The sequence below is a fragment of the Aedes albopictus genome, chromosome 3, assembly GCF_035046485.1.
Source record: "Aedes albopictus strain Foshan chromosome 3, AalbF5, whole genome shotgun sequence".
NCBI classification, from domain to species: domain Eukaryota; kingdom Metazoa; phylum Arthropoda; class Insecta; order Diptera; family Culicidae; genus Aedes; species Aedes albopictus.
This window is the reverse complement of record NC_085138.1, coordinates 17,660,141-17,804,319: the sequence shown is the minus strand read 5'-3', so window position 1 is coordinate 17,804,319 and position 144,179 is coordinate 17,660,141. Positions and strand designations below refer to the sequence as shown.

Here is a 144,179-nt window from a genome sequence, read left to right as displayed (position 1 = left end):
ATCTATGATGAGATTTATGTTGTAGATTTCCTGCTTGGATTGCTGTTGAAATTCTTCCATGGATTTATTCGTTAGAACTCCTTAAGGAATTTGAGGTGGGATTCCCCCAGAAATTCTTATTGCGATTCTTTCACGAATTTTGGCTTCGTTTTCTTGTAAGTGTTTTTGATGCTGTTTCTTAAAGTTCTTAATGGAATTCTTTCGGGGATTCAGATGTTTCTCTTGAAGATTTTTCCAGACATTCCTACTGTGATTCCTTCAGAAGTTTTTCCAGAGATTCGTTCAGGAATTCTTGCTAGGATTCCTCCAAAAATTCTTGCTATACCTACAGGACTTTTTCCAAAAATTTCTACATGAGCTCCTACATGTATCCAGAGATTTCTTCAAGGATTTCTCCAATAATTCCTCCTAAAATTGCTACGTGGATTTATCCAGGGGCTTTCCTAGCGATTCTTTCAAGAAATCCTGCTGGGATTTCTCCATACATATTTGCTTTGATAGACCAGGAACTTCTGCTGTAGTTCCTCCAATTTTTTTTCTTGAAATTTCAATAAGAAACCTTTTGATATTTCTCTATAAATTGTACATGCATTCTTCCTAAGATACCCCCAGAGATTCCATCAGGAACTTCTGCTGAAATTTCTCTAGAGATTCTTGTAGGACATTATCCAGTAATTTCTACAGGAACTACTCTAGTGATGCATTCAGAGATTATTGTAGATATTTCTGCAAGAATTCCTTTATGAATTGCTCCGTGCATTAGTCCATGAATAAATCTACGGAAGGTACAAATTTCTCAAATGGAAAAGTACATGCCCCTAGGACCAACTCACTGATGAATGAATCTAGCGATTATTCAAGGGATTTTCAAGAATTCCTCTTAGGATTCGCCATGGATTTCAAGGGGGTCCCTCTTGAGATTTGTCCAAGATTACCTCTCAGTATTCCAATACGATAATGTCTTGGTATTGCTTCTGAAATTCCTTTAGAAAATCTTGATGGAATTTCTCCTGCATTTATGCCAGAATTTATCAACACGCAACCTGAGATTGGCAGATTCTAATACAATTGGGTATGAAACATATATAAATATTGTATTAGGGCCTTGCAAATACAAAAATTGGTAGGTGGCAGTATACCAAAAATTGTATAGGGCACTTGCTGGCTTTGTTTAGTGTGCCCAACAGACCCTTTGATTTTGCTGGTAACGCTTTGTAATGACAATCGCGTTACGAAACGTTTCACGGCAAAATGTTGGGCACACTAAACAAAGCCAGCAAGTGCCCTATTGGCTTCCTAGAATCTGGAAAAGGAAAATTTCGCATGTGTGCGTGTGCTCTGTCGCACTGGTTTCTCATTATTTGTTCTATTTTTAGACTGATCATGGCAGCAGCGGCGGCATCAAATACCAATACATGTTTAAAAAGAAATACGGGCGGCGGCGGGAATCGAACCGAGACAGCATCATGATGATACATAGTACCCTGCGCTCTAACCAGCACGGCTATGACTGCACATGGGTAAACGGGAGGCTGAAAGCCATCATTAACAACACAAACGTGGCTTGGTGATGGAAGTGATACAGCCACCACACTGCACAATGGGCCCAGAGCCGTATTTACGAAGACAAAACTGTTTAAGTTTTTAGACACATATTGTGTTTTAGAAAGTTTCTTTTTAATTGTTGATCCTTTTCCCCATTATTGTTATGTCAAACATCTGATTAAACTGATTCAAAAATCTGCTCTCTAATAATTTTATTTACGATTCCATGATGGATGGTGATGGATCGTTTAATTGGAAATTCCACCAATAAGCTGCGCCAGAGATCAAGCAAATTTTAAATTTCATATATCTCAGGACTCTCACCACTTAGATAGATGGTGTCTTCGGCAAGGTTATTCAGTTAGTCAAGAGTTTACAGTTAATGGTCCACTTGTTTCGAAATTTCGTCACTAAGTGGCACTAGTTACACATTTGCAAAATCATTCAAATGATTGATTTTTTTTCGTGAAGTAATCAACAAGCTGTAAATTTTGTTTTCTTTGAACGTGAACCGCTTAATCCTCCCAATCCAGTTCCCTTGTGTGTATGTGTACGTGGTGTGTTATGTGCGTTACAATTTTCCTTTTTATTTAAAAGAACAGTTGCTAGTGGGAGTATATAAGTAATTTTCCTTTCTAAAGGTATATAATTCAAAATATTGCTAACAATATTGCACACAAGAAATGGATGCGACAATAATTCACAACGAATAGTACAATACATTTATTTCTCTTCTTCTCTACTCTCTATCTTACTACCAACGATTCGCTCGGGTTGGATCCTAGGGTAAAGTACCCGAAACGGTAACAGAACTGAGATAATAGCAAATGAATGTAAATCTTTGCAAATGAATGGTCGCAATCTTGGTTGATACATCCCTAATAATATTGCACAGAATTTCCTATGAAAAGTCCTGCAGGAATATAAAACAATAATTTCTAGAGGAATCCCAGCAGGAGTTTCCAAGAAATCCTTTTGGAGGTACCGTAAGAGGAATGCCAGGAAAATTATAAAGGATGTATCTGCAGAAATTCTTGTAAACATTCTCGGAAAAGTTACTGGAGGAATTCCCGTATCCCTGAAAAAATCCCTTCAGAAATTCAGTGAGAAAACCTGTGAGACATCCCTGGATGGAATTTTAAAGAAATCCGGCCAGCACCTTCTGAAACAATCCTACCATGATGTCTACCATATAAACCTCAGCATAAACTCCTGTAACACTTCCAGCAAGTTCAGCAATTAATCATCTCCGACCCACTTTCCCCTCGTATAGTCTCTTTCATACAATGTTTCACGTATGTATTGTTTAAGGGGCAACTAAGAAGAAGAGTCTTCCAGCACTTGAAAATGATGATGTATCACACATATAGTTTACAACAATTTTTAGCCGTTTTTAAAAGTTACGATAGAGCATAAGGTAAAAATTCACATTTATATAACGGTTTCGATCGAGTGAATGTTTGATCGATGTTTCGGGTGACTTTCTCAGACTTTAAGCCGAAAACGATTGTTTTCTCTAAGGGTTTTAGCCTTTCTAAGGGGTTTAGCCTTTCTCAAGGGTCGTAGTGTTTATCATCCCCTTTATGGATTGTTGCCCAAACATTTGTGTTTTGCCTGCCTTTTCATTACTTGTTATTTTTTGATGAGTTTTTTTGGTTTTGATTTTGTTTGGATCTCACTGCACTGGTAACGATCGTTACAAAATCAAAAGCTTTAAAATAAAATATTATTTATATACATATGTCTGGCATCATCTGAATTAAAATTCGTTACAAAATGCTTGAAGAACGGCAATGTGGAGTGAAACACACTCTTATTTTCCATGTTTAAAAAAGGCTCACAAAATCGGAGGCTGACGAAATTGAGTCACCACTGTACACCGTTTTCCCGCTGATATTCTCATACAAACTTTGAAGAGCTTATGCAATTTCAAATTTCACACAAATGAGCTCAAATCTTTGGAGAACGTGCATAACAGATTTTTTGAGCCACGTTAATACATACCTCCTCAGAATGCCATTTGACCAAACATTAACCTACCTGAGATACCCTTTTAAACCCCTTAATCCTAACTGTCCTTCTATAGGGTTCTCCCAACTGCTTGCCACCTCTTCCTTAAACATAAAGGGTATGAAACCCTTAGGCGCTAACAATCAACTACGTAGACTTTTGTTACAGGGGCGTTTTCGGGGGTTTCGGAGGAGCCTAGCCTAAGGTGCGTTACAGGGGGTCCAAGCGGATTTCAGGGGGTTTTTCGAAGGCATTTCAGGAAGTGTCGGTGGGTTTTGATTGGGTTTCGAAGGCGTTACATGATCTTTACTATTACTTTAGAGCTTTTAGTAGAACTTGTTACTTCAGACTCTAGTTTAATTTAAAAACACTTCACTAATACTTCACTTTTGCAAAAGAAAATAAAAAATGAATAACTCTTTTAAAGAAAACTAGAAAGGACGAGCAAATTCCTTTTAATTCTACTACTGTGCTTATCTTCGGACAGATAGGCCTATTTCGTCTGTGACTTACAGACTTCTTCAGTGTCAAGTGCTCGACTGAAGAAAACCTCGCATTCGTTGTGGTATTTATACTAGGAGTGTATGTGTAGGTACGTGTGTGGGTAAAAGTGTAGGTATAAAAATGTAGGTACAAAATTGTAGGTACAAAATTGTAGGTACAGATTTGTAAAAAAGGGGGTGTATCTACCTGTTAGAAAACAGGGTGTCAATAAGATACCTAAAGCTAGGAAAATTCCTACCGATTTGGTAGGTAGTCAATTGGTGTTTGTTGTGTTATTTTTTCCTGCCGATTTGGTAGGTAGTCAATTTGTGTTTTGTGTATTGTGTAATGTTTTGTGTGTGTTAGGTAAAAATTTAAACAGCCACGTGTATCCATTGCCCTGATCCTTGTTAAGTAGTTTTTTATTGTTTTGTTTGTAAATTTCTAAACTTTCTGCAACATCAAGTTTCCATGGGTTTGTAATGTGTCGTAAGAGTTTAATATAAAAAATTTCACAGTAGATCTATCAAGAATTCCGAACAATTCACAGAACTAGTACAGAATTTATCCGTTAACGACGATGAAATTTTAGTTTCATTCGACGTTAAATCACTATTTCCAAGCATTCCAGTTAAAGAGGCCATTAACCTACTAGAAGATTGGCTTCTGAACCAATATGAAGATTCAGATTGGATTAAGAAAGTTCGTACATACATCAAATTAACCAAACTTTGTATGGAAGAAAATTATTTTTCGTTCAGAAATGAAACCTACAAACAACTTAATGGTGCCCCCATGGGCAATCCACTTTCTCCATTTTTAAGTGAAATTTTTATGGCAAATTTGGAAAAACGCTTAGAAAACAACAAACAGCTTCCTGAAGTCTGGTGGAGATACGTTGACGACGTGTTTAGCATGGTTAAGAAACATCTTTTACCTGAAATCTTGAACAATATCAATAATGCACACAAAAACATCGAATTCACTTGTGAAATTGAACAGAACAACCAACTACCATTTTTGGACATACTCATCGTAAAACAAGAATCAACACTTTCCTTCGAAATTTACAGAAAACCGACACACACTCAACGCACTATTCCAAATTCATCAAATCACTCACATCAACACAAAATTGCATCCTTCAATCACATGATACACCGAATGCAGACACTTCCACTTAGTGAAACAGGAAAAACGAAAGAACTTAATTACATTTTCGAAACAGCACAGTTGAACGGTTACACAAAACAAACAATACAACAGATCATCAACAAAAAGACACAACAACAATACAGACGTTCTTTGACTACACTGACACGGACAGAACCTACACTTAAACGGATAACTGTGAACTACAACAATGACACCAAAAAACTCCGACCAATTCTCAGAAAGTTTGGTTTTGAATTAGTTTTCACAAGCAAAGCTAACCAACTTCAAACTCTCTTAGGATCTACGAAAGACCCGTTGGACAACTTAACAAAATCTGGTGTTTACAAAGTAACATGTAATCACTGTGACAAAATATACATAGGACAAACAAAACGCACACTCAACACACGATTCAAAGAACACATAACGGAAGTATCAAAAGCACACAAAGACACAGACAAGGGACTCATTCATCATTTTAAATCTAAAGTTGCTGAACATATTTTCAATGAAGGACATTTTTTGAATACTTCAAATATTAAACTCTTACGACACATTACAAACCCATGGAAACTTGATGTTGCAGAAAGTTTAGAAATTTACAAACAAAACAATAAAAAACTACTTAACAAGGATCAGGGCAATGGGTACACGTGGCTGTTTAAATTTTTACCTAACACACACAAAACATTACACAATACACAAAACACAAATTGACTACCTACCAAATCGGCAGGAAAAAATAACACAACAAACACCAATTGACTACCTACCAAATCGGTAGGAATTTTCCTAGCTTTAGGTATCTTATTGACACCCTGTTTTCTAACAGGTAGATACACCCCCTTTTTTACAAATCTGTACCTACAATTTTGTACCTACAATTTTGTACCTACATTTTTATACCTACACTTTTACCCACACACGTACCTACACATACACTCCTAGTATAAATACCACAACGAATGCGAGGTTTTCTTCAATCGAGCACTTGACACTGAAGAAGTCTGTAAGTCACAGACGAAATAGGCCTATCTGTCCGAAGATAAGCACAGTAGTAGAATTAAAAGGAATTTGCTCGTCCTTTCTAGTTTTCTTTAAAAGAGTTATTCATTTTTTATTTTCTTTTGCAAAAGTGAAGTATTAGTGAAGTGTTTTTAAATTAAACTAGAGTCTGAAGTTACATGATCGTTTTCGGGGGTTTCGGTGTGTAACATTTGCATTACAAAGGGACGGAGGGGACTTCAGGGTGTCTTCGGTGGCATTTCAGGAAGTTTCAGAGGATTTTTAGGTGGTTTCGGAGACGTTACAGGGTCGTTTACGGGGGTCTCGGAGGGTTTCAGGTACTCTACAGGAGGTTTCACGTGGTTTTCGGTGGCATTTCAGGACGTTTCAGAGGGTTTTCAGGTGGTACCTGAGGCATCATAGAAGCGTTTTCTCTAGAGATGGGCAAAACAGTTCTTTCAAGAGAACCATTCTCAATTGAACAGTTCCTTAAAAAGAACTAGTACTTTGGAACCATTCTTCCGTTCATTAGTTTTTATGGTTGTTTTGTAAACCGAAGTTCGACGTTTGTACGTTGCTGTGTTATTTACGTAAGTACATGAAAAGCAAATCTGTCTTCGCAAAAATATGTAGGATTTTTGATACTCTGCATTGACAAAGTATTAATCAACTGCCGTTTGTCGACCGGCTGCATGCCATCGGAGTACTATTTTGCAAGATGGTTGGGTAGAGATCACTTAAAACATTCGCTCTCTCTCTGAACCCAATATTCGTTCATTGGAAAAGCTGAATGAGCAGTTCAGCGAGGCATTCAATTTTCTCGATTTTAGAGAACGGAGAACTACCGTTCTTTTCAATCGAACGACAGTTCAGTCATTCTCGCCTTAGAACTAGTTCTTCGGAACCGTTCGCGAACGGTTCGCCCATCTCTAGTTTTCTCGGAGGGTCTCAGGTACGTTACATGGGGTCCAATGGGAATTCAGGGACTTTTCGGTGTTTTTGGGGGTTTCAGAGGCGTTACAGGAACCTTTTCTGGGGGTTTTGGAGGGTTTCAGGTTTGGTACAGGAGGTCCCTGGGGTTTTTTAGTGGTATTAGAGGAGCGGGTTTCTGTGGTATTTCAGAGGATTTTCAGCGGTTTTCAGAGGCATTACAGGGGTGTATTCAGGGGGAGCTATTGAAGATTTTTTAACAAACAATAGCAAAGAGTTTCATTAGGCTGTGCAAGTATTTTATTAAAATTCACAAGTTTTGCATGTAGATACGACAACATATGCTTAAGGACGTTTTAGGGAACCCTAAATAGACCCCACTTCTCCTTAAATGTCACCCCTGAACACGCCCTAAGCTCCCCATAACACTACTTGTTACTTCTTTCCCGTAAACCCACCTTTTCATAAATTCATACCGTCGTTGGGGGTAATAATGGGTCAGAGGGGCTAGATTGGGTCAACCATGGGGTCAACACATTTTTGAAATACAGTAATGTTCGGATTTTATCATGCCCTCCGCGCGTCAGTCCATCATTTGTCATTCATTTGCTGTTACATTTGAGAGCAAGTGTTTCCCCTCTTTTTCAGAATGAATGTTGAAGGTGTGTTTGGCATCGTTAAAAATATTGAAAATGTGTATAAATTTTGTGGAATATTTAAAAGCATTTTTGAAAAGGGTCGTGATAAAATCGGAACAATACTGTATCTCATCAAATATTGCGAATATCGAATAATTTTATAGTGGCATTTTCGTAGTTGCCAGCATTTCCTGTTGAAAATTTGGGCTTCTACGACAATTAGTAAATTTTTGATAAATCATAAAAAAAGCTTGAAAATGCCCTTTTTAAGGCTCGATGAAACATCATATTATTATTAGGCGGACTTGGTGGTCTACTGGCTAACACTTCTGATTCGTATGCAGAAGGTCCTGGGTTCAATCGCTAGCCCGTCTTTTTCCTCGTTGTATCTTTCTATATACTTTCTCCATCCTCTCTAGGAATACAACTCATGCATATTCACATGTTCATAGCCATCACTAGAACAGAAACGGGTTGAAAAAGCCGTTTCCCTTCCTTCCTTCCAACTCGCACAGCACAGTATCAATCTATCATATAACGCCTACGTGTTATGCAATCAAGCGAACTGTGCCGAATAATCTTCAAAGTAATAAATATACTAATCTATCACCTTACGCTTGGCATCCACGCACCAATGTGTGAACCCATTGCCAATCACATCCCATAAAAAACTCTGAAATCCCCATGAATTTGAGCAGACGCAGAGGTATATTCGGTCTGCTGTGGATACAAACGATTGCAATCATCACTTACTTCCCCTTCCCCACATTGACCTGCAACCTGACGTGGCAGGCGCCATTGTCGCCTAAAAATAGAAGATCACCTACACTCACACACTGAAGATGCCTGTTTAGTCCCCGGCAGATATTTCATTGGTCCCTTGTGTGATTATCTGGTCTGGCGATACTGGAGTAGCTGAATGGGTGACCCATACCCATTTTTATTTCTAATGGAAATTGACACAGATAAGAAAAAAAAGTTTCACTCAAAAGCAACATCAACGATATATTATGCGGTGGAAGCTTTTTCGGATTAATTTCGGTATTTGGTGCCCAAACAACGTTTTTTGGCACTGATTTCCGTAGCGCCTGCTCCTGGCGTAGCAGGAAGTGACCAACCAATTACTGTGCCAGCTCATTCTTTACATGGATCACCTGATTAAGCATTTTCCGGCTAGACAAGCGGCTTCCAAGATTAAAAATACATTTTACATACCTCACAATACATGTTTGTATCAGATTCCCAAATTGAAACACCGTACCAAACCAGGAACAACAGATTTTTTTTTTTCGGAGAAATCCAGCCGAAAGTTTGCACACGGATATATCGCGGAAAGCGGGAGCAGCTATTCTATGGTGATCTGCCACATGGACCAGTCTACAAGCCGGGAAGCAGGGACACTACAGTATACCTTCCTATCTGAAGAGAACAATCACTACGACTAAGTTATATTAACAGCAACTGATAAATTTGGAAATTTCACCTGTGGACATCTTGAAATCAAATTCTTACGCAAACTTTTTTTTTTATCTGTATTAACGAAATTTTTAGCCCTAAGCTAGTTAAACTCGGGACCCACGCTTTACTTACCTTCCGAAGGAAGAACTCACATTTTGCGAGTTTGCCGGGAGTGGGATTCGATCCCAGGTCCTCGGCGTGATAGTCAAGTGTTCTAACCATCACACCAAACAATTTGTTGACGTTTGAATATCTGAGAATATCTCTATAAGATAAAGATAAGTTCTACTGCACGAAATTCAAAATGGCCGTCGAAGCAGTTGGATGAAAGAGCAGCTTCTATGACAATGAGAGAAACATAGGCCTTAATGCTTTTATCTTCTCTCGTCCCTAGCAATGAACTCTGGTTGGGAAATTAACTCTGCATCGGAAATTAACTATAAACGTTCACAATTGCCTGAAAAAGACCGGAACGGGAACCGAACCCGCCGTCTCCGGATTGGCGATCCATAGCCTTAACCACTAGGCTAACTGGAGACCCAGACAAGAATGGCAGTTCTGATTTTCAAAAAAAAAAATCATTTATCTTGGACGTTTATCTCAAAGATTGCACATATGTTTTTAAAATTTTGGACACCTCCTTAAAATTCAAAATTGCCAAAAATCTGGGAAAATATTCAATTATTTCTCTTATTTTTGCGCAAATATATTCTTTTCCAGAATGCTCATGATATAGGAAAATTCAATTTATCAAGAAAAATTCCCTCCGCAGTTTAGTGCAATTCTTAAAAATGAAAAAAAAATGCCATTTTTCGAGGAATCCTTTGTTTATGCGTCTTCAAAGAATGATTACGTAAATAAAAAATACATAAAGTTGAAAATTTTGCATTTTTTTTCGATTGGGTATGTATTTAAATCTATTCAAGAGGTAGTTTTACCAGAGAACGAAATTTTATAACCTCTAAAGATATTTAAAACAGAGCGTCAAAGTTCGACCAAAAAGTAGGTAAATTTTTGGGATAGATCATATTTTTAATGTTGGAGGTTTTTCTATCCAAAATAAGAATTTTAAAATTCGGTTTTGAGTGATATGTTATGTGTACATAACTGCTAGTAATAATCATTATTTTTCAGATTTTCCTCGCACAAACATTTTCGCTACAAATGTTTGAAACGTTAAAAAAAATAAAATAAATGCAGTTTGTACAGATTGTTATTTTGTGTGGTATACTCATAGATCCATATTTTCAATAACACTAAAAATTTTCCACATTTCTTCAAGCTGTTCTAAACTTAACCATATTGTGAAGATTTCATAGAAGAACCGGAATGAAAAGACCAACCGTCCGTCGAGATAGAGCGTTTTGAATGTTTATATTTAATTTCCGATACAGTCCTTATTTTGCGACTCGATACTGGTTGGTGGCAAGAACTTTTTTTCTTCAAAAGTGCCCATCTTGTGATGTATGGAGAAAAATTAGGCAACTATATTGCATTTCTTGAAAAAAAAAAAAAATCAAAACATAAAAACGTGGGCTTTTTCTGTAAATTTGAGTTTTGGAAATGATATTTTTATCGTGTAATTTTTTATTATTATTTTTTCTCTTATTTTTCCATAAAATCCAGAACAATTTCCTAAAAGTCCCCAATACAGCAATTTTTTTGTAGGTCTTGTCATTTTTGAGTTATATAGATTAAAAAAAAAATCTTTGAAAAAAGGTAGGCTGTCATCAAATGTTACTCTTGAAAAATTTCAAAAAAATAAGTATGCTAAGCTGCCCATAACCGCATAATTGTAACATTCGCATTTTTGGCTGTTTGTGAGTTAATATCGGGGATCATCATCAAATCACAACTACTTTCGATTACCTGAATAAAAAAATTCAAGTTTTCTCTAGGGTTTATGAAAAAAATACCAAGTCATTTTGTTGTCTCATTGACCAATGTAACCGCATAACAGTCACACTGAAAAAATAGACTGGCTTTGAAGCGTGTTATCGATCATAATCAGGTCCATTTTTTTCTAACAATTCGTCTAGCATATAAGATGTGCTGTAGAATAAAAATATTACAAAACGATCAGTGTACGCAGAATATGCCACCGCAAGCGAAAAATAGGCAACAAAAAGGCACGGCAACAACGCTTTGTTTTTTCGTTAGCAAATAATGACAAAATCGCTCCCGAGTTTGTTCACAACAAAAACGGTAGGAATATTTGTCTCGTTCTTTTCACATCGTGATTTTTGCATTGTTTTACAACCGAAACTTGACTCTGAGATTTGCAAGAGTCTTAATTCGTCCAAATGCTTATGAATTCGATAATGTGGGTCAAAAATTTCAGCAGAAAAGCCGCAATATCAGTACACGCACGGCAAGCGATGTTTATTTTATTGCTCTCATCGCCTGACATGCGTTTGTTGCCGAGCGCCTTTGTTACCAACATGCACCGCTTAAGACAAAGCGTTTGTTTTTCTGCGTGATCCGTTTTTCGTACTCTGAAAACGATTGATTACGAATTTATGGGAATTTTTTAAAATTTAGGTTCATTTTCATATTATTAAAAGTTGAATCTTTGGGCACCATTTTCTCCAATGCCTACTTTTGTCGAATGTTACTCTTATGCGATTATGGGCAGTAAGTTGCTTATAAAAACCTAGTCTTCATGCCCACCAAGTGTTATTTGAGTCTGAGAGGGTGTTGCCAACCGCTGGTAGAGTTGGTGCGAAATTCGTCAGAACTCAAAGAAAGTCGCATAAACTAAAAATGCATAAAATAGTTATTTATGTAACGAGTTGCAAAAAGTTGGTTTTTTCAGCACGAGTCGTACATTTATCCAAAGAAGCTTGCCGAGTTGGATAAATACGAAGAGTGCTTAAAAATCGTGTTTTGCAACGAGTACCATACAAAATTTTATGCAATGATTTTTTTTTCATAATGCAACGCATTTGAGTTGCATAATGTTCATAATGCAACTCAAATGAGTTGCATTATGAACATTATATAACTCTTTTCATTTTTTTATTCTTCAATCACTTAACCTAATTTACAGCTCTATTGTCCACTAGGGCACTGTGTGAGCGATTCCAATTGGAAGCTGTACATACACTTTGTACAGCGCCTAAATGTATTCTATTTCTAATTGTACTACATCGAACTGGTTGACGTTGTGCTGCTTTCACTCTCTACCCTATCATGGTAGAATGATGAGCACGAGGATGTTGATGTGTGGCTGTTGGACCAACAGTGTTGGTTGTTCCTGTTTCTAGTCCGATTAGGGGTCCATTATGGGTTGCCGTTCGCCGATGTCCAAATATCCGGGTTCATTGGAGCCATGGGCTCAGAAGAGGGTCAGTGTCAGCTGCTCTCAGGGGGAAAGAGAAACTGACGAAAGGGCCGGGGCTGGGTTCGAACCCATGACCATCTGCTTATAAAGCAAACGTGCAGCCACTAACTCTTTTCATTATGCAACTCATTTCAGTTGCATAATGAACTAGTTCGGAAAAATTTACTATTATGATACCAAAATGAGTTGCTTAAAACATAAATGATGATACTGAATTGCATAAAAGAAATATTTAGGACGCAATCAGCACTAGATTGAAAGTAGTGACCTACTGATACCTGATGATGCTACTGTTTTCTTGAATGTTATCAAGGTTTCATTTTTTTCAGTATCTAAAATTGGTAATATGTTCTTTAGTTTTCCGTATTCTCATTTTTTTTTAGTTTGTTTTAATTTATTTTGAACATTTACCATAATGTTACCTGGGAATTTATCTAATTTTTAATTTTTTTTTGTAATTAGTAAAGCTTTTTTATCGAGCAAAGCAAGATCATATGCTTTCAAAATTACAGTGATTTTTGTTTAAAAAAATCCTAGATATTCTCACTAGGGAATGTCTTGAGGTTACTTTCGAAAATTTTCTTCGCATTCATTGATTTTTTCCTTTATTCCTCAAGAAATTCAGGAAGTTATTTTAGAATTAATTCAGAAATTGGTGAAAGGATTCCTCCTTATATTCCCCCAAGGATTTGATTAGACAATTTTCCACAGCTTCCTTGATAAATTTCGGTAGATACTTATCTTTCAGGGATGAATTTTCTTCAATTTCCTTCGAAAATTCTACATAACTCTATTTCTCAATACTTCTGTTTCACAATTAATGTCCAGGAGTCCTTGAGGAAATTCTTCAATGAATTTCTTCAGAAATTTTCCAAAGTTTCCTCCAGAAAATCTTATAGAGATTTCTGCAAAAATATTTATAAGGATTACTTAATAACTCTAAATTTCACCAGTAATTCCACCATGGATTCCTATAGAAAATTCAGCAGAGATTCCTTCAGAAATCTTTCCATGGATTTCCTCCAGGGAAATGCCTCTAAGAATTCCTTCAAACATTCTGCCAGATATTTTTTTTTAATCGCATATAGATTTCATTAGAAATTTTACCAAAGTTGTCAGAAAGTCTTTGGTAGATCCCTTTAAATTGAAGAAATCTCTAATATAGCATAGAAAATCTTCCATTGATTCCTTCCGAAATTGTTCCATGCTTACTAGAGATTGAAGAAAATTTTCATGAGATTTCTTAAAAAAGTTTTGCAGGGATTCATTCAAAAATTATTCCAAGTATTTTTTTCAAGAATTCTTCCAGTGGTTCTCCACAGTTTTTTACAAGAATTCCTTCAGGCATTTCTTTACGAACTATTCCAGGAATTCCTGCAAGAATTACTCCATGAATTCCATTTGGAATTTTTGCTGAAATGTCTCCCGGATTTTAATATGCACCGGATATTCCTGCAGGAATCCCTCCAGAGATTCCAACATATACTCATGTAGAAATATCTACAGGAACTTCTCCTGGTATTTATCCAGGCTTACAGGTCTTCTGGGAAATATTTTGAACAAACTTTGGTAAAGTTATTGAAAAATTCTAGTGAAACCAATTGAACTAATCGCCCAAAATTGTTAAAATGGATCGTTTGAGGATACCTGAAAACCACTCAAACCCAAGTATTTTCGAAAACAAAATTCAGATGAAAAAAAGAATATAAGAAGATGAAAAAAAAAAGAAAAATACTGTAAGACTCTTGAACAAATTTATGGTTCATTCCTGTTGAGAATCTGAAATGTTGTTTCTAAGTTTCTAATTATTGTGCTGGGCTTAGTGTGATTCTTGAAATGCAAAATGTGTTCGTACGTATACTCGTATAAGAGTAATAAATTTTGTTTTTTTTGGGCAACTCCCATTGAAATTCCCAAAGAAAAACAAGAATAAAAAACTTTGTAATAAAATATAAAAAAAAAATCGGGGGGAATTTGTTTTTTTTTTCGAAACACTAAAATCCAATTTTTAAAGAAACTTCTTTTGCAAATCAAGAATGTCCTATTGTCATGGGGCGCCAATCAGGATGCTTGCCAAGGGCGCCATGGGACCACGCTACGGCTCTGACTATGATTTATTGCCTAATTTGATGCTCTTCGAGCAACTTTGAGCGGATAACTGTTTTGTTTATTATTTATGTCTTGCAACTTCAACAACACAGTTACCCGAACTTTTGCTCAAACAGCATCAAATTAGGCATAGTACCCACGCTGTTTGCATCATTTCATTGCAGAAATGGAGAACTGACCATCTCACCATACAAAAATCCAGCTCACTACTTTCAATACAGTACCTCACTGATTGCGTCCTATTCATATGTATCGTTAAACATTAAAAAAATTAAAAATAATAAAAACGTTACAAAATGAGAACAGAAGTGAGTGGGTATTTGCAAATTAATTATGAACTGCGGAGATATGCCTTACAGGCAATAGAACAAATAAAGGTGTTAGAAGCAAAGGAGTGTAAGTGACAAAAACACACTTTGGAGAAAATGAGGCTCAAGGTTTTTCATTAACCTTCACCGATTTATTGTAATTTTTCTACCCGTCGTAAAAATAATCTTGAAAAAGTTCCTGAAAGCTAGCTTGAAATCTGAAGATTTTTTTTATATGCAGAGCTCAAAATCGACGAAATGGTCACTTACACCCCTTTGCATTTGGGGGGGGGGAATGAACATGCTTTCTAATTGCTGAGTGCACTTCCGATAATTGGAGTTTATGATCAAAAGCCGATTATTTGAGAGTACAATGATGTAGAGATACAAGCCATTACTTTATGCTGGCAGCTTGTGCGCACTCAGATTTGGTGAAAGATGAAAAAAATCCTCCGATATTTTTTATGTCCTCAATGTGATGAACAGTAAAATTTCCTTTTGTACGATTCATGAAATAAGGATCAAGTGCGGTATCTCTAAGCAAAACTAAGACCATACCGTTGGAGATCCAACTGTGCGGAGCCCATCGAACGTCTTCTGTTAAGAACGATTGCTCTTCACCATCCGTCGGCTGACAATCTTCAAACGGAACCAGTTTCAGGTATCCAACTATAATTTACAGCTATGCAAAAGCCAACAAGCAAACGAAACACAAAGGATTCATCTCTCAAAGGATATGTGCCATGCCTCATTTCCTTTCTGCGCTCTCTGTCTCTCTAAATCATTTATCCTGCTGGCACAAAAGAAAACTTTTCCGAAAGGCTTCAAGAAATGAAATTTGATCCCTACCATCTCTCAGTCCAACCACCTACTATCATGTGTATGCAGGTGGGTGGTATGGATTGGGGGATAAAGCAATCCTTTGACTGACGTTAGTTGCAACTGACGTACATGGGGAGATGCTGCTATTCCAGAAGACAATCGGTGATGCACCTGTTGTTGGATGGTAGAGCATGGGACAGACGAAGAACAGACAGGAATCAAGGTAACAATCGCTTCCATCATCATTTCGATGCTTGGAAACATTCTTGGCTCCTTTCGGAAAAGAATAAGGGGCTGGAGTTATGGGAGTGTTAGGGCAAAATGGACCTTCGTAGAAGGAAGCTCAGATGTTCATACAAAGCAAAACTTAGAAGTATTTTTAATTCCAGTTGACGATAGGGCAAGAAAAAAAAAGGTGAGTTGTTTTACCCCACCCCACCTATTCTCCAGTTCAAATGAGGCAGAAGCACAATCCATCCCGGAGAACCTTGACGGCGTGGCGGGTATTGACGTAGACGACGGTGTGCCAACGCCAACGATGACGACGACAAACGATGCAAAAGATACCGTGAAGCTCGTCTTGCAACCTACACGTTACCGTTGTGCGACCGGCGAAGAAAATTGCATTGAAAATTCATGATAAACTATTTTTGGCTTCTCATTTTTCTTGCTCGCCAATTTTTATCCTCTTCATTGCTTCATTCGGTAGCAGTGGCAGCAGCGGGTTAGAGGTTCCCGAAAGCTGGCTGACTGGGGATTTCAGCCGGGCGAAGTGGCATTATGCATATCAAGCGGGTTCTCTTTGGATGGTAACAACCAACCGACCCGATTTGGAAGATGTAACACCAAAGTATTATTGTTTCAAAAGCTTGTTCGAATGTCACTGTTCTCGTCTACACCGTTATAATTTACATGATACATTCAGCAAAATAAATGTCCAAATACTTCATCAAACTAACCTAGAATATCTTAAAGGAGTTAATCAACAATATTATCATGAATCTATAGATGGCATGACTTGGGCATACTTAGAACAGTTCGTTTGTACATATCCTCACAAAATCTGGACAGTACTTTAGAGAGTTCAACTGATATGAGAGATTTCTTCAGCTACTCCTAGCGGCACTGCAATCTTGGGAAATCAAAACGAATGTTTAAGATTTGTCCCAACGTTTCGACTATGTTTAGAGTCTTCTTCCAAGGTATCATTCATTTTCCCTTTGAAGAAGACTTGAAACGGAGTCGAAACATCGGGATAAATATAAAACAGACGTTATGGTTCCCCAAGATTGCAGCGCCAATAAAAGTAGCGAAAATCTGGGCGTTTGCTCTTTGCAGAAAGCTCACGCCATTCAACCGAAAATGGAGCTTTCGGATAAATATGGACTTTTGTAATATGTAACATGTAATATGAAAGCCTGTGAAGCGTCATTAAACCCCTCTAAAACCTCTTAAAACCTCAGGGTGTGTCCTGACCTGAAACGCATTGAAGCTCCTCTGAAATGCCTCTGAAACCCCCGTAATTCTGAGCACGGCGTCAAAATTTTGATTATTATCGAACTTTCATGTACCTCGGATTTTTCTTCATAGAATATTAGAATTTCGGCTATAATGTATAAATACAAATTTTGGAACTATTCTATCGGGGAAAATTTGAGTTAGATGAGTTTTTGGCTATTTCCCATACTAAAAATCAATAATTACTATTTTAGCCCAAAAAACGTCCCATACAAAACGTATGGAAAAATTTTCGCCGATGAAATATTTTCTAGTCTTCTGATTATGAATATATAGCCGAAATACTAGTCATTTTCGAAGAAAAATACGAGGTACATGAAAGTTCGATAATAATCCAGATTTTGACACCGTGCTGAGCCTGTAAAGCCCCCTAAAGCTGCTCCGAAACCTCCTGGAACGCCTTAAAACCCATTATAATGCCTATAATCCCTGGAGAGCTTGTAAAGCTCTCTCTCCAAATATCACCTGAAATGGTCTTAATCCTAAACACCCAGGACGATCTACTTTTGGCAAAAATGCAATATGTTCTTTGTTTTAAAACATTTTACTTTAGAGTTTTTTCATAGTCAAGGGCAGTGAATCAAAATTCAACCATCACGCAACAATAACGACAATGTCGGAACCTGGAGCCTACCCAATGCGACCAACTTGAACAGAATAGGACAAAGATCGTGCACCACGAGTTTACAGATTTTTAAGCCTTGCATTGTGATTTTCGAGCGGTAATTTCGAGTCGGTAAACACACTGCAAAAAAATATGAAAGTTAAACAGCACGTAAATTGAAGATCAACTGAAATTTGCGGCAGAAAAATGTAAATCACCAACATTCAAAGTCAGCCGAGCAGCCCGCTGCTGATCAGACGGCTTATTTACAGATTTTAAAGCATATTCGCTTGAAATTTACATGCATCTGCTATAAATCATGTCAGCCACTCTCCGTCATCAGCTAAACCACGGGTTCCCAACCGGTGGTCCGCGGCCCCCTGGGGGGCCGTGAAGCCAGTCTAGGGGGGCCGCGATGTTATCAAAAAAATGTTATTCTATTTTGTGAAAATAAATCAATTTTTAATTTTGTATACCATCAACCCCAAAAGCCACAATTTGAGGAACAAATTTTCAATATCAAACACCTTCAGAAGAAAAAATTTTCGGCTGCGCCGATATTTCTCAGTTACGACTCAAATTGAATGTACCTGACATATTTTTTACGAAATGTTAGTGTCGAATAAAAAAAAGGAAAAAAACCCTCCCACAGTAAATTTTTGGCTACGTCACTGTACCCAAAAAACTCGGTTTCGTTTATTTAATTCATATTTTTTTCTAAAAAAAATCATTGGGCCGCAGATATTTTGACAATTCTTAAAGGGGGTCGCCACCTCACAAAGGTTGGGAACCCCTGAGCTAAACGAACGGCTGCTTGCAGCTGTGGCGGTTTCCTCGTTGTCTCTCTCAGTACTCTCTGCAGCAGCCAGAGCATGTCGGGAATGCGTGCATTATGGTAGAAGCAGTTTAACTTTGACTGACTGCTGCTGAGATAGCCGAGGGAGCTCGGGCGTGCTGCTCACACCCCAAGGATGTGAGTTCAATTCTCGCTCGGAGCTCAATTTCTCTTTATATTTTCTAACAGATATCTGCAATGTAATTTTAAGATCGCACAAAAAGTTCCATCATATATGACGGGGTCCTTTTGTTACATTCGATCCGTCATAAATTTACAGGGTTTTTTTTTTCGAACTGTGCACTACAATGCTGCTGAGGATGTATCATCAGAAAGTTTCGATTTTGCGTTAGTAATAATTGATTATTCACGAGTTGAAAAGTACGCAACAAATTCAGCTTCCGTTTTTTCAGCAACAAAAAAATTCGAGATCATGTCATTATCTGTTACCAGTAGGGATAAAGAGTAATCGTCGCACCTTCTTTGTTGCTTGTTTTGTGCCTCTTTTGTCTGACAATTCTCTTCACTGGAGGGGAATAATTGTGCTAAGTAATGCGTGATACCTCCCCCCTTTACACCCAACCCAGCCCAAAAATGCGTGACTATTTCTGTATTTTTTTTAGAAATTCTACAAGTTTTTGCTCCAATTTCACCGTTTTGCTATTTATCAATAGTTTTCAGTGATCCTTCACATGTAATGTATTACTTCCCATCATAGTCTATAGAAGTTTTGATCAGAGACTATTCTAAAGCCTCCAAAGTACTGTGAAGTTTGTGTCACAAATCTCTATGTTTTTCTATTGGGCTGTCCACTGTCATATAAATGGACCCAATGTATTTTTAAGTATGGGTCGCAATATCTGTAAATCTTAGGATATTTTTATTGTAGCGAATGCTCGCGGAATATATTCTACGCTACTCTTAGAACCTCGGAGTGCAATTCTGATTACTAAGCAACATTCACTTGGTGATCTAGATCGTTCAAACTCTTATGGAATTGAGACCTTCAAGCTCCACAAGCTCTACTCTTGAATCTCTTAACTTTATCGGCGTAGTTTCTTGTAAAAATCCTTCAGGAATTTCTCCAAGACTTTCACCAAAAATTCCTCAAAGAATCTTTCCAGGTATTCTTCTAAGAATTCCCCTAGGAATTTTTCCAGAAATTCTCTTGGAGTTCCTCCAAGAATTCAATCAGAAATCCTTCCAGGAATTTCACCAAGTATTCCTTCGAGAATTCCATCAGAAATTTCTTAAAGAGTTTTTCCAGACATTACTCTAAAAATTCTGCCAAGTATCCCTCAAAGAATCCCTCTAGGTATTCTTCCAAGAATTTGTCCAGGAATTCTTCATAGACTTCTGCCACGAAATTCTCCAAGCATTCCTCCAGGAATTCCTCCGAGAGTTTTTTCAGGAATTCCTCCAAGAATTTCTCTATGAATTTATCCAAGAAGCTCTCAAGAAATTTATCTAGAAATTCCTCAAAAAATTGCCCCAGAAACTTGCAGGAAATCGTTCAGAAATTCTTCCAAAAATTACTCCAGGGATTCATTCAAGATTATTTTCAGTCATTTCTCCAGAAATTCCTGCAGGAATTCTCAAGGAATTCTAACAGAAATAACTTCAGGAAATCCTCCAAGAACTTCTTAAGGAATCCCTCGATGAATTTTTAAGAGAATTCCTCCAGAGATTTTAAAGACATTTTATTCAAGAATTCCTCCAGAAATTCCTTTATGAATACCCCCAGGGTCCTTTTGCAAACCTTCAGTTATTCCTCAAGGAAATACTCCTGGGATTACTCTAAGAATTCGTCCGAGAATTCCTTCTGGGGGAACATCCATTTAATACGTCTCGCTAAAATTGGGAATTTTTGAACCTCCCTCCCCCTTCGTACGGAGTTTTCCTATATCTAATACATTGCTGGTCACACTTTCACAAACCTTCCCTCCCCCCTAGAACCGTGACGTATTCAATGGATGGCCCCTGGGCTTTCCTCACAAAATCCTCCGAAAATTGTTAAGGAATTGCGCCAAAAATTTCTTCCGAAATTCCTCTAGGAGCTCCTTCAGGAATTACTACAGGGATTCATCCAAGAACTCGTTAATTAAATCTTTTTGGAATTCCACCAAGAAATCGTCCAAGAACTCATCTAGGAATTCCTCCAAAAATCCTACAGGACCTTCTTCAAGAATTTCACCAAGGGTCCTTCTAAGACTTCTGCCAAGAATCCTTTCAGGAATTTCGCTAGAAATATCTCCAAGGATTTTTTCAAGAACTACAGGACCTTCTCTAAGAATTTCACAAGAGTCTTTCTAAGACTTCTGCCAAGAATCTTTTCAGGAATTTCTCCAGATATATCTAGAAGGATTTTTCAAGAAATTCCTTCATGAATACCTCCAAGATTGTTCAGGAAACCTCCAAAAATTCCTCAAGAATATACTCCCGAAACAACCCCAACCTCTGAGAATTCCTTCAGGTAATTCGCCAGGAACTGCTCCGAGACATCTTCCCAGATTTTCTCCAGGATATACTCCAGGAATTCTGTTAAGAATTCCTCAAAGAAACCCATCAGGAATTTTTCCAAGAATTTCTCCAAAAATTTCTCCAAAAATTCCGCCAGCAATTTTTTAAAGAATTTATCCAGTTATTCTTCCAAAACTTCTGCTAAGAATTTCTCTAAGAATCCGTCATGGAATTCCTCCAGAATATGTTTCAGAATATATTTCAGAAATTCGTCTAGCAAGTATTAAAGTAATTCCTTCAGTTATTCTTCCAGGAATTTCTCCAGGATTTACTCTACGAATTACTCCTGGAATTACTACAGCAATTCCTCTAGGAATTGTTCTGAAATTCCTACAAGAGATATTTCGGAATTCCTCCAGGAAATACTCCGAATATTCCTCCAGGAATTCCTTCAGTATCTCCTCCAAGAATTATTCCAAGAAGTACTCCAGGAATTTCTACAATAAATATTACAGGAATTCCCCCAGGAATTATCCAAGAAAAAAAAATAAAAAAATAACTTCGAAAATTCCTCCAGGAATACCTCAAGGAAAGCCTTCAGGAATTCCTCAAGGAAATCCTTCAGGAATTCCTCTAAGAATTCCCCCAGGAATTTGTTTTTTCAAAACTCCTTTACAAATTACTACATGAATTCTTCCAGAAAATAATCCGGGAATTTCTTTAGGATTTTATCCAGAAATTTTTTCATGTAATTCTTGAAAAAAATCCTGGAGGAATTCCTGAAAGAATATTCCAAGGAATTCCAGGATAAATTCTTAGAGAGATACTTGCTAGAATTCTTGAAAGAAGTCTTGAAGGTATTCCTGAAGTAATTTATGGAAGGGAATTCTGGATTGTTGGAGGAATTCTTATCGGATGTCTCGAAGTCATTTCTGGAGGAATTTGTGAAGGAATTCCTGGAAGAATTTCTGAAGGTATTAAATGAAAATATCTGGAGGCATTCCTAGAGTAATTTATAAAGGAATCCCTGGCCAAATTCCTGAAGGAATTTTTGGAGGAATTTTTGACAGAAGCATGTTTGGAGAATTTTGGAGCATGTTTTGGAGAAATTCTTATCAGAGTTTCTGCCGGAATTCTTGAAAGTATTTCTGGAGGAATTCCTGGACGGATTCCAGGAGGAATTCTTAGCAGAAGTTTTGGCGGAATAACGGGAGAAATTCTTGGAAAAATTCCTGGAGGATTTTTTGGAGAACTTCCTGATGGGATTCTTGGAGGAATTCCAAGCAGCAGAATTCTTTGAGGAATTCTGGGATGAAGTCTCGGAGCAGTTCCTGGAGGAATTCTCGAAGGAATCCCTGGAGTTGTTCCAGAAGTATTTTCTTGGGGAATTTCTGGAGGTTTCTTGAAGAACCATGGAGGTATTCATGTAGGAATTTCTGGAATATGTTTTGGATGAACTCTTGAAGGAATTTCTTGAATAAATCCTAGGAGGTATTTGTGGAGAAATTCCAGATAGGGTTCTTGGCAGAAGTCATTTAGGGGCCCTCGGTGAAATTTTTGGGGAAGGTCCTGTAAGAGTTTTTGGAGGAATTCCTGGAAGAATTCTTGAAAGAATTTTGGGCAGATGTCTTTGAGGAATTACTAGATGAATTCTTGGAGAAATTTCTTGAGGAATTCTCGGAGGACTTCCTGGTGGAATTCCAAGAAGAATTTATTAACCCTTCGGCGCACGCGCTGCTGTAAAAAGTACAACACTACTAAAAAAAACTCACTTGCCGTATACAGCGCGAGCGCGGTGCAGCTTAGGCTGCTTGATGGCGCGCGTCCTGAAAGGTTAAGGAATTCCAGAAAGAGCTCCTGGAAGAATTTCAGAAGGGTGTGAAGAATTAGCATTTAGTTAAAATTCACATATACAAAGAAATTAAAAAAAATCAGAAGGAATTTTTGGCGCAATTCCTTAACAGTTTTTGGACGAATTTCTGACAAAATTTGTGAAGTATTCATAAAAGAATTTCTGGAGAAATCCTTGAAAAAAAAAAAACAATCCTAAAAAATAACTGGAGGAATACCTGGAAGGATTATTCGAGGAATTCCTAAAGAAGTTCTTGAAGTAATTTCTGTTGGAATTCCTGGAAAAAATTCTTCACGAATTTCTGGAGGAAATTCTGGAGAAATGTCTGGAAGTAATCTCGGATTAATCTCTGGAGTAATTTTTGGAAAAGTTTCTGGACGATTTTCTGTGGGTTTCTGAAGAAACTCTTGGATGAATTCCTGTAGAAAAGCTTGAAGAATTTCTTGGAAGAAGTCTATAAGGATGTTCTGAATAAACTCTTGGAGGTCTGGATGAATTTTCGAGGTTTTTTTTTTTAAATCCTGGAGGAATTTTTCCAGGAACTATTAGCAGAGATTCTTGGAATATACCTGGAAAGATTCTTGGCAAAAGTCATGGAGCAAATCCTGAAGGATTTTTTGGAGGAACTACGCCGATAAAGTTAAGAGATACAAGAGTAGAACTTGTGAAGCTTAATGCTCTCAATTCCAGAATAGCTTAGCTTAGATGATCTAGATCACCAAGTGAATGTTGCTTAGTAATCAGAATTGCACTCCGAGGCTCTAAGAATAGCGTAGAATATATTTCGCGAGCATTCGCTACAATAAAAGTATCCTAAAATTTACATATATTGCGACCCATACTTAAAAATACATTGGGTCCATTTGTGAGCCAGTGGCAAAACATAGAGATACTCGTAATATTATGAGGTGCAACATACACGATCGTGGAAGAATCATGCCGATGGAGTGAACATAAACAAAAGTTGAGCTTGTAGACCCTAAAGGTCCTCATTCCAAAGCCTGGAATATCCTATGAATGTACCAAAAACATTATAGTTGTGCATTGAGGCTCCATTAGCAGTAAAGACTACATTCCACGAATATTTTTTACAATTAAAACATAATACATTACCTATGTAGATATCCTAACTCAAACTTCAAAGTGTTTTGGAGGCCATTTGTATTTCAAGGAATGTCCAACTACCGCAATATTGAGTTGCTCGTAGCATTGCGAGGTCTAGTGGGCATCAACGTGACTAAATTTCTTGAACAGCAAATGATGTTAGATGATGTAGATCTTTAGAAAACGAATTCCAGTTAGATGGATGACCTTGATTACCTAATTCATGTACCATGAATTTTCAAGGAGTGCTTTGAGGCTTTCTTGGTACCGTAGACTATGTTCTGTGATGATTCATCGTGTATAAAATTTGGTATAGGTTGTTGGATTTGTGACACAAACTTCGGAGTACTTTGAAGGCCTTAGAATAGATTTGGGATCAAAACTTCAACAGATTATGATGGCTAGTAATACATTACATGTCAAGGATCAGTGAAAACTATTGATGAATAGCAAAACCACAGACAAACAGACGTAACACTCTTCAAAACGGCTTGGCACATGCATTTAACGATCAATTCAAATTTCATTTGATTTGCGCGATCGTTCCGTCAGATGCGCTAATGTTCGATCGCTTTGACGTTTGCCAGTGTACACGTTGCTGAATGATGCAAACGAAAATTACAGGCAATTTGTGTAATAGTGTGCGTGTCAGCAAAACGTCAAATCCATCATGGCCGACAGTGTCGCGCGCGGTTCTACCGACAGGTGGCAGTGTGCTCATGAAAATGACACCGGTCAAAAGTTTTTGATGAATTTCCTCTAAGAGTTACGTCTGTTTGTCTGTGGCAAAACGATGAAATTTGGGCAAAAACATGTAGTCCAGATCTGGTGAGTTGTTAGTTCTGCAAACCGGAGCGTCTGTTCTCCACACGCAGAACTCGATGTACACAGCGCAACGAGTAACTTTCACGCAGCGACCGAAAAGACAAAAGAATTTTCACGCAGATTTGTGTAACACCGGATCAACACAAAAAATGTGCTGATCCGGTGTTACACAAATCTGCGTGAAAATTCTTTTGTCTTTTTGCTCGCTGCGTGAAAGTTACTCGTGCGCTGTGTTGTTTCATTTAAGGGTGCAGGGTAAGCGGCTCACAACAGCGTCTGATCCCCATGTTAGGGGTGTCTGATCGATGGCGATTGGTGTCCGGCCCTACGAGCCAGCCGTTAAACCATGGTTACGGGAAATCATCAAAAGAATTATACGATATTCTCGTAGCGTTACGGGAGACATGTTGGGGGCTGTCCATAAACCACGTGGTCATTTTTTGGGACTTTTCAAACACCCCTCCCCCGTGTGGTCATTAGTCCATACAATTTTTTTTATTTGTCCATACAAAATGGTCAATGGCCGAACCCCCCCCCCCCCCTTTAATGACCACGTGGTTTATGGACAGCCCCTTGGACAGGATCCATGGTGCGAATGTTTAGAGCCAATCCTACCATCTACAAGAGCAGTGGCAACACACGCGAGCTGGGAACGTAATGGGTGATACGCAAAGGCGCTCGATCGACGATTATTCCGTTTCAGGCGACCATTTGAAATGTGAGAACTTCAAAGCGATCACGTTTTTGAATGCTGCACACAAAGTGCTAAACCAGATCATCTTCCGCTGTCTGTCATTTAAATCGAATGAGTTCGTGAGAAGAGGCTTCATCGACGGCTGGTCGACAACAAACAGATCTTCCCGTACGGCAAATATTCCAGAAATGCCGTGAATACAAGTTCCCAGCGTATCACCTGGTCATTGATTTCAAAGCAGCATACTACAGTATCGACCGCGAAAGCTATGGAAAAACATGAACGTTAACGGCTTTCTGGGAAGCTGACTAGACTGATTAAAGAAACCATGGACGGTGTGTAGAAACTGCGTAAGGGTTTCAGGTGAACTGCTCTGTTATTTCGAATCTCGCCAGAGACTGCGACAAGGTGACAGACTCTCATATCTACTCTTCAACACCGCTTTGGAAGGTGTAATGCGACGAGCTGGGGTCAACAGTTGGGGTACGATTTTATAAAAAAATTCGGTCAATTTGTGTGCTTTGCGAGAGACATAGGCATTACCGCCACAACATTTGGAACGGTTGTGGAATTGTGCACCTGGCTGGAACAAGAAACAGAAAAGGTCGGACTGTTGGTGAATACGTCAAAAACAAAGTACATGCTGGCAGACGGGACCAAGCACGACCGCGTTTGTCTAGGTCATAGGCGCCAACTTAGGGGGGGCAAGCATAGGTTTGCCCCCCCAATATTTGACGATTTTTTAATTTGCCCATACAAAATATCCGAAAAAACAGGCTTTGCCCCCCCAATAATTTGACCAAGTTGGCGCGTCTGGTCTAGGTTGTAATGTCACGATAGGCAAGGATACCTTAGAGATGGTGGAGAAATTCGTCTACCTCGTATCTTTACTAAAGGCCGACAACAATGTCAGTCGTGAAATTTGAAGGCGCAAACGCTAATAAGACCGGTGGTTCTCTACGGACACGAGACATGGACCATGCTCGAGGAGGACCTGCAAGCACTCGGAGTTTTTGAGCGATGTGTACTAAGGAAGACCTTCGCTGTACTCTAGGGTGAACCCTGCATCCAGAAGGTGGCCAAATTCTGAAGGATACGGTGGGCTGGGTACCTTGCAAGATTGCCGGACAACAATTCTGCCAAGCTGGTGTTTGCTACTGACAGAAGAAAGCGTGGAGCGCAGAGAGCACGAAGGGCGGACCAAATGAAGCGACCTGTCTGGCATTGGGCGTGACCGAGGATGGAGAGTGACAACCACAAACCGAATATTGTGGTGTTCTATTGTTGATTATGCTTTATCTTTAAATGTGATGTTGAGCAAATAAATGTATCTAAAGTGTATACTTCCTTTGGTTGGTACACTCCTCTTCTCGGGAAACCAACGAACCAACTAACCGACCAACCAACGAAAAGGGAACCGGAATGCCTTCGGGTGCCGTGAAACCATTATTCGGGAGGAAAAGTTTTTCCCGTGCTTGTGCCAAAAGCTCTGCCGAGGATTTCCCCGGGCTTGGGATGCAACGCATCAGAACAGAGGCAGCGCGCAGCAGTCGAGGCACGTTAGCGTTCATTCCTGTTGCTGTTTAAAATGCACAACTTACGAGGGGTTTTGTTAAGCAATGCAAATTGCGAAACGCCAAAGGTAGGGCTTTGCGAAGATTTGCTCTGCAACCACCGCCGCCCGGTCGCCGCCGCCGCCATTGCTTCATGGTAATGTAATGGGTGTGTGTGGGTGGCCATTAGTAGAAGGAAGTTTCAGGGAATGATTTGGAATGAAATTACCGTTGCGAGAGAACTGCAAATTGCATTATTGACGTGGCGAGATGTGTTCGTGGAAACGCAAGAATTGAAGTAAAGTAACTTATCATTGTTGAGTAAGAATATGAACGATAATACAATGCGATGATATACATCTAGAAATAAGGACGATTATCCAACAGGTGGCAGCATTATTGAAATTAATTTTGAACCATTTCTTTTCAGTCCATCCTAATTTCGAAAATTCGTTGGACGAAATTCGTGAATAAACTGACCAAATGCTAAGTCTTCCGTCTCCTCTTTACTTTTTGGCGTTACTGAGATGTACGGATTGACATCTGTTGCGCATCACAAATGTTAGACCGCCCACGCAACAAAACAATCACAAACACATTGAATTGCTATTAGTTGATTACAGAGTTAGCCAGAAATGAAAGGGGTTGGATAATGCCCGGTTCCCCCTAACCGGAAAACTTTTGATCTGCAGCAGGTGTTCGATGCTGCACTTTCCACACAAACTGTAATTGCAGGAAATAACACACTCGCGGTCGAACGGCACAAATTTCCACAAACATTCATTACATTTATTATCATTATTATTTATGCTACCGACCGCAAAAGTTTGAATTTCCACCCTGTTATAACAACACAAACTTCGCGCTCGTACGACCGTGTGCAGTGCATACTAACACGGGGTGAGTGTTTGGCGCGGTACTTATATTACGGCGGTTTTAATGGCTTTTCGCGCGCCCGTTCAAGTTCTCGGCAATGTTTCGCTGCGCTCTTCGCAATATGTTCGCGCTGGAAAATGGGATAAAAATTAGAAAATCACTGCTCCGTGAAGAATTATGGCGCCACCACCAAGCACCAAACCCGAAAAGGATGCACCTACCAAACCGACTGGGATGCACTATGGGATGAAAATCGAATTTGTTCCTTAGAGATAAGTGACATTTCCAACCTGGTCATGGTGCACAAATTACTTAATTAAAAACAAGGCTATTATAGACCCTTGCTTTCCCTTCTAGTAACGTTTTTGTATAAAAAAAACCGAAACATTTTCCAATGGATCGTAAAGTTAAGTATGTATACTTCATGTAATTGCACGTAATGCATGTAATTCTTCTCGGATATAACCAATGTCCGCACATACCGCAGTGCGAATATAGATTCGGATCACTACTTAGTCGCTGTATGCATGCGCTCAAAACTTTCGACAGTTATCACTACGCGTCGAAGTCGAACGCCGCGACTCAACATCGAGCAGCTGCGTAACGTAGAAGTGGCTCAAGACTACGCGCAGCAGTTAGCAGTGGCCCTACCAACGGAAGAGCAGCTTGGCGCAGCTACACTTGAAGATGGCTGGAGGGACATCCGATCCGCCATAGGTAGTACCTCGGCTACAGAACTAGGCTTCGCGACTCCGAATCACAGAAACGACTGGTACGACGGCGAATGTGAACAGTTGAAAAACGAGAAGAATGCAGCATGGGCGAGAATGCTGCAACACCGTACGAGAGCGAATGAGGCACGTTACAAACAGGCGCGGAACAGACAGAACTCAGTCTTCCGGATGAAGAAGCGCCAGCAGGAAGAACGAGATCGCGAAGCGATGGGAGAGCTGTACCGCGCTAAGGACACACGAAAGTTTTACGAGAAGCTGAGTTGCTCGCGCAGAAGCTTCGTGCCACAAGCCGACATGTGCCGAGATAATCACGGGAATATTCTCACGAGCGAGCGTGATGTGGTCGAGAGATGGCGGCAGCATTACGATGAGCACCTCAATGGCGACGTTACATGCACCGAAGGTGGCGTGGTAACAGATCTAGGAGTATGTGCACAGGACGAAAGACTTCCGGCCCCTGACCTCCAAGAGATTGAGGAGGAGGTTAGCCGGTTGAAAAACAACGAAGCCGCTGGAGCATATCAACTACCAAGCGAGCTTCTTAAATACGGTGGAGAAGCACTGGTGAGAGCACTACACTGGGTCATTGCCAAGATTTGGGAGGAGGAAGTATTACCGGAGGAATGAATGGAAGGTATCGTGTGTCCCATCTACAAAAAGGGCGACAAGTTGGATTGAGGGAACTACCGCGCGATCACACTACTGAGCGTTGCCTACAAGATACTCTCTCAAATTTTATGCCGCCGTCTATCACCGATTGCAAGAGAGTTCGTGGGGCAATTTCAGGCTGGATTTATGGGTAAACGCGCTACAACGATTGATCAAGGCGACGATGGATCGAGTGATGTGTGTTGTTCGAGTGTCAGCGACACTCTCGAGTCCCTTCGAGTCTCGCAGTGGGTTACGGCAAGGTGATTGTCTTTCGTGCTTGCTGTTCAACATTGCGTTAGAAGGTGTAATAAGAAGAGCGGGGATAAACACGAGTGGGACGATTTTCACGAAGTCCGTTCAGCTGCTTGGTTTCGCTGATCATATTGATATCATTGCTCGTAAATTTGAGACGATGGCGGAAACGTACATCCGACTAAAGAGTGAAGCCAGGTGAATCGGATTAGTCATTAATGTGTCGAATACAAAGTAGATGATGGCAAAGGGCTTCAGGAAGGAATCATCGCGCCCGCCACCCCGAATTTATATCGACGGTGATGAAATCGTGGCGGTTGAAGAATTCGTGTACTTGTGCTCACTGGTGACCACCGATAGCGACACCAGCAGAGAAATTCAGAGGCGCATTGTGGCAGGAAATCGTGCTTACTTTAGACTCCGCGGAACTCTACGATCGAATAAAGTTCGCCGTAACACGAAGTTGACTAACTACAAAACGCTGATTAGACCGGTCGTCCTCTATGGGCACGAAACATGGACCCTACGTGCAGAGGACCAACGCGCCCTTGGAGTTTTCGAACGGAAGGTGTTGCGTACCATATACGGCGGAGTGCAGATGGAAGACGGGACTTGGAGAAGGCGAATGAACCACGAGCTGCATCAGATGCTGAGAGAACCAACCATCGTCCATACCACGAAAATCGGGAGGCTACGGTGGGCGGGTCACGTCATCAGGATGTCGGATAGCAACCCGACTAAAATGGTTCACGAGAGTCATCCAACCGGTAAAAGATGACGTGGAGCGCAGCGAGATAGGCGGGTCGACCAAGTGGAGGACGATCTGCGGACCCTACGCAGAGTGCGGAACTGGTGACAAACAGCTATGGACCGAGTCAAAAGGAGACGGCTACTATGTACATTGTACAGCAGAGGCCACCCCGGCCTTAGCCTGATCGATAAGTAAGTAAGTAAATTAGTTTAAATTTTCACCTATATGGTTTTGCATTACGCGATTTACACATATATTCTGTGTATCCTCGCCTTTGGCGTTTTCCAATCGATTCCGATCTGGTTTTATTGCTGCTGTTCTTTGTTGTGCTGTTATTGCGAAGCGTTTAATCTTACCTAGTTTGAGTAGTGGCTACGGTTAGGATATCTCAGATCAATCTTCAGATCAACATGGTACAAGTGGCCTTAGCCCAAGAACCTTACTTTCGTAAGGGGAATTTCTATCTAGGAAACCTTGTTAACCCGGTGTTTTCTACTTTCAGTAAACATGTTGCGGCCAAATTTCTTGGATACTCACCATCCATTGACACTCCCAATGATTTAGATGATGCCATTGATACTATAAGAAGCTTCATAATGAAACCATTTGAAGAAGCTTGCCCTCTGCAGTCTATGAAGATCACATCTTAACCGACGACGCGCCCCAACCACCTTACGGTCCACAGTAATACATCCTGGAATGTATAAACGTTCTAGCAGGTGACAGACGAACGGCTGGAAGGTGTACCATGATCTGCTATGCTAACCGTAGCTGGCAACGAAAACAGGTTACATACTGACGTACCACCTTTCTTGCTAGTTGTCGACTCCGGACTGACCAAAATCGTTGACGGATAATAGCGAGCGTGAGCGTTGGGCCGCCGTGAAGTGTTCAGATGTGGCTGGATCGGGCGATGAGCCATCTGAGACGGTGATCGACTGATAGAAGGATCGGGTAACGAGTGTCGTACGGTGCTCTCATGATTGATAATCGTCCACAGATTCTGAGCAAACCGAACTGATCCATAAGCATCTTCAAGTCCTAGAGTGGTGATTTCGATGTTTGCAGATACGGATGGAACGATTTGAGTGCTATGGTAGTGGTGAACTTCAGCTGGAAAGGACCCTAACTGAACTTCGTACGGGAATCTTGGGCGCATGCTTATCTTCCTCTCGGGCTGGGGTCAAAGAATAAGCAGTGCGGTTGCTCCGGGGGGCCTTTCATTGAAAAATTGTTAGAATCTTTCTGCGACACGGATTAGCTTGGATAAGTCCGTGAATCATTCGCACAGTGTTGAATCGACGGTGGCGCTGTGCAGAGTGATAACTGGGCAAGCTTCCTTCTGCAAATCCAGAGCATCCGGCCTTGAAAACACACACTCGGGCCAACTGTCGGTGTAGTCTTTGAGGAAAGTCGGTCCTCAGGAAATTCGATCTGCTGGATTCATTTCCGATGGAACGTGTCTCCACTTGCAGTCCTTGGTGAGGCGTTGGATCTCTGCGATCCAGTTTGAGACGAAAACCTGCCAGACATTTGACTGTGACTTGATCCAGTGAAGAACGATGCTGCTTTCGAGGCGTCGCAGAAGCAATGCAGACTGTAATGGCGGTTTTGCACGACTCTGCGCGGCACGGAGTGTATGTAGCTGACTAAGGTCTAAGCGGTAGATTGTCCACCAGCTGGAAAGCTTTTCGGACAGTAGGGGATCGATCGATTTCTCGTTCTGGTTTGGCTTCCCACAACTGACGAAGAACGCTGGCGAGAACGATGGTATTCTTGGTAACCCATTTACGTAGAACAAAGCCTGCTTGGTGTAGCATCTCCATCAATTGCCGACAAATTTCGGCGAGCTTGACTCGATCTTCGTCGCCGGTGAGGGCATCGTCTGCATACGTTCCCTTCAGGACAGGAACCACCAATGGACGTTTTGCTGGTCAACTGATTGAGCACACGAGTAGCGTAGAAAGGCGAGCTAGCGTAACCGTAGGTGACGCATCGAAACATCTTCTCGGCGTCAGCAGGAAGACAGATGTTGATTGCGGTAGAGTACAGAGCTGGCTACACTGTTGGTCTGACAAACAGAACTTCGTTGAGCGATAAGCTGGTAGCGCTTCGACAGGATCCATGAAATACTACTCGTGTCTTCGTGGTGGAGCTCTCAGGTTGGTGGATGGCATGGTGGGGTAGTAAAAACTGCGGGCTACGTGACGCGCGTGGATACGGTTTAGGGACAAAACGCCGAAAGACAAAAGGTCGAATGCCAAAACATCGAAATAGACAAAACGTCGAAAACAAGTAATCTATACAAATAGTGAGTTCTTTATTCATTTGGAAGAAACTCATTCTTTCACTTTGTAAGCGTTGTTAGAAGGTTCAAATAGTTTTTTAATTGCATCATGTGGTCTGGTCGAACATTTAAATATTCGATCAAGGTGACCTCCGTAGTCAACAAGACCTAATAGTCAAGGACCCCAAAACCTCTGACCAGAAGCCATTCACCTCAAAGAGGACTATTCTTGAGCCGTGGCCCTAAATATCTAGGAGAATTCCCCTCAAGGTTCGACAATAGAGTGACCTTGCCGTCGTCGACCGGTTTCGTTAGAAGGAAGCGCCTGTTCGTTCAAATCAACTTCACATCGTTAAATAAAAATCGTCATTCCAGCCTATCGAAAGCCACCACTGTCCCCAAATCCCCATTTATCGGTATCGGGGCCATCTTGCCGATCACTACAGCGCATGCTACAGCGTCTGAAGGAAAGACACAAATTGAGCAACACAGTGAACAACACAATAATATTTTTTTCCAAATAAATCGTGAAAATTGAACCACTCTTGTGAAAATAGTTTATTTGAGCCGTTTTTGATCCCACGAAGCTCCTCCGGTTGCCCGGTAGCGCGCCAACCCCGTGACTTCGTCCGAGTCTCGCGCTGCTGAGTTGTTGTCGGGCAGAGCATTAGTTGCAACTTTTCGACGTTTTGTCCTTTTCACGTTTTGGCATTCGACGTGTTGTCACCTATCCTGTGAATTCACCTCTTCGTACTCCTCCAGGAACTCAAGGTAGGTGACACGAACATCTTCATCGACAGCGAACTTCTTCTCCATAGAATGGAGGTAAAGGAATGCGAGCTGGTAGGAGTCGCCGAATATTGGCAACATGTCTGTGCTCATTCTGCGAATGGAGTGACGTGAGAAAAGTCGGAGTCGTATATCGAGGTGAGAAATCGCGACTCGAATGAGGTGTCTCTCCATTTGCTTTACACGGCGAGTCACTTCATTCGAGACGCTATTCCTCACTTCGATATACGACTCCGACTTTTCTCACGTCACTGCATTCGCAGAATGAGCACAGTCTACTCGCAGCGGTAGACGGATGATGTACCTTCCGTCTGCATCTCGCCCAACGGTTTGTTGGAAATGATCTTCACAGCGTCGGGAGTATAGGATCCGACGTCGAAGTTGTCGATTTCCCAAAAGCGTTGGAGTTGTTTGTTGAGCAGTCTCATCAATGCAGATGTGACTGATCTGGAGATGTATTGTACTATTCGTTGTGAATTATTGTCGCATCCATTTCTTGTGTGCAATATTGTTAGCAATATTTTGAATTATATACCTTTGGAAAGGAAAATTATTTATATAGGGTAACCAATACAATTTGGACCCCCATATATTTTGGACCCCCTGGGTCGTATTATCACAACTTACACAGGTTTAATGATAGGATGACGGAAATTTTTAGAATCATTCGCTACATAAGATTGCTCTGCATGGGCAGAAATCATTTCCTTACTGGAAATATCCTTATTTGCCTTGAAATTAATTTTTGCCAATCTCGTCATCCGTGCGAGTGTCGTTCATGTTTACAAAAAGAGATTGCGGTGTTGAGGAAACTTGCAGATGTAAACAAAAATGTTTATCATTCTAGCGCATTAAATTCGCAATGTTCGTCTAATCAGCCTTTGTCAATCAAGTAATTAGGATGTGATCCAACATATTCAAGCGGCAAAATGTTCCAAAATAGTTTCAAACGAGTTTAAACACCGGGTGTCCAAAATATATACTGAGGAGGGTCCAAAATATATTGGGGTGTCCATAACAGTGAAAACTGATGCTTCAAAAATCAGTTATTTTCATCAAATTTTCAGCCAGAAATGACTTTGTGGGTATTTTTAACGGACAGTGGAGGCTTTTACGAATATACTAACATCATTATTATGTGTAAATACCCTCTGAATCTGTTTGATTTTGACTTAAATTCAAACTAATGTCCTCTTGGGGTCCAAAATTCAACCGTTACCCTACTCCCACTAGCAACTGTTCTTTTAAATAAAAAGGAAAATTGTAACGCATATAACACACCACGTACACATACACACAAGGGAACTGGATTGGGAGGATTAAGCGGGCGTTGGATTAACGGATGGAATTGTTTAGAGGAGTGGCTAAGAGATGGGAAAAAGGAGGCGGAAGGAGGGGGAGGTAAGATCTGAAGATGGGTATGCCACGAGTTAGAAAACTCGAAGTAGGTCTTTTCTACTTAGAACTTCAAGCAGACCAGAAGTGCCTAATTAGAGACAAAGTTATTAGCAAGTGACGATTTCTAGATGAAAGTTTAGTTCAAACCAAGATACATACCGAAAAGTTCTGTGGAAAAGTTTTGAGAGACCACACCATCCCGAGTCAGGTAAATTGATCTTGAAACAGAAGATCAGTGGCATTCCAGATCCGTAATACCTCTCCTCCGCGATATTTCGTATAGGACCCTTTAAGTTCCGGTTAGGAGTCCGAGCGGTAGCCAATCCCGCTATCTAACCCTGCAGTGCACCCGGAGATCACGATATTTACGTCCGGTGATCACGCACGAGCGAGTAGTTGACCCGAGGAATTACGATATTCCCTCCCTAGTCCGTGGAACTACGTGGAAAGCGTCCCACAGAGAATCCAACCCCATCAGCATTGTGAGCCCAGCAGCGAAGTCAAGCCTCCAGAGGTGGCCCACCAGATCCGTCGCAACCCTCCCTCCAGTGCCGGCCGGCCATAGCTACACGCCTACATTACACTAACCGTAAGTCGAAATATATTATAGTTAAAATCAAGTGAAAAATGTTTGGACTTTTGATCAGCGTGAAGAGCCGACCCTGTAAAGAAGAGTTTGGGAACCCCCGGTGAGCAGGCCTGTTAGGTCTCGCCCCCAGCGAGCGTCTCGGGATAATCCCCTTTGAGTGATAACACACTTCATTGCCAATAATGATGTCAATATTCTGGTTGATGTTGAACTGGGGATCCGCTATCGGAAGATTTCGAGGAGTTTGCCAACGGGAAACGTTAATATGGTGGCTGAGTAGCGACACCGTTAGATTCGGCAGTACCAGACAGTTGAAGTGATGATCTCCGAAGCGTGAAGCGAGCGAAAGCGTTACGCCGAGTGCACGTTCACGGTGGACAGGGATGCGAACACTCACTTGCAGAGAGTTACACTCACTTGCTATTTTCTCAGCTCAGAAGCGTGCAATCAAAAAACGATGTATAGACGGCTTTTGTCTTGTGGTTTTGTCTAAAACTTTGCCGAATAGAGTAAGGGTCGCACACGAATCCTAAAGTCGTGATAGAGCTGTGAAAGCGACTCTCCACGAGGTGAGTGTAATTTACATTCACCTCGTGGAGAGTTGCCTTCGCAGCTCCCTCATGACTTCTGTATGCGTGTGTGACCCCTACTCTATTCAGCAAACTTTTAGACAAAATCACAAGGCAAAAGTCGTCCATAGATCGTTTTTCGATTGCACGCTTCTGAGCAGAGAAAACTGCAAGTGAGTGTAATTCTTTGCAAGTGAGTGTTCCCATCCTTGACGGTGGATTGGTTTGTCCCACTGACAGGCGAGTTGATCTTGAGACGCTTCAAACGAAACTTCTGGAAAAGCGATTCGCTGATGAAGTTGGGTTGGCAGCCGCTGTCCAAGAGCGTCCTAGCAAAATGGTCGTTATTATCGGCAACTTTCACTTTGATAATGGCCGTCGATAGCACGACCGTATTCCGACGAAGTGGGGGGGGGGGGGGGGGGATACCGACCGGATACGATCGCGGAAATGTACGGAACGACGGGGGACGCAAGTGCAGCAGTGAATGATGTTTCTTGGAGCAATGCTTACAGGAACCGCTTTAGCAATCTTTTGCCAGGTGCAGGGATGGCATTCACCATTTGCAAAGAGTTACATTCACTTGCTACTATCTCAGTTCATAAGCATGCTATCAAAAAACAATGTATGGATGACTTTTACCTTGTAGTTTTATCTGAAAGTTTGCCGAATATCATAAGGGTCACACACGCATGCTTAACTCGTGAGCGAGCTGTGAAAGCAACTCTCCACGCCGTGAATGTAAATAACATTCACGGCGTGGAGAGTTGCATTTACAGCTCGCTCACGAGTTAAGCATGCGTGTGTGACCCTTATGATATTCGGCAAACTTAAAAGTCATCCATACATTGTTTTTTGATAGCATGCTTATGAACTGAGATAGTAGCAAGTGAATGTAACTCTTTGCAAATGGTGAATGCCATCCCTGGCCAGGTGTGCACCCTTCAAGCAGTTTATGCAGAGCCCATGCTTCTTCACGAATCGAAACTTTGTTGCGATACGAGAGAAAGGAAACCCCGCACTGAAGCAGGCTTGCTCACAATGAGGGCACTTCTTCACGTTCTCAGAAGTGACGTGGGCTGCGAGGCGTGGTTTTGACTCTGATTGGGTACTGGAAGTGTGGAAGAGCATTAATGTTTTGATAATTCGCGATCTTTTATGAATGAAGTCGACAAGTTGCTTGTAAGTGTGTCTGTGATGGGTCTAAATGGGTTTCCCACTCCCGCAATGAGCCATGGCCAAGGCAACTGCTTTATCGCTCAACGAGGAAAGAGTTCCAATGTTCCTCCACCGTGTCGAGCTTATTCAGCAACTGCAGATAGCGGTCGAAGCTGTCGGCCAGCTCCAACATTTCTGAAGGCTCAAATAACCATCATTCAGTCATCAGCAATCATCAATCAAAAAGCAGTTTTCTTCCCCTAAGTCACAAAACCCTCATTGAAAATTATTTCACTGTTTTCCAGATGGTGGTCAAAGTGCAGTGATAAATTTTTATTAACATTGGTTGCGATTTCAGCGAGAAAACTGCTTTTGAATTTTTACTAAACGATGATGGTTTGTTTCCTTTGAAGCGGACTCCTTTTTATGGGGCTGATTCAATGAGAGTATATTACAGGTGAGGAAGAAGAAGAGATGGCTATGTATTAGTAAGCAGTGATGGAATTACTCTCATCATGAAGCCAACACAAGGCTTACTCACGATTCCGAGAGTAAACAGTGTGTGAGTTTATTCGCACCCGCCTGCTTCGTGAGTAATAAGCAAAACAAAAACAGAAACACTCATGAGTTTTTATTCGTGAAGAACTAGTTGAGGTGCGGGAAGTGCATTTTATTGTAGTTATAAAAGCAAATCCAGTGATTATCCAGCATAAACTAATGCTTTATGCTTTGTTGTTCCTTAAAAGCGGCACTGCCAGTCGTTAAAAGCCGTTTTTCGTCAAAATGAAAAAAGCTCACGAAGCTTCGCGAATCATATGTGAGTGTTTGCCAGCTTCGTATACTCACGAATAAAGAAGTGCGAGTATTCTCGGGCCCCTGTTGTTCACGAGTATGTTTGTTTTGGTTTGTATCTGCTCAGCTGCAATCTTCATCATTTTCCATCTCTATTAGTAAAGGGTGATACGGTCAAAATTTGGTCACACAATTTGTTACATAACTTGAGACTGCGTACACCAAAACAGCTGATTTTTTGACCAGTAATGGTACATTATATGTTGCTTATACCATAAAATTTTTATCAAAATCGGTTTAGTATTTGCGGAGATATTGTGAATCCTGAAAACTGCAATTTTAAAATTTTGTACAAAGAGGATTAAAAAATAAGAACACATTTTTACTCTTTTTTTTATAGAACCAGAAATACTGAACCAATTTCAATGAAAATTTTTCTGTGTGTAAAGTATACATATCAAAATGTTGTGTAAAAATTTCATTCAATTTGATCTAGCCGTTACAAAGTTATATTTGTTTAGGTGGTCAAATTTTGTCAATTTTTTTCAAGTCAAGTCAAATTTTGGTCACACAATTTTTTTCATAACTTTAGATTGCGTACACCAAAACAGCTGATTTTTGGATCAGTAATGGTACATTATATGTAGCTTGTACCATAAAATTTTCATCAAAATCGGTCTAGTATTTGCGGAGATATTGTTGAACCCTGAGATCCGCAATTTTAAAATTTTGTGCAAAGAGGATTCACACACTTTTACTGTTTTATTTATAGAGCCAGAGATACTTAACCGATTTCAATGAAAATTTTTCTGTATGCGAAGTATGCATATCAAAATGTTGTGTAAAAATTTCATTCAATTTGATCCAGCCGTTACAAAGTTATATTTGCTTAAGTGGCACCCGGTCAGTTTTTTTCATATTCAAACTGCTACAACTTTGAAAGTATTCATACAAAATGGCTCAAAATTTTACTAAGAACGTATTTGCATAATAGTACTATACTGTAAAATTTTGATAAAAATCGGAGCAGTATTGGTAGTTCTATAATCAAAATTGTGCTTTATTGACCTTAAATTTCCGAAAATTTACTATGGAGCGCCTTTGTACAAAATTTTAAAAAGGTAGGTCGATGGTTTTGTCTATATATCAACCAATACTCAATCGATTTTGATGAAAATTTTATGGTATAAGCTACATATAATGTAGTATTACTGGTCCAAAAATCAGCTGTTTTGGTGTACGCAGTCTAAAGTTATGAATAAAAATGTGTGACCAAATTTTGACCGTATCACCCTTTAAGTAAAGAAAAATGTAAACACAAATAGTGACGTCACTATTTGACAAGTGTTCTTATGGGAGCTCGCTTTGCTTGTAGTAGTGCCATGTTTTGCACCAGACATGGATCTCACGCACACGAAGTATCTTCTTCTTCACCTCTATTAGACTCTCATTGGGGCTGATCGCCAACAATTTTGACTTGATCAACAAGTTATGATTCTCAAAGTGGTCCTTCAAAAGATTCCACGAAACTTGATAATCATCGGCGGAATTATCAACTGTGGATACAATATTGCGAGTTTGGCACTAAATTTATTTCCGAACATTGATTTCCGCTCCCTTTCCTATGTGTTAAACATAACGTCGGAAGTAGTGCGCTGTACAGTAAATCTGGTTTTCTATACAGCGCACTACCTCCGACGTAATGTTTAATGCATAGGAAAGGCAGCGGAAGTCAATAAAGTTTTTTCGGAAACTAATTTAGTGCTAACGCCACAATACTATCTGCTTCATCCGTCAAGATGCTCGTACTGCCGTCAATTTTAAATTTGAATGACTCTGCCTCCAAAATTAGGTATTTATTGTAGATTTTCCGGCTACTTGTATTCTACCGGTCGCTTCAGTATGGCCTCCAAAGTAGCCGTTTTATAGAAAGAATAACTTAAAAATGATTTTAAGCATTTTTATTGTATGCGCTATTCCTCGTTGCCACTAGCAACTCAGCGACATTCATTTTTTGACAATCAAGTTAATTTTTATATGAAACCGGCCACTTTGTAACGGCTACTTGCACTTACTATCTACAGGTACTCAGGCAACTAGAGGAAACTCCTGTGAAGCGCAGATCAACACACACCTCGTTGTTTCCACTTTTGATGAATTGGAACAAAGTTGTCCTTGTCTCAAGTGATCTTACAATTGCTTGTAATTTTCCATATAGAACATTTTCCACGAAATTCCGAGAGTCCTAGATTTCAATAGAAACTAACAAAAAATGTACTAATTTTTGACAATTTTAATTTTCACTGGTTTTAAATTTTTAAAACATGTTTGAAAATGTACAAATTTTCATAAACTATTCAAAGCTTAAGCAGCAATTTATAAAGTTTTCATTAAATTTATTGAAAAAAAAACTTCACATTTTATGCTTTCTGGAGAAATCTGTATCATATATAAAAAATCTGTATTTTTCTGTACTCTGTATCTTGTGTATAGATGATCAAAAATCTGTATAATACAGAAAAACCTGTATATCTGGCATCTCTGATCTGGATATCTGGAGAGAAGTATTTAATTTTGTTACGAAATGATTTCCTCTGGTTCATAGTGCGACGGTGGTGGGCGCTGATTTATAATTGGATTCGCGCTTTCACTCGGGCAAGCGGCAACCCGCCAGCTGCAGCTGTTCACCCAATTTAAGTTGCATTAGAAAGTAAAATTGTCACGGTGTAAGTGAACAACCAGAAGTTTCGCTCATATTTTTCCAGGTCGTCAAAAACTACAGAAAAAAAACAGCAAAGCTTATCCTCATGCCAACGAAGACGCAGAAGAATAACTGAACATCCGTCATCCTCCAGCAATCAAATTGAATTTCACTTCAGTATTAATCAGCTTACGGCCGTCGTCGAGTGGCGGCGGTGCGCGTTACCAGAAAACCATCTGTGCTGTGTGTGTGCGAGGAAAAGCCTTCTCGGTCGTCGTCCAGAGGAAAAATCAAGACCAACCACGGCGAATGAAAATTCATCAGCCAAGTTGGGAAAAGCTTCGGAACGTTTAATCCGATTGGGAATGTTGGTTTTGGTCGAGGGACGATGATGGGACACGATCATTTTTTTTTGTTTCTGGGAAAGATTTCTCCAGGACGGAGATGAAAAAAGTCAAGCTTATGATGACCTGGGAGCTCAAGGGGGCGGCAGCCGGAATCAATTGGCGGTAACGGAGAAAAGTTGATTATTTTCAAACTGCAGCAGCAGCAGCAGCACAGATTGTTCCGGCGGCCACTCACTCAGGGCAACATCGTCATCGTCGTCGTCGTCGCTACTAACTGACCTCTATTGTTTGGATAAACAACTTGCTGTCGATGGCGAATGGCTATGGACGTAGCAGGGGGTGGGTTTGACCAAGATTGTCAAGGAAGAAATCAGTTTCGAAATTCCTACCACACATATGCAACTATACTTTGAGTGTGTAAATTCAACTCAAAATTTCTCTATAATCTGGAGACCAAATGATTTTCAAATTTGCATCAACGTTGACATAGGACCCCCAACGTACCAGGTCACATATACAGTATACATATGTACACTGTTGTCGGGTCGGGAACAAACTCACTTAACAATTTCACAGCGCAACATTTTTTTTCTCTCAAGAGCGAACTTATGTCTCTCTGACAGATTTTATATTTTTAAGCAATAAAAGGATAAATTGGTCATTTAACATCTAAATTAACGACTCATGCAAAATATTTCGTTTTATCGCTCTCATCTTAATATTTGGTCGACCAAATCTTCAGCGACATTGCCATATTCCTTTTTTAGAAAATTTTACAACTTTGGGTTCCGTTTACATACAAATATTTTTGTAAAAGTTTCACCCAAATCATGTTTAAAGTTACTTTGACTTATTATCTTTTGAATGAGACCTAGGGTTTTGAAATCGGACGTAAATTGGCGGAGATATGGGCCTAAAAAATAACATGTTTTGAGGGGGTGACCCCAAACTTTTGATCGGGAGTGTAAGTTTGCTCTTTAGACAGATCAAAAGTTAATTTTTGTTACGCGGTGTTTTTTTAAGCGCAATTTATTACAATACAGTTTCTCTTCACAGTTCTAACTTACAGCCAGGATTCATTCGTACACAATCTAGAATCGATGTACGAACACTAGTTTGGGCATGCCGTACCAACTGGGATGTTTGTCAGGAAAGTGCTCTATGAGAACTTCAACAGTTACTAACTATCAATTGATTTTTGCATTTCTATCATATACCAACCCCCCCCCCCCCTCCAGGAGATTTGAGTCCAAGGGTTTATTCAGGCACTTCTACAGAAATTCATCAGTGTCTGGAGATCCCTCCTAGGGCTTCTCCAGGAGTTACACTGTGATGCATAATTAATCGGACAAACGCCAAGTTTGAGATGCTTTAACTATGGTTTGCTTTAGTGGATTGAGCACAATTATTGACACGGAATTACAATCCACCAGAGCAAACCATAGTTACAGCATCTCAAACTTGGCCATTTTGTATGAAAATCAGCGTTTGTCCGATCAATTATGTACCACAGTGTACATTAAGTGTCTCTTAACCTGGGACAACTTTTCAGGGAATCTGAAATAGAATCTGCAGGGCTTTCAGGAATCAGTAAATCCCTCGGGAGTTCCTTCATAAATATTTCTGGTATTTTTTTCCGAAATTCCTCCGGAAGCAAGTTCAGACAGTCCTTTGATTATTTATCCAACAAATTCTCCAAAAGATGCTCTGTAAGTTCGTTTAAATTTTATTAGGAGGCTTTGGATAAAGTTTACAAGTTTTTTTTAGGAATTTCTCTAAAACTTTTTCTAGGAATTCTTGTGCGAGTTTCTCAAGAAATCTCTCTTGGAAGATACTGGGAAAAATCTTGAAAATTAGAAGACACAGAATGTTGAATATTTAGCAAATTAAGAGATAAAAATGTAAAAAAAACGCGTTCTGGTGGGACTCGAACCCACGACTCCGTATTCGCTAGACCGGCGCTTGAATCAACTAGGCTACAGAATACGTAACGATTCTGCAGAATAGAAAGCTAAACTAACTCCGAGTAGACGCGTGCGCCGAAGCATATTTCACCGGCGGCGGCGTATATAGTAATTCAAGGCAGCACAGTGGCAGCGTAAACAACATTTTTTTATTCTAGGAAATGCGTAATCACAGATCATTCAACACCGTCTACTCTGCCTTGATTTGCGGACAAACGTGTTAAAATCCCGCTTCAACAGTGCATCAGAACTTCAGACGCACAAATCTCAAGAAGAAAGCTTCAACAAGAGTGCATTTTAATATTCTGTGCTTGCTCACTTGTAATAAGCTTAAAATAATAAGATCAGGAGCGCTGGTTTTGTTTACGAAGAGATTTGTGCGCTCGAAATCGTGAGTGGGTGCCAAAGTCGGCCACTGTGGCGGCCATTTTTGTGAATCTAACAAGTCTGTCCTTAACAAACGGTGTTTATTACTTGCCCAACGTTTCGACACGTTGGGCAAGTAATAATCATCGTTCGGTAATTCAAGACTGAGTAGTCGGTTGCATATGATAGTTGAAACGAGCCTCCAGCAGAACGTAATTGTAGAATAATTTGTTTTCTGTAACAAAACAGTTCTCGCCTACCTTATGCGAAAGGTTTAAACGCCAAGAAATAAGGGGTTTAAATAAAAACTAACTCTTATAGAGTTTTGCTTTAGTTTTTTTTAGAGAGATTCCTTGATGACGTTCACCAGAAATTTTAAAAAGGATTCTTTGAAGTAGAAATCGCAAAAAATGAGTTTTCCCAGAAATTCATCTAATCATTTGTCAAGACTTTTTCTCAGATATTCCTTCAGAAAATTCAATTTCTGCAGAAATTTCTTAACAGATTGACAGTTCCTTTAACGATTATTTTACAAGTTAATAGGAGATTGTTCCAGACTGGAATCGCTAAAGGAACTGTCAATCTGTTAAGAAATTTTTGCAGGAATAGTGGAACTTTCAGTTATTTTTCCGCAATTTTTCAAGAGATTCTTGCAGGAACTTCTCTAGAAGTTCCTCCGGGTATTCATCCCTAAATGTCTCTATCGATTCCTTCAGAATCCCTACAAAAGTGCCTTCTGGAATTTCTCTGTACATTCCTCCAGGGTTTTTAGCACCTTCTTCGCGGATTCTCTAAGGCATTCTTTCAGAAAATTTTCTAAAAATTCTTCTAGAAGTACCTCCATGAGGTTGCCCAGAAGAACCTTAAATTACTGAACTGCCGTTCTATGCCCAATTGTCCCATGTTATATGGGAATCCCATATAACATGGGACAAGTATGCGTAGTACGGCAGTAAAGAAGACAGGTATCGTAAACTTCTCTTGAAATTTATTGTGGTCTTTCTTTCGAGATTCTTTCAGATTTTTTTGAAAATCCTTGGAATTACTGCAAAACATTTTTCAGCTTTCCTGGCAGTCTTTCAAAAGTTCCTCTAAATCAAATTTTTCTTAAATTTTTTGTTGGTTTTCAAGATTTTTTTTTCAGAATTGTTTTAAATTGCTGTTGCTAAATTTCCCTACAAAAATAGCTCAATAGCTCTGATTACTAATACCTTTCAAACAATTTGCATATTATATCTAGAACTCCTTTAGAAATATATCCATGAGTTCCAGGGTTTGCTTCTAAAAATCCTGTAGGAATTTCTTCAGTAATTTGTTGAAGATTCATTCAAGAATTCCAGTACCATTGTCTGCCATTTCTACACGGATTCCCACCGAATCATTTTAAGGAAGAGATAAATTTCTCTGAGGTTTAATTCAGAAATTCTTCAACGGTCTTCTTTGGAAATCACTCCCGTCAGGAATTTTCTCAGAATCTCCTCCAGGAATCTGTTCTTAAATACCAGTTTTCATAAAAATCTTCTAGGAACTCCTCCAGAACCATTCCAAGGATTTCCTCCAGGTATTTCCTACAGGAAATTCTCCAGGAACTTCTCCAACGATTACTTCAGAAATTTTTTTAGAGAATTTTGTTCAGGAATTTTTTTTTGACATTTTTAAAAATTTCTTCTTGAAATCTCTAGGGTTATATTCAGGGATTCCTTTACAAAATCGTTCTGGTAACCCTTGCAGAATTACTCCAGTATTTTATGTGATTTCATAAAACACTTCAATAAAATCCGTGGAGGACTATCTGAAAGAATTACTAAAGAAATCTTTATAGGAATCCCGGAAAATATTTTTGAAGGAATCGCTGGAGAAATTTGAAAAAGAAACTATTTCGAAAATTCTGGAGATATTCTTAAGAATTCTTGGAGAGCGTGTTTTTAAAGAAATTCCCGAAAGAATGTCTGGAGGAAAACTTAAGTTCCTCGAAAAATCTCATAAGAATTTGAAAAGGATTTTTTTTTTATTTGTGAATTTTAACGTAATGCTAATTCTTCACACCGAAAAAGAAATTTGTATAGGTTTCGATGAACTATTTATGTCTGAACTTTGTAAAGAATCAGAAGAAAATCAGACATGTTTTCTTGAAAGAACTCCTAGAGAAATTTCTTAGGAGCTCCTGACGGAATCTGTATGAATTTCTGCGAAAATCTTCAAAGAAATGACTGCTAGAATCACAAAAATGAGAAAACTTTGGGAGAAATTCCTGGAGACATTCCATGATTGAGAATTTCTGACAGCATTACTGAAAGAACCGATGGGGAAATTCCCGAAAAAATGCTTGGATTACTTTTCAAAATCAATTTCTGCAGTTATTTATGAAGGGGAAATTTCCATAAATTACTTCATGCATAGATGAAGAATGAAGCAAAGTGTGACAACTCTTTCACAAATTTTAGAAGTACCACACATAAAGTGTACCATAAGAGGGACGGGGTTGAAAATTGTCATTTTTTGTGTGATCTACTTTATGGACTTTCCAAGGGATCAATGCATATTTTTCTGAAGGTTTATATGAAATTTTTAGAAAAATTTATGGAGGAACTTGAGGCACCACCAGAAAATATTTCTGATGAAATATTTGGAAGCTTTTTCAAACAAAACCCTGTAAACATTTCTGGAAAAAAATTCTACCTCTTGAAACTTAAAAAACCCTGTAAAAATGTCTGTAATCCGATTGGTTTCCTGAAAGATTCCGCGGAGAAATTTCTTAAGCATGGAAGGTTTTCGAGAAGAATAGGACGCAATCAATGAAGTACTAGATTGAAAGAAGAGAGCTGGATTATTGTATGGTGAGATGATCAGTTCTCCATTTCTTCAATGAAATGGTGCAAACAGCGTGGGTTATATGATAACTTGACTAATTTTATACTGTTTGAGCAAAAGTTCGAGTAACTGTGTTGTTGAAATTGCAAGAAAAAATACTTCAACAACACAGTAACCCAAATGTTTGCTCAAACAGCTTAAAATTAGTCAAGAAATCATATGACCCACGTCGTTTGCACCATTTCATTGCAGAAATGGAGAACTGATCATCTCACCATAAATCCAGCTCACTACTTTCGAACTAGTACTTCACCGATTCCTTCCTATTTCCATGAAATTTCTGGATGTTTCTCTTTTGGAATCTCTGAAGAAAATTCAGGGGAAGATTTTGAAAAAAAAAATCATGGGCAATGTTTGAAGGAATCCATGGAAATTGTCTGGAAGGAATCACTACACGCAAAAAAATCCGTTCCGGTATACGTGCACTCCCAGTCACGGCAACGGGAACTATGCATAGCTACCATAACAACAATAAGAAATATACGCCGTGAACTAGATGTCACGTTCTCTAGAACGCCCATATTGACAGCTGGAACTAGTTCCAGTTCACGGTGTATATTTGTTTGTTCACGTTTATCAGAACGGATTTTTTCGTGTATAGAAGCATTCCCGAAAAAAGGGTCGGGATCGGGAATCGCATCATTCGTCATCAGATAGGCGATCCAAAGCCCCAATCATTAGCCTAACTGCAGTTGAGCCGAGAATCTGGCGTTGGAATTCTCAAGAAGTCACCAAGAAAATGGACGGAGATCTTCTGAGAATATCGCACGCAACGCAATATGCAATATGTAGGTGAATGTGATTGTGGACCTCATAAATAAGAATTCCGCCAAGAAATTTTCATAATCAGTTAAGGATTAAAAAAAAACTCGCCTACCGTCTACTCCCGATGGTTTGAACGGCATTTCATGCAAATCGACGGGGTTCAATTTTAATTTGTACTTCTAGGGCGCCAGAAAAGACGCTGCTGGTAAACTTTTTTTGCTGTTTTGTTTTCATTCTGCGTTCGGTTTCACCTCATTCCAAAGATCGGTATCGATTAGAAAACGTAAAAAGCGAAGATACACAGAATACACTGTGTAAATCGTATAATGCGAAACAACAACAAAGGCATTTATGCTGGTGCTAAACCTACGAAGTATAGGAACCGCAACTGCTCTAATGCTGATGCTACTATGTAGAATAGTCCTCAAGAATCAAGATACAATAAGGTATGAATAACCTTTCCCTCAACTCTAGTCTCGAACACAGATTTCAAGGGCCACATCCCACCCAGCTCCACCTATGGCCCTTGCACTGATTAAGTACCCGAAGCGGAAAAATGAATCCAGTCCTGGACCGACCAAAAGTGGCTCGATTCGACGACATTGGTTGTAGCAGCAACAGCATCATCGAAGAAGTAAGCCCAATCAACGGCAATATGAAAAGGGGAACGGACACAACAACAGAATGAGCAGACAACAACAACAACAACGGTAGTTACCAATTGATGCTTCCTGTTGTTCGTCATATGATGGGTGTGGTGGTGGTGGTTTGAGAACGGAAATGATTGTACTGTCCGTGAAGCAAGCGCATCGAACTCGAGAGAAAAATCCGTTCAGGAATACAGCCAGCACTACACTCACTGCTAATCCGGTTAGTGGCATTTGGTTGGTTGTTCGAAAGGGGTTTTTCGGTAATTGATTTGTCAAACTGTCCTTGGGGAATCGAATTTATGATTTCATGTAGTTACTTTTTATTACATAAATTGTGAAATAGTTACTTTTGAACATTTGCTAAGCAAACGCAACTCTACTCTTTCTTTTGGAGTTGGGTGTAGGTCGTTCAGTCATTTCCATTTGCAGCGTTGGACGATCAAACTCCATCGTGTCTTCTTCTTCGGAATAATCTTCTAGTTCCTCGTCGATTTGATAGGCATAGTTTACTCTTCCGCGATTGTTTCCTTCAAAGTTGGGTGATTGATTGTAGCGGCTTCCATTCGAAGTGCGAGCTCTTTCCGGTCCGCTGTAACCTGGTGGAGATGAGTTCTTTCGTTGGTTCAATCCACCGTCGGGACTGCCCTGGTACCACAGATCACCAGCCGTGTCGTAAGGATTCTGACCTCGGAGAATCGACTTTCGGATTTTCCTTTGCTCAGCCATCGACTTTCTCCTCGTATCCAAAACATTCAGCGTCTTTCTACTGAGCGTCAACCTTCCACCCAGGTTCAGATCACCATCCTTGTAGTAGTTGCGCTTGAAGTTCGCTTCCAGATTACTCCAGTCCTGTTTGTTCTTGTGCTGATACAAAATTCTATGGATCGTGTCCCGTCTTCCGATCGCCTTCTGATCATCTTCCATATCTTCCTCGTCCCACTGCGGCTTCGGCCGTTGCAACCTCCTCGCGATTTCCACTGCATTCTCCCGCAGCTCCGCATCCAGCGACATATCCTTCGCCTTCTTCGAGCAGTACCAATTCAGCTGCGTAGACGCCAAGATCTGCGAGATCGTCCCGAAGCGATGCATCAGCATCGCCACGAACTGAATCACCAAGATCAACCCGAAGAAGAATACAAACACCAACCCAATGGGCTCGATCTCCAGGTACTCCCGACGCACGATAATCTCCACTGTGCTCTCGTCAAAGCTGATCGTGTTCTTCGCGTTGAACCACCACTGAATGTGCAGATCCTTCTTGTTCAGCTGCAGTAGGAAGATAACCAACACAAACAGGGCGTTGGCCATCACAAAGGCAAACACGGCCAGATCACGGAGGTTCTTCAGCTGGGATTTCATTTCGCTCTTTTGTTTGTCGGTAAGATCCAACGGTTTGAGGTATTTTTCGATCAACTCGATCCAGAATTGTTCTTCCGAGGCGGAGATGGTTTCGGTATCGCCGTTTCGCAGGTCTACGTCGTACAACCAATCCGGGAGGTAGTTAATTTGTTTCTCCGGCTGGAATGAGAAAATCGTAAATTTGAAATTTTTTTTCAACGTTTTTCAAGCAGTGTAACTAGTGATTTGCTCAGAGTTATATTCTGTAATATCGTAGCGCTTCCTTATTTTAATATATGCATTGTATTAGAAAGATTGTTCTAAAAAAATGGTTCCGATAACAAAACCGATTTAAAACAAATCGGAAAAAAGAGCTTGGAAACCTAATTAAAGCATGTCTGGCAGCACTGCCGCACAAAATAATTTGCTTTGTTATGTTTGAGAAAATGCCTGTATGCAACATTTCTAGAAATGTGAATTAAAGAAAGTAGCAATGTCAGGTCACATGTTTCAGTCAAAAACCGTTTTGATCGATTACACTTGATGTAACCATTTCGCATTCAGCCACCTTCACTCACCTCTTCCATCTCAGAATTCTTCACCGTCTGGATCGGGGAAGACACTCCGTTCGGGGAGCCTCCCGGGTGCATGTCAAGGCAGCTCATCTCATCCACGTCATCATCGTCGTCATCGCAGGATCTCATTACGGTGACGGAGCCGGTTAATTTCCTGGATTCCGGAAGAAAACGAAAACGTGTTAGTTAGCTTGTGTGTGTGTGTGTGTGTGTGTGTGTGTGTAGCCTAGGAAAGAAAGTACGAGAACGCCAGGTGAGTCAACCAAGGCGGCCGGATATACAAATGGGTGGGACGTGCGGGGTTTAAGTGAAAATAACCGTGCCAATGTACGTGATAACATCTCTGTGCTAGTTATGCGGGAATTTCCTTGGCTCAAGACTTGGTTCGTTGGAAGATGAAAACCGGACGATAATGAATAGGGCAAACGGTCGTTGGATGATGGCGATTTGCTTCACTGACTGCATAACGATTACCTACTTGAGTGTATCGGTGTTAAGCCGACACGGGAAAATGCTTATTTAGGGCTTGAAAATTAAAGATATAAAACGCCGTAGGATATGCAGAATTTAGGGCTTGAAAATTAAAGATATAAAACGCCGTAGGATATGCAGAATTGTGCAAAAGAATCGATAAATCCAAAAGTTTTATCTTATCTTTATCTTATCTTTATCTTATCTTTATCTTATCTTTATCTTATCTTTATCTTATCTTTATCTTATCTTTATCTTATCTTTATCTTATCTTTATCTTATCTTTATCTTATCTTTATCTTATCTTTATCTTATCTTTATCTTATCTTTATCTTATCTTTATCTTATCTTTATCTTATCTTTATCTTATCTTTATCTTATCTTTATCTTATCTTTATCTTATCTTTATCTTATCTTTATCTTATCTTTATCTTATCTTTATCTTATCTTTATCTTATCTTTATCTTATCTTTATCTTATCTTTATCTTATCTTTATCTTATCTTTATCTTATCTTTATCTTATCTTTATCTTATCTTTATCTTATCTTTATCTTATCTTTATCTTATCTTTATCTTATCTTTATCTTATCTTTATCTTATCTTTATCTTATCTTTATCTTATCTTTATCTTATCTTTATCTTATCTTTATCTTATCTTTATCTTATCTTTATCTTATCTTTATCTTATCTTTATCTTATCTTTATCTTATCTTTATCTTATCTTTATCTTATCTTTATCTTATCTTTATCTTATCTTTATCTTATCTTTATCTTATCTTTATCTTATCTTTATCTTATCTTTATCTTATCTTTATCTTATCTTTATCTTATCTTTATCTTATCTTTATCTTATCTTTATCTTATCTTTATCTTATCTTTATCTTATCTTTATCTTATCTTTATCTTATCTTTATCTTATCTTTATCATATCTTTATCTTATCTTTATCTTATCTTTATCTTATCTTTATCTTATCTTTATCTTATCTTTATCTTATCTTTATCTTATCTTTATCTTATCTTTATCTTATCTTTATCTTATCTTTATCTTATCTTTATCTTATCTTTATCTTATCTTTATCTTATCTTTATCTTATCTTTATCTTATCTTTATCTTATCTTTATCTTATCTTTATCTTATCTTTATCTTATCTTTATCTTATCTTTATCTTATCTTTATCTTATCTTTATCTTATCTTTATCTTATCTTTATCTTATCTTTATCTTATCTTTATCTTATCTTTATCTTATCTTTATCTTATCTTTATCTTATCTTTATCTTATCTTTATCTTATCTTTATCTTATCTTTATCTTATCTTTATCTTATCTTTATCTTATCTTTATCTTATCTTTATCTTATCTTTATCTTATCTTTATCTTATCTTTATCTTATCTTTATCTTATCTTTATCTTATCTTTATCTTATCTTTATCTTATCTTTATCTTATCTTTATCTTATCTTTATCTTATCTTTATCTTATCTTTATCTTATCTTTATCTTATCTTTATCTTATCTTTATCTTATCTTTATCTTATCTTTATCTTATCTTTATCTTATCTTTATCTTATCTTTATCTTATCTTTATCTTATCTTTATCTTATCGTTATCTTATCTTTATCTTATCTTTATCTTATCTTTATCTTATCTTTATCTTATCTTTATCTTATCTTTATCTTATCTTTATCTTATCTTTATCTTATCTTTATCTTATCTTTATCTTATCTTTATCTTATCTTTATCTTATCTTTATCTTATCTTTATCTTATCTTTATCTTCACACCTTGAGGAATAACACCATCCAGCAAATATCAAGTTACATACGTTTTCCGCTTCGCATACACGGAAAATAAAAACCCCACTCAAAATTACGGCTGCAAATCGTAAACGTTTTGCTGTGGCGTACGAAGGGTGAAGCCCAGCGATCCGTGTAAAGTAGCATCCTGTCAGCGGCAGCAAACCGAGAAAGATGATGTTTGCATCCATCGCTTCCTTGCTTGCTAGTGGCTGACAAAAACCGTCAGTTCACGATTCAAAAAGAAAATGAAAATGCGAATCAAAAAGAATGCACAACGCCTTGCCATCCAGTAGCAGTGGTCCAAGTCCAGCCAAGTTGGCCACCGAGACCAGGAGGAACATAAATTGTATTTTAATTTAATTGAAACTTATTTTCTGCCACCAGATCGCTCCGGCGAGTGAAATTTACTCGTCGGAGATGCCACTTCTGGGTTCTCTGACAGCAACAGCAGCAGCAGTCTCTTAGTCTAGTGGTGATGGGTATACTTCAGTTGCTTTTCAATTTTACGAGTCCCCACGGTCAAGACGGAGGCGAGCAGGGTATGCAGTTGGGAGCAGAGTGGTAGGTCTTGTCAACCAAGAGCCATAAGGGCTACGAAGGCAAAGGCGCTGCTGGCGATGATGGGTTTGTTTGAGTCGTTTAAGAAGCTTGTGTCGTTGCGCAAGAAATGGCGACGAAGCAGCACAAATTGCCGGCGGAATGAGTTTTTTTTCGTATCTTAGTGATGATGACTTACATGAGATGTTATGAGAAAGTATAAAAAGAGTGTAAAACTTGGCTGTGTTTAAAATGTTCAATTTACTCTATTGCTTCAAGCGGTGTTTTTTTGACACAATAATCCCTACGAGATATCTAGCAATGATTTCTCCAGAAATTTTTAAACAGAATTCTTTAGTAATCTTCCAAGGACTCCTCCAGGAAATCCCACAGACATTTTTTTAAGAAATTCCTAAGGAATTGATCCAAAAACTCTTGGAAAAATTCTAAACTCCACTAGAAATTTTTCTGGGAACTTTAAGGGAATTTCTCCGAGAATTCTATTTGATATTTTTCTTTGGAATTCTTCCGGAATTCCTTTGGACATGTTTTGGGGTTTTTAAAGAAATTTTCACTGAATTCTTTCAGAAACCTTCTAGAAATTCCTCCAGGAATTCCTCCAGAAATTCTCCCTGAATTCTATTGAGAATTCTCCCGGGATTCCTCCGGGAATTCTCGCGGAATTCCTCCACACATTGTCCTGAAATTTGACCAGGGATTCTCCTGGAATTGCTCCAGGAATTATGTTGGTTTTCCTTCAGGAACTGTCCTGAATTTCCTCCTGAAGTTCTCCTGGAATTCTTTTACAAATTCTCTTGGAACTCCTTCAGGAATTCTCCCGGAAATATTACAGGAATTCTTCCAGAATTCCTCCAAAAACAGGAATTCCTCCGGGAATTCTCTCGGAATTTCTCCACGAATTATCTCAGAATTACTTCAAGAATTTTCCCGGAATTCCTCCAGGTACTATCCCGGATTTTCGCCAGATATTCTTCCGGAATTAGTCCAGGAATTCTGCCGGAATTCCTCCAGGAATTCTCCGGATATTTTTCGGATTTTTTTTCGGAATTCCTTCAGGTGCTTTTTCGAATTTGTTTTTAAAATTTTTTTCTACATTCTTTTAGCAATTCACCCGGAATTCCTCAGGGATATTTCCTGGAATTGCTCCGGGAATTCTCGTGGAATTGCTTTAGAAATTTTCTTGAAATTCCTTCAGGAATTCACCTGGAATTCTTTCAGAATTTCACCTGGAATTCTTTCAGGAATTCTCCTGCAATTCCTTCAAGAATTCTCCTGAATTTCCTCCAGAAATTTTTCTGAAATTCCCTCTGGAATTTTCCCCCCCACCCCACAAATTCTCGCAGAATTCCTTCAAGAATTTTCCCAGATTTCCTCCAGGAATTCTCCCAGAATTCCTCCAGGAATTCTTCCAGAATTCCTTCAGGAATTTTTCCGGAATTCCTCCAGGAATTCTTCCGGAATTCCTCCAGGAATTCTTCCGGAATTCCTCCAGGAATTCTTCCGGAATTCCTCCAGGAATTCTTCCGGAATTCCTCCAGGAATTCTTCCGGAATTCCTCCAGGAATTCTTCCGGGATTCCTCCAGGAATTCTCCCGGAGTTCCTCCAGGAATTCTCCCGGAGTTCCTCCAGGAATTCTCCCGGAGTTCCTCCAGGAATTCTCCCGGAGTTCCTCCAGGAATTCTCCCGGAGTTCCTCCAGGAATTCTCCCGGAGTTCCTCCAGGAATTCTCCCGGAGTTCCTCCAGGAATTCTCCCGGAGTTCCTCCAGGAATTCTCCCGGAGTTCCTCCAGGAATTCTCCCGGAGTTCCTCCAGGAATTCTCCCGGAGTTCCTCCAGGAATTCTCCCGGAGTTCCTCCAGGAATTCTCCCGGAGTTCCTCCAGGAATTCTCCCGGAGTTCCTCCAGGAATTCTCCCGGAGTTCCTCCAGGAATTCTCCCGGAATTCCTCCAGGAATTCTCCCGGAATTCCTCCAGGAATTCTCCCGGAATTCCTCCAGGAATTCTCCCGGAATTCCTCCAGGAATTCTCCCGGAATTCCTCCAGGAATTCTCCCGGAATTCCTCCAGGAATTCTCCCGGAATTCCTCCAGGAATTCTCCCGGAATTCCTCCAGGAATTCTCCCGGAATTCCTCCAGGAATTCTCCCGGAATTCCTCCAGGAATTCTCCCGGAATTCCTCCAGGAATTCTCCCGGAATTCCTCCAGGAATTCTCCCGGAATTCCTCCAGGAATTCTCCCGGAATTCCTCCAGGAATTCTCCCGGAATTCCTCCAGGAATTCTCCCGGAATTCCTCCAGGAATTCTCCCGGAATTCCTCCAGGAATTCTCCCGGAATTCCTCCAGGAATTCTCCCGGAATTCCTCCAGGAATTCTCCCGGAATTCCTCCAGGAATTCTCCCGGAATTCCTCCAGGAATTCTCCCGGAATTCCTCCAGGAATTCTCCCGGAATTCCTCCAGGAATTCTCCCGGAATTCCTCCAGGAATTCTCCCGGAATTCCTCCAGGAATTCTCCTGGAGTTCCTCCAGGAATTCTCCCGGAATTCCTCCAGGAATTCTCCCGGAATTCCTCCAGGAATTCTCCCGGAATTCCTCCAGGAATTCTCCCGGAATTCCTCCAGGAATTCTCCCGGAATTCCTCCAGGAATTCTCCCGGAATTCCTCCTGGAATTCTCCCGGAATTCCTCCAGGAATTCTCCCGGAATTCCTCCAGGGATTCTCCCGGAATTCCTCCAGGAATTCTCCCGGAATTCCTCCAGGAATTCTTCCGGAATTCCTCCAGGAATTCTCCCGGAATTCCTCCAGGAATTCTCCCGGAATTCCTCCAGGAATTCTCCCGGAATTCCTCCAGGAATTCTCCCGGAATTCCTCCAGGAATTCTCCCGGAATTCCTCCAGGAATTCTCCCGGAATTCCTCCAGGAATTCTCCCGGAATTCCTCCAGGAATTCTCCCGGAATTCCTCCAGGAATTCTCCCGGAATTCCTCCAGGAATTCTCCCGGAATTCCTCCAGGAATTCTCCCGGAATTCCTCCAGGAATTCTCCCGGAATTCCTCCAGGAATTCTCCCGGAATTCCTCCAGGAATTCTCCCGGAATTCCTCCAGGAATTCTCCCGGAATTCCTCCAGGAATTCTCCCGGAATTCCTCCAGGAATTCTCCCGGAATTCCTCCAGGAATTCTCCCGGAATTCCTCCAGGAATTCTCCCGGAATTCCTCCAGGAATTCTCCCGGAATTCCTCCAGGGATTCTCCCGGAATTCCTCCAGGAATTCTCCCGGAATTCCTCCAGGAATTCTCCCGGAATTCCTCCAGGAATTCTCCCGGAATTCCTCCAGGAATTCTCCCGGAATTCCTCCAGGAATTCTCCCGGAATTCCTCCAGGAATTCTCCCGGAATTCCTCCAGGAATTCTCCTGGAATTCCTCCAGGAAGAATTCTCCTGGAATTCCTCCAGGAATTCTCCTGGAGTTCCTCCAGGAATTCTCCTGGAGTTCCTCCAGGAATTCTCCTGGAGTTCCTCCAGGAATTCTCCCGGAATTCCTCCAGGAATTCTCCCGGAATTCCTCCAGGAATTCTCCCGGAATTCCTCCAGGAATTCTCCCGGAATTCCTCCAGGAATTCTCCCGGAATTCCTCCAGGAATTCTCCCGGAATTCCTCCAGGAATTCTCCCGGAATTCCTCCAGGAATTCTTCCGGAATTCCTCCAGGAATTCTTCCGGAATTCCTCCAGGAATTCTTCCGGAATTCCTCCAGGAATTCTTCCGGAATTCCTCCAGGAATTCTTCCGGAATTCCTCCAGGAATTCTTCCGGAATTCCTCCAGGAATTCTTCCGGAATTCCTCCAGGAATTCTTCCGGAATTCCTCCAGGAATTCTTCCGGAATTCCTCCAGGAATTCTTCCGGAATTCCTCCAGGAATTCTTCCGGAATTCCTCCAGGAATTCTTCCGGAATTCCTCCAGGAATTCTTCCGGAATTCCTCCAGGAATTCTTCCGGAATTCCTCCAGGAATGCTTCCGGAATTCCTCCAGGAATTCTTCCGGAATTCCTCCAGGAATTCTTCCGGAGTTCCTCCAGGAATTCTCCCGGAGTTCCTCCAGGAATTCTCCCGGAGTTCCTCCAGGAATTCTCCCGGAGTTCCTCCAGGAATTCTCCCGGAGTTCCTCCAGGAATTCTCCCGGAGTTCCTCCAGGAATTCTCCCGGAGTTCCTCCAGGAATTCTCCCGGAGTTCCTCCAGGAATTCTCCCGGAGTTCCTCCAGGAATTCTCCCGGAGTTCCTCCAGGAATTCTCCCGGAGTTCCTCCAGGAATTCTCCCGGAGTTCCTCCAGGAATTCTCCCGGAGTTCCTCCAGGAATTCTCCCGGAGTTCCTCCAGGAATTCTCCCGGAGTTCCTCCAGGAATTCTCCCGGAGTTCCTCCAGGAATTCTCCCGGAGTTCCTCCAGGAATTCTCCCGGAGTTCCTCCAGGAATTCTCCCGGAGTTCCTCCAGGAATTCTCCCGGAGTTCCTCCAGGAATTCTCCCGGAGTTCCTCCAGGAATTCTCCCGGAGTTCCTCCAGGAATTCTCCCGGAGTTCCTCCAGGAATTCTCCCGGAGTTCCTCCAGGAATTCTCCCGGAATTCCTCCAGGAATTCTCCCGGAATTCCTCCAGGAATTCTCCCGGAATTCCTCCAGGAATTCTCCCGGAATTCCTCCAGGAATTCTCCCGGAATTCCTCCAGGAATTCTCCCGGAATTCCTCCAGGAATTCTCCCGGAATTCCTCCAGGAATTCTCCCGGAATTCCTCCAGGAATTCTCCTGGAATTCCTCCAGGAATTCTCCCGGAATTCCTCCAGGAATTCTCCCGGAATTCCTCCAGGAATTCTCCCGGAATTCCTCCAGGAATTCTCCCGGAATTCCTCCAGGAATTCTCCCGGAATTCCTCCAGGAATTCTCCCGGAATTCCTCCAGGAATTCTCCCGGAATTCCTCCAGGAATTCTCCCGGAATTCCTCCAGGAATTCTCCCGGAATTCCTCCAGGAATTCTCCCGGAATTCCTCCAGGAATTCTCCTGGAATTCCTCCAGGAATTCTCCTGGAGTTCCTTCAGGAATTCTCCCGGAATTCCTCCAGGAATTCTCCCGGAATTCCTCCAGGAATTCTCCCGGAATTCCTCCAGGAATTCTCCCGGAATTCCTCCAGGAATTCTCCCGGAATTCCTCCAGGAATTCTCCCGGAATTCCTCCAGGAATTCTCCCGGAATTCCTCCAGGAATTCTCCCGGAATTCCTCCAGGAATTCTCCCGGAATTCCTCCAGGAATTCTCCCGGAATTCCTCCAGGAATTCTCCCGGAATTCCTCCAGGAATTCTCCCGGAATTCCTCCAGGAATTCTCCCGGAATTCCTCCAGGAATTCTCCCGGAATTCCTCCAGGAATTCTCCCGGAATTCCTCCAGGAATTCTCCCGGAATTCCTCCAGGAATTCTCCCGGAATTCCTCCAGGAATTCTCCTGGAATTCCTCCAGGAATTCTCCTGGAATTCCTCCAGGAATTCTCCTGGAATTCCTCCAGGAATTCTCCCGGAATTCCTGCAGAAGTTCTCCTTGAATTTCTCCAGGAATTCTCCTGGAATTCATCCAGGAATTCCTCCAGAATTCCTCCAGGAATTCTCCCGGAATTCTTCAAGGAATTCTCCTGGAATTTCTCCAGGAATTCTAATTGATTGATTGATTTATCTTTATTTGAGAGACTTTCAGCCCTTAGCTGGTTCGTCTCTTCCAGGAATTCTACTGGAATTATCTCAAGAACACTACCCGAATTCTTCCAGGAATTCTCCTGGAATTCCTTCAGGATTTTTCCCGGAATTCCTTCAGGAATTTCCTTGGAATTCCTTCAGGAATTCTCCCGCAATTCTTCCAGGAATTGTCTCGGAATTTCTCCAAGAATACTCCCGGAATTTCTGTAAGAATTCTACTGGAATTTCTCCAGGAATCCTTACAGAATTACTCCAGGAATTCTCTCAGAATTCTTCCCAGAATACCTCCAGAAACTCTCCCAGAATTCCTTTAAGAGTTCTCCCAAAATTCCTTTAAGAATTTTTCCGAAATCCGCTATTCTAGTCTCAATTTTCCAGAAGTTTTCTAAGGATTCGAAAATGGTTTTCTTTAGGTATTCTTCCCGGTATTCTTCGAGGGCGTTCAGTATTTTTTCATTCTTTCTTTTGAGGATGCCTGAAAGATGTCCGCAAGAACCGTCTGATAGATTCTAAGATTTTATCAACATACTCTAATACTCACATTTCCAGATCCTTCATCTTGGAGTTGATCTCGGTCAGCGAGCTGGCCACCTGCACCATCTGCTCCTTTTCGGCGCTGGATTTAGGGTGAGTGCAGAACAAACAGCTGAACAGTCCACTCACAGAGAAGTTGATCGAGCCTTCGTCCTCCTGATCGCCGGAACGTAGATACCCCAGCAGTTTGTGCATCTTGCCCTGCGGTACCTGTTGAACCGGAGCGGCTGCCGGAGCTTCCGTGGGATTTTCCCGAGTTCCCCAAGAAACGTCGTTCATGTTGAACACCGAGTAGATGACCAACAACATGTACATAGACGGGATGGTGATGTAGTAGACGAGGCCAGCTGGGAGGGCTTCCATTTCCTGGGGGTGAAGGAGACCCGTGACGACGATTTGAAGTGCGACGGCCATGAAGAATACTGAGGAAGGGGCGAGGATGCCGTCCTCCATGACCTGGATTATGATACCGACCAGTACGGCCATCATGACTAGTGAGTAGATGGCGGAGATGAAGAAGGCGGCCATGAGTTGGTACTTTTGCTTCAACCAGAAGCAGATGGCCATGAAGGCTGCTAGGGGGACTCCGTTCCAGAGGAACGATGTCCAGATGTCGATGCGAAATACGGCAACCAAGGCACCGACCATCATAAGGAAAATTGTGCCAGGACCGAGGATCGTGCCGAACATCAACATGCACTGGTAGACGATGTAGGGCATCGAAATGCTGTTGTTGGTCTTGACGACTCGCTTGGCATCTCCCAGAAGGTCGAAGATATTGGCGATGGTTGACGGAACCCAGCGTCTGCGTTGGTTATAGAACTCATTGAAACCTTCCGGCGCGTGAGTGTAGGCGTCCGAAGCAGCCGAATACTCAACTCGGAACTTCTGCTTGAGGAGCAAGGTACAAAGCCATCGATCTTCACCCTGATCGTACTGAACGTAGTGACGGGCCTGGTCTGACTTGGTGGTGTACTTCTTCATGACGGAATTTTCCATGAGAGCTCGCCCTCGGAACAAGGAGAAGCATCCAGGGGAACAGAGGACACATCCGATCACGTGCTCCGTAGCCTTTTGAAGCCAATGACCGATCGCGTACTCGAAGATCTGGTACCACACCATTGGACCGGTGCCAACCGGATGAATTCGACCACAAGCAGCACCCAGGTCTGGGTCAACCTTCATGCGATCTACCAGAAGGGAGACTGCTTTAGGTTGGAAGTCGATATCTCCATCCAGGGCCAGAAGGTAGGTGTTCTGAGCGATCACCATTTTCCGCTCGGGAGAGGTGTTCAACTGCATGATCCTGTAACCCAGCAGGTAGTACATGTACATGACCTGTGACCAGCGTTTCTTATGTCGGATTTTGTTCTTATCCTTGAGATGAGCGATCATTTTCGTTCGCCCTGGAAGGGTCCAAATGAGTCGACCACCGTACGGGGTCACGATCTTGGTCGGTGGATAAATACGCATCTTGGTTTTGTACACCTCCAAGGCCGCTTCTTCCATATGGTTGATGAGAGTCTTGACGTAGGAGTTCAGTGGAGAATCGTTGGCACTTTCGCACTTTGATTTGTCGTTGACGAAGGCATCGTCGAAGAAGATGTGAGCTGAAAACGGTAAGCATGAGTTGATGGAAGGATCGTTTGAAGTCATGAACATACTCTCAAGATCGTAATAGTCCGGATCGATGTCTTCCTTCGTAGCCTGGATGTGTTTCATAGCCATTCGACGGGCACACTGGTCCTCGTCCAACCGTATAATAGACTTCAAGAACTCCATCAGCTCTTCCTTGTTCTCGTGCCACATGGTAGCGCAGATGAAGATCTGCGGTATCCTGTCGTACGGTTTGATCGTATCGTTCTTTCGCTCGTTTGCCTTAGCATCGATTTCGTTTGCTTTCTCCGTATCCTTCACTTTGACCATGTCCTGAATGATACACAAATCGATCATAATAAGTTATTGAATAAGGCATACCTCAAATACTTACGATCTTTTTCACGAAATCCTCCTGATCTTCCCGTCTCCGGTTCATGGCAACACTCTGATCTACCAACAAGCTGTTGTACATCGGTGTAACGAAGAGCTTCTCGGTGGATGCGTTACGATCGCTCTTTGGCATCCACAGATGCCGAGTTATCCAGGTCTGCGACAGCAACCACAATAACCACAACCAGGAGAACTCGTTGATGACGTAGTCGAACAGGTAGTAGATCGGAGGCATCCGGAAGAACAGGTAGTCTGGCAAAATTCCATTGAAGACGCAGACGTTCGCTTCCCGAAGACCGCAGAATACCAACAGAAGAGTTACCGTCACCGGAACGGTAAGGTTGATTGGAAAGGCCATCGAGAAGCTCTGGATGTGAATCTTACAGGAGAATTTACTGAAAATGTAGCAAATGTAGGAACACAGCACGTGCGTCACGGTGATCCAGAGGACGGCGTTCTTCTCCGGGAATATTTCCAAAACTTCCAAATCAGACGTTATCGAGCTCAAATCCGGGAACTTCTCGTTCAAAATCGCTTCCATCTGAAAGAACAACAATAACCAGGTCACAATTACACAAAAATGCAATTCAAGAATGTGTGCGCCCAATTTAATTGTAATTAATTTCTGTTTGACCGCATCGGTCCTCCATCGAACACACAGATAAACTCGTTAAAACAACCAATTAGGTGCCAATTCAAATTAATGCGCACTCAGTTTGCCGTTGATTTTTACGACAAATTTATTATTTTTATGACGAAGCGCATTATTAATTCGCACTTGCTGCTGATGGATTGTGCAAACATCCGTGTCTCCCGGTTCTCATCAGGAGGTCCAACCAACCCTTTCCGTCCGCGTGGGGAGTTGATTTGCAACGTTAAGCTAATTAACCTAATTATGGAAGTTTTTAATGGTGCACCACCGACCGGGTGTTGCAGTTCTGGGACGTCGTCTCGTCATCAATATCGGCCACAGGGACCTAATGGCGTTAATGAGCAGTCTATTACAATCAGTGTGGCGCTGACCTGGCTACTACTATTCGTTTGCCGTGTGAAAACTGTTAAATCAATGAAGCACTGCTCGTCAATTATAAAGCGGTTTGGTCCGTTTAATTGATTTCAATGTAATTTGACTTTGAAGCGTGACTCGGAATAACTTGCTGGAGAGATATTAGCTTTTTCATTTGAAGTAATGGAAAAGCTGCTGTTAAATGTTGAAACAGTGTTGTTTGCTGTTTTGTTCCAATTTGCTCTTTTTCATGCCATTTGACAGCAAAAAATGTTTCGTCTTGACTACCTTCTGAAAGTTTAATATATGTTTCATGAATAATTTTCTGCGATTACTGAAATTGGAAATACAACTCGGTCTCACTATTAGCTCCACAAATACAAACGTGCCTAGATTAGTTGCCATGCTTGATTCCCATGCCATTGCAAATGTAAGCAAAGTATAATCAACACCCCTGCTTACAACACCCGCAATAAGCAATCAAACAGTGGTACAGGATATGGACGAATCCAGTAAAGCTTAGTATTCTGCATAGCCTGCCGGGCAACGTACAACATCAAACGACTCGCAGCCAGCAGCAGCGTTCGGCACGCTGTTAGATAGGAAATGATTGCTCTGTTTCCATGCAACAATATCAATCTAACGCGAAAAAAAAGAAACACCCATCTAGTGAAGAATCATCAGCGCAACACAAAAAAATGTAATACCAATCGTGAAAAACAGAAATAAAAAAAAACTGCACGCGATAAATTAATGCCGTTAGGCAGCTGGATTTATTGGCGTCATTAATGCTTCGATGAGTTCTCCGAGCGCTTTTCCGGTGAATGCGTGTTTCTAGTTGAACGATAACGAAAAAAGTTTAGCAAATGTTACATTCAATATGCCGAAACAGGTCAATGGAGAATATTGAAAGTGGTACTCTATATGTACCTAGTATGAAACATGGTTAACTGTTGTGCAATTCATCACTATGGGACCAGTAATCGCCGAGGATGGTCCCTATTTGTTGGTAGTGGAGGTATCGTTGGGTATGGAGGGAATCCCTACGAATTATTTTTTTGACGTTTTTTTTTCTGTAATTACCACGGAAGGGGAGTTCTTGTAATTCTTTATATGATTTTTTCTAAAGATTCATCCGAGAATTGTTTTAGAATGTATTACTTCCTATGTACTACTTTAAATTTCTCCTAACGATTATCTCCAGAGACACCATCGGAAATTCCTTATTTTTTCAGAATTTATCATTTTTTCCGCAATTATTATCGAAACAACATTCTTGCAGGATTTTTAAGAAAGATTTCAGCACTTCCTTACATATTCCTCCAGGTATCCATTTAAAATGCATTCCTATTGATGTACTCCTTTATTTTTTTTTTCTCAGGTACCTTTCTTATGTCTTCTTCAGGAATTTATCTAGAACTTCTCGACAAATTTAATCTTGAATCAAGTCCACGAGTTTCTTCAGGAATTCTTTATGAAATTTTTTCAAGGGATGCTATAAAGGCTAGTACAAGCATTCCTTCACGTTTTTCTTAAAACATTTCTGAAGCAATTTCTTCAGGAATAATATCAATTTTTTTGTTTTGTTTTTATTAAAGTGTATTTTAACATATTACTAGAATTTTCTCCAGTAGTTTTTCTTTGGATTTTTTTCCAGATTTTTTCAAGAATCTGCTCGTGAAATTCTTCTAGGAATTTCTCTATGGATTTCTACAGGAATTTCTCCAAAAGTTTATTCAAAAGAGGCAATTCCCGAAGAAAATTTCTTATGGACATTCGAAGTTTCTTTCAGGAATTCCTGCTGTGGTTTTCTCTCAAAATTCCTATTTCTAGAAGCTTTTTCAGAAACTATAGTTGAAATTTCTCCTGAGGTTCCTTGAGGTATTACTTAAATATACAGGAACAGAGAGCACGGTGGATTGACCAAGTAGAAAGTGATCTGACGTGCATAGGATCTGACCGAGGCTGCAGAGCGGCAACCACGAATCGAGTAAGGCATTGTCCATTTAGAATCCGGACGGAGAAAATCGCTTATATCTCAGAGATGGAATAACAAACAGGAACAATTATTGAGGGATAATTCGTTAAGGTAATTTATTGTCATTTCATGGAAAAATATCATAAAAATAATTCAATTTTATTTTTCATACATTTTCTCTCTTTTTCCGTGTTAAAAATCTGCACGATGGTATTAAATTTTAGCATCAATCCCCCGTATTTGTATCACAATGGGGTCATCTCTGTAGTGTCCTGAGACCCTTTACCAGTCTGATTATAATTCCAAAGAAACTTTGCCAAACATTCCTCTTCTTGCGAAATTAATGGTAATCCAGTAAATTCAGAGGAGGCAAAATTTGAATGTTTTTTTCGTTAATTAAAACTGTTATGATCCTTTATGATACTACTGAACCTCCGGCTGTAGTGACAGCGCACCAAAATAGCTCAAACCCAAGCTCAAACCTGTACAGATCCCTCGTGTGCATTTTAGAAAACGCAGCACGTGATTTTTGAGGCTGTTATCCTTGCTAACATTTGGTGTCATCATCGTTATGTGGGAAAACGATACCCAGAGCTCAAATTTCTTGCCAAATCTTGGAATTTCAAGCAGAATTATCCATGAACGCAAACTTTACATAATCTTCCGGGGACACTTCCTCATGCCATGGCTGACAACTTCTGAGCACATCAACAGAATGGTTTTGGAGATATTAACGTTTTTCGCGACTGTCGTACCTGACCACGCTAAATTTTAAACGTGTTTTTTTTTCTCTTGACTTCAATCTGAAATAACATTTCACTCGTTGCAAGAAAACCGATGAAATTTTTAGCAATAAAAGAGGACTAGATTATGATCAGACTGCTGTAAAAGTGATGTTTATGATCATTAACAGCGTCACAATAAATTATACCTTGCGTCCGGATTCTAACAGGACAATGCCTTATTGTGACGTACTGTGCTTCCTAATGAAAGAGACGAACCAGCCAAGGGCTGAAAGTCTCTTTAATAAAGACAAATCAATCAATCAATTCCTTCCTAATTGTAATGTTGTGCAAATAAATGTATTCAGGGATTCTCTAGCCACTTTTTTTTAAATGCTTCTAGAAGAATATCTCCAGAAATTTATCTGGAAGCTTTTTCGGGGGTTTCTACTGAAGCTCCTTCAGGTATTCCTGCAGAGATTGCTTAGGATTTATCCTTTCTTCAGGAAATTTTTCAATAACTTTTCTGATGATGTTTCAGAAGTTTTTGCAAAAATACTCTCAGAAATTCCTCCATTTTCAAGGAGTTCATCTAACGACTTCATCCAGGATTTTTTTTCCCGCAGAACTTCCTTCACGAATGCATGTGTACTAACCTCATCATAAATTGTCTAACATATTCTTCTCAAAGTTTCTCTGGACTCTGGACCAGGGGCGTACAATTTCGTTTCAATGATACACTTTCATGCAACATTTGAATGAGTCACTTCAAGTGTTTCATACATTTTTCTAACGACTCGGTCGTTAAAAAAAACTTTTCCACTCATCGTAGCACTCGGTAGTCTCCCACCCGGTCGCATTGCTTGTGCTTCACCCGTCAGAGCATTAGTGTCTCACTGGTGCGCGCTAGTCTCTCAATGGTTACGAACGCCGGTTAATTGGATTTAAGTGGTCGAATTTGTTATCCTCTTTCATAAATCATAATTATCATTCTATTGGCGTGCACCACTATTTGAAAATGTGGTTTAAATAGTGTTTTAAGCATGTTGAAGTATTTCAATGACTCATAAATGAAGCGAAAATCCAAGTGTATCATCCCATGTTTCATACACACTTGTTTCTGTAGCAGCAACGAACGAGTGTGTTGCTGGGTGAGAGATGAAGCATCACAGCAGTCCGTTCGCATGGGAAACGATTTGCTACAGTCGTCGTACGTCATGTTTTCCTTTCGAAATTGCACGACCCTGCTCTGGACAGAGTTATCCTAGGATTCCGTCAGAAAAATCTCCAGAAAATTTACTACAGGATTTCTTAAAGGATTCCATCAGTACCTTTGTCTGCAATTTCTACAAGGATTTTTTTACACATTTTTAATAGTTTCCTTCAGAAATTGCTCAAAGATTTTCTCCTTTAGAAAATTGACCAACTTTTCCTTGCAATTGATTCCAACGTTCCTTCACAAGTTTTTCAAGATTTTTTTTTCAAGAAATTTAGGAGGTATCTATAGAAGTTTGTTTAGATATTCTGATAGGAATTTATCCAGGAGTTATTCCAAAGATTTTTTCAGAAATTGCCTCAGGATTTTTTTCCCAGAAATCCCTCCATCATTTTTTAAGGTGATTCCTTCTGACAACCTTAAAGGGGTTTTTTAGAGATCCCATCAAAGATTCTTTCAAGAAAACTTCCAGTAATGTTTTGGGCGATGTCAAGAAGAACTTTTGTTACGGAACCAGAGGAGCAATTTCTAAAAAAAAAGTCCTTGTAGGAATTTCTTAATGAATGCTTCGGGAAACTTTGGAAAAAAATCCGAATAAGTTTCTGTATGATTTTTGAAGAAATTTAGAAAATCTGAAGGTCTGTGGAGATATTTTTATAGAATCCTTGATGGAATTTCAAAGGCAATTTAAGAAGAGATTTCTTAAAGAATTCGAATAACGAATTTCTGAAGCAATCTCCTGTACTCCCAAATAAAACTCTAGTGGATTTTTTAAGGAATTCAGAAGGATTTTTTTTATGCTTGTGCTGGATAAATACCTGGTGATCTCCCCGGAAACACGCTAAAGTAGAATTTCTGGAAAATAAATATTCCAGGAGGAATATGTTTGTAATAATCTTGTAGGAACAAGTATCGAGGAATCTGTGAATGGGTTTCTGGAGGACTTTCTATACTATAGAAATCTATAGGAATTTCTGGAGAAACGCATAGATAAATGTTTGTAAATATCGCTAAAATTCTTACGGTAATTCTAAAAAAAAATCCTGTTAAAAAATTTTCTGAATAAATTCCTTGAAGATTCCATACAGGAATTCTTCAGAGGAAATGCCAGAAGAAAGTTATCTTCAGATATAATGCCAGAGAAACTTTAGAGGAAATACGTGGAGGAATATCTGGAGGATACTCTGAAGAATTCTCTGGAATAATTTCTGCCTAAAACACTGAAATTAACGTAAGAATCTCTAGAGTAACGCCTGAAGGATTTTCTCTATATGGGTTACTCTAGAGATTCTTGCGTTAATTTCAGTGTTTTAGGCAGAAATTACTCCAAAGAATCCTCTAGAATATCCTCCAGATAGGGAAGTGGAACCATCTCGGCAGGGGTCCTATTTTGGGCACTTTTCTGCTATAACTCAGCCAATTCTGAACCAATTGACACAATTTTTGGGACGCAATGAGATATGTATAGTATCTAGCCGTGTACAAAATTTCAAGTCAATTGGTTTGGAATTGACTGAGTTATAGCGAAGAGTGCCCAAAATACCGGCTGCTGCCCAAGTGGTTCGCTACCCTATTCCTCCATATAGAAATATCTGGTCAAATGCCTGCAGGAATTATTATTTCAATCCCTAAAGACAGTCCTAAACAAATCTTTGGTAAACTTCTTGAAGAAACATCTGTCTGAACTTCTAAAGGAACCTCTGTAAAATTTTCTGAATAACCACTGGATTCATTTATTTTAGATACATTAAGTAAATTTTTAAAGGAACTCCTCTAGACAACTCTAAAATAATACATAGAGAAATATCCGAATGATTTTCTAAACGAATCACTTCAAAGGTTTTTGAGGGGTTGAGTTTCATAAAAATAATTCTTGGAGAACTTGCTGTAGAAATTCTTTAGGAAAGGATTGAAGGAAGCTGTTGAGATATTTTCTAAAGAATTCCTGGAAGGTTTTCTGAAGTTTTTTTTGAGGACTTTTTGAAAGCAACCAAGACCTGGAGTGGATTTTCTATCCTGAAGGAATTCTGAACTTTTGATGTTCTGAAGGAATTGCTGAATGCACCCGTGGATGATTTCCCAAAAGATTTCTCGTACGAAACTTTGAAAAAATCAATATAGGAATTTTTGAAAACACCTGTGGAACTTTTCTAGAGCAGTAGGGTATTTTAGCCAATAGTGGACCCCCTTATATTTTTCCTAATTTTCCTGCTTAAATCTGTTTTTACCGGTGAACTTCCACCGGGAGACGATGGGTCATGTTCCTAGCCAGTAGTTACAAGTGGTGGAGCTACGCTGGAAAGCAATAATTTGGTTTTTTGAACAAATTTGTAAATGTAAACAAATCTGGGGGACCACTATTGGTTAAATCCAAGGGGGTCCACTATTGTCTCCGTTTTAACATGGTAAGAGAATACGATTTATCCTATAATGGACCCCAACAATCCTATAGTGGACCCCGGGGGGACCACTATAGGATAATTTGAGCCAGATTTGAAATGATTATTTTATGGGAAATATAGGGTGGTTTGGTAAGGTTTTTGTGTGCAATGTGCAGGAAAGACATAGAACTTGCTGTGCAAACGTTGACAGGGGCAATTTAAATTGGAATATAATACTGTTTAACGATCAGAACAATTTTCAGCTACTAAGGGGTCCACTATTGGTTAAAATACCCTACTTGAATAATTTTCTAGAGGATCCTCTTGACTCTTGTAGCATGGTCACTTTTTTGTAAATATTATTTTAGGATTTATTCAATATATAATAGAAAATGTATATAAAATGTACATAAATGGTATAATAAATTAAATATTTTTCATGTTCTTCAATGTTAATTTATTATTCGTGTTAATTTATTTTTCATTTAAATCTATTGTTTTCATTGTCAAGTATACTAAATTCCAAAGTTCACTATAAATGTTTGCGATATTCAATGTCACCATTCGAAATGACATGCACCGTTAAACCCGCATACAACTTGCATGCAAGTCGCCTTCACAAGTCTAATACATGTAAATAAAATTCCTGCCGTTCTATCCACTACACCACGAAACCCGAACAATCTCGAGGTTCAATGTTCAAGCCCGAACTCTCTCGATAAAATTGGATCGGGTATTTAAAAATAGATGGAGCGATACAGATCATTCAGATGGGTATGAAAGTGAAAGAGATAGCAATTTATTCGGTTCTCATTCGTGGTTGATGAGAATTGTCGTTTGAAAAGATCGTAAAATTACTTCGGTAATTTTACGTATTTCCGGCCACGAAGTCTTGGGATCCGACCGTATCTGAGGACCTACAGAACTTCTACTCGTCCATTTTGACCTGGACCGTGGAAGAGGCGGGAGTGCGTGTTCTAAGTTCTTGTGTCGCGGTGTGTTTAATTAAGTATGTAATATAGTAAAATGTGAGAAGTCTTTTAGATTGAATTAATGTTACTTTTCGTTCCTTTCCGTTAGCCAGTTAGCTAGTTCAATAACCTTTGTCAAAGGTTACGTGCGGTCAAGATAGTTCGTGTGTGCGTGTATGTGAATAAGAAAGGTAATTGTGAAATTTGTTGTGTGGAGTAAACTCTTTGTTAAACGTGTCGAACAGCCGTTCGACGGCTTTTTATTCAGGATTTCGATCTAACGATCCACGGCCGAAAGCTCGGCACACCGCACCTTTTTCGCCAAACGCGCTGTCGACCGCCACGCCGTCGCTTCTTCTTTGCCGGCGGCATTCATCAGCAGCTAAAAGGGTACCGTGAGTAGAACAAAAGCCAATTTTATTAACCATGCGCATGCGTTAAACTCCACACACACTAACCGAGCTCGGAAGAAAACGTTGTCGATCAATATCGATAGAATCAGATTAGAATAGGAACCAATTAAAACCGCACACACGTAGGGAAAGCTAGGAAGTAGAAGAAGATGAATTAGCATGGAAAGGAACATGAATAAAACCTAGGTTATCAAATTTTCAATAAATGTTTCGTTAGTTTTGGTAGTTACCTTCAAACATGTTGTATTTTTGTGGAATGTTAGTGCTTTCCCTGTAACAGTTTTTGGTCTTCGAGATTTCTCACGTTCGCGTCGTTCTACCTGTTTTTTGTTAATTCTTGTACGCCAGGGTAGACTGCCTGGGAAATCAGTCTCTCCACTCACGTGTCCGAAGCTAACAGGAAAATTTGAATTGGTGAGTTCTTCCAATGATGATACTCGTGAGTGGTGTCTTTGTGAGTTGGTAGAACGATGGTTAGCATCAACCATATTTTGAGAATCGCTTAAGGCGACCTCTATAAGTGAGATATCTCGATTAGCCATACTTTTGAGTTTTCTGTATCGTCCCTAAATCGCTATTTGGTCTCTTATAAAACAAACCCGCCCTGAGGTTGGGTTTCTTGCCGGGCAAACATAACTCGACAGACGGTCCTCTTCGGAGGTGGCGCTTAAGCCGTCTGTTTTTGGAGCCAGGGAACGAAGCAGAAGACGGGAAAACTCTTAGCCGCAATTTGCGTGCTACACTCTTCAGGAAATTATTAAAGAAATTTTCGAGGAATTTCCAAAGCAATCCATGAAAGTTTAGATGTTTTTCTAAGAGAGAGATTTGCAGCCCGAGGCTTGCAATGGAAGATGTTCTTAAAGAACTTTCAAAAGGAGTATGTGGAAGACTTCCTGAAAGAAATGTATGGAACAAATTTGGAAGGAATCCATTGAAGGTTTTATAAAAACCCAAATTAATCCACCTAGTGGTGATAGTGCCTTTCTCGTCGAACATGTTCTCACAATCTTTCCGGCAACGTAAGTCAAAGTGTTTCTAAATCCGAATATTTTTATAGAAAAGCAAGCATTTTATCAGACATCTTTGAATTGACTTAAAACTTATTGATTGCACATAGTCCGACATTATGTTCAACGTATAAGCAGGGGTGAAAAATATCAGACTTCTCAGTTGACTGCTTGAGCACTTTGTTGAGCACCTTCACTAACACTGGAGGCTGATCAATATCAAGACGATACTAACAAGCTAAGATCACAATTTTTTTTCTGCACATTTGAGCTGTATCTTATTGACCCTTGAAAACAAGAGCGATAGGTAGTGAGTATAGTGCGACGTCTGTTTGTATGTGGGTTTAATTTGTAAGATTTTGTTCTCTTACACATATTTGTCGCTTGCATTGGTTTTATTTACTTTCGTAGTTCCGGCGAAGCACCAAACGCTGGTTGTGCAACCCTACCGGTAGTCTGTAATGTGGTGTGAGCCTATTTTCTAGTTAACCGTTCCTCGGGTTATTCAAAAAGCCGTGATGTAATATGTTGCATGGTACATTTGGTTACTTTCGATGCGGTACCGGAACAGGTTCCGGAGCACACTGGGTCTCCCAAATATAGTCTGAGACTATTTCATTGCTAACGTTCATTAGGTTACCCAAAAAAAACACGATTTGATGTATCTCATGCATGGGTGGGATCACTTTTACATTTGACCACTTCCAGTGGGACACCCAGAACTGGTTTCGGGACACTACCGGTTGTCTAAAATATGGTCTGAGGCTACAGGGGATACTCAAAATAACTGGGACAGGTAAAATTTTCACTTCTCAAAAAATGTTCAACTCGCTGTAACTTTTCGAAAAGGGCATCAAATATTCTCAAATTTTTACTGTAAGCTCGCCAACTAGGTGTGTATCAGTGGTTTAATTTTGGGAAAGATCGGGCCATTCTACACGAAGTTATAAAGATTCTAGAAAAAGGTATAATTATCTGATAGCCAACTTTGAGCTTATAATAAGTTGTTATATCTCCGGATTCAATGAACCGAATGCAATGAAATTTTGATCATTTATGACTAATATAATGAACTTTGAAAAACAGTTAACTTAAATTGAAATTATTAATAAGAAAAAAAGTTATAGCGGTTTCATTTATCCCATGTTTTTTTTAGTAAATTTATCTATTTTTCATATGCATCCCATTATTTGTTCAATTTAATGCCGGCTATTTGGTTGCTTTTCTTTGAAACGTTAATATATTGAAGTCAATTAGAGGGAATTTAAATGAACTATAATTACTATCTCAAATTTTGAAACGATGATGAAGTTTTGGATAAATTGGTATTATATTAGAAAAATAACCTAATCGTTATAATTTTCTTTCGTGCAAAGAATTTTAAGTTTAGTCAAATGTTTTCAAAAGCTCATTATATAAGTCATAAATGGTCAAAATTTCATTGCATTCGGTTCATTGAATCCGGAGATATAACAGCTCAAAGTTGGCTATCAGATAATTATACCTTTTTCTAGAATCTTTATAACTTCGTGTAGAATGGCCCGATCTTTTCCAAAATTGAACCACTGATACACACCTAGTTGATGAGCTTACAGTAAAAATTTGAGAATATTTGATGCCCTTTTCGAAAAGTTACAGCGAGTTGAACATTTTTTGAAAAGTGAAAATTTTACCTGTCCCAGTTATTTTGAGTATCCCCTGTATGTTCTTACGCATCGATCATCATGTATTCAAAAAAGCTGCTATTTGATGTACTGTCAAACACTTATTTGTGCATTTCGCCAGTTCCGGCGAGACACTCGAAAGTGGTTCCGGTACACTACCGGTAGTCTTAAAGTGGCCTGAGACTTTTCTTGCTGACCGTTCTGCGCGTCATCTAAAAAGCCGATATTTAATGCGCGGTGTGCATGCGTTTGGTTCCATTCTACATTTGACCACTTCCGGCGGAGCACCTGGAACCGGTTTCGGCACAGTATTGGTTTTCCAAAGTGTGGTCCATGATTGTTTCTCTTGTTAACCGTTCATCAGGTTACCAAAACAGCTATTTATGGGGCTGGTTCTCTTTTACATTTGGCCACTTCCAATGGGGCACCCTTAATCGGTGAGGAATACTACCGGTTGTTCCAAATATGGCCGGAAACTTTTTTTTTGCCAAATCAAGATACCTAAAAATCCACGATTTGATTTGTCGCATGGGTTTGGTTCACTTTTTTGTTTGGCCATTTCCGGAGGGACACCCGGAACCGGTTCCGGATCACTACCGGTTCAGATACATATGGTCTGAGAATATTTTCCTGCTGACTGTTCATCAGGATATCAAAAAAGCCACTATTTGATATGTCGCATGTATGGGTTTTGTTAACTTTGAAACTTGGCCACCTCTGGCGGGACATCTGGAACCGGTTTCGGAACACTACTGGTTCCGATATGTTCTGAGAATGCTTTCCTGCATATTGTTCATGAGGTTATCGAAAAAGCCGCGGTTTGATATGTCACATGCATGGTTTTAGTTCAATTTTATATTTGGCCACTTCCGGCGGGACACCCGGAACCGGTTCCGGAACACAACCGGTTCAAATATGGTCTGAGAATATTTTCCTGCTTACCTTTCATCAGGATGTCAAAAAAGCCACTATTTGATATGTCGTATGCATGGGTTTGGTTCACTTTTATACTTGGCCACCTCCAGCGGGACATCTGGAACCGGTTCCGGAATACTACCGGTTCCGATATGGTCTGAGAATGTATTTTTCTTACTGTTTATCAGGGTATCGAAAAAGCTGCGGTTTGATATGCCGCATGCATGGGTTTAGTGCACTTTTATATTTGGCCACTTCCGGTGGGACACCCGGAACCGGCTCCGGGACACCACCGGTTCAGATATGGTCTGAGACCATTTTTCTGCTTACTGTTCATCAAGTTATCGAAAATGCCGTAGTTTGATGTGTCGCATGGATGGGTTTGTAGCGTTTTCATATCTGGCCCCTTCCTGGGGTACCGGTCCGGAACACATAAATGGCCATAACTCCGGAACGGCTGGACCGATCCGTACCATTTTCAATAGGAAACAATGGGACCACATTCCGCGTCGAATGAACCATCGGTCATTAAAATCGGTTGAGGTTTAGTTCAAAAAAGTGATGTGACCTTTTTTGTACACAGCCATACATACACACATACACACACACATACCGACATTTGCTCAATTCGTCGAACTGAGTTGATTGGTATATGTGATTCGACCCTCCGAGCTTTCTATCAAAAAGTCGTTTTTGGAGTGACCATATAGCCTTTCCAGTACACTTAGTGTACGAGAAAGGCAAAAAGTGTATAAACTAATTTTGAGGTAATCTCTAGAAAACTCTGGAGTAAATTATAGAGGAAACTGTGAATATCCTAAAGGAATTCCTGGAATTATCAGAGAAACCTCCGTATGCATTCATGGCAGAATTTCCAAACGAAAGATTTGCTGAAGTAAGAGTGGGAGTAGTTTCCGAAGATATCAATGAATGATTTTCTAAATGAAGCCTTCGATAAGTTTCTGGAGGAATCACTCGAAGAATTTTTGAAAAAAAAACTCAACGATTTCTAAAGAAATTCATGAAGGAATACAATAACTACTATATATAGTAAGTAGGGCAGTTTTTCTTGAATATGTTGGTGAGCAAGCATATGCATAACCATCACATAGGAGTTTTTTTTGTTAAATTTGAGAGAGCGAAATAAAAATATAAAATATCACAGTATTTTTTGTACATCTGAGGGCACAAAAACTTGGAAATAATCATTGCAGATTCACATGCAACTCTGCCTTTTGGGAATAGATGTATAAACATGCTTTATTTTCACACATATCTTTTTTTTTTATAATTGTTTCACACATACCCTGTCATAATTGTTTTCTACGCATAAAATTTAGCTCGAAAAAAATATTAAAACATGTATCCGTGACTTGCTGTATTCCGGTTAGGACAGGCTCGTTAGAATCCCAAGATGGCCGCCACAATGGCCGACTCTTGCACCTACATACGATTTTGAGAACACAAATCTTTTGTAACTTATAATAAGTTCCCTAGATTTCTGTAAGGTTTCGTCCTGGGATTGTTTCATTTCTCCTTTTCCTATCGTTTCCTCCAGAGGTTCGTCCTGAGATTCATTCAGGAGTTCTTTCAAGGATTTTTCCAGTGATTTACTCAAAGATTTCTTTCGTATTTCATTCTGAGATGACTTCTGTTGATTTTCTCCGTTACTCTCTCGTTGATTTTTCCAAGCGGTTTTTTCTGGCATTTTTTTCAGTGACTCTTGCAGAGATTGATTCCGGCATATCTTCATTAATTTCCCACCTCTTTTAGAGGTTGCTTCTGCGATTTCTTTAAACTTTTTCCAGAGTTTCCGTTGAAGATTCATCAATGGATTCCATTAGGGATTTGTTCTGAGATTCCTCCAGGGATTTCTTCATTGATTTCTCCCGAGCTTCTTTTACAGATTTCTTTAGTCCTTTTTTTTTGAATTTTTCGCTGGTTTTTGCCATTATTGCCGGGATTCATTTATTGATCATTGATACTCGCCCCTGGGATTACTTGAACGATTTTTCCGGGATTCCTACAGAGATATTTTACGGCAATTATTCAGGGATTCTTCGCCGGACTCCTTCATCGTTTCCTAATGGGTTTTCTTCTGGCATTCCTTCCGTAATTCTTTCACGGATTATTCCTAAGACTGCATCAGAGCTCATCATCAGGAATTCACGCAGGATTCTTCCTGGGCTTACTCCCGAGATTAGGTATTTCTTTTTTCAGGGATTTCTACAGGAAGCCCTTACAGGATTACTTCATTTTTCTCAGTGATTTCTTCTGAGATTCTTTTAGAAATTCTTAACAGTATTATTCTCGTGGTTTTTAGGAGATATCTTTCGTAAATCTTCGTGAGATTCCTTAATTGATTTTCTCTGGATTTCGACTGGAATTCTTTCAGGTTTCTTTTTCTAATAAATCTTATGATTTTCACGGGGATTCTTCCTGGTTCCTTTCAGGGAATTCATCTAAAATTTCTCTCCTGATCTAATCATTAATATTTCCCAGGTTTCTTTTAGGATTTCATCAAAGATCTCCTGCAGGATTCCTCCTAGATTCTTTTCATTATTCCATCAGGGATCCTTTCAAGAATTCTTACAAGACTCCTTTAGAGATTACTCAGATACTGCTTCTGGGTTTCCCTCAGTGATTTCTTTCGGAGTTCCTTCTGAAATTTCTTCGGGAATTCCTTCCTGGATTTCTCGCGTGATTTCTGCATTTTTTTCTGAGATTCCTCCAGGAGTTCCTTTAATGAGTATTTCAAGAATATGTCCTGGAAATTCTTCAGGGGTGCCTCCAGGATTCTTACAGAGATCTCCCAGAATTATTTCAGGAATTCCTCTTGTTCCTTTTTGGACCACCCTAATGAGAGAAGCGAATTCTTAAAGCAGGCAAGTAACTTTTGCAACAGCTTCAAACTATTTATTATTCGAATATACAACAATGGGAATAAACGCATTTGCATTTTAATATACATTCTCTTTAGCAATTTTATTATTTACTTACATTTTATAGTTTCTTTTGCAATGATACTTCTTTCTTACAGGTATGGCGTCTCACGGTCGGGCGCTTTTATCGAAACCTAATCTGCTGCCTAATAGAACACTCTTAGATTTACATATTTATTTGATCCAAGGTGCCCTTAGCTCGAGTAGAGTTTAGCAACGCAATTGCATTTTATTAGCATTCAAACTACTTTTACAAATGCTATTCACATTCACTTTTGGAAATTAGTTCTGCTTGCTGTTTTGATTTACGTTTTCATTTTACCTGCTCATTTTCTCGCCGCACACGCACCCCCCCCCCCCAACGCAAGGTTCATCCATCTACCGGTGTTGTCTTGCCCTGTGTGGACCGTTTTGCACCCTGCTTGTGCCGTTGAAGGGTAGTACGGAGCTATGCTAACATATCCAAAAGTTTCAAAATCACTGCTGTTCATGTTAAGAATGTCTTCCGGGGATTATTCAGTTGGATTTCTCCTGGGTTGATATAGTGTAGAGCAGGTTTCTTTCATGGATTCCTTTCGAAATACCTACAGAAATTCTTCCCAGGAGTCTTTTTGTCATTGAGTAGCGGGATTTTTTCATTAATTCAGCTCAAGATTTCTATAGGGAAGCCTTTTTAGATTCTTTTAGAGGTTCTTCAAGGATTCTTCCCCCGGGATTTATTCAGTCATTTTTCTCAGGATTCTTTAAAAGCTTCTTTCCGACATTATTTCAGCTATTACTCCCAATGTTTATTTGTGGATTTCTTCAGACATTTCTTCTTCCTTTTAGGAAATTCTTCTGAGATTCCTTTAATGGTTTCTAATGGAATCCTTTCAGCATTTTTTCATGGGGTCCTTTCGGAATCACTTCTTAAGTTTCTCTTGATATTCATTCCAATAATCCTTTAGGAATTAAATTAAGATTCTTTCAAAGATTCATTTTAAGATTTTTTAGGGAATTCAGGGAACTCCTTCAAGGTATCGTCCCGAGATTTAGTAGTTTATTTAATCGATTAGGGTTCATTCAAATATAACGTAACGCAAAATTTGCTTATTTTAGACCCCCTTCCTCCCCCACGTAACAACTTTTGTATGGAAATTTTTGAATTTTTGTATGAAGCGTAACGCAGTGCTGGACCCCCTTGAATTTCTTGAATTTCTTGAACAAACCTTCATTATGTTTTTTTGAAACCTGTTAAACTCAAAGTTTACCTCAAATCCTTCCTTACAAAACTGCATTACATGATCAAGTTTCGGGAAATTTGTCCGAAAAAAAACTCCATGACGAAGAGAACAAACCTGCCGATAATTCCTAATGGCACCCTAAATGCAACCCATCGCTATGATTTAAATATTGTTGAGAAAAAAATCGTTCCATTAGTCTTAAATTCAGGAAATTCCATCCAAGTAAGCACCGAACAACTTGTTAGCAATATCGGGTTGACACCAATGAAATTTGGGCCCATATAGCCGAGGCGGTAAACGCACGGGTATTCAGCATGACCATGCTGAGGGTGACGGGTTCGATTCCCGGTCGGTCCAGGATCTTTTCGTAAAGGAAATTTCCTTGACTTCCTTGGGCATAGAGTATCTTCGTGCCTGCCACACGATATACACATGCAAAATGGTCAATGGCAGAGGAAGCTCTCAGTTAATAACTGTGGAAGTGCTCATAGAACACTAAGCTGAGAAGCAGGCTTTGTTCCAGTGAGGACGTTACGCCAAGAAGAGAGAGAGAGAGACCAATGAAATTTCCACCGAAGAATAAATGCCATGAATTCGACATCGCACGTATGCCATCCTGCCGGTCGTCGTAGAATTGATGACGCGTTTTCCCATTACATTCATCTACTGGCAGCGATGGCCATATGATGTTCCAGCAGCAGCATACCAAACCTCATATGAATTCCTGTGGCCAAGCTGCACGCAAAAAATAAAAGATCGTTGATGGAAAATTGCCACACCCATAGGACCAGCGCAGCGCAGTGGCATGCTCATCTGCGTGTGAAAAAATCATCATGCTCGGTGGTGCTGGTGGTGGCGAGAAAAAAATATCCCAACGAAAGAGATAATCCGATGGGCGCTGATGTAATCACGTACGCTTCGAACAGTGGCAAAAAAGGGGGCTGGTGGGAAGGCCTATGTGGGTGCGACCCATCAGCAACGTTTGCAAGACATTTCATTTGAATGAAAATCACTCTAGCCTAGCCATTTCTCTTACCTCACGGACCACGATTGTGTGGTTGCCCCAGCCGTTGCTGAACATGGCGAAAAAATCCGGAACGGCCTGACCGGACAGATACACGCCCGCTGCCAGGAAGAGCAACACTTTGAACGGTGATACGAACAGATAGGTACTGTAACGAGATTCCGTCAGCTTTTCCCGAATGGTGGCCAGGGTGGCGAATGGTCCTACGGAACAGGGAAATGACTGGTGATTAGGGTATTGGTTCGTGGATGCTGTCGCTTGAGTTTAGTTGAAATGCACGAATTTTCAATTCTCTAGAGCAGAGGTTTTCAGATCATGCACCGCGAAGACTTGACAAGTGCACAGTGACACTTAATAGTATTTTCATTGAAATGTTTATAATCTACGGACCAATGCAGAAATAAAAACCAATCAAGTCAAAAAGTCTCAAGTGCATTTCGAGGCAAAAAAGCTGAAAGCTTCTGTACTAGAGTAGACGTCGATAGCTGGGATTTCACTGCTCATGATATATTATTTCCCAGTAACTATTAGTTCAAACATCATCAACTTACGAAAATAGCTCTTCAGTGAGAGGTAATTCTCCCACCAGTGACAAGACACCAGGAAAACAGCCACCGGAATGAACCACAGTTCAAAGGAACCGCTTAGCATAGGCCACACCACGAATCCAGTCACCTGTGCACTAATGGCCAGCACATCAACCGTATACTTGAAGGGCAGCTTCGACTCCGAGGATGACCTCGAAAGTAGTCCCAAAATTGCCGGCACCAAACAGACGCAGTTCGTTAGCATCACCGCCTTAACAGCATCCAAATTGGGAAAGATTAGGAACGCCAACATGGCCAAGCCTGCCACGTGGAAGCCCTCCATGAGAGTAACGACCGTCAACTGGCCGAACGTAGGTCGGGGAATGTTCTTGAAGAAGCAGATGCGGGCCGCCCGAATCAGTGTACCCACTTCCGGAATGGTGAACGAGATGATGATGGCCCACATCCAGCCGATCCGTTGCTCCGTCGGAATGATGGCCTCGAACTGTTTGTCGGGTTCTGTGGATTGAAGGGTTGAGACAGTATTAATATGGTAGCTTGCTAATTCAAACAATAAAACACACATTACGATGAATTTTAAATTGCTTATTAACCCTAAAAGGGATACCTTCATGGCCTCAGTTTCGTCACCTCGCTGAGTGTGTTCCATCGAAGACGAGCTCTGAAAGGCGCCTGGGGTCCAATGGACCCCAGGTAACCCTTTTAGGGTTAATGAAGGCTCTACCCTCTACATGGGTAATCCACGGTAATAGAAAAATATCCAATTGAAACCACTTTAAACCACGATAGTCGACCGTGTCAGTCCCGAAGAGGACGAGCTTAACCCCAAGCTGCTGGTCTAGCCAACTGCAACTTCCGGGGTGGGCTCACAAGAACTCTTTTGATTCCCGGATCGCACGGCGTCTTCTGGTTGTGGATAGCTTACAAAAATAGAAAATGTATAACTTAGGTTTATTCATGCGCTTACCATACTATTCAGTGGTTCCCAGGGGATTCGGGTGATTCAGAAACACCAACCCCCTAGGGCACCCCTCAAACCCCCGGAACGCAACCTTAAAAGCTCTCTAAAATCCCTTGGAACCCCCTGAAGCGTCCTCGAATCTCTTGAAACGCCCCTGAAACCACTAAAAATACCTTTAAAATTCCCTGAGATCCTTGCAACGCCTCTGAAAACTCCCCCAACGCCTTTGAACCCCATCGAACGCCCCTGAAACCCCTACGAATTCCATGGAATTCCGATAAACCCATTGAAACTCCATGAAACGTCTCTGCAACGCCCCTCGAGCTTCCTGAAACTCATGAGAAATTTTAGAACGTCCCTGATTCACTAAGCGTTTCAATAAAATCTCCTGAAACGCCTCTGGGTCCCCTTTATAACCATGGAATGTCCCTGAAGATTATTAAGGTGAAGATATGACTAATCCACACCTCGAATTTTCAGGAGCACAAATCTGAAGAACCGAATGTCGCTTTGCGCTAAAAATTTGATCGATTAACCAGTTGGTCAATTCGTTGGTGACCAACCGATCAACTTTTCAGCCCAAACCGTATTTTCGTTCTTCGGATTTGTGCTTTTGAAAATTACGGTTGTGGCTTCGTCATATCTTCACCCCTTAAAATCCAGGAACACTTCTGAAACCTGCTGAAACCCCCTGAAACACACCTGACTTCTTTTGACACCCCCCCACAGTGTACCAATTAGAGCAAAAAAAAAAACGGACGCAATTTAATTCCGTCCGCTAAGCAAACGACAGGTACCCATTCCCAAGCAAAAAACTCCAGGGAATCGAATGGTACTAACCCCTTTCCTGAAAAACATCGCGAAGTGTCACATTTTAATCACTTTCCTCTAAATTTGTCAAGAATATTTGAATATATCAAACTTAGATACTATAAATAAAAAAAACTGTATATTTCAAAAAACTTTATGTTTGAATATCAGACAACATTGTATCGTAAAATTTTTACTTTTGATCACAATAAGTGTCTCATTTTATCCAATATCCCCTATAAAATGCGATTTTTTTGAGAATTTTAGATGAATTTAAACAAACAATAATGCAAAGTCGTTCAAAAGTCGTGCTATTTAATGTTAAAACCCCAAACGGATCATCTCTTGTTAAATATATTTAGAGATGATGTCCCATTTTGTTCTTTTTCCCGTACAAATTAAAAGTACATAAAAATATTGAATGATACTCCCTGATACGCCTTGAAACTCCCTGAAACCCCAGGAAATTCTAATGAAACTCTCTGGAATACCCCTTAGACTCCCTGGAATTTCCCTCCTTCTAATCTCCCTGAAACCTCCTGGAACGCCCGTAAAGACACTTGGAATACTCCTAAAACCCCTTGAAAAATCTTGACACGCTCCTAAAACTTCCCGTAACACTCCCGGAACGACCGTAGAAACCCAATAAAAACCACAAGAACGCCTCAGAAATCTCCTGGAACGACCTTGAAACCCGTAATCTGTTCCTGAAATTCCTTATAATAACGTCTATAAAACTCTCTCGAATGTCTCTGATATCCAACGGAAAGCCAATGAAAACTATTGAAACTCCGCTGAACGACATTGGAACTCCCTTAAATGACCCTAGAATCTCTTAAAGTATCCCAAAAATGACTCTGTAACTATTTCAAAGATCCTGGAACGCTTCTGAAATCCCCTGAAGCCCCATGGAAGACACCCAGACTGCCCCTGGAACCTCCCGGGAACCTCCTGCTGATAAAACCCCTTGAACTTAATGAAACGCTCCTAAAAATCCCTGAAACCCACAACGATTTTTGGAGCAGCTCTGAAAATTCCCTGCAATGCCCCTGGCCGATGGAACAACCCTGGAACATCCTTGACGATTCCTAACTTCTTAACACCCAGGAATGTTTCAGAAATCCTCTAAAACCCCCTAGAGTACTCCGAGAACCTCTGAAGCTCCATGGAACTCTCCCGAAATTTCTTGGAAAACCCATAAATAACCCGAACGTCCCTGTAATCCCCTAGCACGCCCGTAAATACTTTTGAAATATCTCTAAAAACCGTGGAACGCTCCTTGAACCTCCTGAAATACTCCCGGAACGCCCCTGAAACCCTATGAAACTCGCTAGAACGGCTCTGAAATCCCCTGGAACTTCCTTGAAACCCGTAAATCATTCCTGAAATTCCTTATAACGTCTCTGAAACTGCCTCAAATGTCCCTGCATTAGAATAACTAGCCACAGAAGTTCAATGTCGCGACTGTTCGCGTGACTAAAAGTGTCAAATAAATTTTGTTTACCAAAATGAAAGGTCCTCTACAAGATAGACACTCAAAAATAGTCAAATATTACAATTATAATTATCAAAATTAAAAATTAAAATAAATAATTAAAAGGGAAAAGTCACTACAGCACCATTGGAGTTCTAGTGTATTTCTATTGTTCCTGCTGAACTCCGTTGAACGACTCTGAAACCGCTTGAAAGGGACTACATAAATATAATTTTATGCGTATATGTTTAAGAAGAACGAGTGGTTAAAAGATTTAATGGAGGGATCATGCGGGGTTTCACAGGGCTTTAAAGGGAGTTTCAAGAAGGGGGTTGTGGGGTTCTGAGGCATTACAGGGAGCTTCAGGGACGTTTTCGGGGGGTTTTGAAGGGCCTCAGGGGTGTTACAAGGGTTCCTGGCGTGTTCCGGAATTATTCTAGGATGTTTCTGAGGATTTTCAACGGGTTTCAAAGGTATTACAGGGCATATTCGAGGGTTTAAAAGGGTGGCAGTGGTGCGTTGCTAAAGGTTAGAGACTACACAGAAAAAAATATGTAATTAAAATTCAACGAGAAATCATGCACATAAAGGGAATGCTAGAGTTAGTGCTCTTTTACATGAGATATCATGTAAAATTACATTACCATCGTGTAAATTTCCGCCATTCATCGCGTAAATCACCATGGACTCCAACCAGTTACGTGACTATTAGCGGAAAATTACACGATTGTAACGTAATTTTACATGATATCTCATGTAAATATACACTAACTCTAGCATTCCCTTTATGTGCATGATTTCTCGCTGAATTTTACATGAATATTTTTTTCTGTGTATATATTTCAGGGATTATCGGTGACATTACAGGATATGCCAGAGGATTTTCAGCGAGATGCGAAGGCTTCACAGATGCGTTTTCTGGGATTTCGGAGGGTCTCAGGTGTATTACATAGCGTCCGAGGGGATTTCAGGTGTTTTTTTTTTCTTGGAGACATTTCAGAATGCTTCAGAAGATTTTCGAAGGGGGGATGGGGTGTGTTTTCGGGGGTAATAGTAGTTCCCGTCCGTTGACATACGAAGCCATGTAGAAGCAGAAGCAGATTTATGTGGATTTCTTTTAGATACACTGGGACCTTTTTTTATGCACATGTCTGTGACTGCATAAATTTAAAATGTACATAAATTAAAAAAGGCTAGAAAGGAGGGAAATGTATGCATAAAGTAAGTTTATACTTCAATGAGGGTACCCAGTTCGCGAGAACAGGTCCTGCTCCTGGGCATTTGAGGTGGAGCTAAGGGGGTTTCCAGAAAGTTTCCAGTGAGCCCAAAAAAGGGGGTTCCAAAGGACTTCAGAGGTGTTTTAAGGGGTTGTTACAAGGGATTTGAGGAGCCTTTCAAGGGCGTTATTTCAAGATTTGTTGGCGTTTTATTTAGATTACGGGGAACTTAGGAATTTTTCAATAATATTAAGAGGATTTCAGAGGCGTTTCAAGGGGCTTTAAGGGCAATTCAAGAGATCTCAGGAGCCTTCAAAGGGCGTTGCATGGAGTTTTTAGTAGTAGGCGTTTAAAGCAGAGCGTTCATGATTAACAAAAATTTTAATCATGATTAAAATTCAAATTTTGGTGATTATTGATTATGATTAATGATTAATTCGATTTTTAGGATGATTAATGATTATGATTAATGATTAAAATTGGTTTTAGCTGTGATTATTGATTATGATTAATGATTAAAAATGGCTCATTGATTAAAAATCATGATTAATCATGATTAATCAATCACAAAAAACTGGAAATGATTAAAATATATCTATTGTTTTACATGTTTTTGAAGTTTCAAAAGCAAAATGTAACTCTGTCCGAGAGATTTTTGAAAAAACATTATAAATTATATTATTTAGAACAGCATTTGAACCAATTTAAATTGGATTATATATTTTATATGATGACTCATTTTTCGTGATGAATGATTAATGATTGATTAATATTTTTTCTTATGATTATGATTACTGATTAATGATTAGATTTCCAAAACAGTGTGATTAAGATTAATGATTAATGATTAAATGAGATTTTTTTTGTGATTATGATTAATGATTTTGATTAATCTTAATCATTAATCATTAATCATGATTAAATTTATGATTAATCATTAACGCTCTGGTTTAAGGCTCAAGCATTCGTCATCATTTTTCGGAAATAGAAAAGCAGTTTTTTCGTTGTAATTAAAAATAATGACCACGAAAATGTATTCACTGCATAACATTCCTCATGTGGAATGCAGTGAATCCATTTTCGTTGCAAAACTGTTTGATTTGAACGAAAAAACTGCTTTCAAATGTTTGATGATGACGATGATTTCAATGACGAATGCTTCAACGTTAAAGTTACTACAGAATTATTTAAGAGATTTTCAGGGTGTTTCAGGAGCATTTAAAGGGATTTCCTAGAGGTGTTTGGGGGCGTTTGATAGCATTTCTAGAACGTTTCAAGGGTTTTCTGGTGCGTTTCAGGGGGTTTATGGATCCAATTAAAGGCATCCAAAGGGGTTCCAGAAGGATTTAGAATTGATTATGATGTTTTCAAGGGCGATTCAATGGGATTACGGAAGTTTCAGGGGCGTTTCGAGGCATTTTAGGTCAGGGTCGTATCAGGGGGTTACAAGAACACCTTTAAATCAAAGGGTATTTCAAGGGAGAATGCAAAAGATATTGTGATGGAGTCTCTAAAAATTCTTTTTAAACTTTCTTAAATGCCTATAACGCTTCTGAATTCCGCTGAAAATGCTCTGAAACTTCCTGAAATGCTTCCAAAATGCCCCTTAAACCCCCTTGGACCAAATGTTACGCACCGGAACCTCCGTAGTGGTTTCGTAACGCTGCTGAATCCCGCCGAAAATGCTCTGAGACTTCCTGAAATGCTTCTGAAATCCTTGAATCCCCTCGGACTCTGTGTGACGCACCTGAGATTCTCCGAAACCCCCAAAAACGTCTTCGCAACGTCTTCGCAACGCCTGAAACCAGCTTCAAATGCTCTGAGATTTTCAGAAATGTCTCCGATACCCCTTTAAGATCCACTCGGACCCCATGTAACGTACGTGAGCTCTTCGGAAACCCCCGGAAACTTGCCCGGAAACGTACCTGTAACGCCTACTAAACCCATTGAAAATCCTCTGCAATGCTTCAGAAAACCCCGTCAGACTCTTGAAAACACCCCTGAGATTTCCTGGTACCCCGGTAGAACCCCCTTGGGACCCCCTGTAACCTTCCTTTGTTCTTCTCTATAAACACTCCAAAAAAGGTGCATAAATCTATATATATGAAAATGCAGTGGCATACGTGGGACCGCGCCTAACTTGCGAACGGATGGTCCGATTTGGGTCCTCTAAGTTTTATTCTGTTAGTTTTCACCCAAGGAAGGGGATCAGGGAGAGGAGCAGCCTAGGACCAAAGCAAAGCAAAAGAAGAAAAATCAACCGCATGAAGTGCAGGAGCGTTGGGCAATCAAGCCTAGAAAACGTAGTAGAGTAGGTGCCAAGCGTGACAAAGGTGACGCTCTCGTCATCAAGACCGAACAGTACTCGGACGTCTTGAAGACGTTGCGAAGCGACACCAAGCTTGTAGATCTGGAAGAAGACGTGCTCAGTATTAGGCATACTCGTACGGGTAAAATGATCCTCGAGCTCAAGCGCCACAAGGAGCACAAGGAGGCCGCCTACAAAAGTCTGGTGAAAGTGGTCCTTGGAAAAGGGGTTGAGGTGAGATACTCTGGCTGCAAGATACTCTGGCTGAGCAAGATGTTGACCTGGCTATGGTTGGTACCAATAGTACTTTCAGTCGGAACGGTGCGGAGTCGATTATTGACGTTACTTTTAATAGTCCTGGCCAAAAAAGTAGTTCGAACTGCCGAGTCGACGATAGCTACACTCACAGCGATCACCTGGCGATTCGCTACAATATCGACTACAAAAACAGCAGGCAGTGGGTAGAGGAACAAGTGGTAAGGCCAGGCCCGGATTAAGGATTGTGGGGGCCCGTGGCCCGAGCGGATGTGGAGGCCCCACGTAGAGATAACCAAAAATGTTTTTTCCTTATTTTCGAACAGTCCTGGAGCAATATGAGAAATAAAGCTAATGTTAGCAACCAAAAAAATGTTTTTGTGGGGCCCCTAAAATGTGGGGGCCTGCCCCCCCCCCGGTCCCCCTTAGATCCGGCCCTGGGTAAGGCCAAGGCCAAGCCTTCGAAAGTGGAAGACAACATACTTCGACGAAGGGTTATTTAGGGAGGCGCTCCGCCGTGAGTTAAGCCTATTTGGTTTAGACGCGACGAGCTGTTAGCGGTGCTCTCGCGTGCGTGCGATGCGACCATGCCTACACACTAAGATCAGCTCGGTATTTTCCCCATCTTTTTACTGAGTTCTCAACAGCAGGTTTAACTCGGTATGTACGTTCGGTTGTTTATTTTGCGGATATTCTGTAAATGAGTTACCGAGCTCAGCTAATAAACTGTCAAAAGTTACTGATACACGGTAAATATCGTTACTGGTGAACGGTAAATACGATTACCGAGTGTACCGAAATAAATCTGCTGTTGAAAACTCAGTAAAAAGATGGAAAAAATACTGAACTCTGTAAAAAAAATTACTGAGCTGGAACATCTGAATCTTAGTGTGTAGGCAAGTCCACCCTAGAAATAGGAGACTACCGGCTTATTGATGGACTCAGGCGATTGCAGACCAGCGTCGCGCCTGTCTACGGGCTAGGCGGCGGATGCAGCGAGCATGAACTGAGACAGAACGAAACGAACGGCGGGTGGTGCTCGCCGCTCCAAAAACCATGCTGAAGACCGAAATAAGAGCAAGCAAAAAGGCCTACTTCGAGGGTCTCTGTCAGAGTGCCAATGCGAATCCGGGTAGGGATGGCTAAAGCGAGAAGTGTAATAACTCCTATAGAGTAAACTCCAGAGATGTTGAAGGGGATGATCGAGGGCCTTTTTCCGCGCCATGACCCTAGTCCTTGGCCTCCTTTCGTAGGACAGTCAGAGCTGGGGCTGGTGATGAGGAGAGGGTCACCGATGTGGAACTTGCGGGGATGGCAAAGTCCCCTAACGTAGGTAAGGCCCCAAGCTCGGACAGAGTTCCAAACCTGGCCTTAAATGTAGCTACTGCAGAGGCCCCCGAGATATTCCGGTCTGGAGACTCGTCGGTATATGGACCAATGTCATCCTCAACTTAGAATGGGACACTATCCTGTCGGAAACAAAAACAGCCGAGATAGCGCTTGTGCGTAAGAGAAGGGGGATTCGTTACTGTGCAGTAGTGACAGCCTATTTATTGCACCCACAAATAAATAGAAACGCTCCATAGAAAATCAAAAAGCGCTCCATAAAGAATGAACATATGTTCCATGAAAATGTGCAATGTTACCCATAAATTATTGAAAACGTTCCATACATTATAAAAAATGTACCGGTAAACATAAAATTTTCTCATTAAAAGTGAAGTTTTGCTCCAATAAATAATACTGAAATGCTCCATAATAAAATACAAATGATCCATAGAAAAATGCAAATGCTCCATAAATAATTAAAATTGTACCCATAGAAAATTGAATATTGCTCCATAGAAAAATTGCACCATAGATAATAGAAGAATTCTTCATAAGTATTATCAAACTGCAACATAGAAAACATGAATTGCTCCATGAAAAATTAAAAATCTCGCATAGATAGCATATTCTCATAATTTAATTCGATAGGGCTGGATTGCTTTACATTGCACTACTTTAGTGGTGCAAATGTTTAAAGTTATGGAGAATTTTAATTTTTTTATGGAGCAAATTGTATTTTGTGTGGTGCAGTTTGATAATACTCATGGAGCATTTGTCTTCTTTCTATGGTGCAATTTCAATTTTTTATGGTGCAATTTAATTTTTCTATGGAGAAACATTCAATTTTCTATGGGTACAATTTTAATTATTTATGGAGCATTTGCATTTTTCTATGGAGCATTTGTATTTTATTATGGAGCATTTCAGTATTATTTGTTGGTGCAAAATTTCACTTTTAATGAGAAAATTTTATGTTTTACCGGTACATTGTTTATAAAGTATGGAACGTTTTCAATAATTTATGGGTAACATTGCACATTTTCATTTAACATATGTTCATTCTTTATGGAGCGCTTTTTGATTTTATATGGAGCATTTGCAATTTGTTATGGTTGCAATAACCTTTTGCCGTAGTGACTCTGGATCCAAGGAACGCGTTCAATAGCGCCAGTTGGGCGGCTATTGTCGATGCGCTCCTGCGTTTGGGGATACTTATGTTCCTGTGCAAGATTCTTGAAGTTACTTCCAGAATTGAGTACTAGTTTACAACACAGAGGTGGGTCGAAAGTGCTGGTAATGTGACCTCAGGAGTCCCGCAAGATTCTATCCAGGGTCCGGTGTTATGGTATGTCATGACAATCTTGTCATCAGCTATCGCCCACATCGTCGTGGAGCTACAGAAGAGGTGGCGAATGGACTCGGAGAATAGCTACTGCAGACGCTATACAAGAGGTCGTTCAAGGGTTCGGAGTCGGCTACGTAGGTCGTACTGGTACCCTGCGGTCGGAATCGATCCAATTACGTGTCCGCGGAGAGAACATCCTGGTAGTGGCGTCAATCTACTGGGTTGGATCCGAGCGAATCTTGAGCGTTCCTCATGTGGTCATGTTGCACATAAATCCATTCATAGTTCCAACATCTTTCGCTACACTAAAATGCTCCCAATCAAAACCTCAGTTAACAAACATCAACCATCACCATATACGTACGTCTCACGTCGCAGTATCTATTTTTGACGCCCTCCTTCACGTTGGACGTCATCAGCAGGAAGGACATCTTGGAGAAGCAAGCGGCGGTCAGCGTCACCAGGAACACGAAAATGTACGTAAACACTTTGAGGCATTTGATGAACACGCTCAGATAATCCTGACTGGCAGCCGAACCGGATGTCTGCTGCACCGGCGGATCCTGGAAGGAGTCCCACAGTTTGTTGTCCTGCTGCACTCTGTGGGAAGAGAGAGGGAGAGACAGGGAGAGACAACAGTAGTGGGTTGCATTAATCGAAATATCAAACACAATTTAATTACAGTTTATGGGACGCAATAAATTTGATCGGCTTCGAAGCTTGGCAGATGAGTAAGTCGGTGTTGTTGCGCTGCTGCAGTAGTGCATGGCTGGCAGAGCGAATAATGAACGAGCTTGTCGAAAAGGTCAGCTGATAAATATGGGAATTTATAATCCTGTCCAGCGCATGTACACGCAAAAAAATCCGTTCCGGTATACGTGAACTCGCAGTCACGGCAACGAGAACAAACGGGAACTATGCATAGCAACGATAACAACAATAAGAAATGTACACCGTGAACTAGATATCACGGTTTCTAGAACGCCCATGTTGACAGCTGGAACTAGTTCCAGTTCACGGTGTATATTTGCTTGTTCTCATATTTGCGTTTGTTTGTTCACGTTTATCAGAACGCTTTTCTGAGCGTGTACAAACGTGAGAGAAAACTGAGTTAAATTACTTGACTTGATTATTTCTAGTTGATGAATTTCTTAGTTAACAAGTTAGGTTGGCATGTTCATTATTTATATGTTTTTCAGCAGCCAACTATAAAAAATGGTATAGTCATCTTCCTTAAATGAAAGCTCTTTGCTGTGAATGCCGGGCAACTCACTGGAACAATCCGTTCCCAGCCATCTTAGCAAACTGCAGTAGAATCACTTGGCATAATACGGAACCTCACGGTGATGGCGACTTGCTCCGCCAACAGTCCACTCGTCAATGAGGCAGCATCACACTGACGACGACCCCGTCATGGTGCTGGCTGTCACTGATGCTTGCTAGGGGAAATACACGCATGGGAAATGCTACTCAGCTTTGTTCATACCCCACATTCTCCCTCTTCTCCGAAAAAAAAAGTTTTCTTACTAGCAGGCTTGTTATTTTTACGCTCAAACCCTCAATTTCGTTCTCTTCATCCTTATGGCACCAATGCAACAAGATACACTTCAAGATACAAGAATTAAGACGAATGGCCACATTTACTTTTTTGTTTAGTAAACTCACTTTTGTTAATATCGAACCTATATCATTTGATTGATAACTTGCAATGCTAACCGATCATCTATGGGGTTTTGCCGAGCTCCAATAAAAATAACTACAACACACGCAGTTGGGTGATGCGTCTTCTCTCCTTCAAGCGCACATCTCGTTATGTAGCCGGCCCTGTTTTTCTCTCACTCAAATCAATCGTTATTCACGATTGCGAAAATTCGACGCATTCAACGAAAACGAACATATTTTGTAAGAATTATTTGTCAAAAAAAAAAAGAAAAAAAAACAAGAGATTAACGAATTTGAGAATTATCAGACTAAAGATTCCGTATATCATACAACTCCATTTTCAATGCTTCAATGTGATGGTACAGATGGACCATATATAACACACAAATGTCCTTCATTATACGAAAATAGATTCTTCAAAACGAGTTCGAAAGAGGTTCTACAACATATTTTCAGTAGATATGTTTTCATTGCGTACTTCGAATTTTAAACTGTTTTACGATATGCATTTTTTATGGGCGGTTTTCATTACACGTCCCTGCATTTTTCTCCCGCACAGCTTTCGGCAGTTATCATGCAACGCCATTTCCTTAGACGGGTTTCTTTAGGGGAGACTGGGGAGACTTGATCCCTTTTTCTTAATTTACCTGAAACTTTAAGAAAAACACAAAACTAGATCCGATTTCCGTACAAAATGGCAGGTAAACATCTATTGCAAGTTAATACACAACAGAAGGCCTTTAAATTATTGTTAAAGTTTTGAAAACTGTGTTTTTATGAAGGCATGTCTTATGATGCATTTTTCAAAAATGGGTGACACTTGATCCCCCTTTGAGCACATGGTTTATTTAAAGGGAAAATAATTCCAGAGTCTTCCTATTCATTTTATTTCCGAGTTTTCTTGTATTTTCGATGAATATGGAGTGTTTGAAATTGTAAGATTTCCTTAAATTTTTAAGGATATGCCGTATTTTCAAAATGGGGAGACTTGATCCCCCTTTTCTTGGTTTGTACTAAAGTTATAATTATCTGACACATTTTATCGTTGAATAGACTAGAATTCCAAGTAAATAGAGGCTTCCGAATAGAATTTTATTTTTCACATGTATAATGTGTGTGTAATCCTCGAGGGATCAAGCCTCCCCATGTCACTGTTGTGTATACTAAGCTGAAATAATTAAAATGTGTTAACAACAGCCTTATTTGGATAAATAAGTTTGAAAGTATTTTATTCAAACTATGTGCTGTGGAATTTCGACACGATTTTGTTCAATTTTCACAAAGTTATTGAGATTTTTTGTAATCGCCTAAAAGATTTCTGAAGGACTGAAAACAAACCATCAGCCGTTAAAAAATAATGCAATGTACAATCGAAACCACTTATAGCCAAAACATAGTCGTTTGTCCAGGAGTAGTTTTGGAAAAATTATGCTAGAAGAAAAATGTTTTTGATTCCGAGCAAATATGGGGGGAACAAGTCTCCCCAGGGATCAAGTCTCCTCAGTCTCCCCTACACATCGCTGCATTTTCCTGATGCAAACAATTTTCGGCAGTTTTTCAATAACGCCATTTCCTTGGACGGATTTTATTTCACGTCCCTGTATTTTCCTTATGCAGAAAAAAAAATTCGGCGGTTATCCAACAACGCCTTTATCTTGGACGGTTTTCACTACACGACCCTGCATTTTCTTTATGCAGAATAATTTTCGGCGGTTATCCAACAACGCCTTTACCTTGGACGGTTTTCACTACACGTCCCTGCATTTTCTCTATGCAGAATAATTTTCGGCGGTTATCTAAAAATGCCGTTTCCTTGGACGGTTTTCATTACACGTCCCTGCATTTTCCTTATGCAGAAAAATTTTCGGCGGTTCGACACGCCATTAATTTGCCCAACCAAAAACCCGAGCAAAAACCAACCCAACCAACCAACGCCGCGAGTATTTTACGGCAACATTCACAATAGTCAAACACCTCTACCATCATGCACATCAACCTGTTTGCATTTACCGTTCAACCGAGCGACAACACGAGCATGTACGATCCGAGGAATCAACGAAAGCGCGACCATTCATGCCGAGCAAGAACATGAAGAAAACATGCATGCAATCATCGACCGACCACCTATCCCCAGCGTGCTACCAGTCGACAACAAAAATCAACCACGTCACCGCGCCTTTGTTCATGTGTTTGTGCTAGAACCAAGGCTAAAACAGAACGCGGTTGGAAAAACAAAAACTTTCCGCGCTCTAGCTTTCGTCAGGAACCGCAGAATTGCAACACCCACTTCACTGTGTTTGCAGCACCACCACACACTTCACACACCAAAACGATTTGTTTTCTCTCACTGTTTTTATGCCAAGTGATTCTACCTATTTTACGATTAACTTGTTATTGATTATGATGCACTCCTGGCAGGATCGCCAATGTGAATGCCGGGCAACTCACTGGAACAATCCGTTCCCAGCCATCTTAGCAAACTGCAGTAGAATCACTTGGCATAATACGGAACCTCACGGTGATGGCGACTTGCTCCGCCAACAGTCCACTCGTCAATGAGGCAGCATCACACTGACGACGACCCCGTCATGGTGCTGGCTGTCACTGATGCTTGCTAGGGGAAATACACGCATGGGAAATGCTACTCAGCTTTGTTCATACCCCACATTTGCCAATTAGGTATGGCCAATTGCCATGGTCCTTTTCTTCGATTGGGTACATTTCACCTCGTTCTCCCCGCACATGTTCACCTAGCTCACAACTCCTTCTTATAAGTCAACCAAATAGGCAAGATTGCGGAAACCATGATGTATGGACGGCTCAAGCTTGCACTACTGAGTTTGGATTATTGTGCATCCTTTCTGGCCCTTCCGCACACCATCTCTGAAGGTTTCCGCAATCCTACAATTAGCGTGATGACTCTCAGAAGAATATGGAGAAGGTAAGTAGCTAACCTCATATGTTCTAGAGAAGGAAATCGAATGGGTTAGACAGAAACTGAATTTATGAGTCAATTCATTCATTACAACTGGATGTCAGGATATTACTCGATGTCGAATGCGACAAGGTTCTGGGGTAATTTGCACAAGGAATAAGTTTTGATTCAAAATTCGTTCACCATTTGTTCCCCTGAGAATTGAACTATTTTTGCCAGTTACTCGAGCCTATATTGCTGGATGCTCGAGCCCTGGATAATCTGGCTCTTAAGGCCCCATTAGACATGACAAATATTTGGCAAAACAAGCCCAACAAATGACCAACACAACGTAAACCATGGCAACCTCGGATGAATGTCGGACTACAATGGCAAATATTTGTCGTTATGACAAACAGTCTAATGGCCCCTTTAGTTAATTGAATCCCTGGATGATTGAGTACGACCCAAGTCCAACCTGTAGTTTGAAGGATACTTTCTACGGCTAAGTGGTTCATACGAAAAAAATGCTGAAGATAGAAATAAATTTAGTTATAAATTCGCTCACTATGTGGTGTTACTGTTCTTAGAAGCTAAAAGTTCGATGAAATGATTGTATATTTCGCGTTCTCGACCATTTCGTATTAATGTTACTACAGGTATATATTTTAAGTGTAGAATTAGCTATAAGTTAAAATACACACAAATATAAACAAAAAAAAAAACTACAGGTATACCTCGATTTAGTGGACCCTTAATTTTATGTTAATTTTACCTCGATTGTATGTACATTTTTTAATGGTAAATGCAGGGGGTTCCAGCCTTTTGACACGCGGAGCATTTCATATTAATAAATTTTTAACAAAAGCGCCAAATCACACCTCATGACATACTTTGTTTTATATATTTACCTTAATCTCATACTTTCCTTTCTGACTTCATTTTTTTTTTTTATAAATATTTCTCGCATTGTTGATGATCACGGTGAGGGGAGTATGGGGTGATTGGGGTGATTCTGTGGCGATATTTTTTTTTTACAGATCCCTAAGCAATGACATCATTTTTGGCGGATGCAAGCAAACTGCTCATTCGCCAGACTTTGCCTGAAAGCTTTCTAAAAAACTTCTTTCAAGATTTCTTATGTCTTCCTCACCAAAAATTTAAATATATTCCTGATATTTTTGACGTGCACTCCACTTGTTCAAATTCTTAGAGCATTCCTTGATCAACTTTTGAATAAATCTCCGCTGAAATTTTTGAAGTAAATCTTGCAAAATTGAAGAAGTATGTTAAAATATTTCCGAAAGTATTGCTAAAGAAATTTCAGATGCAATAAAAAAAAAAACTGAAGAAAAATTTTAAACAAATTTTGTTAAAATCCTGAAAAAAAATATGAAAAAACGGGAATATTTTAAGAATCAATAGATGGATTTTTTGAAGAAATTTCAGAAAGAATAATTGAGGAAACACCTGGCAGAATACCTCACAAAACTTCATGAGATAGTTATAGAAAAAAATCTTGGAGAAATTCCCTAATTAAAATCCCTAACATTTTTTTTAATGAATTCCTAGAGAAATCCATTGAGAAATTCCAAAAAGCACGCTTGCAGTAAATCCTGGAAAAATTTCTGAAAAAATACATAGACAAATACCCGGTAGCATTTCTATTGAAATCTTTGTGTGTTTCTGCATGTACAGGGGATAGACAAAATAATCGGGACAGGCAAAATTTTAACTTTTCAAAAAATGTTCAACTAGCTGCAACTTTTCGAAAAGTGCATAAAATATTCTCAAATTTTTACTGTAAGTTCATCAATTAGTTGTTTATCAGTGGTCCAAATTTGGAAAAGATCGGGCCATTCTCCACGAAGTTATAAGTATTCTTGGAAAAGGTAAAATCATTCGATAGCCAACTTTGAACTGTTATATCTCCGGATTCAATGAACCGAATGCAATGAAATTTTGACCATTTATGACTTATATAATGAGCTATGAAAACCGTTGACTTAACTTAAAATTCTTAGCACGGAAGAAAATTATAACTATTATATTATTTTTCTAATAAAACACCAAATTATCCAAAGCTTCAACATCGTTTCAAAATTCAAGATGCAGTTTATAGTACATTTAATTTCCCTCTAATTGACTCATATATAAATGTGTTTTCAAGGAAAGTGTGCTATATTGTGCCTATAAATTTGAAAAGTAATGGAATACATATTAAAAATAGACCAATTTGCTAAACAATCGTGAAAAAAATAAAATCGCTATAACTTTTTCTCTTGTTAAAAAATTCAAGTTAAGTCAAATGTTTTCTAGAGTACATTATATAAGTCATGAATGATCAAAATTTCATTGCAATCGGTTCATTAAATACGGAGATATAACAGTTCAAAGTTGGCTATCGGATAATTTTACCTTTTCCAAGAATCTTTATAACTTTGTAATAAAGGGCCCGATCTTTTCCAAATTTGGATCACTGATACACAACTAGTTGATGAACTTACAGTAAAAATTTGAGAATATTCGATGCACTTTTCGAAAAGTTACAGCTTGTTGAACATTTTTTGAAAAGTGAAAATTTTGCCTGTCCCGATCATTTTGTCCATCCCCTGTATCTTTGTCAGAATGTCTTCTGACTCTGTTGGAAAATTTTTGAAGGAAACCTTGGCGGATTTTCTCACATTTTCTTAACAATTCCTTGGAGCAACTTCTGAAAGAGATGTGTCTTGAAGGAATATCTAAAGGAATGTAAAGAAATCTTGGGAATTTCCTGAATAATCTCCTGCAGAATTTCTAACGCAATCCTTGGAGAAAATTCCTTCAAAAGCTCCTAAAAAACTTTGAAGGTGTTTACAATAGTGTCACAATAGATCAAAAAACTGGTCGCAGTGATGGAAATATCCGACACGGAATAAAAAAAGGTGTTTTGAATTTCTAGATCTTAATGTATCCGTGGATCATTTTCTAAAAAATATCAATGGAGTATTTGTGAGAAAGTTTATGACAGGTTTTTTTAGATGAATTATAAGATAAATCACCGATTCCTTCATGAAAAGAACAATCTGAAAAAAAAAACCATAGGTGAATTTCTGGAACAATCTTTGGTAATTTTTGTGACAGGAATTGTTGCAGTATTTTCTAAAGGAATCCGTGCAAAATTTTCTTAAGGAGTTCTTGGAGAAATAAGGTCTAAAGGAATCTTCAGAAGATTTTAGTGTAAGAATTTCTGACAGAATTTCTCTAAGATTTCCTGAATGAGTCACTGAAGAGTCCATAAAAGAATCTGTGAAAGTTTTTTCAAAGTTATCCTTTGATAAATTAGTAAATAAATCTGTGGAGGCAAATCTGGAGATATTTCTGAAGAAATTGTTAGTCTTAACTATAATAAAAGCCATGGGAGATTTTCTGAAAGAATCACTCGAAAAAAAAAATGTGAAGGAACCCCTGAGGCAGTTTCTATAAGAATCCCTGTAGAAAATTCGCGAACGGATCTCACACATTTTTTTTTGAATCACTGGAGGAATTTTTAAAGAAATCCCAGGATGATTTTTTGACAGAAATAGCGAAAATTCGGGAGGAATCCCTAGTTGATATTCTGAATCAATTAGAAATTTAGAAATTAGAAAGACTTTTTAGAAAAATATCTAAAGTAATTTTTGGTAGATTTTCTAAAGGAATATCCAATATACTGGAAAAACTTGTAATTAGAAGGCCCGAAATGTTGCTACTTGACAAATTGTGAGATGAAATTTGTGAAAAAAATCGCGTTCTGGTGGGATTCGAACCCACGACTCCGTATTCGCTAGACCGGCGCTTTAACCAACTAAGCCACAGAACAAGTAATGATTCTGCGGAATAGAAAGTTAAACTGACTCCGAAGCCGCACCGCGAACACTCCTATTTCACAAGCTCATCTTTCTTTACGGCTTAGATGCCAATCCACAACACACTCCCGTTTGTGCTCACTTACTACAAGTGAATTATTATGGCTTTATATTCCGCAGAATCATTACTTGTTCTGTGGCTTAGTTGGTTAAAGCGCAGGTCTAGCAAATACGGAGTCGTGGGTTCGATTCCCACCAGAACACGATTTTTTTTCACAAATTTCATCTCTCAATTTGTCAATAAGCAACATTTCGCGCCTTCTAATTACAAATTTTTCCAGTATGTTTCAGACATACCAGTAAATCTGGTAAAATGCCAGTAAAATAGGCAATATGTGTCATTGAATATCCAATACGTTCTTCAAACGAATGCCTAGAGAAATTTATGCATTAATATCCAGAGGAGTTTCTGAAGTAATTCCTGGCGTATTTCTCAAACAACCTCTGAAATGATTTGTGGAAAACCGTGGTGAAATTTGTGAAGCAACACATGGAAGATTTTCTGAAATATATAACATGATGATTTGGTATTGGGAAGTTTTCTTTAGAGACCGTCGTAATAAAATTGAAAATTCTGGGTTCACTTACTTTTATTGCGTCAATTTTTTTTTCTGTGGATTCTTCGTTTTTTTCAGTTTTTTTTTGGGAATCCGTGGAGGCATATCATTGAAAAAGTTTCGAAAACTTTTTGGCAATTACTCTGACAATTGAGGGGGTTAGAAGCAAAGGGGTGTAAGTGACAAAAACCCACTTTCGAGTAAATTAGGTTTATTGACAAATTTTTCATCCCATACAAAAAGTATGGAGTTTCAAAATCAACCCAATTTTCCCTGAAGTATTGTATTTTTTTTTCCAATCATCGTAGAAACAATCTTAAAAAAGTTCCTGAAAGCTTGAAACCTGAAGAATTTTATGATATGCTCAGCTCAAAATCGACAAAATGATCACTTACACCCCTTTGATTCTGGGCCCCTCAATTGCTTTTGAAATTCATGAAGCATTTTTTCTGAGTTCTTCCTGCATCACTTATGCACGGGTTTGTCCTATGATGTTACTTTTTGAGGTTTACTTGGGTATTTTTTTTTTAATCTTTCGGCAATATTGTTCAGTAACTCTTTTGGAAATTTCTCGGCAATAATATTAAAAATATGTGGATTCAGGTTATTATTTTCATAAATACCTACGACAATACTCCTTTAAATAATTTAGGCAATTGATTTGGAAATTTATCTGGCAACTCCTAAGAGATTTTCTTCAGCAATTTTCCGGGAGTATCACCAGCAATTCCTCAGATAATTTCGTTGAATACTTTTAATATTCCTAAGTCAATTCGTTCTTAAATTTCTCTGGCAATTTCAGAAACATTCTTTAAAAATTCCTCTGTAAATACTTATGGTAATTCCTCTCGGAATTCCGTCTACTATAATTTGAAGGTACTTTAGATATTCTCTTGCGAATGAAAAAGAATTCCAAAAATTTATAACGGAAATGGTCGTTAAAAATCTCTAAGGAATTTTCAAAGTGATTGCCATAGAAGTTCCCAAAGAATTTGCCGAAAAATTTTACACAGTAAATACCAAAAAACGTTTGCATAGAAGCAGTTGAAGAAACCCTTAATCCTCCTTTGACATTAGGGTCATTTTTGACCTAAACTGTACGCTACGTCAGCAAGTTACCCAGACAACCAGTCATCGTATAAGATGTTGCATAATATGTTAAAGTGGAGGCGATATGCGTACATTTTACATGCGCCTAAATGGAGGCATGTACGCATAAGGCCTCAACTTTATCATCTTATGCAACATCTTATACGATGACTGGTTGTCTGGGTACTGCCAACATGATGCAAAGGGAAGGTTAAGGAATAACCGCAGGACTTTCTTAAGGAATTGCCACAAAGAAATACCTAAGAAAATCCCGAAGGAATTGTCAAAGAACGCCCCAAAAGTATTTTTCGAAGAAGTATAAAGAAGAATTGCTGAAGAAATTTCTAAAAATTGCTGTGTAACTCCCAAAGGAATTTTTGAAGAAATTATCAAAGAAATTGCCAGTGAATTTGAGATTGAGTTTGTCTACAAAGAAAGAGATAAATGAAAAATTTCCGAAAAAATATAAAAATAAATGTCAAATAAACCCGCAAAGAAGCATTTGAAAGAATTTCGATTACTGAGAACACTGAGAACAGATTAACACAACGATTTTACACTGTCAAAGTTAAAAAAAATCGGGACAGTGTTGCCAATACTACTGCCAATACTACAGTCAAAATAATGCACACTGATTTTAAAATGTTAAAAAGTGCCCAAAATTTGAAAACCCCGTTTTTTTGTTTGAATTGTTAAAAAAAGTACTGAACCGATTATAATGAAATTTTCACCACTTATTATGACTTACTTGAAGATTGCACTATATATTATTTTATGATCTTGTTTTTGAATCAAGCTGAATATAATTGTAATTGATTGCTTATCAATAGTTCTGCTATTGAAGCAAGTAGTGAGCATTAATGTTTGCCAAATTAGTCAACATTCATGTTTTTAAAACTATGGCATCATATTCATCTAATTCCGTTTGTTTCGAGTTCAAAGAAACTCAAAATTCAAAAGTAGGGATTTAAAGGTCATTTTATCACAAACGAAAATTTACGCCATAAAAAGGACATTATTTATTTATGTTTTGAAAAATTATTCCTAATACTTTCTGTTTTCAGCTATAAAAAGGTAAATTAGTTTATTGACTATAATTTTTTTTGTTTTTCTCCCATTAAATCTCATCCAAATTCCTGAATAACTTAATCATACTAAATTCCTGACCATTCCCGTTCGAAAATCCTATTCCTTTCTATTTACGAGAGCGTCGGTGAGTAGCTGGCATCTCGATAAATAGATATAATCCCTTCCCTATTATCCCTTCCCATACACATAACGTGTTTCTTATCGTTTCAGAGAGCGATCAATGGCGCTTAAGCCTAGGCTTGTTAGCCAGGACACATGGTCCAAATGCCTGTGCCCCATCCCGGAAGCAAAAAGGCCCATGGAGTGACAAATTTCTTAGCTATGTCACTCCCAACATTGGTGTTAAAAAAATCACTTACACTCACATCAACACATCTACATGATCAATTCAAATACACTTGCACAATCTGAATCTAGCCGCATCACTCGCTTATAGTGAATCCCCAATCAACCCGTTCCCAATATCCAACTCCTTGACACCTATGGGGGTGTCGGTGAGTCGCTGACCTCTTGTAAAGTAGGTGTCATATCATCACATCCTTTCCTATCCTCGTAACGGAGAAGATGGGCGTGGCCGGCAATGGAAGTTCTCATGTCTTTTTTACTTCAACCTCTGATTGGATAGCTGTTCCTTCCCAAATAGCATTCCATAAGCAATTAGAATAGAAGTATTAAAGTTTTAACATGACAACTTTCAGTATGCAATCTACGAATTACTCCGTTACAACGCAACGCAACGCAACGCAACTTATTATGACTTACTTGAAGAACTTACAGTCAAATTTTGAGACGTTTTGATGAGCTAACAACCAAGTTATAGCCTAAACATTTTTTTAAACGGAAGCCAAGAATTTCCAAAATCACATTTTATTATATCGACAATATTTGCGCCAATACTGAACCGATTTTGATGACATTTTTAGGGCATTAACTACACATAACATGCTATTCCTGGTTAACCCTTCAGCACGCGTGCTGTTGTAAAAAGTACAACACTACCAAAAAACCTCGCTCTTCGTATACAGCGTGAGCGCGGTGCAGTTTCGATTGCTTGATGGCGTGCGTCCTGAAAGGTTAAAAAATCAGCTATTTTTGTGAACGCAATGAAAAGTTATACATTATTTTGAGTGTCTCATTTTTTTCGAGTCCAGTCTTTAGCTGTGCCCGGCAAACTTTGTCTTGCTTACTGTGTTTTTTCAACGTTCCAAGCCCAAGTCCCCGATTAAAATGAATGAAAAACCGTTTTTTTTTTTTGAAAATCTCAATTTCATCATATTGTTTGCCTAACAAACCTTCCTTGGAAGAGAACTAACAGAACAAAATAAAGTCGACCCAAATTCGATGTTCCATTCGTGAGTTATGCGTGGTCCCACGTATGCCATTGCATTTTTATATACTAAGGGCCGATTTCTTCACCTATCCGGCTTAACGACGTAAGCCTGGTTTATCTTAAACCACACTTAAAGTTAAGCCAAATTCTTAAGCCAGGTTTAAATATATGCATTTCTTCACACCGGCTTAGCATATGAAGGCGATGGCTTACGCTAAGCCGAGCTTAACGAAATTTCCCATATCATTCCAGTGACTTTCCAATGGAAACGTCATTTTAAGCCGCCGATATTTTGAAATGCCCGTTATATGTAGTATGGAGTAACAACAACAAAAATTTTAGCAGAAAAAGCAGAATCGCTCGGCAATGTTTTCGGATGCAGAAGGAAATTAACAATGATGAACAACCTAGACTGTTGATATTTTACCCAACGCTAGTATCGAAGATCTTCGATTTAGTACCTACTCCACATGATCGTTCCACAACATTTGGTGTTCGAATTTGCCTTTCATTGTACAAAGTTGGAGTGCCACATTGCAGAAAATATAATTTCGTCATATCTAGATTAAATGTCATCGAATATCTTCGAAAAAGGTAATTAATATTAATCATGCAAAAATGGGATCAAAAGATCGAGTATTGCAACGAGTTGCAAAACATTTTTGTAATGAAAAACGAATCACTAGAATATGATCATCTCCATCAGTACCATCGTGCTTTGCGGTGGTTCGGTGGGAACGGTCATGTTCATCATGCTAGACTAGAGACTAAATTTTGATCAAGCAAGCTACAGCCGAAATCAGTTGCATGAATCATTGAATTGCAAATGTATAGTACCAAAAACTAGTCCGTTGTGATATAAATCAAATTTCATAGTTCTGAGTTGCAAAAGGATATTTAAAATCCACTTGCGTCATTTTTAGATAGGGGAATTTTTGACAGTTTTGTTCTCGTCATGGGAGCTTTTATGAAACCTATTGAACTCAAAGCTGGCCTCAAATCCTTCCAAAATAAGCTGAATGATATGGCCATGCCCATGTTTCAGGTATTTGGCCGACAAAAAACCACACGATGAAGAGAACAAACCTGCCGAAAATATCCAACGTCACCCTATTAGTTATTCAAAATAAGTTTTAGAAGTACAACACGAATAATACTTTTATATTTATAATGAGTCAAAATGTTGAATATTCGATGGGCTAAACGTGCTTTGAACTAAGTATTTGTAAGAAATCAGTGTATAACAAGTTATTAGAAGATTTTTTTTTATTGTCATCCTAAGTTTGTTTGTTAAAAAAAATAATATAGGCAAAAATATGTTTATTGTGACCTGAAATTATGGAAGGACCGGACGAAATTAATAGAAACTTCAATGCTAATGTACTTTCGACTTCCAAATCAAGATGAAAAATTTCCAAAACCTTCAACACGGTGCCTTTTTGAAGACATTTAATTTAATATAAAAACTGGATTGTTCCAAAAATCGATGTCGAATATTTTATATTGACGACGCGCCGGCTGTAGATAATCATTTTCTTTATCATCGCCTTCATCCGTATCCAAACGTTTTACAATTGCATCGTTCCTAAGTGTACATGTTTAGATAAAAAATATTTCTGCTGTTTAAAAATGTATCCAAGAAGCAGGTGAAGAAACCCAAACTCTGCAATTTGCGGCCTAAGCCTGGCTTAGCGCTGCTAAGCCACCTCAGAGCACCGCTTAAAATAAGTCACACTTAACGTAAACCATAGCTTTAGTAAACCGGATTTAGTGGTTAAGCCGAGGTGAAGAAATCGAAAAAAAATTAAGCCCGGCTTAAAATTTTGCTAAGCCTGGTTTAAAATTTAAGCCCGGGTGAAGAAATCGGCCCTAAGGCTTTTTACAGCATCATCAGCATCGGCAGCTATGTTGAATATGTGGCTCGAAACTTCAAAGTGATAATTCTCTGCCACCAAAGCGAATATTCGTATGAAAAAGTATCATCCTATATGCTCACTCGCAGTGATTGCGATGATACTTTTTCAGCTGCGTTGCTGCAGAATTGACAGTTTTTTATCACTTCAAAAACGCGAGGCAAATAATCATTGAAAAGCAAAAAGTAAATGATTTGTTTGAAAGCTTGGTGACGCATCATGACACCTTAAGAAGATTGCCGAAAGAAATCGAAGCAAATGCTGAAGGAATCCCCAAATGCATTGCTGAATCAATTCCCAAAAAATGGTCAAAGGAATTCCGACAGGATGAAAAGCAGAATAGTTTTCCAAAAAAAAGTGCTGAACCAATTGCCAAAAGAATTGCTGAAGCAGTTTTCAAAGTATTTGTTTAAAAACATCAAGGATCTTCCAGAAAGTCTCCCAATCAATTGTCTGGCCCAAAAAAATAGAAAGCTTTTATTATTTTGAGGAACTCTTCTGAAGTCAGTAACATTTGAGAAATGGTTCAGAACGTGAGATATACGACGCTTAGATCAAACAGGAAACTCATTCATTACAAAACTAAAAAAACACTAGCATCTTTTTGTGAGCGAATTTCGAACTGTTTTTTTTTTCTAGGTACCTACATCTTTCTTTGCAACTTTGCCAAAAACAATATGCTTCTAAATAGTCAATAATTTTTTGAGTGGCTTACGGTTCACAGTAGTCTCTTTTAAAATTCAATGTCGGCACGCAGAGACAATTAACTCTCTAATACCCAACTCCACCTTTAGACGTACTAACATCGATAACTTTTCTGTACATCTCAACATGGTTTTTGGTGTCTTTTAATGTGTTTTTCAACCATTACATTGGATAATTTATGTTTTGGTCACCTTTCAGATGTCATTGTTTCTTATGTATTGATTCGCAACAATTAACATATTTTTAATTTTACCTCAATCATTCAATTACAGTACGGACCCGATTTTGTCAGCCCCATTTTGCGACGAACTTTTTGCTCTCATTATCTAACGGTCAAACTTTGACCAATTCATTTAAGATCATCATCAAACTACTGCTGAAAGGCAGAACATAGAGGGATGAAAACTGTGAATATCTGTTTAGATTTTTGAGGGGAACAAAAAATGTGTTCCGGAAAGGGGCTGACAAAATCGGGTCACTTATGTATAGTAAAAGAGTTTAGGGGAGTGGAATACATTCTAAAATTATCTTCCTTATAATTACACAGAAAATAAACTTTCCATGAAAAAAAAATGTTTTCACAATAATTACAGTCATTGGTATCCCAAGTAGGATTCTAGGAAAAACATAAAATTGTATGGATGTTTAAAAATTAAAATACGAAGATAAAAAACCTGAGTTAAATAAGTGTGAAATGAAAACATATCTGGAAGGTGACACGTTTAAATCGATTTAAAATGACGAAAAATGATTTTTATACCAACATAAAAGAGTGTAGAATTAGCATCTAAGTTAAAATACACAAAAATAAAAACTAAAAAAAAAATAAAAATAAAAAAACAAAATAAAAAATGGGTATTAGAGGGTTAAGCTTAATGCTATGTTGTGTTATGCTGTTAGGCATCACTCGCCTAGTAGACCCTGATTTACGTATTTCTGAATTGTGTTTTGTCACAACTGCACAGTGCACCTATTTACGGGAGGGGATGGCGAAAGAAACTTAGTAGAATCAAATGTAGTTCACGTGTATCTGACCTTCCATAAACAAAATAAGTACCCGCAGAAAGGCACGAGTGGGTTATAACTCAGATGAATCGTATAAAATGTCAATATGAAGCCTCAGTAGCACACATGTTCTACAAAAGTTTATATAATTCCTACGTGACTGAATTTAGTCATATAAGAGTCACATAAACAAATTTATATTGATTGTGCTACTAAGAAGAAATATGAATACCATTCATATAAGGAGAAATATGAATCGTTGGGGGTGAGAATGGGTCAAAAAATGCATACTTCTACAGTCATTGTGTAATAACTTTTGCTTCTTAGCATAAAAAGTCCTTTGATCACTGGAATGTGACCTTTGGTAATGATGAAGAAATACTAGGTTCGTCAATTTTCCCTAAAACTACAAATGTATGAAAATTGACCCATTCTCGCCCCTTCGGAGGGGTGAGAATGGGTCAAGTGAATCGAATTTGTTCTGCATTGACAACAAAACAAGTTTATAATGTTCTGGTCAAGGTTGATACTACTTACCAACAATATATTCTATGATGACTATGAGTTTATGATTTTAAAAAGTATCAAGCTACCTGTGTTGTTTCATCAACCCTAACAAGTGGCATTTGAAAAACGGCCTTAATTTCAAACTTTTTTCGATGATTTAGCAAAAATTGGCTAATTGCTCTAGAAACCTAATTTTCTGACAGGAACTGCTGGCAACTACACGGATGATACCATAACATTTTTGAATCTATGTTCGCAATATTTGATGAGATATGTCAGATAATGTTTTGACCAAATCTCGCCCCTCTGACCCATTGTCACCCCCAATGACGGTACTTCAAGATTATGCACCCGCATACTTCCTGGACCTACTGATTCAGCATGACTATCTATTGCATCGCTGCTTTCCTGGTACAAGCCTCACATCTCGGTGCACAATCGATAAGAAGCAATTGATTGAATAATTAGTCCAACAACCATCAAGCCATTCTGGCACACGCAGGCAGGCTTTCCCCTTGTCCTCCGAGCGGCTAGTTGTTTGCTCCACCGGTGACAGCTCCAGCTTTGATCAGTTTGAATAATGGAGAGCATAATCAACAAGCCGATCCGATAGACCTTGCGGATACAGCTGGGTCCCTCCTGCTCCGGACAGATTGGACGGAACAGCTCACTCACACAGATGGATTGAATTAGTGGTTGATTACGGACCATATCGATTGAGTACCGGATCGGCCGGGTCGGTCCCCGGAGATGGCACAAGAAGTTCCGATTACAGCGTTAAGTAATTACGGGTCAGTTGGTCTCTAGTGCATCCAGTAAATTGGTGTATCGCAACTGGCCAGATGCGCTCTCGACACACTTCAAACGTACGCCCTAAGTGAGTGCTGACAGCGAACCAGTGTTTTTGTCTGGACGATTTGAGGCTCGCTGCATGCTTGTCTGCCGTTGTCGCAGTAACACAGATAACGACTCTCCCCGGTTGAGACACTTCAAAAGGGGAAATTTACGTCACTGAGCGAGCAAGTCTTGCTAAGTATCGATTGATAACAGTCGCAGAAGTTTTTCACCGAGTCCATTCCGAGCCGGCTACGGTGGATTACATTACCGAGCCATGAATCAGCTATGTAGCAGCAAACAAAGGTCTAAAAACGAGCAGAATGTATTGAAATATCGCAGAAGAAGTAAAAAAAAAAAATGGTGAAGATAATTGAAAGCGAGATTTTTCACCAAACATGATTGAATTTTCATAAATCTGAATAGATATCCCAAATGGTTGCCTTGAAGCCATAGAAGTCGGCAGAACATTCACGATCGAAAGGCGATAGCCACCATGTTGGAGGAATGACGACGGCAATGGTAAGTGGAGGCTGGCTATGTACGGTGGAGAGGAGAGATTCGTAAGCAAAGGTAAAGGTACACAGCGGCGTATTTCTTTGAGGAAATATCTGTAAACCAGATTGTTTTTTTGAGATCCTTGACGGGTTTAAAATCGGATTTTTGATAGCAGGCTCGGAGGGTTATGTCACATTTACCAATCCACCCCATTAAGGTGATGTCAAACTGCGACGAATTTTGTAACATTTAGCGTGGTTGATGAATGTTGTGCGGAAATCAGCACTAAAAACCAGAAATTTCACGATGTTGGCCCAAAATCCAAAATGGCCGCTCTAAATTCAAGATGGTGATCGTTTAATGGAGTTTTAGGATCTTAAACCTCACAATATGGGATAAATTGGTATAAGGAAGAAGTTTGAAGCTTTAAAATGGTGCTAAAATATCCATGATGGCGGCCCAAAATGCAAGATGGCAGCTATTTATCTGAGTTTTAGGCACTAAAACCATGCAATATGGGTATATTTGGTATGAATAAGAGGTTCGAGGCTCTGAAATGGTGCAGTAATATCCAAGATGGCGGCTGTTTTATATACATTAAGGCTCAAAAGGGAGCGAACCTGGTGTGATGGTTAGAACACTTGACTATCACGCCGAGGACCTGGGATCGAATCCCACTCCCGACAAACTCGCAAAATGTGAGTTCTTCCTTCGGAAGGGAAGTAAAGCGTGGGTCCCGAGATGAACTAGCCTAGGGCTAAAAGTCTCGTTAATGCAGATAAAAAAAATATGGCTCAAAAATTAAAAGCCAGATAAATAGTGCAATGAAATAGGTTTTTGTTAATCAGATGAAAGTGCGATACAGGTATGTTCCGTTTTTGTCACTATTCGTTTTTATCACTATCCGTTTTTGTCACTATCCGATTTCGTCAACATTTCATTCCGTTTTTGTCAACACCAATTTTTTTTTCAAATTTGTTCCCACGAACACGAGTTATTTATAGTTTAACATTATTATTGAGGCAATGCATCCATGAATGAATTTGAAACAACTACCAATGATGACTTAGAAGACGTATACGCCACAGTAGCTTTCAACATATTTTAAATTCAGCTGTAAATAATGTTAATTCAGGCTTTCTCTCAAGCATAATTCTACTTCTTATTTGAACATGAGAAAAAATAAACCAAAAGTCCAATAGAAAAATCATACCGAGCATATTTAATTAATGAAAATCTGACAGGAGGTGGCAGAAGGTAACAAGTGTATACATATCAATATCATCATCAGTGTAACATAAGTAGCTAATCATGACAGATCAATAATAGATGGGATGTGCATATAAAACCATCAAAGGACGGACTCGATTATCCGGCAATAGGAAATCACCATGAATAATAGAACATTTTTTTATTTCATTAGGCTATTGTGTTAGGGCACAATTGGTGTCCCTTCCAGGGATTGCTCCAGTATGTCCATCTGGGTATTCCTCCATGAACTTCCTTCTGAAGATCCTTTTTCTCCTTTCTTCTTCTTATTCTTTTTCTTCTCCTTTACGGCTCTACGTACCAACTGGAACTTGGCCTGCCTCTTCAAGTGTTCTTCGAGAACTTAAACAAACAGTTTAGGGCTTTCTTTGCCTGTCCTTGCCTAAATTTTTACACTACATTTTTTTACAAAACTTTTTAATGTGACATAAATTTCACGTGATTTTTTACACGATTTCCTTGAAATATTGCGATATGCTGAATTCTTATCTCCTGGTCGCTATTTTTTTCCGACGGGGCTCAAATTTCTACCAGAGATACCTCTTGTCATCCTTGAAACCCTGTCCAAATTTTTCAGACCGAAACAGCTATATTCACTAGCCTAACTGGAGATTCCTATAGAATTTCATCCGAGATTTCATCTTTCGTCTTTCGTTTGCTCCAAAAATGCAATCTTGATTTTCTTCTATAATTCCTACTAGCGATTCTTGTATTCATCCAGATTCCTTAATTGATTTCTTCTGAGAAATTGTCAGGAAATAACTCAGAGGTTCCTTTAGGTGAATAATGAGTTAAGTCTTCCAGAAATAATTTTCTCTAAGAAGGAGGAGTCTGGGATCTTGGAAAACGACCTGGGAATTTTTCAGCAACTCCTGAAGGGTTCCGAGAAGAAACTAAAGATTCTCAAAAAATCCTACAGGAATCCCATCAATTCAGAAAGTATCGCTCGAGAAACAATTGGATGATTTCTTGAAAGAACTTATACAGGATTGCTAGAAGGAATTTCTCAAGGATTCCCCCAAGGAACTTCTGGAGGATTCTCAGGAATAGCTCCCCGGAGATTTGTATACAAAACATCAGGAGGACTCCATAAAGAAATTTCTGGAGGATTTGAGGAAAGAATTCCTGGAAGATTACCAGACTAAACTTCTGGGAGATTCTCAGGAAACGCAGTAGGAAATCGGGGACAATCAATATTGTTATATTATCAGCATTAACGAGATTTTCAGCCTAAGGCTGGTTCATCTTGTAATCATGGGGAAATAACAAAGATGAAAGATAAAATTCCCTTGGAAAATCTCTTGGAACTATTTATGATAAAAGTTCCAGTAGGTGTAGATGTCTCTTACCTTACCTTACCGGTCAGGCTAAGGCCGGGGTGGCCTCTGCTGTACATAGTAGCCGCCTCCATTCAACTCGGTCCATGGCTGTTTGTCTCCAGTTCCGCACTCTGCGTAGGGTCCGCAGATCGTCCTCCACTTGGTCGACCCACCTAGCTCGCTGCGCTCCACGTCTTCTTGTTCCGGTCGGATGACTCTCGAGAACCATTTTAGTCGGGTTGCTATCCGACATCCTGATGACGTGACCCGCCCACCGTAGCCTCCCGATTTTCGCGGTATGGACGATGGTTGGTTCTCCCAGCAGCTGATGCAGCTCGTGGTTCATTCGCCTTCTCCAAGTCCCGTCTTCCATCTGCACTCCGCCGTAGATGGTACGCAACACCTTCCGTTCGAAAACTCCAAGGGCGCGTTGGTCCTCTGCACGTAGGGTCTATGTTTCGTGCCCATAGAGGACGACCGGTCTAATCAACGTTTTGTAGATGGTTAACTTCGTGTTACGGCAAACTTTATTCGATCGTAGAGTTCTGCGGAGTCCAAAGTAGGCACGATTTCCTGCCACAATGCGCCTCTGATTTTCTCTGCTGGTGTCGTTGTCGTCGGTCACCAGGGAGCCCAAGTACACGAATTCTTCAACCGCCTCGATTTCATCACCGTCGATATGAATTCGGGGTGGCGGGCGCGGTGATTCCTCCCTGGAGCCCTTTGCCATCATGTACTTTGTCTTCGACACATTAATGACTAATCCGATTCGCCTGGCTTCACTCTTTAGTCGGATGTACGTTTCCGCCATTGTCTCAAATTTACGAGCAATAATATCAATATCATCGGCGAAACCAAGCAACTGAACGGGCTTCGTGAAAATCGTCCCACTCGTGTTTATCCCCGCTCTTCTTATTACACCCTCCAAAGCAATGTTGAACAGCAAGCACGAAAGACCATCACCTTGCCGTAACCCTCTGCGAGATTCGAAGGGACTCGAGAATGTCCCTGATACTCGAACTACGCACATCACTCGATCCATCGTCGCCTTGATCAACCGTATCAGTTTATCCGGGAATCCGTATTCGTGCATAATCTGCCATAGCTGTTCTCGATCGATTGTATCATACGCCGATTAGAAATCGATGAACAAGTGATGTGTGGGCACGTTGTATTAGCGGCATTTCTGCAACACCTGGGGGATGGCGAACATCTGGTCCGTTGTAGCGCGTTCACCCATAAATCCAGCCTGATATTGCCCCACGAACTCTCTTGCAATCGGTGATAGACGGCGGCATAAAATTTGAGAGAGTATCTTGTAGGCAGCGCTCAGTAGTGTGATCGCGCGGTAGTTCCCGCAATCCAACTTGTCGCCCTTTTTGTAGATGGGACACACGATACCTTCCATCCATTCCTCCGGTAATACTTCCTCCTGTAGATGTCTCTACTGCGCATAAATACCAAAACATAGTCAAAAAATATCATAAAAGAATTATTCAAGAATCCAAGAAATATCTTCTGATGTAATTCTAGAAAAACTGTTGAAGGAATCCCATAAAGAAATTCTGGAGAAACCCCAGAAAGAACCCCAGAAAGCAATCTTGGAAAAATTCCCGTAGGAAATTTTTAAGACATGGGGAAACTCCTACATTTCAAAAGTAAAATCTTGGTGAATCTCCAAAGTCCCTCTTCAACAGGATAAATTCCAATTCCTTGTGGGATATTCGAAGGGATTCTCAAAGAAACTCCAGGAGAAATTGAAAAAAGACATCTGCGAGGGGGGAGGGAGTGTCAAAAATCGTCTAAAAATGCAACGTCATTTATGGACGACCCCTTATCGAATTCCAAAAGATAAATAAGCGGCATGGTACAAGGTAACTTAGAAGAGTTCTGGAGGAACTTCTTGGAGAATCCATTATTCTGGAGAAAATACAAGTGATTGCTTAGCAAAATTCCTGGAGATTTCCTAAAAGTATCATAGATGAAACTTTCATAGGAATCTGTTAAGATGATAATCGTGGAGAAATGCCTTCCAGAAGGAAGTAAACATATCCTTTTTTGTTTACGTAACTGGACATTAATCGTTCCTGGAAGTATGCCATATTTTAAAACGTCGATCCGGGTACTGGAACTGTTATATCTGTCATTTTTGCGTTCAACGAAAATAAATTTCCAAAAATTTGGTCACAAATGTGGTGAAAACCTCTTGTCGACGTCACAGTCAGAAAACGGTAATTTGAACTGTGCAACCAAGATGTGCTAAAACGCATAAAAAAACCCTAATTAATCCACCTAGCGGTGATGGTGCCTTTCTCGTGCTTTAAAATATCCTTTCAACAAAACTCGTGCGACATGTTGATGACATTGACATAAATACAATATGAAAACTGCTTGCTAAATCTACTCAATATGGATTCATTTTATATTAGCATTACATCCAATATTCAGAAAATATAAGACAACGATCCAAAACTCAAACCAAACAAGTGTCATGAAGCCGCAAAATTTTGAAACGTCATTTTAGATTTTTCGGTCATCATTTTATGACTCCGGATAACTACCCCAACTAAACTAACCGCCATCTTGAACATTGAGACACCATCTTGGATGTTCTGGTATTATTTTTTGGACTCTGCACCTACAATTACATAAAATAGTCGCCGTATTGAATTTTGGCATGTCGTTTATGATTTTCTGGTTACCAGTTTTGGACGAAGACCGGCATTCTTCCCCATTCAAACTATAGTCATATTGCAGACCTTGTAAAACAGCGCACAGCTTGGGTTTTCTGATTACAAATTTTGAATTGTGGACATATTTTCATACAAAATATGCCCATAATGCAAGAATTAAAAATCCTATAAAATAGGCACTAACTTGAACACTGGGCCATTATCTTGGACTTTGGACCGCTATCTTGGATACTCTGGTGCACTCCGAACATATCTCCCATACCAAATACACTTATTTTACGTAGTTTTAGAGCTCAAAATTCATTAAAACAGCCACCATCTTCTTTTGACGCGATCAAATTCTTATTTTTCCATTCAACGTTGACCCATCCTGATATAAATTTACACCTTAGGAATCTGAAATGGTACGATTTGATGAGATCGCTTTAGTTTTGTCTATATTTTGTTCGCATATGTATATGAGAACTTAGACCTATTCGTCACTGTTGTTCATACCTAATGTTTATCAGGCCATTAAACAAAGCCACTATTTATTTTTTCAAATGAACGTTGGTTCTGTTACACAACAGCTAGTCTCTAATGTGATCTAAGGCTATTTTCTTGATAACCGTTCATTAGATTATCAAAAAATCTGCGATCTGATGTGTCGTATGTATGGGTTTGGTTCATTTTTATATGTATTTGGTAATTTCCGGTGGGATAACCGGATCTGATTCCATGAGTCATGGACCATGACACTACCGGTTGTCCCAATTATGGTCTGAGAATATTTTATTGCTTTTTATTCACCTTTACCTAATCGCCGCGATTTGATATATCGCATGAATGCTTCACTTTTACTTCTAACCACTTTCGAGGCCACAGCTGAACCCGCAACACTACCGGGAATCTAATGTGGTCTGACCCTATTTTTAAATCAGGTTGTCGATAAGTCGTGATCAGTCTTGTTAGAGATCACAGTCATTTGAACCTTTTCGTCGATATTCGGTCTCCTTTGTCTCCGACATTCGCAACACAAGCAATCGAAACAAAAATGTCAAACGAATGCACTTCACCACGATAGCGGCTTCGGGAGACGGTTCGGCTTTTGTTATTCCTGTTGTTAGCGCGGCGAATGCAACTGGCCACCCTATACATATTTATTGATAAGAAAGGTATTGAGATGAAAGGAGAATCAGAAGATTGCGAGTTAGCTAGTCGAGCGTACAGCAAAAGTGCTTGAAGCATTTACATTAGGCTTTGAAATTTATTATAAAAGGTTGGAAACCAATTGTGTAGTGCGGATGAATCACTGAAGATTGTAAGTAGTAATACTATTGTAAAATCATGAATTCTAATAAATAAAGTATTTCTAGTTTAAGCTGATCACCACAAACAAGTCTTTGGTCTGCTCTAAAAATCAGTGTCAGCACCGCAACACCTGTCTTCTTCCATAATAAGAGCTATGTTGCCCATGTGTGTGTCGTATTCAATGCAACATGCAATAATAAACTAATATTAACATTCATAATCGGAATTGGCTGAAAATCTATGCGTAAAGCTGGAATTAGACACATGTCATCGTGTCAGATGACACTGATTTGACCCTTTCTTATGTTTATTGATCTTCGTTCTACTGCTCGTGTTGTGTGTAGGTAAGAGGTAACGATAAGCGCACGAATGTAACAAAGCCGACTGACACCCGACTCCGGCCACTCAAAACCGATTCCGAAACACTTGCTGGCCGTTCATTAGGTAATCTAAAAAGCCGCTATTTGATGCGATGCATGTACGGGTTTGTTTCTCTTTCAGATTTAACCACTTCGGCGGGAACCCCGGAATGGGTTCCGGAACACTACTGGTTGAGATATGGTCTGAGATGATTTTCCTGCTCATTGTCCATCAGGTCATCGAAAATGCCGTGGTTTGATGTGTCGCATGTATGGGTTTGGTTCAATTGTATATTTGGCCACTTCCAGCGGGACGACTAGAACCGGTTCCGGAACACTACCGGTTCAGATATGGTCTGAGATGGTTTTCCTGCTCATTGTTCATCAGGTCATCGAAAATGACGTGGTTTGATGTGTCGCATGCATGGGTTTGGTTCAATTGTATTTTTGACCACTTCCATTGGAACGCCTAGAACCGGTTCCGGAACACTACCGGTTCAGATATGGTCTGAGACTATTTTCCTGCTCATTGTCCATCAGGTTATCGAAAATGCCGTGGTTTGATGTGTCGCTTGCATGGGTTTGGTACAATTGTATATTTGGCCACTTCCAGCGGGACGCCCAGAACCGGTTCGGGAACACTACCGGTTCAGATATGGTCTGAGACTATTTTCCTGCTTACCGCTCATCAGGTTATCGAAAATGCCGTGCTTTGATGTGTCGCATGCATAGGTTTGATGCATTTTCATATCTGGTCCCTTCCTGGGGTACCGTTCCGGAACACCGAAATGGCCATAACTCCGGAACGGCTGGACCGATCCGAACCATTTTCAATAGGAAACAATGGGACCAGATTCCGCGTCGAATAAACCGTCGGTCATTAAAATCGGTTGAAGTTTACTGCCAAAAAGTGATGTGAGTTTTTTTGTACACACACACACATACACACACACATACATACACACATACATACACACATACAGACATCACCTCAATTCGTCGAGCTGAGTTGATTGGTATATGTGACTCGACCCTCCGAGCCTCCTATCAAAAAGTCATTTTTGGAGTGAACATATAGCCTTTCCAGTACACTTGGTGTACGAGAAAGGCAAAACAATTAAATTTCATAATAAACTGCATATTTTTACTTTTGGAATGTGTTCTACAGTAATTCTTCCGATTCATATAAAATTGTAGCAAAATATTTTGTCAAAGAAAATTATTCCGTTTTTATCACTATTCCGTTTTTGTCAACTGAAAATCGCGGACCGTGTTGATAAAAACGGAACATACCTGTATTCATCAACGTGTCATTTGAGTTATGTTGAAATGGGTTCTCGAAGGCACGAGAAAGGCACCATCACCGCGCTAGGTGGATTAATTAGATTTTTTTTTGTAATTATGGCGGAAGGGAAATTCTTACTGGAATTCCTTTCATGAGCTTTGCAAAATTCTTCATAAAATTTTTAGAAAATTCACCTGGATTACTTTAGGGACACCCATTCTTATGGATGAGGATTTATCAAACATTTACTGGAATGTTTACTGGAAGAAGATTGTCGCACGATTTCTTAGAATGATTTCAGCAAGGATTTCTCTAAATATTTCTCTTAGTATCTCTCCAAAGTGCATCCTTCTCCATGGATTTTTATCGAAAATTTCTCCAGAGATTCCTCCAGATATTTTTTCCGAAATTCCCTCAAGAAGTTTCCCTGGTACTTCTTTGGAAGTTTTTCAAGAAATTTCTTTAAATGTTTAATATTGAAACTGGTCTATGGGTTTCCTTAGAAATTCCTTTAAAATTGCTTCAGATTCATTCTATGAATTAGTATAGACTGAATCTGAAGGAATTTGACTTATTTGGTCTTATTGAATACTGCAAAAAAAGAAAACGTCACCTCCTGGGATTGCTTAAGGGGTTCCATAGGTAATTATTTCATGGATTATTACATAAATACGTGGAGCGGACCTGGTGTGATGGTAGAACACATGACTATCACGCCGAGGACCTGGGATCGAATCCCACTCCCGACAAACTCGCAAATGTGAGTTCTTCCTTCGGAAGGGAAGTAAAGCGTGGGTCCCAAGATGAACTAGCCAAGGGCTAAAAATCTCGTTAATACAGATAAAAAAAAATACATAAATACATGCATGTCTCTTTTCAAGTATTTCTTCCATCATTACTGCAGGAATTCCTCCAGAAATGTTGTTAGATTGATTCAAGAATTCCTTCAAAAAATCTTCCAGCTTCCCCCAGAAATTTATTGAAGAATTTCTTCAAGAATTGCTCCATTACCTTTGTCTGAGATTTATGCACACATTTTTTAAGAGATTCCTTCAGAATGTCCTCTACGGATTTTTCCAGGAATCCCTCCAGAGGTTTCTCAAGCATTTTTGCCTTTGAATCAGTAGCAGAGTTCCTCCATAAGCTCTCAAACATTTATTTTTCCAGAGAATAAAGGGGATTTTATTCGGTTATTCTCACAGTTAATATCCTAGGCATTCATCTACATATTCCAGGATTAGATTCAGAAGTTATTTTTAAAGATTTTTTGTCCAACAGTTCATCCATAAGTGTCTTTTGGAGTTCTCGACAGATTTCTTGAGGCCATCCCCCAGGAATTTCCTAGAAATTCTTTATGGGATTTCATAAAGAAACTTCAATCAAACTTGTGGAATTCCTGGAAGAACTAGGAATAACCTTCGTGGCCGTGCAGTAAGAGGCACCGGTCGTCTAGTCGTTTTGTAACCCACACACAGTGGGCTCAATTCCCGCTCCAGTCGGTGAATACTTTTCGTCAAATGAAAAATATCTCCTCTGGACCACTGGGTGTTTCGTGGACATTGTCTAATGATAGCGATCAATTTAGTATGTGCCTTCTCTGGTTGTGGAGGTGTAGTTTTTTTAATCATCTAAAAAAATACTTAGAATTATGTCTGGCAAATTATGCAACGATCTCTGAAGATATTTCTGACAGAATCAAAAGAGATGTTTCATCAATCATCCTTTTATTTTATTTATTTTTTTTTTTGAAGAAACCTCAAAGAATAATTAGAGAAAACCTAGGAAGAATATCTGAAGCAGTCTCTATATTTTTTTTTTTTTTTTTTTTTTTATTTGTGAATTTTAACTTAATGCTAATTCTTCACACTATAGCAGTCTCTATAGGATTTGTAATAAAAATTAAAAGAATTTCTGAAAAAAAAAATCCTTGGAAGAACTTTTTTAGAAATCCCATGATGAAATTCCTGAAGAATTTCCTAAAGTTCTGATCGTATCTGAAGCTGATAATATCTCGTCAAAGGAATTTCAGAAGGAACCCTAGCAGGAATTGCTGCAAGAAACCCCGAGGAGTCTGAAAGATGGAAGTATCAGCTTGAGCTCCTTATTCTAGTGATTTTTTCCGAAAATAATCGAAGGATTCTTTTAGGAAACCTTCTATGGACATGGAATTTATTTCCTTTTAACAATTATCCAGAGTTTTCAAGAGATTGCATCAGGAATCACTCCAGAATAGCTTTCAGGAAGTATTCTAGAGATTTCTTCAGATTTTTTTTTTTTGAGGATTCCGAAATCATTCATGGATTTCTAAAGCATGTCATCAGGGAATCTTTTCAAAAAGTTCTCAGGCATCTCTTTACAATTAAATTTATGGATTCTTAAAAAAAATACTTCCTTAGTAATCTTTTCTATGGGTGCCTTCAGAAAATCTTGCATGAAATGCTTCTCAAATCATTTTTTTTTTTTCAAAAACTCCCCAGAGGTTGTTGAAATTCTTCATGAGATTCATGCAGACATATGTCCAAGGATTCCTCTAGACAATTCTCTAGGAAATCATTTACAAATCCTTCTCATGTTTTTGCCTTTCTCGTGCACCAAGGTGTACCGAAAGGCTATATGTTCACTCCAAAAACGAAAATTTGATAGAGCCTCCGGAGGGGTCAAGTCTTATATACCAATCGACTCAGCTCGACGAATTGAGGTGATGTCTGTGTGTGTGTATGTATGTGTGTGTGTATGTATGTGTGTGTGTGTGTATGTGTGTATGTGTACAAAAAAACTCACATCACTTTTTGGCAGTAAACCTCAACCGATTTTAATGACCGACGGTTCATTCGACGCGGAATCTGGTCCCATTGTTTCCTATTGAAAATGGTTCAGATCGGTCCAGCCGTTCCGGAGTTATGGCCATTTAGGTGTTCCGGACCGGTACCCCAGGAAAGGGCCAGATATGAAAACGCTACGAACCCATCCATGCGGCACATCAAACTACGGCTTTTTTGATAACTTGATGAATGGTAACCATGAAAATAGTCTCAGACCATATCTGAACCGGTAGTGTCCCGGAACCGGTTCCGGGTGTCCAACCGGAAGTGCCAAACATGAAAGTGAACTAAACCCATGCATGCGACATATCAAACCGCGGCTTTTTTGATAACCTAATGAACGGTAGGCAGAAAAATGGTCTCAGACCATATCTGAACCGGTTGTGTTCCGGAACCGGTTCCGGGTGTTCCGCCGAAAATGGCCAAACATAAAAGTGAACCAAACCCATGCATGCGACATATCAAACCACGGCTTCTTCGATAATATGATCAACAGTAAGCAGGAAAACATTCTCAGATCATTTCGGAACCGGTAGTGTTCCGGAACCGGTTCCAGATGTCCCGCTGGAGGCGGCCAGGTATAAAAGTTAACCAAACCCATGCATGCGACATATCAAATGGTGGCTTTTTAGATATTCTGATGAACAGTAAGCAGGAAAGTATTCTCAGAACATAGTTGAACCGGTCGTGATCTGGAACCGGTTCCAGGTATCCCGCCGGAACTGGCCAAATATAAAAGTGAACTAAACCCATGCATGCGATATATCAAACCGCGGCTTTTTCGATATCCTTATGAACAGTAAGCAGGAAAATATTATCAGAACATATCTGAATCGGTAGTTATCCGGAACCGGTTCCGGGTGTCCCGCCGGAAATGGCCAAATATGAAAGTGAACCAAACTCCTGCATGCGACACATCAAATCTGTTTTTTCTATAACCTGATGAACGGTTTGCAAGAAAATAGGATCAGACAACATCAGGAACTACCGGTACTGTTCCGGAATCCATTCCGGGTGCCCCACCGAAAGTAAGCAAATATAAAAGTGAACAAAACCCATGCATCTTGATTTAGCAAAAGATAGTTTCCGATCATATTTGGGACTACCGGTAGTGTTCCGCAACCGATTACGGATGTTACATAGAAAATGGTCAAACGTAAAGGAGAACCAATCCATGAATGCCACACATTGAATGACTTTTTAGGTAACCTGATGAACGGTTAACAAGAAAAAAAATCATAGACCATAATTTGGAAAACCAATAGTGTGCCGAAACCGGTTCCAGGTGACCCACCGGAAGTGGTCAAATGTAGGATGGAACCAAACGTATGCACGCAGCATATTAAATAACGTCTTCTTCGATAACGCGAAGAACGGTCACCAAGAAAATAGTCTCATGCCATATTTAAGACTACTGGTAGAGTTCTGGAACAAGTTTCGAGTATCTCACCAGAACTGGTAAAATGCAAAAATAAACCACACTCATGCATGCGGTACATCAATTCTCGACTTTTTAGGAAAACTTATTAACACTTTGCATGGAGCCAGTCTAAGACCAAATCAGGAACAATCGGTACAATCCCGGAACTGGTTCTGGGTGTTCCACTGGAAGTGGCAAAATGCAAAACTGATCCATATGCATGCAGGCGATACATAAAATCGTTATGTTTAGGTAACCTAATGAATATTAGCAATGAAATATATAGACTATATTTGGGAGACCGGGTAGTGCTCTGGAACCAGTTCGGGGTACCCCATCGAAAGTGGCCAAATGTACCATGTGACGCATCAAACCACGGTATTTTTAATAACCTGAGGAACGGTGAGCTAGAAAATAGGCTCATACCACATAAAAGCTATCGGTAGGGTTGCAGAACCAGCGCGTTTGGTGCTTCGCCGGAACTACGAACATGAATAAAATCAATGCATGCTATAAATATATGTAAGAGAACAAAATCTTGACAAATTAAACCCAAATACAAACAGACGTCTCGGTATACTCACTACCTATCGTTCTTGTTTTCAACGATTGATTCACGTATTCATCAGTACTCAAATTGAACGCTTACGGCGCGCCGCGTTTTTGCTCCTGTTTAACGTTTATTCACTACTACCGTCTAGCTAGCCGTGAAGAGATCTCACAAATTACACAATTTCAGATTCCTGAGGTGTAAATATACAGTAGGATGACGTTGTATTGTAAAATTTAAAATTAATCGCATCAACCCCGAACAAAAGTTTTCCAATTCCCTTTTGATGCAACTGGTTGCGCCCTTGCGCTCTGTAATGTCGTTGAAGTTTGTATGGGAAATTTCACATGCTTACATTTTTTGTCAAATTTTACATGCATGTTGTAACCTATGATATGATAATAAAATATAGCCTTAAGTGTGCAGAAAAAAACCACAAAGCGATCTGTGATTGTGTTAACAGTTATATATTAGCTTGTAAGTATCGTCTTGATATCCCGAGCAGGAATGAATAACTGCTACATAACTGGAGCACACCAAAGTCAGGTATCATATCAAGACAAGGTATTGGTCGGTTATTCAGGTATTAAAAATAACTTATTTTGGCATTTTGAAGGTATTGATGAAATATCTCAACGAGTTATTGGTTTGGTGTTGAGGACTGCTTGAGGTATTGTTCAATTATGGAAAAATCGCTATTCCTATGGAAAAATCGCCGATTATTATTAAGGTATTGCCATATCTGGTGTCATTGTTCACACGTTTTGCACAGAATACCAGTGTCGAAAAAAATCAGCACAATGATGTTCAATTCGTGCGAAAACGAACACAAATAAACAAACACAGTTACCCATAGACGCGAGGCCGAGAATGATCATGACAAAGAAGAGACGAGACCAAGGTAAGTAAAAGGAAGGTAATCCAATATGTCAGATTGCACCATCCGCCATATTGGAAAACCTAACGACAGCTGGCAAGTTTATGTTTAATTTTTTTCACTAGTGAGATGGCAAACAAAAACTTTCAGCCCTAGCAACGTAGCAACCCCACAGAAACCATTCACGCTTAACTTTCTCAGCAGTAAAATCGGGCAAACTCCATGACACTCATCGAGTGTTTCCTACTTACACGGATTGCAAATTAGCTCGTACACCCACTTAAGCAAATATTTTGCAATATTTTCGGCATAACAATCTCTTTTGGTTAAGAAATCACCATTGTATTCATAATTAATAAAAATGCGGGTGCACGAGCAAATGATAAACCTGGGGGAATATTACTCATTTTATGAGTGCCATGGAAATATGTCAACATTGGTTATCCGTGTTGAGAATATTGTTGCCGATGCAGCGCAGCAACGCTTCTGTAGCGTTCTGCAGCATAAACAAACTGGCCGGCTGTCATCTCCATCCCCCCGCAGTGTGCCGCACTCCCCGCATCCACTTACTACTTATACGCTAACACCTTCCTTATAAACATCTTGGACGAGACAATGAAAGCGTGTGGTGTCATCCACTGTAGTTGAAGTTCAGTTCAGCTGAACTTCAGCTCGATGAATTCGAATATAAATATTTCAATTTGGAATTGATTTATTATGGTTTTAGGAATGTAAATACCGATATGTTACCTTAATTCAATGCATTATAGTTACTTTTGATAAGTGATGCAAAACAACTGCATTTTTGCTTCTGCATCGTGCTTAATTAAAACGAATCAGTTGAAATTGAAAATACTGACTTTGAGTATCAGTAGGTGGTTGAAGTTCAGCAGACAGCGGTCAAAAGAATTTCGAATGCATACATTTCTGAGAATGCCGCTCGGGTTGTCAAGACGACTATCAAAACAAAAACAAATCAACGACGCTGGCGCCACTGGGCGTCGGTGCAGACGACCGTAATTTGACAATTGCCGTCACTGCAGAATACACACCAGTTATTATTTTAGGTATTTTACCTCTTATGCAGAGTTACTTAATACTCATTTAGGTTGTAGGTATTCGGTTTTACATACTTGAGTTAGTTATTCTTCAGCTATTTTCTCCTGCTCGGGATTGATTGGCCTCTAGTGTTAGTGAAGATGCTCAAGCAGTCAACTGAGAAGTCTGATATATTTCATCTCTGCTCATACGTTGAACATAACGTCGGACTATGCCCATCAATAATTTTTGAGTCAATTCAATGATGACTTTGATAATATGCTTGCTTTTCTTATATAGTATCAGGATTCAGAACACTTTGGCTTACGTCGACGGAAAGATTGTGAGAACATATTCAACGAGAAAGGCACTATCACCACTAGGTGGATTAATTTGGGTTTTTTTTTGGAAAACTACAGCAATTCATTCACGTATTGCTTCAGATTTTTTTTTCAGTAGATCTTTTATGAAACCTTGAATGGATTGCTTCTACGATTTTTTTTTCTGAAATTGGTCCATATTTCGGAGATTCTTAAATCATTTCCTTTGGGGATTTGTTTTCAGAAAATTTTCTGATTGGAAATTTCTCTAGAAGCTCCTTCAAAGCACCCTTCAGAAAATAGCAAATTAAAAACATATTCAAGGGTCAAAATGTTCCAATGTTTCCTTCCGTAATTGAAAATCATACAAAAAACCCGGATTAATCCACCTAGTGGTGATAGTGCCTTTCTCGTCGAATAAATACTCATGATCTTTCCGTCGACGTTAGCCAAAATGTTCCTGAGTCCTTTATATAGAAAAGCAACAATTTTAACAAAGCCAACATCGATTTGGAAAACTTATTGTTAGTACATATTCCGATGTTATGTTCAACAGCAAAACAGAGCTAAAAAATATTGCAAAATGCATTGGGATCTTGATTAAGATCATTGTGACCCCATTCTATTCACTACGGCAGCGAGGTGAGCGTCAGCTGACTTGAAGGCTGACTTCATTTACAATCACAGATCACTTCGTGATCTTCGACAAAGTTTTTTTTAGCACACTTTAGGCTATATTTTATGTATTATCATTGGTAAGTCCGATCATTAGCGGGTCCGATTCCGGTTATCTTAAATATGGTCTGAGACTATGTTCCTGTCAACTGTTCATCGGGTTACCTACAAAGCCGAATATTAATGTTATCTGAGACTATTTTCTTGCTAACCGTTTGGCAAATTTTTGAAAAAAAACACGATTTTATGTGTCGCATGCATGATTTTGGTTCACTTCTATTTGATCACTGGAGCGGATCTGGTTGGATGGTTAGAACACTTGACTATCACGCCGAGGACCTGGGATCGAATCCCACTCCCGACAAACTCACAAAATGTGAGTTCTTCCTTCGGAAGGGAAGTAAAGCGTGGGTCCCGAGATGAACTAGCCCAGGGCTAAAAATCTCGTTAATATAGATAAAAAAAAAAAAAAAAATATTTGATCACTTCCAATTGAACACCCGCAACCAATTCCGAAATACTATTACTAGTTCTAGATGTGGCCTGAGACTATTTTCCTGTTGACCATTCATCAGATTATCAAAAACGCCGCTCTGGTTTGGTTTCCCTCTATATTTTACCACTTCCGGCGAGTTACTCGTCTCATCACCAGTTCTGGAACACTACCAGTTCTCCCAAATATTGTCTGTGATTATTTGCTGGCTAACCGTTTATCATGTTACTAAATAAGTCATTGATATGTCGCATGTATTGGTTCTACTTTCACATTTGACCATTTCTGGCGGGACACCCGTAATCGGTTCCGGAACACACTGATATGGCTTGCGTCTATTTTTTTGCAACTGTTCATCATGTTACCGAAAAAGCCACGATATCCCAATGCACGGGTTTGGATTCAGCCTATTTGTTTGCTTAGTTTATTTGGCTATCAAAAAAGCCGCGCTTTGCTGTTTCGCATGCAGGGTTTTGTTCAATTTTATATTTCGCCGCTTTTGGAGGAAAACTAGTTTCGGCACTACTGGCAGTCCCTTATGTGGTCTTAACCTACTTCCTTGATTAGCGGCCATCAAGTTGTCGGAAATGTCGTGATTAGGTGTGCCGCATGCATAAGTTTTGTTCACTTTTATATACGGCCACTTCCGGCGGGACATCCGCAACCGGTTCCGAAACACTACCGGTTCAGATATGGTCTGAGTCTTTTTAATGCCAACCTTTCTTTATCATAAAAGCCGCGCTTTTATATGCCGCATGCATGGATTTGGTTTACTTTTATATTTGGCCACTTCCAGCAGGACATCCGAAACCGGTTTCGGAACACTACCGGTTCAGATATGGTCTGAGACTATTTTCTTGACAGCTTTCATTAGGTTATCAAAAAAGCCCCGCTTTGATATGTTGCATGCATGGATTAAATTTTTTATATTTGGTTACTTCCGGCGGGACCCGGTTCCTGGGTTCCGGAACACAACCGGGTCAGATATGCTCTGAGACTGTTTCCTTGCTAACTGTTCATCAAGTTATCGAAAATGGCGCAGTTTGATGTGTCGCATGCATAGTTTTGGATCACTTTTATATTTGGTCACTTCCAGCGGGACATCCGAAACCGGTTCCGGAACACTACCGGTTCAGATATGGTCTGAGATTGTTTTCTTGCTAACTGTTTACCAGGTAATCTAAAATGCCGCAGTTTGATATGTCGCATGCATAGTTTTGGATCGCTTTTATATTTGGCCACTTCCAGCGGGACATCCGGAACCGGTTCCGGAACACTACCGGTTCAGATATGGTCTGAGACTGTTTTCTTGCTAACTGTTGATCAGGTTATCAAAAATGCCGCAGTTTGATGTGTCGCATGTATGTGTTTGTTATATTTTTATGTATGGCCGCTTCCAGGGGTACTGGTCCGGAACACCTAAATGGCCATAACTCCGAAACGGCTGGACAGATCCGAACCATTTTCAATAGGAAACAATGGGACCAGATTCCGCGTCGAATGAACCGTCGCTCATTAAAATCGGTTGAGGTTTACTGTCAAAAAGTGATGTGAGTTTTTTGTCCACACACATACAGACACACACACACACGCACGCACACACACACATACACACATACACACACACAGACATCACCTCAATTCGTCGAGCTGAGTCGATTGGTATATGTGATTTGACCCTCCGGGCCTTCTATCAAAAAGTCATTTTTGGAGTGAACATATAGCCTTTCCAGTACACTTAGTGTACGAGAAAGGCAAAACGTTTAGAAATTCCACCATCAAGATATTTCTCAACGAATTGCTTCGGAAACTTTGTCAAGGAATCCTTCAGAAAGTCTTCTATGGATTTCTTCAGTATTTCCACCAGAGGTTCCTCCAGAAAATGTTTAAAGAACTCCGTTAAAAATCCTACACGGAGTTCTTCACCCTAGGAGGAAAAAATTTGTTCAGGGGTTATATAAAAAAATCTTCCAGAAATTTCTCAAAGTTCATTTGAAACCTTTCATAAATTATTTCAGAAATTCCTTAAGGGTGGCTTTCCGAAACTTTTCAATGAGTTTATTTAGCAATCAGTCGACGGATTCCTCCAGAATTTTTTTCATAGATTTTTGTAGCATTTCCTTCTGGAATACTTTCTGAAAATTTTCTACGATTACCATTGAAAATTCTTCTGTGAATTCTAACAAAAGGAATAGCAGGGATTCGATCGCAAATTTTCTCCAGGCTTTTTTAAGATACTTTCCTCTCAGGGATTTATTCAACAATTCCTGGAAGGGTTTATACGTTTCTTGACGGATTTTTATTAGAAAATTTTCCATGAATCTCTTAAGAAATACCCTCTTGAAATTCTTTATTTTTTCCGGATTTCGTTGAGAAGTTTTTATAAAGATTCCTTAAGTTATTTCTCCAGAAATTTATTACATTAACTCACCAAATATTTGAAATAATTTAGAAATTCCTTTAGAAGTTCCTTCAGATTCTACAATAAATTTTGTCATTGTTTATATTCTTTTTTTTTTCCTTCAGGAATTTCTCCAGGAATTCTAAACTTAACTTCTTTAGAAAGTCTTACATGGATTCTTTTGAATTTCTCCTTGGCTGCTTTTGAAAATCTACCCGAAAAGAAGTTCTATAGAAAAATTAAGAAATTCCTCATTAGGCTTCTTAAAAAAGTCCTGAGCTATCTCTAGAAGTTGCTATAGAAATTGAATCAAAAATTTCTCTACATTTTCCAGTAATTTCTTCAAATACTATTTTTAGAGAATCTTTCTCGGATTGTTTCCAAAATTTCTCCGTGGATTCATTTAGAAAAACCCTCAAGATAATCTTTCATAAAATTTGTCATGGATTCTTTGATTAACTATTCACTGAAATCCTTCATTAAATCCTCCAATTCGTTAAAAACATCCTCCAGCAGTTTCTTCAGAAATTCTTTCAAAGATTCTCAAAAAGAATCTTCCCAAGAACTTCTAATATATCTCATAAAAATTCCTCCAGAAATTTAGCCAAATATTATTTAAGGATTTATTAAGAAAATTTTTCATATTTACGTCAGTAAATTTCTCCACAAAATCTACATTTCCTTCGAAAACTCCTCTAGAAATTTATCTGAGATTATATTAGAAAATATCACACTATGGTTACCAGATATTTCTCCAGGTTTTTTTTTCAGAAATTCATTAAGGAATTTTCCACAGATTTTTGCATAATTCCTCTCAGTGATTCCTGCAGAAATTACTGCGAGAATTCCTGCATTTTGTACAGATTCGAGCTATTGTTCTACGGGTTCTTCTCGGGATTCATCAATAAATTTATACGAACATGATTCTCTATAAATGTTTCATTTAGAAAAAAAAACCGCGTAAAAAGTTAAGTCACGATTAATGTGAAAAAATACATGATGTTTCAGAGGATGGATAAGGGTGATTAAGGGCGTTTCAATGGGTTTCGGAGGATTTCGGGTGCGTCACATGGGGTTCGAGAGGGTTTTAGGAGGATTTCGGAGGCATTCAAAGAAGTTTCAGGGAATTTTCTGCGGGTTTCAGAGACGTTACAGAGGAACATCTCTGAACCCTCCCTGAAAGCCTTGTAATGCCGCTGGAATATCTTGGATACCCCTGAAATCCTGTGGAACCCCTTCAAACATCTCCGAGCACTCCATAAAACATAACGTTACCCATGGGGAAAAAAATCTTCATTATGCATCCATAAAGTTTCATTGGTTTATGAGAGGCAACTACCCGAGCAGAGGAGAATATGAAATTAATAACTACGAAATCACACAACTTGTTTTTATATCTTGTTTTGTTATTATTTTCTTATCAAGACATTACCTTACCATAACATATTTTGATTGACATTCTTATTTTGTTATGATCGGGCTATTGGTAGACATCCGTTAAATAACATTCCAATGATATGTTTTATTGCAGGCCAAGCTTAGTTATTATTGTTTTATTGAGAGTGTACAAATATTTCATCAACAATAGCATAACAATAACAAATTATGAAATTCACATCATTTGGGAATTCCGTTATTTAGAGCATTGCGTGATGAGGAGCGTATTCTCTCATGAGTACCTCTTTCTCTTCTTTCTGGCATTACATTTCAGCTGATACAGAGCCAACTTCTCAGCTTGGGAGTTTAAGTACTTGGACAATTATGACCAGATTTTCTATCCCTCGTATTGAGTGACAAATATAGGGTACTTAAAGCACTCGATCTAACCTCACTTTTTATGTTATGTGTTATAGACTTATTACTTTGCTACTTACTTTGTTATGAGTTTGATATTATAACTTAATTTGCCTTTGGATTATTATCAATAACTTTTAAAGTTGAAAATTTGATTTTTAAATATTTGCCAAATTGACAGTTCTTTTTCTTATTCTTCATGGCTCTACGTCCGCACTGGGACTTGGCATGCCTCGCTTCAACTTAGTGTTCTTTGAGCACTTCCACAGTTATTAATTGAAGGGCTTTCTTTGCCTGCCATTGCATGAATTTGTATATTGTGAGGCAAGTACAATGATACACTATGCCCAGGGAGTCCAGAAAATTTTCCCGATCGGAACGGGAATCGAACCCGCCGTCTCCGGATTGGCGATCCATAGCCTTAACCACTAGGCTAACTGGAGACCCCGGAAATTGGAATTGGAAATTGACAGTTATTTAGCTGTTGATGAAACTAACAAAACATGTTATTGAATTGGTCTTCCAGGAACATTTTTTTGTTACGCAATTTGTTATATTGCCGCTTATGACAGGCAAGTTTTTAACATAACATGTTATGTTAATGACATAAAAATATCTGATTTTGTTACTCAGCTATTTTTGCAAATGGCCATATTTGTTCGAAACACGCTGAAAAACATTCATTCAATGTAGACATGAAAAAAGTTTTTTCTGAAAGTAAAATTGTAATGTTGATTTTAAGTTTTCAAAACTTGTTATTTAGTATAGAAAATAATTTAATATTTCTTGGTATTTTCTAAACAAATTCATGAAATTTCACGATTGTATGCCAAAAAAAATCTATGAATCATAATTACGTCCTCTATGCTTAGAAAGATCTATTGTTTATGTCGACCAAGTTTAATTCGATTCTGAGAGGATGCTGCCAACCGCTGGTTCAATTGTCGCGAAATTCGTCAATTTCAAGGACGTTGCCCTCTTCTAGTCTCTGCGCTAACGCCTCTGTTCGCGAGAAGGCGGAATCAAGTCCTGGAATCCATAATGCGGTGTGGTACGTACGGTACCTTCATTGGAGGGTGGAAATTTTCTTTCTTCTTGATTGAATATTCAATTGAGTCAATTTCCATCAAGTATTTCTTACAGTCTTTTTTCTTCTTTTCTTTTCTTTCCTGATATTGGTTCCAAATTTGGTTCACATTTATCGCTGGCTGCCACGGCAGCAGCCGGCGCCGTGTGTTAGTTTTTTCTTTGGTTCGTGGAACAAGGATACCTTTACGTCTTTAAAGTATATTTACTTACTTTTTGATCATGAGGGTTTCCTCGTCATCATCATCGGATGACTCCGTAAAGTAGTGCATGTTGTTTCCGTGATTCTTCATGTTTATTTTTAGATTTTATCACTTTTATTCAGATCAAAATGCGACCCTAATATTTATCAATTAGATTTCACAGCATTCGTCGACTATTTCTCAAATCTAATCGAAACTATCTTCTTGATCCATCTCCACCCACCACTCGAAAGGGTATCTTCCCTCCCGGATAAACTCACACTCGCGCCGGAAAAAAAAATCTCCACTTCCGAGAAAACCTATGTTCCACTTTGCGTTCGTACAAGCGACTCGAAACGATTTGCACGCAGGTACACACAACCCTCTTGCCTATGGCACGACACGAACCGAACAGAACAGAACACTGAATTCAATTAGATTGTCAAGTGCGCCACTCGAAGACGACCTGTTTGGGTAAACTACCTGCATTACACACACCCAACAGCCATCCAGCGCAGCGCAGCGTAATCATTTGATGATTCCTTTGACGAATAGGGGCAAAGCGCGGAAGAACCCTTCCACCCACCGCAACGGTTCAACAGGCTGAAAGTGAAAGGGAGGCGGGATAAAATGCATCTTGAGAAGCAGACTCTGTTCCAAGTTATAACGTTACGCCAGACACAATACGATAATAAAGAATGAAGAAAATAGAAGATAAATTAGATAAAAAATTGACTATTCTCGCTCCAAAATGTGATGGGTTCACAATTTCAACCATTGAAAGCTGAAACATTGGTCACTGATGAACAAACAGAAATCAAATCAGGATTCCTGATAGACGCATTTCACCCCATTCTCGCCAACTGTAAGACCCAAGACACCAATCATCCGCCAATGATGTATTTTCTGACGAGCGAGGAGAACCATCCAGAAGGGGGGGAATCATCGCTTCAACCTCTTGCAGCGGCGACGCGACGACCAACAACGACAACGACGACGACGACGGTGTCTTATCATTTGGTGCAATTCTCGCTAATGGCCTAGTTGAGTAGTGATGATTGCTATCGGTTCTTTGATCGGAGAATCCATGCTTCGGGCTTGCTTGAACGGTGGAGAACGAGCTTGGTGCGGTGGGGAGCGTACTGATACTGAATGAGGAGAGGGTTGGTGTTCAAGTGGTGTATGACCAACCGTTCTTTGAGTTGGATAATCGAATATTTTATTGACTTTCGATTCTTTCTGAATTGAACATTGGACGTAAAACTAGCATTTTTCTCTTTGAATGTTTAATGTTTTCTATTTTGCAACAAAATTATACTTGATGGTTATCATTTGACTTTAAATATTTGTTTTCGACAGAGGGCTCGACAAACTGAGCAGTTGTCTGTCAGTATGATCACTGTAGAGTGGGTCATCGTTTATATGAAAAAATGAAAAATTCAATGGTATCCCATCAGATCAAAGCTTTTTTGATCCCATTTCAGAACCCAAATAAGTGTGCAAAATTTGGACACGATCGGTTATGTCTACGTTTTGCGCATCGCGTTTAAAGTTTGTATGGGATTTTACATGGGAAAACACACTTTTTTACATTTCTCCCATGACAAGCTCGATTTTTTCTAAAACCATGTAGCCAATAAAGTGAAAATATAGCCTTGGGTGTCCTGAAAAACTTTGTCGAAGACTGTGAAGTGATCTAATGCTTATGAAAAAAGTTAAAGCGTTGGCATTGCTTGCCGACACAGCATGATTTGATGCTATTGTTATTCCTTTACATGTTAAAACATAAACACATACATGTGGTTCGTTGGTTATAACTATTTTCACAAGCATCGGATCGCTTTGCGGTCCTCAACAAAGTTTTTCAGAACATCCTAGGCTATCATTTTATAGTATCGGTTAAAGAGTTTCAGACAAACTTTTTCAACTTACGACAAAAATGCAAAAAAGTATGTTTTCCCATACAAATTTCAATTGCTATGCGCAAAGTGTAGATGCAACCGATCGTGCTCAAATTTTGCACAGATACTCAGGACCTGAAACGGGACCAAAAAAGCTTGGATCTGAGAAAACGATTCCGATGACCCACACTAATGATCAGTCAGTATGTTTGTCTATAAGTGTGTTTCTGTTGTTCTAAGGGAACTTTGAATCAGTTGATAATTAATGGTTCAGTTTCCTACCTTGATAAATACCTTGTTGGCTACAAAGTAACTGTACTACAACACCGAGCATATAGTAGACCACCATCTTCGTCGGTCTTGGGCGATGTTCTTCCAGTTTTCCCGAACGTGTAGGGACCGCAGATCTTCTTTAACCGCGTGCAGCTAGCGCGTTCGTGACCGCCCACGAAATCGCTGACCTCTACCTGGTTTGCTACTGAATACTGTTTTCGTTATTCTTTCTTTTGACATTCACCCTACGTGTCCAGCCCACTGCAGCCGTATTTTATACATTTCACAATATTCGCATCTTTGCACACTTGGTAGAACCCGTGATTCATGTGTCTGTACCACACTCCATTTTCTTGTTTCCCACCGAGAATTCTCCACAACACTTCGCACCAACAAACTCCGAAAGCTTTTCGGTCTACCTTCTTTAACGTCCACGCCTCGTGACCGTAGATGGCAACCGGAAGAATCAGCGTCTTATATAGAGCGATTTTTTTTGCGTTTGCAAGTTACGGGACCTAAGCTGGCTACGAAATCCGTAAAAGGCCCTATTCGCAGCTGCAATACGCCTTTTCACTTCACGGGAATTGTCATTGTCACTTGTCACAAGTGTTAAAAGTTAAACAAATTTTCCAACTAATTTGGATGTGTTTCCATCATCAATCACTACCTCTACACAAATACCACTTGATCTGCCTCTGTCTCTACCCGCTATCATGTATTTTATCTTGGTAAAGTTAATCATCAACCTTATCCTCCCTGTTTCTTTCTTCAAAGTAGCATAAGCTTCCTCCACTGCCCTACGACCGATGCCGATGAGATCAATTATCATCCTCAAAGCCAAGGAGCTTCAGCGACCGCGTGATGATATTATCAATCTCATGCCCACCAGACCGCCTCGTTCCTTCGAGTGCAATGTTGAACAGCAAATTTGAAAGAGCATTACCCTGCTTCTATCCATCCAAGGTCACAAACGAGGTAGCCTGCGATCCGAATACTTGAGTAAGTTTTTCTTCTTCTTTATGGCCCGACGTTCTCACTGGAACGCGGCCTCCCTCTCTTCAACTTAGTGTTCTTTGAGCTCTTCCACCGTTATTGATTCAAGGGCTTTCTTTGCCTGCCATTGCATGAATTTGCATATTGTGAGGCAGGGAGTCGAGAATTTTTTCCCGTCTGGAACGGGAATCGAACCAGCCGTCTCTGGATTGCTCATCCATAGCCTTAACCACTAGGTCAACTGGAGACCCCGGTTAAGGCTAACCGGAATCTGCAAGTTATGTCCTCGAAATTCGGGGTCTCCAGTTAGCCTAATGGTTAAGGCTATGGATCGCCAATCCGGAGACGGCGGGTTCGATTCACGTTCCGGTCGGGACAATTTTCTCGACTCCCTGGGCTTAGTGTATCATTGTAGGGGTGGTGGGGGTAAAGTGGACAACCTAAGTATTTTGGTCGTTTCCAGTGGAAATACGGCAAAATCCATCTGCTTCTCCGAGTACCTAACATGGAAGATAATGATATACTCTAGAAATCTTGTAAAGGGATTGCATTTAAAAAATATTGTTTTCATTGATTATTTTCTTCACCAAAACGTGCATGGAAATAGCGTGAAAAAAATCGGTGCGGGTAAAATGAACAAGTCCTTAAAAGTAATATAACAAGGTATTATTTCTATGTTTTTAAATACAAACTATCAAATTTCATACGATACCTTTATTTTGTTGTTTTCAAACTTTGAATACAAACTTTGAAACACACTTAACCAATTATTGTAAAAATAGTGTAAAAAACAAGCACTGTTTTGGAGGAAAATTATGTTTTGTTGATATAAAACATTTTTTTTAACTTTTTACTTCAATCATCTCACGATATGTATGACGGCTGACGATTCTGACGTTTGCAAAGAAAAAAAATAAATTTTGGTGAAATTTGAACCAATTGTCCATTTTACCCCAAGGTTATTTTTTTTTTTCGGTCAAATATACAAGATCAGTAAAAGTATAATGATTCATGCTTAGGCATAAGCTAGAATCGTAAAAACATTTTGAAAAACAATGAAAGCCATGAAACTGTACCCTGTCCACTTTACCCCCACCACCTCTACTTGCCTCACAATATACAAATTCATGCAATGGCAGGCAAAGAAAGTCCTTCAATTAATAACTGTGGAAGTGCTCAAAGAACACTAAGTTGAAGCGAGGCAGGCCAAGTCTCAGTAGGGACGTCGTGCCATAAAGAAGAAGAATAAGAAGAAGATTCTCGAAATTCAGGATCATCCGTTTGCTAAACATTTGACCCGTCGTTGACCAGCCCTCGCGAAATCCAGCCTGGGATTTGCCGACGAAAGACTCCTCGAAAGGTCTCAGTATGTTGAACAGGACACGCCGAATACCGAATCCCACTGTAACTGGCATACTCTAGTCTGTGCCCTTTTTTGTATATTGAGCATATGAGGCTATTCAACCAGCTGATAGGCAATTCTCCATCCTCCCAAATCTTTGCAACAATCTGCTAATTTATGGATGTAAAAAAAAAAATAAGCGATCTTCATGCTGAAATATGTGACTGTATCACCGAATCGCTAGCCAGCAACGAGACGGCCATCAAGAAGAAGATTGCCCGCATCTATTTGATATGTGACATTCTGTACAACTGCAGCGTCAAGGTGCAGAATGCAAGCTTCTTCCGGAAGGCGTTGGAGAAAAAATCCCTTCCATATTTTACCACTTCCGACGCGTTACTCATCTTGTAACCAGTTCTGGAACACTACCGGTTCTCCCAAATTTTCTGTGAGATTATTTGTTGGTTAACCCTTGTTACTGAATAAGTCATTGATATGTCGCATGTATTGGTTCTCTTTTACATTTGACCATTTCTGGCGGGACACCCATAGTCGGTTCCGTAACACACTGATATGGCTTGCGTCTTGTAACTGTTCATCATGTTGCCTAAACAGCCGTGATTTGAGCTATCGCATGCATGGGTTTTGTGTCACTTCCGGCCCGGAACCGGTTGCGGAATACTACCGATAGTCTCTTAAATAGTCGGAGCCTATTTGCTTGCTAAAGTTTATTAGTTCATCAAAAAAGCCATGGGTTTGGTTCAATTTTATATTAAGCCGCTTTGGGAGGGAAACCCGGAACTAGTTTCGGCACTACTGACAGTCCATAATGTGGTCTTAGCCTACTTCCTCAATAACCGGTCATCAAGTTGTCGAAAAAGCCGTAATTTGATGTACCGCATGCATAAGTTTAGTCAACTTTTATAAACGGCTACTTCCGGCGGAACACCCGGAACCGGTTCTGAAACACTACCATTTCTGATATGGTCTGAGACTGTTTTCTTGCTAACTGCTCATCAGGTTATCGAAAATGCCGTAGTTTGATGTGCCGCATGCATGGGTTTGGATCACTTTTATATTTGACCACTTCCAGCGGGACATCTGGAACCGGTTCCGATACACTACCGGTTCAGATGTGATCCGAGTCTTTTTTTATGCTAACCTTTCATCGGGTTATCAAAAAAGTCGCGCTTTGATATATCGCATGCATGGATTTGGTTCACTTTCATATTTGGCCACTTCCGGTGAGACTCCCGGAACCGATTCCGGAACACTACCGGTTCAGATTGTTGGGTAGAATTGTTTGAGAGATGTTGTAGGTATATTGCTATAGAAAAAGAATGTTGAATTGTATATACCTGAATGGAATAAAGAGTGTGGCGGTTGCTGATTGAGGTATCAGTCGGCAGCCGTCTAGTTTGATGGAAGGTGTCTAGCGTTTTATTTTCATTGTAATTTAGAAACAGGCATCGACGGAGCTAGCCTCGCTATGGCCTGCGTGGCCATGGTGGACTAGCCTCCAACAGGTTATGGGCCCAGGAGCGTGTTCCACAGCACGTATCGACCGGGAGAAGGATCGGCCGCATAAGTCGCGGAGTCGCCGCACGGGATCCTTGGGCGGATGGATTGGCTGCAACGGAGGACAGGATCCATAAGAATGTTGGCGATACGGGTCAACTGGATGACTGCTGGCTGGTCACCGGACGGAGCTCGAGGATTGTTGTAAGTTGGGTCGGATGCAGCTCGGAGGTCGCACCTGGACGAAGAGGTTGGCGACAGGAGGAGTGATCCGGAAGACAACATGAAGGTGGAGCTCGGAGATGGACCTGGTCGGAGCTCGAAACTGGTGTAGAGCTGGTGCAAGCGTCGGAGTTGGGCCACTTGACAAGCGTTGGAGTGAGGAGGAGCTTCGAGCCAGGAGGAGATGATCGTGTTTCGAAGGTTGCGACGCTAAGGAGGAGTGTTGGAAGTTAGGTAGCGTAGAACGCTCGGATAGCGTCGAACCTTCAGGTACGTGAACGGCGGCAGTATTGTTGGTAGGTAGAATTGTTTGAGAGATGTTGTAGGTATATTGCTATAGAAGAAGAATGTTGAATTGTATATACCTGAATGGAATAAAGAGTGTGGCGGTTGCTGATTGAGGTATCAGTCGGCAGCCGTCTAGTTTGATGGAAGGTGTCTAGCGTTTTATTTTCATTGTAATTTAGAAACAGGCATCGACGGAGCTAGCCTCGCTATGGCCTGCGTTGCCATGGTGGACTAGCCTCCAACACAGATATGGTCTGAGACTGTTTTCTTGTTGACTGTTCATCAGGTTATCCAAAATGCCGCAGTTTGATGTGTCGCATGTATGTGTTTATTACATTTTTATGTATGGCCCCTTCCAAGGGTACTGGTCCGGAACACGTAAATGGCCATAACTCCGGAACGGCTGGACCGATCCGAACCATTTTCAATAGGAAACAATGGGACCAGATTCCGCGTCGAATGAACCGTCGGTCATTAAAATCGGTTGAGGTTTACTGCCAAAAAGTGATGTGAGTTTTTTTGTACACATACACACACACAGACATCACTTCAATTCGTCGAGCTGAGTTGATTGGTATATATGACTTGACCCTCCGGGCCTTCTATCAAAAAGTCGTTTTTGGAGTGAACATATAGCCTTTCCAGTACACTTAGTGAACGAGAAAGGCAAAAAGTATGTTTTACCAGTACATGGAACGTTTCCAATTATTTTGGTTACATTGAACATTTTTATGGAACAAATGTTAATTCTTTAGGGAGCGCTATTTGATTTTCTATGAAACATTTGTAATTTGTTATTCTAGCAATTACCTTTTGCCGCCCCTAGTGTGAAGCATTCATGTCTAACCGCAAAGATTTCACGTAGTATTAGACGCAACTTCGTGCTTTCTGGAAATAATGTATCCACCAGGTTCAAAACTCACGCTACAACTGTTTCAAACAGTTTGAAATCCTCTAGTTGTTTCCAAAGCGGCAGGTACCATTCACTCAACGCCATTTCCTAGAACTCATTTGCCTGATGAAAGACCTTTGCATCACCGACGTAGCATCCAGAAGTATAACCATCGGGCGGCGAACTGCCTCGCCAAAGCCAGAGTGCATTCTTCTCTGCCGCCGTGCAGCCACGGTCTGCCGTACCGGTTCCGGATTGCCAATTCAATTTCAACACATTCGCAATAATGACGATAACAATGCAATGGCAGTAGTCAGCAACCACCGCCCTTTTCCCGGATGAGAGTGGAGTAGATTCGTTTTTCCACTTCACCCCGTTCTCAATTGCTCTTCTCCCCGTTTTCTGGATTGAAAATGGATTCAAACCTCAGTGAGGAGAGATTGGTAAAAATAAACTTCTAATATTTTGTCAATAAGAAATGACGGGCTTGGTGGTCTAGTGGCTACCGCTTCGCTTCTGATTCGTATGCAGAAGGTCATGGGTTCAATCCCTGGCCCGTCCCTTTCATCCTACTTTGAATCTTTCTATCCACTTTCTCTCTCTTTCTCTGCTCTGTATTCATATGTTCATAGCCATCGCTAGAACCAGAAACGAATTGGAAAATAGTCGTTTCTCTCCCTTCCAATTTCCACTCACATCACAGTGTATTTAACGCCTACAAGTTATGCAACCAAAGCGTGCTGTGCCGCTTGACCTTATTCACCTCATTCACCACACTATCCATCACCTTACGAACACTATAAATAACCCCCTATCCATGCATCGCATCACCGACCCAACGGTGACTCCCAGATCTCCCATCCTTTCCGTCTAACAAATACCCCAGTTCGTGCTGGTTGTGGGGATGCAGAGGTGATCTCGGTCTTTAGTAGCAACAACCAGCACACTCTAACATTCCTTTCCCTTCCCAACTGACTATAAGGACGTGGCCGGCACCGTTATTGATCCAAAATGTATGAGCTACTAGAATTGCACTTTGAGAATAAGTGGAGTGTCCCAGCCCTTATTCATTTGGATCTCAATGCAATTGGTACCAGCTCAGATCAATCACGGAGGAGCAACCATTGACATATATAGTCAGATTTGATCGTTGATCATGATCGTTTTCTTATATTTTGTCAATAAGAAAATTTGATTTTTTTGTTTATTTTTTTTAGATTTTATTATTAGGAAAATGTTCAGTTGTAGAAAACGACACGTGAAAAAAAAAAGAGTCGGATGTATTTTACCCCGATCTCCCCAATACTTTTTTTTTCTGTGCTCCATAGCACAATGAACGACTTTGGCGTTGCATCACATTCCTGCAGTAGGAGAAAAAAAAACACACACTCACAACCCGGTCGGTCGGAAAACGCCAGAAGCCTTTTGATGATGACGATAATAACAATGATAATAATAGTTTGCTGAAATGAAAGCCGGAGATTCGGTTGGCTCTGGTTGGCTCGGGAGGATGCGGTCGGTTTGGGGCTTTTTAGCGCTCTCTCGGAGGCATTTGATGCGAAGGTTTAGCGACGGAGCTGTCTGCCCCCATTGGCACAATAGTCCCATGTGAATAGGAAACCCAGCAAACATGGGACTGTTATGCGAATAGGGGCAGCTGTGGGGTGCAGTGGAAGTGTCGATCCCCTTTCAGTCGAATTGAACTCAAAGTAGATGGGTTTCATTTTTCCCTGGCGAATTTCCGTCTTTATTGCCCTATTTCCATGCCCTTGCGAGGGGAACAAGGTGTGGACGGTGGAAGAATAGGGTCAGTCGATACTCGGTTCCCAAATGGAGAAAGTGAGACAAAATGCACCGGTAAAAATTTGTTTTGGGAAGATTCAAGCTCTAGAAGAATATGTAAGATTAGTATAATCACATCATAGACTACTCATAGACTACACATTCCACAGAACTTCAGTGACCATCGAGCTACTACTATTCTACTGTCATTCCATTACCATTTATGGGTCGTTCTATTGGCATTTAATTGGTAGTAACGTCATTGTCATTTTACATAAGTATAGCTCCCTCTCACTGAATCACTTCAGTATTTTCTCCATACATTTCCTTAAAAAAAATCTCCCAAATTCTCTTTACAAATTTTACAAAATTCCCCAAATATTCTTTCCTTGATGATTTGTTCTACAGAAATTCCTTCTAAGATTTCTTCAAAAACTCCACCTTCGATTTCATCAGAGAACCAGAAATTCAGAATTTAAGATCCCTTCAGAAAACCTTTCATGGAATTATTTCAAAATTCTTCATGAGATTCTTTAAAAAATTACGCCAATGATTTTTTTTTAGATTTCTTCACAGGAATCTCTTCGGAGATGTCAAGAACTCCATCAGAAATGCCTGAAGCGGTTTCTTCAAAAACTCATCAGGGATATCTTCAGGAAATTGTACAGTTACACGAATAACAAAATATATTCTTTTGGTAATAACTCCATATGTTCCCTGAGGGATTCCTCCAAAGATTCTTGTATGAATTCTTTTATGGCTCATTTTTCGGAAATAGAAAGGCAGTTTTCCGCTTTATATCAAAACAATGACCATGAAAATGTATTCACTGTATTCTATTTCTCATGTGGAATACAGTGAATCTATTTTCGTTGCAAAAACGATTGATTTGAACGATAAAACTGCTTTCAAATGTGTGATGATGTCGATGATTTCAATGACGAATGGTTCAACGTTAATGACTCTGGTAGTTTTTCCGGAGATTCCTACAGAAATTCATTTAGACTTTGATTCAGGAATAAACTCTAGTACTCTTTTGTATATTTTCACAGAAACTGCTTCAAGAATTACGGAAAGGATAGCTCGAGGTATTCCCGCAGGGATACTTTCAGGACCTCATAAAAATGACATTTAGAAAATCTTTTAGAAATATTTCCTAGGAAAGTCATCAGGATTTTCATTCGTATATTATCCGGAGATTTTCCAAGAAATATGTAGAGAGGTTTATTCAGCTATTTAATCAAAATCTCTGGTGGATTTTTTTTTCAGAAAATCAAGAAAATATTTAGAGATTAGTTCGGTATTTCCATAAGAAGATGATTGATTGACTTGGCTTTATTGTAGAGACTTCCAGCCCTTGGCTGTAATTAGAAAATTCCCAAAAAGCATCACTAGGAACTCTGCATACATTTCTGCTGAAAGTCTTGTTTTTATTTCTTTAAGAATTCTGCTTCAATTAAATCAAACTTTCCTTCAGGGATTCTTTCCAGAATTCTTTCAAATACTATTACAGTAATTCGATGAGAGGTTTGTCCGAAATCCATTCCATAGTTCATCCAAAGATTCTCCAGTAATTCTCCTGAAATATTTCCAGAGACTCCAACATTTCAAGGATTAAAACAGGATTTTTTAATGATGTTGAACCTGGGCCAGACTTTCAGGCAAGACAAAAAAAAACGAAAAAAAAAACTCAGGATATTTCAGCAGCGTTTCAGCAGTGATCTCATGGGTTTCAGGGGTTCTATAAGGTCTCATAGGGATTCATCTGGAAACCCTTTGAAACATCCCTTGAAACCCTTAAAACGGCCTTGAAAGCTTCTAAAATGCCCTGAAATGTTTATAGAAGTTTAGCGCGCGTTTCAGAGGGATTCTTGGATCTCCAGGGATAAACTCGCTTTAACTCCTACGAGAGCCCCTGAAACGCCTTTAAACTTTTCACCTTCTGGAATGCTGTGAAACACACATTCAAAATCCTTGAAACCCTCAAAGACCCCCTGGATAGCCTAGAGTGAAAGCCTTAAGTGATCTTGTACGCCACTGAAACCTTTCTGCCATGCCCTTAAACGCCTCTGAAATCCCTTTAAAAACTCTTAGAACTCCTGAAACGTTCCTGAAAACCTCTTGAATCTTTCAGTTCAAGTTGCAAGTTCCCCTCAGGGGATTGCAGATGGTCTAACCCTTAAATTTTATGGCCAATTAATCTTGTTGACGTTTTGAGAACCATAATAAGAGGCCGTCCATAAGTCACGTGGTCATCTTAAAAGGGGGGGTGTTAGGACACACACCATGGTTCACACAAATTCAAAAAAAAAAATTGTATGATCAAAAGATCATGGGGAGATGGGGTTGTTAACCCTCAAGCAGTCGCGTCTATGACTACCTGCAGCGACGCCGCGCTCACGCAGTGTACCACATGCGTGCATTTTTCATGGTATGTGTACTCAGTACACGACGCTACCGCTCCCGGGTTAATATCCAGAAAAATGACCCCGTGGATAATGAATAGTCCATGATGGTTTAATGATGGTAGAGTATGGATCAAGGTATCTTCTGAATTTTTTTGAGGTAGAAAATGTTTTCAATTTTTGCTAATTTTTGCACATTTTTTTTTGTGAAATTTTGTTAAAAAATGGTTTCTGCAAAAACGAAAAACATTTTCCCCTACAAAAAAAAAAATCAGAAGATACCTTGATCCATCCTCTACGTGTGCACGAAAACCGATTTTAAAATTATTGCTTCGTTATTTAGTAAAAAGTCAAAAACCAAAAAGTGAGGAAATGCTTCCAGTTTCGCCTTAACCCGATTTACTAAAAATCGCCCCTGGGGCGCTTCAAGGCTTCCAGAGGGTTCCAGAGGAGTTCCAGCGGGCCTCAATGTCATTTCATGTAGCTTCAGGGGATAGCAGGCAACACCAGAATGCCTCAGGGGTGCATAATGGAGTCAAAATGGTGGCTTAGGGGTCTCATGGGTTTCCAGGGACGTTTCAAGGAATCCCAAGGGGTCTCTGGAGCTCTTCGGGAGTCCCAGCCCAGGTAACAATTTGATGTTGCAAAAAAGTTTGTCCAACTATTTTAAAGTAGCCTCCATTTGAATAAAAACTGAGCACAATAGATTCAATCCTTCGTTCAGCTTCCAAACATCTAATTTTGGAGATTTTATTCAACTTTTAGCTGATGTGAGGTTTATGAAAAGGCTGATCTAATCGGCAATCAATCAAATTCATTTATTTTGGTTGAAAAAAAACCCTTTCATTTACTATTTTTAGAAGAGATGTTTAAAAATGTACAAACTAATATATGGGAAAGCTGGGAATTGAACTCGGACCTCTTGATTTATAGTTATCCACCTTTGCACCTACCCTACACAAAATAAATACATATCCTGGAAAACAAGAGCATTACTTGTGATGTCTAAATTATAAAAAAATACATATGTTGAACTAAGCCTGCATTGAGGCTGAAGAAGCTTTCTGGACTCTACGAAAATATTGTTTGAGTCAGATGTAAAAAAAAAATGGATTCAAGGTTGAACAACAGCTTAATAATTCTGCATGCACAGATGATTAATATTCTATTCAGCTTGATAGCAATCATCTAAGTAGTGCTGATTAAAGACGTTGACCAAGCAATACTTCAGACCAATATTCAGCTATCATTGTGCTCAGCCATTGACACCAATAACCAACCAATATTACTCCAGGGGTTTCAGGGGTGTTCCAGGCGGTCTTTGGGGTGTTTTAGGGGATCCAAAGGGGTTCTAGAGGGGTACCTGGCGGTCTCATGGACGTTTCAGGAGGTTTCAAGGGCGTCTTGGGGTTCTCGCTGGTGTTTCAGGCAGTGAGTTGAACAGTCCTTTTATCACTATCGTTGTAATGCTTTTGCCATCGTAGCTAATGTTGCATGCTTCCATCACACACTTAATTCATGCTACATTCGAAGCATGACTGTTGTTTGCCTTGAATACACAATTTCCGGCCAACATACGATCGCATATAGGGTATCACATACGTTACATCGTACGAGGGATGGGGTCTCCAGTTAGCCTAGTGATTAAGGCTAAGGATCGCCAACCCGGAGAAGGCGGGTTTGATTCCCGTTCCGGTCGGGAAAATTTTCTCGACTTCCTGGACCTAGTGTGTCATTGTAATTGCCACACAATGTACAAATTCATGCAATGGCAGGCAAAGAAAGCCATTCTATTAATAACTGTGAAAAATGCTCATAGAACACTTAAGGACTGTTCATTAAAGAAAGTGGACATCTGTTCACCAATAGTTTAAAGTTAAAACTAAACAAAAAAATGTGAATTATTGCTCAGTGTGTAAGAACATTGTCCACTTTGGCAACACACTCAAAGAAAACGGAAAAAAGTGAGAAATTTATAGCGATGGGTCGGATAAGCTTAGCGACTAGCTTTTAATTCTGCACAAATGGTGTTCCAAAAAGTTGGCGTTCGAGAATTGGCATACTAGTACACTTCCAGGACCGCAATTTTTCAACGCTGAGCAGAAGAGAGATGTGCCGCATGATGTAGGGTATATCAGAACTGGAAAAATTGGGAAAAAGTTTTTGGTGTGGCAAGCCAATTGTTCATGCGGCTCAAAGAGTTCTTCATATTTCACAACGGGAAAAATCAACGGTGAAAATAACAGAGAGGAATGCAACAAAAAACGACTTCTACCCATCAGCCGAAACATACGGATCCTTCATTGTTTTGGCCGGATCCTCCATCCGCTTATTACGCTTCTTCTACACTAGAGATGCTCAAGAAGGAAAAAATCGATTTCGTCGAAAAATGGCAAAATCCACCAAACTTCCCTTAACTGCGTCCTGTGGAAAGATACTGAACAATAATTAAGCGGCATCTCAAGAAAGATGGAAGAGAAGTAAGCTCTGTTGATTGCTTCAAGAAAATTTGGTCTGCGGCACAACGAAAGGTTACGGAGAAAGTTGTGCAGAATCTAATGGAAGGTATCAAGAGGAAAGTCCGAGCGTTCTTCAGAAATGCGAAGTAAATGTTCAAACTCACGTGAATTCGGCCACATGTATGTTGATTGTCGTTTATAAAAAATAAACTTATGAATTTGTTCGAAAATAAATATTGTCTATTGAAAAAAAGATGTCCACTTTCTTTACTGATCAGTCCTTAGTTGAATAGAGGCAGGCCAAGTTCCAAAGCGAATGATGAGCCATAAAGAAGAAGAAGAAGAAGAAGAAGAAGAAGAAGAAGAAGAAGAAGAAGAAGAAGAAGAAGAAGAAGAAGAAGTGCCTGTTGGGAGGAATTCTTAGGCATTTCAGGATGTTTCATAGAACTTTCAGCGAATTTCAGAGGCTTTGCACAACCATTTTGGGGTTTCAGAGGGGCTCAAGTATCAGAGTTTTAGTTGATTTCGAGGAAATCTCAGGAAGTTTAAGAGCATTTTCGAGTTTCAGAGGCGTTTCGCAAGTGTTTTTGGGGGCTTCAGATGACCTCAGGTGTGTTATATCCCTTTCGTGACGAACCAGCACAATTGTGCTGTTTAGCGGTAACAGTTTTGCATATTGTTTTCATCTGTTTAGACTTTGTTTCATTGATGTAAACTTTTTCTATAATTCAGCCATTACTTATACTTGTTTGTGTGTAAACAAACTTTTGTTTATGTTGCCTGTGAGATTTACCACAACAAGGTAAACAAAAAGTGGACAAAAACCGTAAAACATGAAAAAGTTTTATCTGTCGCATATTTTTTATTTCCAATTTATCTAGGTAGTCAAAGCTAGAAATCGAAAGATAAAGAGTAGTTCTTTCAAATGAGGTTAAATAATTGTTGTTTTGTTGGGAAATCTTAGAGTTCTGGAGAGCCAAAGTTAAGCCATTTGTATGGAGATTTCACTTTTTTGCGCTCCGTCACGAAAGGGATATGGAGTCCAAGCAAGATAATTGGGGATTTTGGAGGCATTCAGAAAGCTTCAGATGATTTTTGGCGGGTTTCAGCGGCGTTATTGGTGCGTTTTCGGTTGTGTGTTACGTGGGGTCACGGGGGGTGCAGTCACGCGTGAGTTACGCTTTAAAAAAAATCAGTTTAAAATAAAAAAACGCGTAAAAAAATCTCAAAATAAGACGATGAAATTTTTTTCGTATGGAGTTTTCATTTACGCGGCCGCGTAAAAAAAGACCTGACTATATAGGGGAATTACTTAGGCATTTCAGGAAGTTTCAGGGAATTTTCAGAGACCCCATAACAAAAAAGTCCTAAAACGCACCTGAAACTTCCAAAATCCCATTGAAATGGTCTTCAAATTGCCGTCATCCATTAAAAATGCTCCTGAAACCCCTTGAATGTTTCTGACCAGAATGGCTTTCGAAACGCCCCTGGAGCTTTCATAACCCCACGCCCTTGAAATCATCATACTTAGTTTGAAATGTCCCTGAATCTTGATTTGCCACAGATACTCTCTGAAATGCCTTGAAAGGCCCTTAATTTTTTTCGTAGCGCCCTTCAAACGCTCCTGAAACCCCCCTCTTCATGTGAATTGCTCCTCAAACTTCTTGAAACGTCCCTGAATCCTCCTTGTCCCATGAAAAGGCTATCGGTACCTAACGGAACGCCTTTAAAAGGCTCCTATATCCCGAGTAGTGCATTTTGTCGCATCATTCTCTACTATATT

General features: G+C 39.8%; 1 protein-coding gene across 1 annotated transcript; it reads right to left on the bottom strand.

The window, feature by feature from the left end:
- Window positions 1–48,044: 48,044 nt before the first annotated feature.
- Window positions 48,045–128,777, bottom strand: LOC109428008 (chitin synthase chs-2-like). The gene is made up of 9 exons (XM_062860328.1): window positions 128,353–128,777; window positions 88,823–89,058; window positions 78,763–79,257; window positions 78,224–78,414; window positions 60,751–61,290; window positions 60,425–60,689; window positions 58,768–60,370; window positions 49,678–49,828; window positions 48,045–49,279 (listed from the first exon to the last, which is right to left on the bottom strand). The coding sequence occupies exons 1-9, from the start codon at window positions 128,430–128,432 to the stop codon at window positions 48,122–48,124; spliced, it is 4,719 nt and encodes a 1,572-aa protein (XP_062716312.1). The 5' UTR covers window positions 128,433–128,777; the 3' UTR covers window positions 48,045–48,121.
- Window positions 128,778–144,179: the final 15,402 nt, after the last annotated feature.

Coding starts and splice junctions, on each gene's coding strand:
- LOC109428008 (XM_062860328.1), bottom strand. CDS start 128,432: ATGAAGAATCACGGAAACAACATGCACTACTTTACGGAGTCATCCGAT. Junction 79,258..88,822: donor TAGATACTGCGACGTGAGAC/GTACGTATATGG, acceptor TTCAATCCACAG/AACCCGACAAACAGTTCGAG. Junction 49,829..58,767: donor AAGATGAAGGATCTGGAAAT/GTGAGTATTAGA, acceptor TCCGGAATCCAG/GAAATTAACCGGCTCCGTCA.